This window comes from Argopecten irradians, chromosome 9, assembly GCF_041381155.1.
Source record: "Argopecten irradians isolate NY chromosome 9, Ai_NY, whole genome shotgun sequence".
Classification (NCBI taxonomy): Eukaryota; Metazoa; Mollusca; class Bivalvia; order Pectinida; family Pectinidae; genus Argopecten; species Argopecten irradians.
In genome coordinates, this window is record NC_091142.1 from 20,068,296 (window position 1) to 20,212,474 (window position 144,179).

The following is a 144,179-nucleotide window of genomic DNA, read 5'->3' on the forward strand; positions in this document are numbered from 1 at the left end:
CATTCACAACATCGCTGTTTCCCCTGACGATGTAGGTTTAATGAGTTTTATGAATTCATCTCAGTTTAAACTCCCTAATTCGGAGTTAATGTGTTGAACGAAATCATCTCATTTTAGCACATTTGTTTCTGTTAGCAAATGCGGATTCATGGACTATCAGAACAAATGTCTTATGAAGTTGCTAGAAATGAAACGGATTCAACAAAATCATCTCATTTTCAGCATCTCTGTTTAAACCTCTCTGTTTCTTATGTGGATTCGGAGTTAATGTGTTCAACAAAATCATCTTTTTCTCAACCAATGTTTCCTCTTGGCTAAATGAATTCTACGAAATAATCTAAGATCCACTTTCCTATGTCCATGGATTTCTCGTGGCGGGTTAAACAATATGCTATGGTGAAGAATACTTGTTGAAATGTGACCTTTTGACAGACGATAAATTTCTTGTCTGTGATTTCTTATAATACTTCGCTAGGTTGTCTCCTGATGGTAGCATTACCCGACTGTACGTGTCGAAGGAGGTTATAAACATGTGCGGATGCTGCAACCTAGTAGCCTCGTGACCTGATCATTTGGAATGTTTAAGGCCATACGCTCCTTGCTATGAACTGGATGCGGTCTTTTATATCCACGAAGTTCATGGTTTAGAAGTAGATAAGCCGCCTCTGCTACTTTTGGGTGGTCACACTCATTCCTTATGGTCAGTAAAGTTGAAAATGTTCAGAAAAACAACATCAATTCATTGGTCACAATTTGGGGAGCATTCTTCAATTACTGTGTTTTAAAAAATTATCAGTGTCCTTTAGTTATCTTTAAAAATATCTGTTTCTGTTTGTGAAACGATGTTAATGGAGGTCCAGAAAATATTGGCGTAAGGAGTTCCAGGAAATATCTCACTCACATCATCGTTGTTTTCCCGGTCGATGCGACATAACAGATTAAACGTCTTCATCTCATTGCTTCAGCATCTAAGGAATCATAGAAAATAGCGTTTAATGGAGTTCCAGGAAATTTCTCATCATCAATGTTTTAAGGTCACTGCAGCTTTACAGGTCTAACAAAATCATCTTATTTTCAGCATCTCTGTTTCTGCTGTTGATGCGGTGTTAAGGAGATCCAGGATATACCGCAATAACAATATCGCTGTTCCCTTCCCTTGGTGATGCAGGTTTAATTAGATTGCTGAAATCGTCTCAGTTTTAGCCTCCCTAACTCTGATGTTGATTCGAACCTAATGAGTTCAACGAAATCATCTTAATTTCAACATCTTAGAAAATATCGGATTCTGAAGCTTCCAGAAATGTCTAAGTCTCATCATCTATTTTCTGTTGGCGATGTTGTTTTAATACAGTTCCAGAAAATATCGGCTTCTCGAGTTCTAACGAAATGTCATATTCACAACATGGTCATATCTCATTTACATTCGACATATACAATTTAAAAACATCAACTCATTTTCAGCACCTCTATTTCTGTTGGCGATGTGGATTTAAATTGTTTTAAAGATATCTAATTATGGAGTTTCCAGAAACATCTACCTCTCACAATCAGTGTTTCTGTTGGCTATACGGCCCTAGCCAATTCATCAAAAGCATCTCATTTTCAGCATCTCTGTTTCTGTTGACGACATGGATTGAAGGAGTTTCAGAAAATATCGTATTATGGAATTTACATAAATGTCTTATTGTCAGCATCTTTGTTTCTGTTGGTGATGCGGTCCTAAGGAGTTCTGGGAAATATCTCATTCACAACATCTTTGTTTCTGTTGGTGATGACGATGTAGGTTTAATGAGTTTTATGAATTCATCTCAGTTTACACTCCCTAATTCGGAGTTAATGTGTTGTACGAAATCATCTCATTTTAGCACATTTGTTTCTGTTAGCAAATGCGGATTCATGGACTATCAGAACAAATGTCTTATGAAGTTGCTAGAAATGAAACGGATTCAACAAAATCATCTCATTTTCAGCATCTCTGTTTAAACCTCTCTGTTTCTTATTTGGATTCGGATTTAATGTGTTCAACAAAATCATCTCTTTCTCAACCAATGTTTCCTCTTGGCTAAATGAATTCTACGAAATCATCTAAGATCCACTTTCCTATGTCCATGGATTTCTCGTTGCGGGTTAAACAATATGCTGTGGTGAAGAATACTTGTTGAAATGTGACCTTTTGACAGACGATAAATTTCTTGTCTGTGATTTCTTATAATACTTCGCTAGGTTGTCTCCTGATGGTAGCATTACCCGACTGTACGTGTCGAAGGAGGTTATAAACATGTGCGGATGCTGCAACCTAGTAGCCTCGTGACCTGATCATTTGGAATGTTTAAGGCCATACGCTCCTTGCTATGAACTGGATGCGGTCTTTTATATCCACGAAGTTCATGGTTTAGAAGTAGATAAGCCGCCTCTGCTACTTTTGGGTGGTCACACTCATTCCTTATGGTCAGTAAAGTTGAAAATGTTCAGAAAAACAACATCAATTCATTGGTCACAATTTGGGGAATATTCTTCAATTACTGTGTTTTAAAAAATTATCAGTGTCCTTTAGTTATCTTTAAAAATATCTGTTTCTGTTGGCGAAGCGGAGTTAATGGAGATCCAGAAAATATTGGCGTGAGGAGTTCCAGGAAATATCTCACATCATCGTTGTTTTCCCGGTCGATGCGACATAACAGGTTTAACAACATCGTCTTATTGTTTTATCATTTAAGGAGTCATAGAAAATAGCGTTTGATGGAGTTCCAGAAAATTTCTCATCAGCAATGTTTTAAGGTCACTGCAGCTTTACAGGTCTAACAAAATCATCTTATTTTCAGCATCTCTGTTTCTGCTGTTGATGCGGTGTTAAGGAGATCCAGGATATACCGCAATAACAATATCGCTGTTCCCGTCCCTTGGTGATGCAGGTTTAATTAGATTGCCTGAAATCGTCTCAGTTTTAGCCTCCCTAACTCTGATGTTGATTCGAACCTAATGAGTTCAACGAAATCATCTTAATTTCAACATCTTAGAAAATATCGGATTCTGAAGCTTCCAGAAATGTCTAAGTCTCATCATCTATTTTCTGTTGGCGATGTTGTTTTAATACAGTTCCAGAAAATATCGGCTTCTCGAGTTCTAACGAAATGTCATATTCACGACATGGTCATATCTCATTTACATTCGACATATACAATTTAAAAACATCAACTCATTTTCAGCACCTCTATTTCTGTTGGCGATGTGGATTGAATTTGTTTTAAAGATATCTGATTATGGAGTTTCCAGAAAAGTCTACCTCTCACAATCAGTGTTTCTGTTGGCGATACGGCCCTAGCCAATTCATCAAAAGCATCTCATTTTCAGCATCTCTGTTTCTGTTGACGACATGGATTGAAGGAGTTTCAGAAAATATCGTATTATGGAATTTACATAAATGTCTAACTGTCAGCATCTTTGTTTCTGTTGGTGATGACGATGTAGGTTTAATGAGTTCCGGGAAATATCTCATTCACAACATCGCTGTTTCCCCTGACGATGTAGGTTTAATGAGTTTTATGAATTCATCTCAGTTTACACTCCCTAATTCGGAGTTAATGTGTTGAACGAAATCATCTCATTTTAGCACATTTGTTTCTGTTAGCAAATGCGGATTCATGGACTATCAGAACAAATGTCTTATGAAGTTGCTAGAAATGAAACGGATTCAACAAAATCATCTCATTTTCAGCATCTCTGTTTAAACCTCTCTGTTTTCTTATGTGGATTCGGAGTTAATGTGTTCAACAAAATCATCTTTTTCTCAACCAATGTTTCCTCTTGGCTAAATGAATTCTACGAAATAATCTAAGATCCACTTTCCTATGTCCATGGATTTCTCGTGGCGGGTTAAACAATATGCTATGGTGAAGAATACTTGTTGAAATGTGACCTTTTGACAGACGATAAATTTCTTGTCTGTGATTCCTTATAATACTTCGCTAGGTTGTCTCCTGATGGTAGCATTACCCGACTGTACGTGTCGAAGGAGGTTATAAACATGTGCGGATGCTGCAACCTAGTAGCCTCGTGACCTGATCATTTGGAATGTTTAAGGCCATACGCTCCTTGCTATGAACTGGATGCGGTCTTTTATATCCACGAAGTTCATGGTTTAGAAGTAGATAAGCCGCCTCTGCTACTTTTGGGTGGTCACACTCATTCCTTATGGTCAGTAAAGTTGAAAATGTTCAGAAAAACAACATCAATTCATTGGTCACAATTTGGGGAATATTCTTCAATTACTGTGTTTTAAAAAATTATCAGTGTCCTTTAGTTATCTTTAAAAATATCTGTTTCTGTTTGTGAAACGATGTTAATGGAGGTCCAGAAAATATTGGCGTAAGGAGTTCCAGGAAATATCTCACTCACGTCATCGTTGTTTTCCCGGTCGATGCGACATAACAGATTAAAGTCTTCATCTCATTGCTTCAGCATCTAAGGAATCATAGAAAATAGCGTTTAATGGAGTTCCAGGAAATTTCTCATCAGCAATGTTTTAAGGTCACTGCAGCTTTACAGGTCTAACAAAATCATCTTATTTTCAGCATCTCTGTTTCTGCTGTTGATGCGGTGTTAAGGAGATCCAGGATATACCGCAATAAACAATATCGCTGTTCCCTTCCCTTGGTGATGCAGGTTTAATTAGATTGCTGAAATCGTCTCAGTTTTAGCCTCCCTAACTCTTATGTTGATTCGAACTTAATGAGTTCAACGAAATCATCTCAATTTCAACATCTCAGGAAAATATCGGATTCTGAAGCTCCCAGAAATGTCTAAGTCTCATCATCTGTGTTTCTGTTGGCGATGTGGTCTTAATACAGTTCCAGAAAATATCGGCTTCTCGAGTTCTAACGAAATGTCATATTCACGACATGGTCATATCTCATTTACATTCGACATATACAATTTAAAAACATCAACTCATTTTCAGCACCTCTATTTCTGTTGGCGATGTGGATTTAAATTGTTTTAAAGATATCTGATTATGGAGTTTCCAGAAATGTCTACCTCTCACCACCTGTGTTTCTGTTGGCGATATGGCCTTAGCCAATTCATCAAAAGCATCTCATTTTCAGCATCTCTGTTTCTGTTGACGACATGGATTGAAGGAGTTTCAGAAAATATCGTATTATGGAATTAACATAAATGTCTAATTGTCAGCATCTTTGTTTCTGTGGTGATGCGGTCCTAAGGAGTTCCGGGAAATATCTCATTCACAACATCGCTGTTTCCCCTGACGATGTAGGTTTAATGAGTTTTATGAATTCATCTCAGTTTACACTCCCTAATTCGGAGTTAATGTGTTGAACAAAATCATCTCATGTTAACACATTTGTTTCTGTTAGCAAATGCGGATTCATGGACTCTCAGAACAAATGGCTTATGAAATTACAAGAAATGAAACGGATTCAACAAAATCATCTCATGTTCAGCATCTCTGTTTAAACCTCTCTGTTTCTTATGTGGATTCGGAGTTAATGTGTTCAACAAAATCATCTTTTTCTCAACCAATGTTTCCTCTTGGCTAAATGAATTCTACGAAATCATCTAAGATCCACTTTCCTATGTCCATGGATTTCTCGTTGCGGGTTAAACAATATGCTGTGGTGAAGAATACTTGTTGAAATGTGACCTTTTGACAGACGATAAATTTCTTGTCTGTGATTCCTTATAATACTTCGCTAGGTTGTCTCCTGATGGTAGCATTACCCGACTGTACGTGTCGAAGGAGGTTATAAACATGTGCGGATGCTGCAACCTAGTAGCCTCGTGACCTGATCATTTGGAATGTTTAAGGCCATACGCTCCTTGCTATGAACTGGATGCGGTCTTTTATATCCACGAAGTTCATGGTTTAGAAGTAGATAAGCCGCCTCTGCTACTTTTGGGTGGTCACACTCATTCCTTATGGTCAGTAAAGTTGAAAATGTTCAGAAAAACAACATCAATTCATTGGTCACAATTTGGGGAATATTCTTCAATTACTGTGTTTTAAAAAAATATCAGTGTCCTTTAGTTATCTTTAAAAATATCTGTTTCTGTTGGCGAAGCGATGTTAATGGAGGTCCAGAAAATATTGGCGTAAGGAGTTCCAGGAAATATCTCACTCACATCATCGTTGTTTTCCCGGTCGATGCGACATAACAGATTAAACGTCTTCATCTCATTGTTTTATCATCTAAGGAGTCATAGAAAATAGCGTTTGATGGAGTTCCAGAAAATTTCTCATCAGCAATGTTTTAAGGTCACTGCAGCTTTACAGGTCTAACAAAATCATCTTATTTTCAGCATCTCTGTTTCTGCTGTTGATGCGGTGTTAAAGAGATCAAGGATATACCGCATTAACAATATCGCTTTTCCCGTCCCTTGGTGATGCAGGTTTAATTAGATTGCTGAAATCATCTCAGTTTTAGCCTCCCTAACTCTGATGTTGATTCGAATTTAATGGGTTCAACGAATTCATCTCAATTTCAACATCTCAGAAAATATCGGATTATGAAGCTCCCAGAAATGTCTAAGTCTCATCATCTGTGTTTCTGTTGGCGATGTGATCTTAATACAGTTCCAGAAAATATCGGCTTCTCGAGTTCTAACGAAATGTCATATTCACGACATGGTCATATCTCATTTACATTCGACATATACAATTTAAAAACATCAACTCATTTTCAGCACCTCTATTTCTGTTGGCGATGTGGATTGAATTTGTTTTAAAGATATCTGATTATGGAGTTTCCAGAAATGTCTACCTCTCACAATCAGTGTTTCTGTTGGCTATACGGCCCTAGCCAATTCATCAAAAGCATCTCATTTTCAGCATCTCTGTTTCTGTTGACGACATGGATTGAAGGAGTTTCAGAAAATATCGTATTATGGAATTTACATAAATGTCTAACTGTCAGCATCTTTGTTTCTGTTGGTGATGACGATGTAGGTTTAATGAGTTTTATGAATTCATTCACAACATCGCTGTTTCCCCTGACGATGTAGGTTTAATGAGTTTTATGAATTCATCTCAGTTTTAGCCTCCCTAATTCGGAGTTAATGTGTTGAACAAAATCATCTCATGTTAACACATTTGTTTCTGTTAGCAAATGCGGATTCATGGACTCTCAGAACAAATGGCTTATGAAATTACAAGAAATGAAACGGATTCAACAAAATCATCTCATGTTCAGCATCTCTGTTTAAACCTCTCTGTTTCTTATTTGGATTCGGATTTAATGTGTTCAACAAAATCATCTCTTTCTCAACCAATGTTTCCTCTTGGCTAAATGAATTCTACGAAATAATCTAAGATCCACTTTCCTATGTCCATGGATTTCTCGTGGCGGGTTAAACAATATGCTATGGTGAAGAATACTTGTTGAAATGTGACCTTTTGACAGACGATAAATTTCTTGTCTGTGATTCCTTATAATACTTCGCTAGGTTGTCTCCTGATGGTAGCATTACCCGACTGTACGTGTCGAAGGAGGTTATAAACATGTGCGGATGCTGCAACCTAGTAGCCTCGTGACCTGATCATTTGGAATGTTTAAGGCCATACGCTCCTTGCTATGAACTGGATGCGGTCTTTTATATCCACGAAGTTCATGGTTTAGAAGTAGATAAGCCGCCTCTGCTACTTTTGGGTGGTCACACTCATTCCTTATGGTCAGTAAAGTTGAAAATGTTCAGAAAAACAACATCAATTCATTGGTCACAATTTGGGGAATATTCTTCAATTACTGTGTTTTAAAAAATTATCAGTGTCCTTTAGTTATCTTTAAAAATATCTGTTTCTGTTTGTGAAACGATGTTAATGGAGGTCCAGAAAATATTGGCGTAAGGAGTTCCAGGAAATATCTCACTCACATCATCGTTGTTTTCCCGGTCGATGCGACATAACAGATTAAACGTCTTCATCTCATTGTTTTATCATCTAAGGAGTCATAGAAAATAGCGTTTGATGGAGTTCCAGGAAATTTCTCATCAGCAATGTTTTAAGGTCACTGCAGCTTTACAGGTCTAACAAAATCATCTTATTTTCAGCATCTCTGTTTCTGCTGTTGATGCGGTGTTAAGGAGATCCAGGATATACCGCAATAACAATATCGCTGTTCCCGTCCCTTGGTGATGCAGGTTTAATTAGATTGCTGAAATCATCTCAGTTTTAGCCTCCCTAACTCTTATGTTGATTCGAACTTAATGAGTTCAACGAAATCATCTCAATTTCAACATCTCAGGAAATATCGGATTCTGAAGCTCCAGAAATGTCTAAGTCTCATCATCTGTGTTTCTGTTGGCGATGTGGTCTTAATACAGTTCCAGAAAATATCGGCTTCTCGAGTTCTAACGAAATGTCATATTCACAACATGGTCATATCTCATTTACATTCACATATACAATTTAAAAACATCAACTCATTTTCAGCACCTCTATTTCTGTTGGCGATGTGGATTGAATTTGTTTTAAAGATATCTGATTATGGAGTTTCCAGAAATGTCTACCTCTCACCACCTGTGTTTCTGTTGGCGATACGGCCTTAGCCAATTCATCAAAAGCATCTCATTTTCAGCATCTCTGTTTCTGTTGACGACATGGATTGAAGGAGTTTCAGAAAATATCGGATTATGGAATTTACATAAATGTCTAATTGTCAGCATCTTTGTTTCTGTTGGTGATGCGGTCCTAAGGAGTTCGGGAAATATCTCATTCACAACATCGCTGTTTCCCCTGACGATGTAGGTTTAATGAGTTTTATGAATTCATCTGAGTTTAAACTCCCTAATTCGGAGTTAATGTGTTGAACGAAATCATCTCATTTTAGCATATTTGTTTCTGTTAGCAAAATTCGGATTCATGGACTCTCAGAACAAATGCTTATGAAGTTGCAAGAAATGAAACGGATTCAACAAAATCATCTCATTTTCAGCATCTCTGTTTAAACCTCTCTGTTTCTTATTTGGATTCGGATTTAATGTGTTCAACAAAATCATCTCTTTCTCAACCAATGTTTCCTCTTGGCTAAATGAATTCTACGAAATAATCTAAGATCCACTTTCCTATGTCCATGGATTTCTCGTGGCGGGTTAAACAATATGCTATGGTGAAGAATACTTGTTGAAATGTGACCTTTTGACAGACGATAAATTTCTTGTCTGTGATTCCTTATAATACTTCGCTAGGTTGTCTCCTGATGGTAGCATTACCCGACTGTACGTGTCGAAGGAGGTTATAAACATGTGCGGATGCTGCAACCTAGTAGCCTCGTGACCTGATCATTTGGAATGTTTAAGGCCATACGCTCCTTGCTATGAACTGGATGCGGTCTTTTATATCCACGAAGTTCATGGTTTAGAAGTAGATAAGCCGCCTCTGCTACTTTTGGGTGGTCACGCTCATTCCTTATGGTCAGTAAAGTTGAAAATGTTCAGAAAAACAACATCAATTCATTGGTCACAATTTGGGGAATATTCTTCAATTACTGTGTTTTAAAAAATTATCAGTGTCCTTTAGTTATCTTTAAAAATATCTGTTTCTGTTTGTGAAACGATGTTAATGGAGGTCCAGAAAATATTGGCGTAAGGAGTTCCAGGAAATATCTCACTCACATCATCGTTGTTTTCCCGGTCGATGCGACATAACAGATTAAACGTCTTCATCTCATTGTTTTATCATCTAAGGAGTCATAGAAAATAGCGTTTGATGGAGTTCCAGGAAATTTCTCATCAGCAATGTTTTAAGGTCACTGCAGCTTTATAGGTCTAACAAAATCATCTTATTTTCAGCATCTCTGTTTCTGCTGTTGATGCGGTGTTAAGGAGATCCAGGATATACCGCAATAACAATATCGCTGTTCCCGTCCCTTGGTGATGCAGGTTTAATTAGATTGCTTAAATCATCTCAGTTTTAGCCTCCCTAACTCTTATGTTGATTCGAACTTAATGAGTTCAACGAAATCATCTTAATTTCAACATCTCAGGAAATATCGGATTCTGAAGCTCCTAGAAATGTCTAAGTCTCATCATCTGTGTTTCTGTTGGCGATGTGGTCTTAATACAGTTCCAGAAAATATCGGCTTCTCGAGTTCTAACGAAATGTCATATTCACGACATGGTCATATCTCATTTACATTCGACATATACAATTTAAAAACATCAACTCATTTTCAGCACCTCTATTTCTGTTGGCGATGTGGATTGAATTTGTTTTAAAGATATCTGATTATGGAGTTTCCAGAAATGTCTACCTCTCACCACCTGTGTTTCTGTTGGCGATACGGCCTTAGCCAATTCATCAAAAGCATCTCATTTTCAGCATCTCTGTTTCTGTTGACGACATGGATTGAAGGAGTTTCAGAAAATATCGTATTATGGAATTAACATAAATGTCTAATTGTCAGCATCTTTGTTTCTGTTGGTGATGCGGTCCTAAGGAGTTCCGGGAAATATCTCATTCACAACATCGCTGTTTCCCCTGACGATGTAGGTTTAATGAGTTTTATGAATTCATCTCAGTTTACACTCCCTAATTCGGAGTTAATGTGTTGAACAAAATCATCTCATGTTAACACATTTGTTTCTGTTAGCAAATGCGGATTCATGGACTCTCAGAACAAATGGCTTATGAAATTACAAGAAATGAAACGGATTCAACAAAATCATCTCATGTTCAGCATCTCTGTTTAAACCTCTCTGTTTCTTATTTGGATTCGGATTTAATGTGTTCAACAAAATCATCTCTTTCTCAACCAATGTTTCCTCTTGGCTAAATGAATTCTACGAAATAATCTAAGATCCACTTTCCTATGTCCATGGATTTCTCGTGGCGGGTTAAACAATATGCTATGGTGAAGAATACTTGTTGAAATGTGACCTTTTGACAGACGATAAATTTCTTGTCTGTGATTCCTTATAATACTTCGCTAGGTTGTCTCCTGATGGTAGCATTACCCGACTGTACGTGTCGAAGGAGGTTATAAACATGTGCGGATGCTGCAACCTAGTAGCCTCGTGACCTGATCATTTGGAATGTTTAAGGCCATACGCTCCTTGCTATGAACTGGATGCGGTCTTTTATATCCACGAAGTTCATGGTTTAGAAGTAGATAAGCCGCCTCTGCTACTTTTGGGTGGTCACACTCATTCCTTATGGTCAGTAAAGTTGAAAATGTTCAGAAAAACAACATGAATTCATTGGTCACAATTTGGGGAATATTCTTCAATTACTGTGTTTTAAAAAATTATCAGTGTCCTTTAGTTATCTTAAAAAATATCTGTTTCTGTTTGTGAAACGATGTTAATGGAGGTCCAGAAAATATTGGCGTAAGGAGTTCCAGGAAATATCTCACTCACATCATCGTTGTTTTCCCGGTCGATGCGACATAACAGATTAAAGTCTTCATCTCATTGCTTCAGCATCTAAGGAATCATAGAAAATAGCGTTTAATGGAGTTCCAGGAAATTTCTCATCAGCAATGTTTTAAGGTCACTGCAGCTTTACAGGTCTAACAAAATCATCTTATTTTCAGCATCTCTGTTTCTGCTGTTGATGCGGTGTTAAGGAGATCCAGGATATACCGCAATAACAATATCGCTGTTCCCGTCCCTTGGTGATGCAGGTTTAATTAGATTGCTTAAATCATCTCAGTTTTAGCCTCCCTAACTCTTATGTTGATTCGAACTTAATGAGTTCAACGAAATCATCTTAATTTCAACATCTCAGGAAATATCGGATTCTGAAGCTCCTAGAAATGTCTAAGTCTCATCATCTGTGTTTCTGTTGGCGATGTGGTCTTAATACAGTTCCAGAAAATATCGGCTTCTCGAGTTCTAACGAAATGTCATATTCACGACATGGTCATATCTCATTTACATTCGACATATACAATTTAAAAACATCAACTCATTTTCAGCACCTCTATTTCTGTTGGCGATGTGGATTGAATTTGTTTTAAAGAAATCTAATTATGGAGTTTCCAGAAACATCTACCTCTCACAATCAGTGTTTCTGTTGGCTATACGGCCCTAGCCAATTCATCAAAAGCATCTCATTTTCAGCATCTCTGTTTCTGTTGACGACATGGATTGAAGGAGTTTCAGAAAATATCGGATTATGGAATTTACATAAATGTCTAACTGTCAGCATCTTTGTTTCTGTTGGTGATGCGGTCCTAAGGAGTTCTGGGAAATATCTCATTCACAACATTGCTGTTTCCCCTGACGATGTAGGTTTAATGAGTTTTATGAATTCATCTCAGTTTACACTCCCTAATTCGGAGTTAATGTGTTGAACAAAATCATCTCATGTTAACACATTTGTTTCTGTTAGCAAATGCGGATTCATGGACTCTCAGAACAAATGGCTTATGAAATTACAAGAAATGAAACGGATTCAACAAAATCATCTCATGTTCAGCATCTCTGTTTAAACCTCTCTGTTTCTTATTTGGATTCGGATTTAATGTGTTCAACAAAATCATCTCTTTCTCAACCAATGTTTCCTCTTGGCTAAATGAATTCTACGAAATAATCTAAGATCCACTTTCCTATGTCCATGGATTTCTCGTGGCGGGTTAAACAATATGCTATGGTGAAGAATACTTGTTGAAATGTGACCTTTTGACAGACGATAAATTTCTTGTCTGTGATTCCTTATAATACTTCGCTAGGTTGTCTCCTGATGGTAGCATTACCCGACTGTACATGTCGAAGGAGGTTATAAACATGTGCGGATGCTGCAACCTTGTAGCCTCGTGACCTGATCATTTGGAATGTTTAAGGCCATACGCTCCTTTTAAGGAATATTATTTAATTACTGTTTTAAAATATTATCAGTGTCCTTTACTATATTATCAGTTATCTTTACAAATATCTGTTTCTGTTTGCGAAACGGTATTAATGGAGTTCCAGAAGATATTGGCGTAAGGAGTTACAGAAAATATTTCACTCAGATCATCGATGTTTTCCCGGTCGATGCGACATAACAGGTTTAACGACATCATCTCATAGTTTTAGCATTTAAGGAGTCATAGAAAATAGCGTTCGATGGAGTTCCAGGAAGTTTCTCATTGGCATCATCAATGTTTTTAAGGTCAATGCAGCTTAACAGGTCTAATAAAATCATCTTATTTATATAAAGGAGTTCCAAGAAATATCTCATTCACATTATCAATAATTTCCCAATCGATAGGTATAACAGGTTTAACGACATCTTCTCATTTCTTAGCATTTAAGGAGTCTTTTGGAGTTCTAGGAATTATCTCATTCGAATCATCGATGTTTTCTTCCAATCGCTGCGGCTAAACAGGTTTAACAAAATCATCTTATTTTCAACATTTATGTTTTTGTTGGCGATGCGGATTGATGGAAAAATTTCAGTTTAATGAGTTACAAGAAATGCCCTATTTACAACATCACTGTTTCTTTTTGCGATGCGGATAAAGAAAATATCGACTAAAGGAGTTCAAAAAATGCCTCCCTGTCATCATCTATGTTTCTGGTCAGCATCTCTATTTCTTTTGACGGTATTGATCGAAGGAGTTTCAGTAAATATCGGATAATGGAATTTACAGAAATGTTTAACTCTCAACACCTTTGTTTCTGCTGGTGATGTGTTCCTAAGGAGTTCTGGGAAATATCTCATTAACAATATTACTGTTTCCCCTGACGACGCAGGTTGAATGAGCTAAATGTCCCATTTTGAACATTGATTTATTTGTTTTATTTTATTTTCTATTTGTGTTTGCAGGTGCAGATTAAGGACTGTCAGAAAAATGGCTTGTGAAGTTCCAAGGCTTGTCTCACTCTAATCATCCGTGTTTCTGCTCACGGTCCGGGCATATCTAGTTCACCGATATTTTTTTATCTCAGCTTCTCTGTTGCTGTTGGCAATGCGGTCTTAACGGTGTTCCGGCAAATTGTGGCTTCAGGAGTTTCAGAAAATATCTCATTCACTAATCGATGTTTACACGGTCGGTGCATTTTAACGTATTCCACGTGACAATCTCTTTCTTCAGTTTTCACAAGATCTACGAAATACTCCAGGTTTTTCTTGGAGATGCGGTTTCAGAAAATAATATCTTTCTTAATTTCTGTTTCAGCTGGATATTCCATCGTACTTTCAGCGCTTGATTTTTCCTGTCGTTGCTAGAGTTGAACGAGTTCCTCGAAAACATCTCTTTCACAGCCTTTCTGTTACTCCTGTGGACCGAGTTCAACATAGCCGAGCCAAGCCGTGGCAAACCGAGTGGACCTAAAAACATGAGAAACTGTGCCGCCCGAGCGAACGAACCCTCATTTCAGCTCCTCCCTGTTTCCACTGGAAAGGTTGGCGTAATGATCTCCACGATCATTCGCATTATTTCATTTGGAACATCTATAATTCGTGTGGCGATGTTTATGGAACTATTTGCAGGAAATCAGAATTGTCAGCAAATGTATGTCTCCCTGTGAAGTGAAATAAACAAATCGTCTGAAATCCATCTATTCCCGCAATAGTGCGTAATCTTATTCAATGTTTTCAGGGGCCCTGTTAATACATTTGATGAAAACGGTTCCAAACAGAAAAATAATACATTTGTATTCTTGCTTGTTTTCCTTGAAAGCATAACCATTATTAATTTTAACTAGCTATTTTAGCTATAGGGGAAGTAACTGTTATCATACTTTAAATTTTTTTTTATTCAATATCTACACTAATTTGAGTCAAACCAATGTACCATCTTCTTCGGGTAATGTCTAGCTTAAAATCGGTATCATTTGAAGTTTAAAAATGACCAGACATAACAAAATATTGAATTTGTATATAGAAACCAATCATGCTAAGAATGAGGCTTCATATAGAATAAATATTAATATGCTATGCCTAATAAAGAAATCCACACCATTTTGACATATTTAACAAATTTATTTTAATAGCTCTATGGTAAATGTATACGTAATTTTGTAAACAGTATACATGAACAAGGGAATGTCAACATTTACATATAACATTCATCAACCATAAATTACATTTACATATTTATACACCAAATATTGCACTGACCTTAAACACTGGTAGACATTTCTCGGAAACACAGGGGCTTGGTACAATCTTGACCCCACTAGCATTATATACATATTAGAAGCATCAATATACATGTAAATAGATGTGGAGTTTGAAAGTGATGCCAAGTCCCTGTGTCTCAGAAAGATATAAGGACATATGTTGTAATTTACAGCAAAGTAACAAATTCATAAGTATTATAAACCTAAAAAAAATAAAAATGAAAGAAAAATATGTAGACATTGAAAGCTTTTTTAGACAAGACAGAATTGAAGCAGACTTTTCGAATTCCAATCATGTTCAAATCATGCATGCATTCAGAAAATCCATCAAACATTACATAACCGTAAATTACCAGATGTTTCATAATTCATTATCCAAGCATTTTGGAACAAAGTTTAGGAAAAGGTGGTGAAATCAGTTTCAGTATTATGAATTAATAATTAAAGTCATTATTGCGAATTTGAAAAATCTGACCGTGATTTACAACAAAAATATCGGAAACAATAATTTTATCTATGAAATGCTTTATCTCATTGTGTAAATTTATCTCAGGAAATCATACAATAATGTTATATCATACAATTTCTAGAGAATACATACCAGGTAATTACTTACGCAATCTCTTTAGTATGACAGGGACTAAAATTACTAGACGAGTCCACTGGACAGCCTATTAATCATGAGATGCTAATTATCGTGCAAGTGAAGATGATGTAATATTTCAATAGTATCTGGACGATGTTTAACCGCTAACATTGTTGGAGAAAGAGTAAATTGTGATTGAATTTAGCATCAATTCTGAATAAATACTTTTAAACATTTTATTTGTTGACAAACTTATAACAACCACAAACTATAACAGTACCCATACTCGAAAGTCCACATCTTATGTGGCTATCATTTTACGTATTGAATTACATAATGCCATATGCCAAACTCTAAAATGCAAGTAATTTAATTATCAATGCTAAATCCTACAATGCCCAACACTAAAATGCAGGGATGTTTTTTTTCTGATCAGATTACATTTGACTTTCCGTTTTTTTTCCCTTCCTCTCTCTGACAAAACCTTATATCTTCGTGTATGCAAAACATTGTATCTCTCCTACTTAGTAACATGTATAAAATGTACAAGATCATTTTATTAAAACAGAAAATCAAATCAGGATTGGAAATGGTTAAAGCTTCAAGAATCAAAAGCAAAACTAGCAATCACATTTTTTTTAGAAAGTGAATTACCAAGGTAAGTCCCAACAGCACAATTCATAATTTGAATAATTAAAGTATACATGATTGAAAAATTAACATAACAATTATAATTTGCACCTTATTTTTAACAAAATACATGTATTTCTAAAAATAACTCCTTTTCACAATAATTCTGGTAATTTCAGAGCTGGTAAAGTAGAGTCCACACAGTTCACCCAGAAGTTAGCACACGCGGCGTGATACTGTCGTCCCCCGTATGTCAGTTTGGGACAATCCTCCTCGCGACTGAAGTTTTTACTCTGTACGTCTACATTTAACAGACATACACCGCATGCCTTCCTCTGTGATAGCGAGTCGTCCGATTTCAAAATGGCGTTGTTGAAATGGAGAGAGTTGTCGTCCGGCTACATTAAAAGAAAATCATTGTAATTAAAATAGCTTTGTAAATTATGATACAATATAAACTATAGTTTACTAGTTCGTTATTTCCATACTCCCTGTATAAATACATTTAAAAGGTCTTTTCATTGAAACTTTCTTTGTTCAAATCAAGCGTAGCTAGAAGCGTAAGCTAATGGCTGATCCATATATTATGTTGTTTCCAAACTAGCTTCATTGCATTTAATGGTAATTCACAATTCACACAATTCATAATACATGTAGTTAAAATTGTGTTAGGGGTAAGCTATTTAAATGGTTTATTGTTGACATTTGAAGAAATGAATGGGAAACTACATTCAATTTGAAACTTAATAATCTGTTACTAAACAAGATAATAACTACCCCTATATAACATATTGTTTTCTAAGAATGATATTTTTTGCAATTTTGTGGAAAACTAAGATGATGATATGCATTTTGTGTTGTGTATTTTATTACTGTGTATTACAGGGTACCGGTATCTGTAGAAAAGAAGGTTAGCAATACTAACCATAAGATTTCCCCCGACCAGAAATGCTGTCAAATTGTTCCAGGAAAGGTCAATATCCTTCAGTAGCTGGGTGAGTTTATCTGTTGCCAGACCTGGAAAATTAAAACGTAACATATTCATATCAGGTTAAAAAGTGAGGGGATCTTGTAGAAAAATAAAAAGTTTTACTTCCAACGGACTCGATACTTGTATATATCTGTAACTCAGTGTAGCATATTCTGTGGATAGGTAGATATTGTGATGTCATATGTTTGTCAGTGTATCGTCATACTTTTCACAGAAAAGAACATGACTTTCACATACAAAATGATGACATCACAAAGGACACTTACCTGTAATATGCAAAGACGGATTTGGTGTTGTCCATGGCATTAAATTTTGACCAGTTCATGATCAGCTCTATTGATGAATACAGTCAAGGTCTTGTGTATATATCGTTTTAAACAAATCAACTAGTCTAAGGGAGAAAAGTTATTGGTCTCATTTCTGAAAGTTTGTTTCACATTCTCAAGTTTTACGTCCTATTAACAGGCATGTCATGTATAGATGTGCCAGGCTTGATGGTGGAAGAAATAGGAGTAACAGGAGGAAAACCACTGACCAGCGGTCAGTACCTAGCAACTGTCCAACATGAGATTAGAACATGTCACCCAGAAGTGGAGGGTTTGTGGTAATATTTACAATATTTACATTTTAACATATACTTCAGGCTGAGATAAATTAATGTACACCATATAGATTCATCTTAATATGTATATATGTTTGGGCCATCCATATGTTTTATTATCAAAATAGGACGTCATCATACATTTTCTTCTCAAATGGATTTTAAACTGTTAAGACAATGATATGTTTTGATATGTTTTATCAGTACAACTCTATGTTGTACATGTTGTAATACAAACAATGCAAGATTTGTAGAAAAATAGTAAATCAAAATAATCATTGAAATCCAGAAGACATATTTGTCCATGCAGACAATTATGAGATAATACCTTGTGTTTTCATAGACGTGGTGATACGACATACAACTCTGAAGATCTCCACAACTCCCTGGACGTACTCCGACCCCTGCTCCGATTTCAGGACTTCATTACACACCACAGAACTACTGATAGAGTTAAAGATGTTGTTAGCATCCTTGATCATACGGTAACTGTTGTCAAGGCAACGCTGCCACTCGTAAGAATGTTTGTCGCTTCCCTTAAAAAAAGAAGAAATGTTATCAACAGAGATTTAAGTAGTATATTAGGTCATTATATACGTACATAATGTATATATAACACTTCTAAAAGGTTAAAGGATACCAATATCAAAATCGCAAAGCAAAAATCTTGCTTAACTTTTTCCACTCATTATGCTTCAAAAAACGACTACCTATAATGATCTGGATTTGATTACTTTGGAGTAAAACAAATCAACTTTTGAGTTTTTGACAATTATATTGTAAGCAGGAGACCAAAAACATTAAGCCTCCATTGATACCCTTAAAATTCAATATACTTTCACTTACGGGAATGTCTTGTAGAATATTACTGTATCTATCGCCCAAGACCGGTAAAGGCATAGATGCTCGATAAGCCTCGTTGACTGGAATATTATAACAAACAATACTTCAGAATGACAACATTCTGTCAGTCAAATCGTACCAAAAAACATTTCAACAAGAACATATTTTACGAATAAAAAAGGACATATTTACTTTTTGAAGTCTCAGATCTATAAGTAATTGAACCAATCACATTTTAATTCTATTCTATAATTATTATACATGTAATAGATTTTGTTGAAAAATTGATTATTGAACTTTGTTTTATATTTCAGTATTAATTATATAACAGCTGGAGTTAACATGTGCTAACGATTTAAACCACTGATTTTAGTTTCTAGATGAAATTCTCTGCCCTGAATTTTGTTCATTGCTAGACCGTTTATGGATTACCTTAACGTTAAATTTTAAATGCATAATGTTCTTAACTCTAACAATGATTTTTTTAAAATAATATTCTTTACCAAAGATTTTCAGCGTTAAATTATTTTGAAGCTTTTTATCAATGTATACTTACTATTGACAGAGTTGACGGAGTTGTCTACGCCAGAACTGCCGACATTACCCTGTTCGGTCACCTTCTCTGGACTAGGTTCCCGAGACTGGTCCCCTGACACCTGATCCTCACTGCTATCAGCGTTACCTTCGTCTTTAATCAGGTCCAAACTATCCACAGACTTTGACTCAACATTGACTGGAGTATCCAGTTTCCTCGGAAGGGTAGTTTCAAAGTTTCCGTACTCGTTACTCGATATAGACTGTGTGTCCTGGTCCAGAACATTCTGTACCCGACCTTTAGAGAACGGAAGCTCAAGACTGGACACTGACTGGGAGTCCTCACTTTTTGTTATGGACAGTCGGTCCTGACTCATTTCAAGTGGATCCTTGGGCAGACCTTGGTCGACATCGGTCTGGTCAAGTGCCATTATGTCTGCGTATCTGGACTGGGCAGTTGTTGTAGTTTGTTTGGACTCCTTGACCACTGGTTTCGACACAACACCCATGCCCTGTATAGGAAATTTCCTCCGACTGTCGTCAAGCATATTTTGAGGCTGATGATAATCCTCCATATCTTCATATCCTCGACTGAACTCTCCGAAGTCTTCATCCCCATGATCGTCATCCATGGGAGGTGGAACTCTGAAAGCATCTTCATCATCATCAGGACCAAGTGATGGTAGACGTTTAGCCTTGGAAGAAAACACTTTTTTCTCTCCTAATGTTGATTCTCCGTCCAGATATGTATTTGCGGTTTCTGCCACCTTAGGATTCCATTCCGAGTTCACCATTGTGTTTTGCGTATAAACAACTTTAAGGTCTGTAGGGAGTTCCTGTGGTTCTCTTACCTTAAACAGACCAAGAATTTCTTCAGAACGTAAACCTTCTTTCTTCACCGAGACGACTTTATCTTCACTCTGAATCTGGTCACTACTAAAAGTCTGATCTGGACCCTGAAAATCGGCCCAGTCGTCACCTTCTGTCTCATTTTGTTCAAATGCTGGAGCAGCTTGCAACCCCCCGGGTCCACCTCCAGTATTGCCTCCTGAAAGTGCTGACCATCCTATTGTACCCGTGTTTGTTTTAGAACTCTCATCAAAACCTGACCAATCAGAATCTGTGTTACTGTCTACTGGTTTGACACTTGTAAGAGTAGCATCCATTGGTTGATCGCTAATTAAAGTAGCATTAGCAGTTGAAATGATCGGTGGTGCACTGTCAAAAAGACTAAGAATACTGTCCTTTCCTGAATCGGTGCCAGCGGTATTCGCTGGTACTGGATCTGATTGTGCCGGTGCCTCTTCCAAACCAGCGCCTTGGAAATCAGCCCAGTTATCACTATCTTCTTCATTGTCTGCAGGAGGGTTTAGTCCATCTGCTGCAACTTTTTCATTTTCCGCACTTAATTCCGATCCAAAGTCTAAAGATCTCAATGCAGCATATTTGTCTTCATCACCGATTAATGTCAGACTAACGTCACTCCCAGAAGCTTTCAATTGGTCATTTTCTGCAGCCAATTTAGAAACAGCAGATTTACTGAAGTTTCCTGCAACAGGTGCTTGTTGGAAATCGGCAAAATCAGAATCCGACGATTTGGTAGGAGAATTCCCAAACTGTACATTGGATTTATCCGATGAGTCTGCCACGACAAGATCCGGAGTGTGAAACTGTGAGTTTTGGGATGACTTAGAAGAAACACTAGTTACAGCTGCGTCACCCTGCGGCTTTGACCACAAGTTACGTATTGCTGGGATAGCAGTGGGGACGGCTGTAGGAGGCATGCTGGGTAAAGGAAGTGACGACTTCGACACAGGACGATGTAGCGGACTTTCTTGCTGTTTCTGTTTTCTCCGCTCAAAATCCTCCAGATAAGACTCAAACACTTTAAAATCTTCATTTTCTGACTGCTCTGAAGAAAACTGGCTACTATCACTCGGCTTGCTGTCCGCAGATTTAAAATCGTCAAAATCGGCTTCGAGACTGTTTGGGGTTGATGGGCCTTAAAAAACAAAATGTAAGATAATAAACCGTCAGCAGATAAAAAAAAACACCATAAAAATCAATACCTAACCCACTGGGAGCGGACGGAGGTAAACAATAATACAAGTACAGTGAACAACACATTTATAGGAGATAAACAAACCATCAATTTTCTTGTTAAACATAATTTTACAATCATTTTACTACAACAAAATCCTTTATATGATAAATCATCTTTCTCGTTAAATTGAGATAAACTATTAGTATTACATGTAAATTGTAATTTCTTAATGGAATTGGTGTTAGATAGTCTTTAAATTTGAATATGTTATCAGACTCCCTTAATATTTAGAATATACAATAATTCAACTGATAAATATTAAAAAAGAAATAGTGACTTATATTGTTATTATGAATTTCAAAGTATAATTGCATTTGAATAATTATTACTATAGTCAAAAAGTATAATTGAATTTGCTATAAATTGTGAAAGAAGAATTTTTTTCAACATTTGCGAGGACAATGTTCAACATTATTATCTATCTTAGCTGACTTTAAAATACATTTTGTAAGTTTACAACTTACCATAGCCTAAACCCCAATAAAATTGTACAGAATTTATCAGTATTGAAAATTCAATTCATAACTGATTTCTTTGATTTAATTCTAGATTAAACTGCATGCATACTTCGAAATGCCAATTCCATTTCATGTCGGGGTATACATATTTAAATGTATACTTGGGAACTAGATAGAGAATTCCACCAGTAAGTATAATACCGTGCCTTAATTAATCAAACTCTAACAACATCAAATACACTCTATTACAGCAATAGTTACTGAAAGCAAACACAATTTTAGGCGAGCTTAAGTAGCACATCAATAAACAATGAAACCTACAATACAACTATGCGTATATATAGGATTTTTGCTATAAAAAGTAAATATACAGTATCTTCATTTAAAAATTGAAATCATCAAAATCCTTAATTAAGTATAGTATTAAAGTGTTAAAAGTTTTAAAATAAAATTGAACTGAATGATTTTATCAATGTAGAATTCTAAAATTCTTCAAAATTATCTAATAACATGTACATTACCATGCTAAGGAATATAAATACGTATAACACATGATTTTACTTTGGTCATTGTACAATATTCTTATATATCATCTATTCTTGTTAGGGTAATCAATGCATGAAATTATTAATCAAAATAATTGCAATAATAGTGATACAAACACAGGAACTGAAATGAATAATGATGCCAATATACATGTCCAATATCCTACAAATAAGAATAACATAGAGAGAAATTAAAGCCAACCTTCTCAAATCTAACACCACATTCACTTACTCTTAGACACCAATAATAGAAAGAAACAGTAATCAAATACCAATGGACCCTCCACAAAAAGGTCATGCAATGAATGCCTGTACTAATCTTTACACTAATTAGTGAATCTTGAGTACAATGTACCAATGGTTGTATAACATAAAGATGCGTATATATAGGATTTTTGCTATAAAACAATGTACCAAAAGGTTGTATAATATAAAGATGGAATCAGAGGTTGGGGCATTTTGATCTATCAGAAGATCTATCAGAGTTGCTTCCCTTTGTTTCACTGTTGGTACAGACAAAGTGTGATCTAAGAAAGAGTATCATTAGCCATTAGTCTACTGAGGTAGGTCTCTCCAGTATAATAAGTTATTCCAGTAATCTGTGTCATGAAGATTAAGAATTTTGATGTCTAATTAATCAAGTGTATTATTAATTTTGTTATAAACTAATTCAGCTATATGCGAGTCTACTGTCCTTTACAACATTTTTTTCAGTTTTTTAATACATGTATCTAAATGAATATGCCAATTTTGTCAGAAACACTTCTTAATGTTTTCAGCAAATATCATAAATAAAACTTTAATATTTTACATCCATGCTATTGCTGTTGGTACATAATACATGTAATGCCAAGATACAATTTCATAGAGACATGTAAACAAATATGACTCATTTATATGTCGTCATGCTGGTACAGCTTAAATGATTAATGTATCAGCTTATATATACCAGTGTGTTACTCATTTCTCTATGGTAAATTATCAAGCAATGCTGTATCTGTTAGCAGGGAGCGAGGCATTGTAATGTTGCAACAAGGGAAAGGTTGCATGTTGTTAGGGTTACAAATAAGGTTAATAAGTACATATGACTTAAATGTAGCATAAGAAGCTAATAAGGTTTACAATCAGTACGCAAAAATCAACAAAATACATTACATCTAAGACAACCTTTTAAACGTGGTGAATGTGTGTTAAAATTGGCATTATACATCATACTGGATACGTCAAACTTCTATGGAGTGCTTATGTATCAATGGCACCATCAACAAAATTGTGACAATATAATTCTATAATGCTAGTGTTTCCCCTTTTTTTTCTTTTTTTTTGGGCGAAATTAGCAAAAAAAAAATATCAGAACAAATAAATTTCAGATGCAAAAGACAAAGGGTAAATATAGAGGATTTTCATAACAACAAAATTAAATATCTACTTTTACATTTTGATATAAATTAACTAGAATTATGTTAAATAAGTACCGGTATCTTTGAACTTAATAGAGAAATAACCCTACCTCCATATGAAATTGAGACATAATTGACATGCATGGATAGTATTATTGTATGCCTCAAATTTTATAGTACAGTGCGGGTAGTGGCATGAAAATATCCAAAATTATGGCCTGCATTTTTGATGTTCTTATACCAATAATGAACGTTCCATTTTTTTTTATCCAACCTGTTTTGATAATCCAAGAAGGCAGAATTACAGGTTTTCATACTGGTTTAAAATATTAAGGTTTATTAAAATAATTACTGAAATAATGCATTTTATCACATACTGAGCCGTACAGCCATGCTATAATATTGTAAAACACATGTGTAATAACATTACATCTGTATTGTGATGTCACAGGTAATAATCATATTCTAATTATGATGTCACATGATTGTCTTAGAAGATGGAAATGTCAAATGTTAATCTATACCAAATGGGAGTCTGATTTCTCTTGAATAAAAAAAAAATAAAATTGAAAGGTTTGTCTATACATTTTATATATTTCCATAAATATTGGTTATGTGATAAATAGAATCTTACACTTGTGGAAATGTACCTGGTAAAATGAAATTATCAATTTTTTATATTTTTATATTCCACTAACCTTAAAGCTCTTGGCATGTCAAATAATTGAACTTGTTTTGATATATTTCATATTACATTACCACTCCTATAAGATCCTTTATAACACAATGCATTATAATACAGAATGTATTGAAGCTACCAATCCTTCATTTGATAAAATCAGTAAGTTTGTACTAAATCTTACAAACCAAGATGTTGACGAGCAAAACAAAACCAGGAAATCAAGAACATAGCCCCATACTATATAATTAATAACAGGATGCAATGCTAACACCTGCAGTATACCTGTAAGAAGTTGTCTTTGGGGAGAAGCGGAAACTGCACAAAAACAAACATCACTACATGAAATATTGACTCCCAATACACAACTACAACAGTTATTAACTATTAATAGAAACCAACTTATTCTCATGGAGACATAATTTTGTTTTTTCATGCAACAACTTTTTCACAACTATTAAATTTCACAAATAGTTTATGTAACATGTGTTTGAAACATTTTCGTGACTAAAATGTTTTCCTAAAATAAACAAAATTAAATCACACATGATGATATGTTGGTTTGCAGTAATAGAAACTAGAAGAAACTCAACAGATGAAAAATTTAATATTATCTATTTGGAAACCAGACACTTTTAAAAATTCTACAGATTTTTGAGGGAAAAAATAGTATATACAGTATTTATTCAGCATCAAGAAATATTTTAATAACCTTTAAGAAATAAGCATCCTAAAGAAACAGAAAATTGATTAGGATCACCAGCCCGGTCTGATTTTCGATGTAAATGTCAACCTTATTCTAAATTCCTCACTATTATCCAAGACTAGGAAGCAATCTACACTTTTTTTTATAAATCTGAAATTAGAATCCTATATTGCTTCTTCAGCTCTGCTACAATTATTCTGTTTTTGCAAATTACAGACTTATCTGCCCTTGTTGGTAGGTATTAATTTCATTTCATTTGTTTACGAGCATAACGTCAAAATTTTCGGAGAAAACAATGTTAATTTTCCTCACAAAATAAAGAGGTCACAATGGATACCTACCCACAAGGGATGAAACTCTGTAGGCAAAGACCGAATATAAAGTAAACATATCAAATTTAACAACCTACTGATATAATAAGATAAAATTACTGTAAAAATTAATATCTGAGTGTTGAGAAGCATCAATGCTACAATTTAAGACGAGAGAACTAGGAACAAACTCTTTATATTAATTTTATGACTTTTTGAAATTTTTTATCTGATTAAAACCACAGATCCTTTTGATTCTGTTTCAGAGGATTTGATAACATCCAGTTAGGGGTCACATTCCGATGACCTTTATATTCCCTGTATGTCATTCAGTTCAAATGCCTTTTCTTTATCTACAGGTAGAATGATCTCTAATGGAATGTTGTCAGATCCTATATCAAATGGAGTGAGTATATTATGGACATATATTTTAATGAGATTGTCAAATACCTGCAATTAACAGAGAAAGAAAACAATTTGTATAATTTCTCTCACGTATTGTGATGACATTAACACGGGGTGTAGAAAGACAACAAATGGCAAAAGTGGATAACATTGAACAAGTTTGAGGTGTTTAGTGCAGAGAAAGACAAGTTTGTATTAAACACAACAAAACGATCATTAACAGTAGTCACCAGTAGACTTACCTGACGAATCGTCACTGCCAAAGAAGTTCTGTACGTTGGAGTAGGTCATTTCTGATGTGATTGGTCCAGCCATCTTCTCAGCCTCAGCAGGCGTTGGAACCTCATACAAGTATCTATAATAATAGACATATATTCATAGGATACCAAAGCAATAGTTTAGAGTCAAAACTAAGAAGACCATTCAAGACACAACAAAAATTGGTCTTAAAAGACAAATGGCTTTTATAAACATGACATCAAATTGTGTTGACATTTTTGGCAAGAAGGGATACAAGAAATTGGTCTTATTACATAAAGCATTAAATTGGTAACTTCAATAATTCAGTGAATATTTCTATCACATAAGTCCTAGACTGAGCATTTTAAAAAAAAATTATTTATCAGGATATGTTCTCAATTGTGCTTTGACAATAATACAAATTGTAGTTGATAAACTATTTAATTTCATCATGCAGTCACAACACCATTACACAGAAAAACTCAAAACTGTTAACAAAAGCTTACTTTTTTTCTCCAACAAACTTAAATATTGCATTTCATATAATAGCTATTTAGATATTTGACCCAGACCTATGATTTTATTTAGTTCAAGTAAATTCCCAGATACCACAAAGGAGTGACACTAAATATATAAACTCACTCAATTTGTGGTTTCTTTTTTGGCCTAGCTTGTTGTTTTGGGACTACAGGTACAGGTGTTTCTGAAAACACATAAGATAAAAGATCAGTTTTACACATTTTATAAAACAGATTTTTTGACTGAAGAATGAGTTTTCATGTAATATCACAATGAATAGTAAGTTCAATTTGCAAGGTCAATATTTGACTCTTTTTTATACACAACATATTTGTGGAAGTTAAATTTTGCAGTTCATGTAATTAGTGAATTATATGATACTATTGGTATGATTTAATTTCTAACTATTTCACTGGTGTCGAAAATTTATGTATATCTTGCATTTAAAATGCAAATACAGTAAAACCCCTCTAACTCGAACCCGGATTCCTCGAATACTCCCTATTCGTCGAACTGGTCGTACGGTCCCGACCGTGTCCCTATATAATCTATGTAACAAAACCCCGGATAGCTCGAACAGCTATTCGTCGAATACCCCTTATTCCTCGAACAGAAATATATCCCCGTTAGAGCAAATACATAGTATGTAACCATGCATTCGTCGAACAGGTGTTCGGCCCTTGATAATTGTTTACCTGTGTCACACCTGACTGCACCGACCGTCACGGATAATAGCTCACGACCTGTGTTTATACAGGTGTCGTATCAAGCCTTTCGCTTATTAAGGGCTTAACGCTGTCAGTATCAAACCTTTCGCTAATTAAGGGATTAACGCTGTCAGTATTACCTACCTTCACGATCGCCAGTCGTTGTTTGATGCAAATTTTATTTGAAAATTTCAGAAAAGGCATTAAATAATCGATCTCTCTCTCATAATAATCTTCGCTTAAATACGAAAATACGGAAGATGTTGATTTGTGTTAATAGAAAGAACGCATTGTGAAATGACAAAAGAGTCGGAAGAAATCGCTGACGTCCAACTTCCTGTATAAGTTAAATATTTTTTTTTTTAATTTCTGTGGTTTTTTTTCTCCAAAAGATATAAGCGATACCAAAATTTGATAAGTACAAATCACATTGACCCGTGTTCGTTTTTATCAGTGCGTTCCATATCTTTTCCCGCATATTGTATTTTCGTAACTTTCCTCGTGAACACATGTAACCTAACGCTTTTACAAGATAGACATAGGTACCAATGTTTGTTCGTAACTATGCTGGTTTATAACTTTATAGTGTGTATTTATTTTATAAATGAGTTAAATAGTTTTTGTTAATTAAATCATCGAAATTGTACGCACTGTCTGTTTTAGCCAATATGGTACATGTATTTTGTACCACGTTTGACGATCGTTTACATTTGATTTACTTTGTCGTCAGTATTTTCAAACCCTCATTTTGTGTAATACTTATTTTTTTCAACTTGATATTGCTATCAAAAAACACTTTCATAAAAAAAAATCAAAATGCTGAAATTACGGTAATTAAAATGTATTATTTGTCAGGGAGACCGGACATTTTGACTGTCAACGGTCGATCATGACCAACCTCGGATGAGTCGAATACCCTGTATTCCTCGAATTATTGATCTGGTCCCCTGCTGTTCGAGTTATAGGGGTTTTACTGTATAATGAAAATAAAACACAGCCAAAATTTAATCTCTACAAAGTACATAACCTTTATAATCCATTTTGGATTATTTTAAAGTTTTGTGCCCTGCGGTAATGTATCAACTTAAATACTATTACATCACAGTCAATACAATGGCAAATAACAATACCTGGTTGGGGAGTTGGCCCAGCTGCTTGAAAATCAGCAAAATCGTCGTCACCCCCAGCAGGGAAAGCCAGTGTCATCCCCACAGGACCACCTAGATGAGGCTGTGACCCGGGTAACTGGCTCCCTGGTTGTAGTGGCAGACCTGTTGGAATGTTAGGAGTAGGCCCCATTGGTTGTTGAACCGACGTCTGCGGCACTGGTCCCGCCAGGTCGAGGTGACCTTGTTGACCTGGAGGGCCATGACCTTGAGGAACAGTTGGTCCTGAAGGTCCCTGACCTTGGCCCAAGAATGGAATAGGAGGCTGTGGGAGTTTGTGGAGTATGTCCATGGTCAGGGACTGGAAGTTGTTCTGAAAAGTGCAAATTGATAATTAGTAACTCATGATGTATATTGTATAGTGGTATATCATACTAAATGATTTACGCGCATGTCTGGTAGTTACCAAGATACCAACTTGATTTGTCCTCTTTTATGAAAAGAAGACTTCTCAGAAGATATTCCAGATTATAGATGGAAGAGTTCCCAGAAGCAGAAGAACTACAAATCTAAAGATTGGAAGCTATATTCTTACAACTTTTGTTGTTTACCTTGGCAACAAGCCTATAGGCCAATCACCAAGAGATAGTTACACCTGGATAACTGTCCCACTATCATGGTTCTATTTCTTGTCTGCCTGAGTTAAAGCATCATGGGTGTAACAAAAAATAGTGATGCCTGCTAAAACAATTTAGTGTTAATAGCATTGAGGCAGATGTGGCGTTAATTCTGAGATCACAGAGGTAGAAGTAAGGATTGATTTTAGCTGGACCAAAGGGCTTGCCCAAAAGAAAATATAATGGGCCTTCAGTGATTTAAGTGGCTCTGATATTTGGGACCTGGAGAAAATTTTGAAAAATGTAAATTCCTCTGGTGCATATTTATTTTCAACCTAAAATTCAGCATTTGATTTTTTTTTTTTTTTTTTAAATTCACAACAAGCCAAGCATCTCCGAACGATTAGATCTTTCTGAGATATTATCTGATAATTATAACACAATGTATTGTTGATCTAAAGGTTAGATTTGAAATGGTACTATATTTAGCATTACTATCAATATTATTTTTTGTTTACCTGTGCGAAGGCAATCAGGGCCAACATGAGATAGAGTTCCTCCTTGATCAGTTGGCCGGGCGTTGTTCGGTTGGCTAGGGTCCATATCTGACCAAGTGTTTGCTTCGTCAACCCACTCATCAACAAGATAGGGTAAAGACGCTCTGTGGCAATCTGTCCATTCCTGTGATAGAATAGTAACGTAACAATGATATATTACAAATTATTAATAATTTAATTACCTTAATTGTTAAGTTTTCCACAACCATCACATAATTCACAACACATCACACATAGACTATATTGTGGGCCTATGTATATCTAGCATCAAATTCACTTTCATATCACGGCTCATTAACTTCATTGTGATGAATAATCAATCTTCAATTTAAGTTTCTGTACCTATTATATTAATATCTGAAGGTATCTTATGTTTGGTTTTCTCGGTTTAACATCCTAATCTATACAATTAACAGGCAATAGTTATTAAAGAGTGTGTCAGGTTTAGATGGTTGAGGAAGCTGGAGTATCCAGAGAAAAACCACTAACCAGCAGTCAGTATTAGGCAACTGCCTCATATTGGATTCGAATTCACATCTTGAGGGCTTGTGATAATATGTCATAATATCTTAACTGCTTGACCACGGTGGCCCCTTTATACCTTCTAGTTCACTAAAGTCTTAGTCATACTTACACAATGGCAGCCTCAAGTACTTGTTTGTACACAGGAGGGATCCGGTCCTCATCTTTACACCAGCTTGGAATCTCAAACTTGGTCGTGTCCTGTGTAAGCGATTGTAGTCCTGACTGGGACTCTGGGGCAGCTCCTGGTTGAACTCCTGGTTGAACTCCTGGCTGAGGGGGTACAGGCTGTGGAGCTGTCTCTATATTAAGATAAATCATGAGTTATACAAGGCTTTATAATAAGCATTCATATCCTAGTTAAACTACAGTATTTTTTATTCTGATTGCCAAAAACAACTCGTGCATTTTACTGGCAAACTGTTTGCACATCTTTAAGTAATTGGACAGTGTATTGAATTATCTGAACCAGCATTTTTGCACTAAACTATGATAGACTTAATTCATTTTTTGAATATTGTTTATATTAGCTATCATGGTGACGCAAATTCAGTGTTGTGATAAACTATTAACAACTGTTGGTTTTTTTTCACTGAAAATTCAATTTTGCGAAATAAGTACATAAAATGTTACCGATCGTGAAGAGCTCTGACAGCTCATCGACAGGCTGGGTCCACTGGCGGGCCTGCTGGCTCTGGTGGAATGTGTGGTGATGGGCATGGCTAGTTGCTGGCAGTTCCTTTAATGCTGGTCGATGGAACGTTTTAGCTTTATTAGGAGCTTTCAAATCTGAACACTCCATCATCATAGACATCAGGTCTGGAGAAATGAAATACAGAAATTTACATACTAGATATAGATAATAACACAAAATCTATATTATGTAAGCCGTAGTGGTGGAGGATACAATAAATTTAGTGGGTAGTTACAACACAAAAGCTTCCGGAGTGCTAGCAAGCACAGATGAACTTCAATCATAACTAAAACTCAAATAACAAATGATCCTGATTGATTTTAAGTATTTTGATTTTCTTAATATTGTTCACCATTTCACTATATATATTCAAACAAGCTTAAATGAAATACTTGTATGTGTGAATGCCTGAAAGTGTTACATCATCTTACTGATCTTAAACTAACAAGGATAAATAATGCACAATATCTGAAATATACAATTAATCTTACATTTATTGTCGTTAAAGTAACTAGAAATAAGATACATAACTGCAACTAATTGTTCCATTTTTCATTTGAAATCAATAACTTATGTATATTGACACATACAGTGGAACTCAGTTAATACGAACTCGAAGGGACCGAGATAAAACTTCGAGTTATCCGAGTGTTCCAATTAAGCAAGTTCTCATGTCTACTGACGATCTCTTTACTTAGTATATATAGACTAGTTCTATGTCGTAAAACTATGTGAACAAGAGAGATATCAAAACTGCCGATGGTAACATGAATCGAGATATATATTTTAATATGCCTTTCTACGATAGATTATATGAAAAAGAAATAGGCATTTTTGGCGATCTCGTTGTCAAAAAAATCTCATTTAGAATTATAAGTTCATTTTATGTATGATTTTTGTCATTCGGACCTAAAATTTACTTTGCAATATACGAGTTCTTCGAGTTTTCCGAATCCGAATTAACTGAGTTCTTTAAACTAAGATAAAGAGGGAATTCGGCCGGGACCAGCAAAGTACTTCGTATTAAGCCTGGTTTTCGAATTATCCGAGGTCGTATCAACCAAGTTCCACTGTATAGAGAATTCTTACCCTTTTTCTCTTCCTTGCTTTGATTTTTATTTTGCTTCCCAGAGCTCTGTGGTTCTGTTACAGCCTGTAGCTGGGCGGGCTTGTCTTGTATAGCTGTTTCCTTTACAGGGGCAGCCATATTAGTAGCGGGACCAGCCATAAAATCTCCAAAACCATCATCCTCAGCCTCTGCAGCATCTATAATTATTATAATTTTTAATTGGATTAAAATTTTATTATAATATTAAAAGTTGCTTTAGTAAATTAATGAGAAATTCTAGGAATTTAAAATTGAGCAACAGATGAAACACTACTTAATTATGTTTCCTATTTTAAAATCCACAACGTTAACTTAATGATGTTTCAGGTTTTAAAATTCACAGACAAGTTGCCATGGAAATGAATTTTTTTATTATTATTCAATAAATGATACATTACCACTGCCTTCTATTTAGTAACATTATTTAAATCTAAAATTTATTATTTACCTTCTTTTTTTGGAGTAATGTCTTTCTTTGGTTTAGGCTTCTCCATTTTACCAAACATTGATTCCATGAGTCCTTTGGAGAATTTGTCAGTATCTACAGGAACAGGGCGACCAAATGCTTGAAGCTTCTGTTTTTGGGCTAAAAACTGTTTTTCCTTTCGTTGTCTTTCCTCTAATTGTCGTAATTGTTCTGCAGACATAGTATTGGGTTTGGGAGTAGGGCCTGACACTTGATGACCGGGAGCTCTAGAAAAATTCACCATTAAAATCACAGGATAGACAGACAATTTATACACATGCTAATAATTAACTTTTATTCGTTTTCATACTAAATCCGACTTTCTGATTGGCAGATTCTTTTTCTTCATATACTATGAAGAAAAAAACTGAGAATGACACAAAAACCTGACATTATCATGACGTCACAATAGGGACATTCACATTGCGTATTGATTTAGAAAAAAATAATCATTTCAAAATCAATGGAATTGTATGTTTAAACATATTCAATAATATCAAGTAGTCTGAAAAATAAATTATAAGCATTGATGTCACTATTTTTTAACTTGTTCATGTTATGAAATAAATTTTGTTTTCAACTTTTTGTGTAAATCCGTGTAGAGGATTCTCACAAAAGTTTGCAAACAAAATTTCTTACATACCCAGATGATCAAAGTTAAAAAAAATAGTGATATCCAGATGATCAAAGTTAAAAAAATAGTGATATCAATACTTAACAGAGTTTATTAAACTCTGTTAAGTATTGATATCACTATTTTTTTAACTTTGATCATCTGGGTATGTAAGAAATTTTGTTTGCAAACTTTTATCTAAACCAATTTAATATTTGGGTATGACATTTCATAAGGAACAATTCACAGGCTAGCAAAGATTTCCGTTGAAGTTTATAGAGAGAGTGACGCCGAACATCAAAGCCACACAGTCAACCACAGTGTACTGTTATACAGCTTTTTTTTTGATGTACATCAAATGACTAATTATATAAATTACCTGTTTTATTCTGTTGCCTCCAGTTTTACTATGAGATAGTCCAGGGGTGTTATAAAGATCGTAAGTGATCGGAACCCCTGGAATATCGAGGATGCCAGAATAGGACAGGACAGGATAGAATAGGACAGGGTGTGCATGCATAGGTAACAATTTATGGCTCGGACACAAAAACACATCTAACATTCATAATTTTTTTACCTGTTTACATGTACCAAAAAATAAATTATTCATATCAGTTACACATTTTTAGGGAAGAAAATGAAGATAACCCTTACAAGAAATAAGATTTCTTAAACACTCACCGTTGTCTGAAGTTGTCTGCCATTTTTTGGGTGTAAGCTGGAGGGGGTACACCCAGACCATCAGGTCTCATACCCATTGGCTACAAATAATTGTGAAATGATTATCAGTGTCCAAGTACAGTGTTAAATACAACTGATACAAATATCAAGAGAAATAAGTTTTATAATCTGTGACCTCTAAAACTCATAAATAGCCCTTAATTTATTGCATGACAACTCAGAAATGTTCTGCATTGAAAATTCATCTGAGTTTAAAGGCTACATAACATATAACCTGCTGTGAATAATATATTCTTTAACTTCAGGGACCAGTACCTTGCAAATTGGTAAAACACATCTTTAAAACTTCTTCCTTAAAACATGATAAGTTTAATTTTTAATATTTGAGGGAAAAAGTTCACACATTAATAGGAAAACAAAAACAAATTTCTGTAGAGGAAGGAGCCTATATACGTGTAGATATTTAGTCCCAGATGCCCACAAACAACTCCTTGTACCTGTACTGGGAACATCATCTGTTGTTGTGGCACCATATGGGTACCAGGAGGCACCATCATCCCGGGCTGCATCATCGGCATCATTGGCATCCCCACACTTGGCTGCTGGAACTGGCCCATCCTCGGATTGGGCTGCATCATCCCAAAGTTTCCTGTGGATACATACATTGTATTTTTTTTATTTGTTAATCATAACAATTTATATTTTAAAATGTACTGCCTGTCTCATCTGCCTTCAGTTTGCTATTGCATAGTCCATGGATGTATATAACAACAGTAACAGTAACATCCACAATATTCCAGGAGTTACTAGTGGTAGAAGGCGCAGCTATGTTTGGCTAGGCGATTGGGTGCCGTAGATCGTGAGTTCGAGGCCCAGATAGGTCATGAGTCAATAAATTGTCATGCTCTGTTAAATTGTGTTTCCTGATATATGATATATATATATACACATGTATATTGTAATGTATACACCCCTGGATTATGATATATTATAAAACTGAAGGCATTTCAGGTAAAAAAAAAAACCAGGCCTGCAGTATCATCCTTTGATGATTACTGAGAGTGATGACTAAACTTTATAGACATACAGTCTATAGCTAAATGTATTTGATTTTATTGATGTACATCAAATGACCCAGCTATTTGTCTCTTGTCCATCTACTGTCGCATATAGAACCTTCAATTTTGCTACGAAATAAATTCCAGCACTAGACATTAGTTTATGACGGTGATAATAACCCCTGAAATATCAAGGATGATGGAAAATGCACATCCTAGGGGACACTATACTATAATTATAAATTAATTAGTGTAACACTTCATACTAGGTATATAGTCAAATATAGTAAGTTCATTGAAAATCTTACCTGGCGGTTGCCCAGGATAACGGATATTTCTAACAAAATATAAAAAGAAATAATTAATTAGACAAGGTAATGGGCATTTCTTATAAATCAAAATATAAAAAAGCAAAAACATATGTAGTCTTCATCTTCTACAGGTTGGGCACAACGTTAACCCTGCATATGGGTAACAGTTACGTATACCCATTTGAGTAACAGTTACCTGTTTGAGCTATCAATAAGTCACCCAAATGAGGAATATTGTGTAAGAAAAATGCATGAAGTTGTATTAAACTTTTTTATAAAAAAAGGGCGTAATAATTTTGACATGGCACCATTAATTACTAACATTACATAGTACATTATTAATCAAAATGGGAGTAACTTCATTGTCTCAATTTTGGTAAAAGTCACAAAATAAACCACCTCCATTGCTTACTATGGTGCTAAAAATAGAACACGGGTAAAACTCATTCAACCATGACATTTGCACTGAATTTCCCTGATAGCTATACACTGAAGTCAATGGAGAGCACCTAAATTGTCATCTTACAACAAAGTTAGACAACAGAATTTGATATTTCACTGACAGAAACATAGAGTCTTTGATCAGTTGTACGGCATTCTAAAAATTATGACGCCTTTTTTTGATAATAGAGAGCGCAGCGAATGGGCCGAAGGCCCGTTCGCAAAGCGAACTCTTGTGATAGAGGTGTTTCAGTTACGTTATTCTATGTAAATCATCCAATATATGTAGAGTTGGAAAACTTTCTCAAAAACCGGAAACAGGAAGTCAACACAAGATCCAGCATCGCGCAAGACAGTATCCAAAGTCACACTCTCGCGTGATTACAAAATCACACTCTCGCGTGATTACAAACAAGTAACGCTTGGAAAAATTCAAAATGAAAACATTAGTGAAAGATAAACCTTCCAATTTATTCTTACCTGAATCTAACAATTACATTTTGTCCTGAATCTTAACTTAAAAGCTGTTTTACGTGAGCAGTTGCTTCGTAATTTTCCGCCTGGCAACAGAGAATGACGTTGAGATATAATTTGTAGCCGCAGTCATGTATTTTTGCAGAAATTGAAAGTAGAAGTATCCTGTGTTCAATATTGTTTTTCTTGTTATAAACTCAATACCAGTAATTCAGCAATGATTCTAATAATTAATAATTCTATAAATGGTTTCTAGCAGTTATTCAGTGCACCCAATAAGCTATAATCAAAGTACTGAAAGTACTCAATGGCTCGGTCTCGATGATAGGAGAATATATTTCTAAGGTCAATACTACTGTAGTTGTGTACAATAAGAAATAAATTTGGCTGGTGTTCCTTCCAGTTTGGACTTTTGAGGATTCCTTGGACACCAAGGTGTAAAATAAGAGACACATACTAAAATCTTGGAAGCCCTATGATGTTATATGTCAAATGATTTTATAACACCTTTAAGCATTTTCCTTGTTAATTTGATGTTAATGAAAATATTCATTCTTAATGACTATATATAGCTATTGCAGGGTTCACGCCAGCGGTCGCCAATGTCGCATTTTGCGAAAAAAATATTTCATTGGCGATAAAATTATGACTTTGGCGATTTTTTTGGCGACAGAAAAATCGCCCATTCAAAAATTGAAGCCATGTGTTCAGTACTGTTCACCCATAATATCATAAGTTGTACAGGTAGAAATTTGTCTGATCCAGGTAAATTACAGTCCAGGTTGTTTATTAATTAGTGTCTAATGTGTTTAATTAGACTTGGTAGGCTAGCATGTAAGCTGTCAATTACCAGAGGCAGTGACCCATGTCGGTTTGTTTACACAACACTGTTACTCTACCGGTGATCGTCTAGCCGTTCACCTGGAAGCTTGTTACAGCTTGGTAAGCTTAGTTGACAATAAAATCATCACAAAGAACAAAACAAGGTGTGAAAATCATTGTCACATATATCAATCAAAACCATTTTACTTACTGTGTCTTTGAATGCAAAGCAGACAAGATCGACTGAGCACATGGCTCAGCCGCCATTTTGGTTTGTTTTGGGTAGAAGTCAACACTAATATCTGAACCGGAAGTCAATAAATTCCGGATTTTCGTTCATATTTTTCAACATTAAACACCAAGAAAATGAAAATTAACACATAGTTTTCTTTTTCAAGTTCCAAACCTCAACAAATTACGATTTTAAGAAATATGATTTATCCATTAAATAATACTAATAATATTAGGATTTAAAAAAAAAATCAACAATAATATTAGGATTTTAAAAAAATCAACACATTTTTAATATAAGTGCTGTCAGTGCACAGGCGTTTTTACAGCCAAAAAAAATCAGAATTATTTTAAATAAATCAAAATAATAAAATTTCGCTTTCAATGTTATAATTAATCACCTGTTTTACTTCTTTTGATTTCTTAGAGATATAATTATTTGGGGATTGATTTAAGAATATCTGTAATGTAGGTTCAATAAATTAATGTTCATATTTTTTAAAGAAAAAAAAATGCTTAGAAAGATTTCTACTAAATGATACATCCTTAAAATGAACCTTTCATTCGTGTTTGTTTAATCAATACATTTCCATACTTATCGAAACGTAAACTAACATTTAGGGAGATAATTATTCATTTCAACAATCAAATTTACATTTCTTTATTTGGCTCCAAAAAATCTTATTTGGCGAAAGAAATTTCACTTTGGCGAAAATTTTGGCGACAGAATTTTAAAAGCTGGTGTGAACCCTGCTATTGTCATCAAGTTCCTGGGACCACAGTATCAGTTAACAAGTATTGTTTTGCAGCAGAGAAAGACAAGAGGCATACTTTTCTATGCCAAAATGTCTTAAATATAGAATATGTCTGTCCTCTAGAAGACTTATCAATATCATCATGTGATTTTTGAATAAATTGGTCAATTGGTCTACTTTTAACAAGTTTTGTAATTATTCTTTTGTAAAACAGCAAGTTGATTGATATACATTGTATCCGAACTTCAATTCAAACCGGATAACTTGTTAGCTCACCATAGACCATGAAATTGTTTGTACACTTTCTTAACTTCAGGATTGTTTTACAAAATTACAAATGAATTTTTCTACATTTTTTATTTTCAAATCCCCATACCTCTGATGAGTATAATAAAACTGTTATTACAAGTGAATCAAATATTTTCAGTTCAAGATGAACAGGAAGAGATTCATTCCTTTATTTCTTATAAATAGCAAACACCGATTTAATTGTTTGTTCAGCAGGTTTTTTCCCTTTCTTTAAAAACGCTACCATTAACATTATTTTCTGTACCTAGATATGTAAACAATTCTTATAAATCTAATTCTGTATTCCATAACATCAACTGGTGTTGTTGTACCGATTTACGTCTTGAGAATATCACAATTTTTATCTTTCTGGTATTAAAGGCCCAAAACCTTTCCGACACGACTTTTAATTTTTAAAATGGGAATGTAATACGAGATCGATAATTTTGTAGAGTCGCAAAAGTTATTAACTTACCGTTAATACTACGTTTATCATCACCTTCTGAACAATTTAATCAAAATAGATACAATGTAAATTTTTATAACGCGGGTCGTCTTATGTTTCCCGCCGTCGTCCTAAATACCGCGCGGTAGTTGACTATTACAGCGCCAGACGGCAAGACAGCGAAACTACTCTCCACGGTTTTCAGATATTACACAGGAAATCTTGTATATGTTTGGTGTTGTAACCTCATCTTAAGGCATCGGCATGGGTTTTCTGATGTTATTAATGTTTTTTGAGAGACCTTTTAATTTTGCCCCGGAAAGGTAGTGGGCCTTTAAGTTCTAATTTCCATGTTATGCAATATTGTTAAAATTCATGTAACATTTGTCGTAGACCATCAGATATTTCTGATATCATAACAGTGTTATTGGCAAATAATATGATAAAAAGTTTGGGATACATTCCAATATTATATACCGTAAAAACTGGTATAATTTGTGCAGGTACTTTTTAGGGCTGAAAATGCTTAAAAAATCTACTATCAGTATATTTTGCGCATCAAAAAAATGGGGAAAAACAATGTCCAGGGAGTCCCAAAAACCGATGTATGAAGGCGACAATTTCAATGCAAAATATTCCCCATAAATGCTTGACAACTTGCACAAAAAGTGTTGTATTTAGAAGAAATAACATATGAAAACCGCATTGTGTTTGTTTTCTTTTATTGGCCACAGTAACCCGAAACTGAAATATCTAGCATATGTCCAAAACATCGGCGGTCTGGTCCGCCGTACTTCGTGCACATGTCAATGTTTTGAGATATTACACATGAATAGTAATCATGAATATTTGAAAAAAGTACAATATATTTACTTAAATTGGCACAATAAGTAATTAGTGTGTTTGAGATCATTAACAATCAACAGCAATCAGCTAGCGGATACGTAGTTTAGCTTGCAACAATCACAGTGTGCATAATTTGTCAAGATTTGTAAGACAAAGTATTCTTTTCCACCAGGTAAGATTCTAAGTCATAAAAGTAGATTGAAAATAGGAAGGGAGATAAAATAACCAGATAAATATTTGTAGCATGATCAGACTGGTTTGATTATCGGTGATTAGGTAGCTTAGTCGGAAGAACTACATTTTCTTCTCTCCTGTTACAGAATTGGCACCCAACTAAATAACCAACGGTTGTGGTGTTTGAAAGGGTCTTGTATGTCTTCAAAAAAGAAACGGAGGAGTGTAGCGGGACTGGACTGGGTCGATTATCGATGACCAGATAGTTCAGTCGGTAGAGCACTCGGATAGTGTTCGGAGAGTCCAGGGATCGAATCCCGGTCTTGCCGCTACATTTTCTCCTCTCCTATTACATATGGTACTATTCTGTGCATGTAGATATTCAAGGTAAATCAACAATGTTCGCTGATCTTGCAGAATTGCCTTAGTGTTATAATGAATGCAGTAAATGTATGTCTCATTGGTGTGATTGATTTAAAGGCAGTTCATGTGGTGACCGAAAAAAAGGTAAAATCAATACTTTCAGAGTGATCAGAGAACATTGATAGTCAAGGCAAGGAAAACATAAGACGACCTGTGTTATACAAATTAATGTTTAATTGATTTTCATTAAATTGTCTCGAAGGTGATGGTTAGAGTGTTATTAACGATAAGCTTAATATGTTTTTGACAAAAAATATAAACAGCTAATGTCATATTGTGTTTTAAATTAAAATAATCTTTTATTTATTCATTTCATTTCAAGCATGTACATGTCATAGAATATAAACAAATATCAGGTATATGCTTAAATCATATTACAGTTAAATTCACAATAAGGAATTTGAAGATGATTATAGTAATTATTTTTGGATTGAAAATGATTATACAATATTAAGCTTCCACAGCTGAAAATTATTTCTTTTTGTTCACACAATTCTTCTCCTAGACTGTTTCCAGTTGAAATGATACATGCATGCTGACATTCTGTAAAACATAAGGAAACAATAAATGTATTAACAGAGTAATTACTGAAAAGGCTAATATCATATAATTAAACATTTTAATCATAAATAGCAATACCAGCATAGAGGAAATATTATTGAAGTTTAATTCCCGCTGTTCTTCCGTCCTCCTGTTCTTACATGTAAGAGTTTTGTCCTTCATAAATTGATTGTAATATAGCAGTTGTTATATAATGTGCACAAAGAAGTATAAATATACACACGTATGCATGGGTACAGTGGTAAATTAATAAGTTATACGGAAAATGATGGTGCTGATCATGAAAAGCGTAAAGTCTATTTTGTTGAGTAAAAAGTTAAAAAAACTAACATAAGATGTAATCGCAGTAAAAACAGTGATCATGTGGGCTTTTGTGCGATTGCATTTGTAACACTGCGCCATGTGGTAGAGATTAGTTCCGCTCGAGTGATCACACAATGCAAGCGAGAGTCGGGAATATGTTTATGTAAGTTTTAATTGCTAATCCCTGATGCTTTTTGGTAAAATATAACTCAGGATAATTGCTAAACAATTAACAGTTTTCTCTTCATTTGTTACAGATTGAATCAGCTTTTTAAGTGCCGTTTTACGGAAGAATTATGAAAAAGGAATCGGCATTTTCGTCGTTCTAGTAGTCCAAAAATATATTAATTCGAGTTATATGAACATTCCATATATGATTTATGTCATTCGGCCAAATATTTACTTCGTATTACCTAGTTTAATGAATATGCTGTATGTATATGATCAGAACGGCAAGCTCCTGTGCTGAAAATAACTAAAATGTTTTAAAAGTATGGTTTAGTGGTAATCTCTGAACGTGCTTTAGTATATAGATATAATCTGATATTTATGCATGTGCTTATGAAATTATCGATAATGATGGATGTGATAAATATTCATACCTTATTAACTGCCGTTAGTTTTAAGATAACGCCACCTTGGACATTTACAAAATGTTCACCGTCTGTCACATGCTATTTTATCAGTAGTCCAAGTTTGTCCAAAATTTTGTTAGAGTTGTCTTTCTTCCATTGTAGTTTTATGTCCATGTCAACCTGAACACAGCCGTGATAAATGCATCTCCATTTCGCCATGAAATGTATTTGCTCCGAGACAAATTTGATTCAAATTACAAAATTCATTATGGTATAAATTTTGATGTTCGAGGTGAAATATCGATTTCATTTTTTTCCGTTGCGGGTTAACTGTCACTAATAGGGAGTAAACGTCTGGGGGGAACCAGCTTCGGAGCGAAGCATTTTTGGGACGAAACGTCGTCATTCATTGTAAACACCATTTTGGGGACGAAAAGTCTAGATACTTTGTAAACAATTCAGGTGAAAATTTTCAAACAGAAGATCTTTTGGATAGTGTGTATAGTAAGGATATGAAAGCTGTAATATACTATTCCTATTTCAACGTTACAGATATGCTTATTTCAGTAACTTTCATAATCAAATTTTGCTATTTAAAATTCCCAGTAAAATCAAAGTTGTTGAATACACTGCCGCTAGGAGCGCTAGTATCTGCGAGCAATTTCTAAGCCAATCATATTGAGGAAATTGACTGTAAGAATATTTTGCAACCACGATCACAATGGCGAGGTGACCCTCGCCAAACCTGAACACAGCCGTGATAAATGCATCTCCATTTCGCCATGAAATGTATTTGCTCCGAGACAAATTTGATTCAAATTACAAAATTCATTATGGTATAAATTTTGATGTTCGAGGTGAAATATCGATTTCATTTTTTTCCGTTGCGGGTTAACTGTCACTAATAGGGAGTAAACGTCTGGGGGGAACCAGCTTCGGAGCGAAGCATTTTTGGGACGAAACGTCGTCATTCATTGTAAACACCATTTTGGGGACGAAAAGTCTAGATACTTTGTAAACAATTCAGGTGAAAATTTTCAAACAGAAGATCTTTTGGATAGTGTGTATAGTAAGGATATGAAAGCCGTAATATACTATTCCTATTTCAACGTTACAGATATGCTTATTTCAGTAACTTTCATAATCAAATTTTGCTATTTAAAATTCCCGGTAAAATCAAAGTTGTTGAATACACTGCCGCTAGGAGCGCTTGTATCTGCGAGCAATTTCTAAGCCAATCATATTGAGGAAATTGACTGTAAGAAAATTTTGCAACCACGATCACAATGGCGAGGTGACCCTCGCCAAAAACAAAACACATGTCAATATCGATAAGACTGATGGGTCAGGGGAGATTACTCTTTCATCGTTGCATATCCTTTATTTACATGGCATAATTCTGGTTATACATTAAAAAAACAACAAACGAAAGAATGGTTTAGCTGCTGCGCTCTCAGATAGGCTTTGCCTAAAATTATATTAATTTTTAAAACAGCATTATGCGTTTTCTTTTCACATAATTACTCAATTGGGTAACTTATTGATTACTGCAAACAGGTAACTGTTACTCAATTGGGTAACTGTTACCCGTATGCAGGGTTGTGCCCAACCTGTTCTATAATCTACTCCGAATTTTCTGATGACCCTGCAATAGACATTATCTTTTTAAGCTTGTGTGAGTTATTTAATGGTTTTTTTTTTTCAATTCGCGGATACATCGTATCTTATATAAGAGATGCATTTCAAAATTAAACGGAACCCGTTCAGACTGTCGGAAATAGCACCCGTCATCCTGTATCTTCATTTACTGATCATGACTCAGTAAGGATAAATACGCCAATTGTAATAACATAAGATGAATTTCCGACAATCTGGTAACTTATCTTTTCAACGATACGTGGATTTACAATATTTTCACTGTATAAAAGGTTAGAATATGCGAATAGCGAGAAAGAAATGTCAAAACTTACCTGTTGTCAGCCATTTGGAACTCTTTGACGTTGGCCGCACTTCCGGGTAAAATGTAGAAAGAAAAACAAAATAGGTCGTGCTTATTCCGGAACTAGCTAGTTTTATGACCGCTGTTTTCAGTCAAGAATTTAAATGCGAGACTCTCAATTTATTGCGGATTGTGTTACAATTCTGGGCCATTGGAGTGTCAGTTTTGATTAACCCTATTAATACTAATTTCAGATTCAGTAACAGTATAAGTACGACTGATCTAGATTCATAACTACAAGTACATATGTCACGTGCGGCTGCTCTATAGATGCATACATGTACCTATATATATACATATTTACATTTCCGAGGGACTGCAGTCCCACTATGTAACCTTACCAAGCGCAGTTGGCAGTCATATAGACTATGACATTCAATTGCATATTATGACGTCATTATCATTGTGACGTCACAATATATCGTTCAGCGATCACGGAAAACGCTCCATGGAATTTGCCTTTGTCCAGTTGGCATTCATATCGGCTATGAACGACAACTGAAAGTCGCCCAATGCTTAAATGTACATAATATATGTGGATTAACAGCCTCCAATCCTAGCCTGTACCTGTTATCGGAAACATATGTTTCTGTTGTTATCTAAATTTATCTCTTTAAGCTATAAAAACAAGGCAAACCAAAAGCAAGCTTATGTATAAACAATTCCAATATAGAAAACTTTATTAACGACAAACATATATAAGATATACTATTAAAATACAAATTTATAATAAATAAATAATATGTATATGTCATACTGCAAACAAATATAATAGTAGTGTAACGTAGTAATTATTAGGAATCATGAATGTGTTTCTTTATTTTAGAATATTTGGCCTGTTCAAGAGCTAAGATCATTTTAGAACGGTCTTTAGGTAACATTTCGTACCTGTATGTAATTCAAAATCATTTTTGCAGCATGAACAAATCGTTGGTTATCCATGTTTCCTTCGGGCGATTACCCAACGCTTTTGTGAAATTTCAAATGGTTTCCTCATGTATGTAGTTATCCGTATTCAAGTACAAACTGAATAAGTAATTATATCGCCCTGTGGATACTCTCTGCTTACCTGATGAAAGATATACTATTATTATCTGAAAGGCATAAAGTTTCCTTGAATGAATTTAAATTATAAATTCAATTTAAAATTTAAACGACGTTTGCAGGACATCGACATGATATATTGGTACTGTTTGATAGAAATTCAGTGACGTTGAAAATGAGGCTCCATTTTTATATTGCCAGTAATTGTTTTGCTTGCTATGTTCTAATTCTTGCAAAGCAAAGGATTAATATACTGTATTTCCAGATAAACCATAATCAATGTCCCATCTGAGCGTAAGACATTATAACTATACTACTAGCATCACCACACCATCTTCAGCATCATCATCATCATCATTACTACCACCCTTATCATTGTCATTGCTAGTAACATCAGCATCATCTCGATATTCCAGTGGTTCCGATCACTTACGATCTCTACACTCTGGACTATCTCATTGTAAAATTGGAGGCAGCTCAGCGGAAAACATCTGAACCAATCACAAGCCTGCAAAGATTTCATTTAAACATGAATAGTGAATACACAAGAGAGAAAATCATTACTGTCTTTCAGACTACTTTTGACAATAATAATTTACCCAAATATACGACGAATTAATATGCTCATATGAAAAATGTTGTTTTTAAATCATAAAGGATAGGAGTATATCACCGTCAAAGAGATCACCTGCTCGCTCGTGAAAAACCGGAGAAACTTCCGGGAACCTGCGTCCTACATGTAATTGCATGGGAGAGTTTAGTCCGCTAATCCTGCCTATGTTATTAGGCCTTTAAAAAAATGGTTTGCCTAATAAATATTAGGCATTATTTTTATAAGGCGTAATAATATAGGGAGAGTTCAGACTAACTACTTCCCACTGCAAGTTATCCTCGGGGTAACATTGGCCTATGTTAGATACTCCTGTACAATATGGAAAATGACCGCTACAAACTATAGTAAAAGGTCAAAAAAAGAAAGATCGCTCTGTATGGGACGACGGCTAGGAATGACCCAACTCACATTCACTGCGCAACGCGTAAGCGCACCGCACGTGCTACCCTTGCGGATCAGACAATTTATCCCGCTATACTAACGAAACTCGGGAATATTTTATTCTGTTCTGCTGCCTTCAATTTTACTATGAAATAAACCAGGGGTATAGAGATCGTAAGTGATCGGAACCCCTGGAGTATCGAGGATACATCTGCATCGTCGTCATCATCTCGATCGTCGTCCGTAATTTTGAATACATATATATGTCTATTGGTTATTGATCTGTCGAGTTAGGACATAAAGTACTGACGTACATTTGTATATAGAGTAATGATATCTGTCATTATCGGAGTTCGAATATCAAATATGTATGAAATTGTGAGTAACCAATGACATATAATAATCAATTTACCAGGTTTTGTTCATAAATGTTGTCAAATTAACTCAAATAATACAAACACCCCATTGCAAAAGTAGAAAAACAAAACAAGCAAATAAAAATTAGTTATTAACATCAGGGTTAAAAGTTAAAATAATGTGGATACAAATCTTATTCCCAGTCGATCCCAGGTACCTTCTGGTATTCTGAGAGCGAAGTTACTTATTTTCGTATTGAAATGGAACCTGTATAAAGTTCAATCATTACCAGTGTTTGTTGAACACAGGGACCTGGCACGTTTTTTTTTAACTAACACTATACATATATATTATACTATAATATATATGTGTATACTATTGGTTAAAAATTCTCGTGCCAGGTCCCTGTGTTATTGGCCAACACCATCTGTATATCATCCCTGATAGGCCAGTTCAACTTTATACTACTGGGATTTGAGAGTGGGTTTTTGTAACATAGAATGCATGTTTTTTTACGCACATACACTCATAAATATCAGTACAATTTGACTCCATCTCGCGGAGTTACCGACACCTCTGGACTCCACCTGGAGTTTATGTTGATAGCCACATGTAACTATAGCTACTTAATGTAGATACATAGTAACCTCACATTTAAACCATAATCCGCCAACACAATATCATATCTAATATAACAACAGGTTTTTGGCTCTAAATAATGTTATGCTGCCATCTGTCCAATACGTAATACAATATCCTACATATCATATTTGTGATTCTATGACGGTATTGGTTTGCATACAATTCGTCAACCTCGAACTGCCGCAGTAAATGATTTTTTGCCGGTTCTGATGACATTTTACTAGCTAACTTCCCATCACATTGTCTGTTATACAAGGATTTAAAACAGAATCCAACAATATATATATAGCTATGACAAAAGAAACAAAGCAGTAATAATATCGCAATTTATAGAGTACAGTAATTAAAATATGCTAACATTGATCACCTCATATCCTGTGTGGTCTACAACGTCATATATGATATAATGTGGATTGGTTTAGACGACAGATACAGAGCTCTGATCTGTTAAGTGTACTTAAGTAAATAATTCGTATTCTAAAATGTCAAAACTAAATAAACGCACGTACAATTGACGGAAATTTAAATTGAAACATATTGTTAAATAACTAACGGAGTGGACACTAGTTATTTTCAGCAAACGACACTGTTTATTAGCATCAGTTACTTCTATAGTGCTGTAAATCAGCTTATTTTTGCGATGACTGTATTTCCCGTTTTTATGCCTAACGCCTTTGATACGGTAAATCAATTTCGCGGTCTTAACTTCTACTGTTACTTTTTTATCTGTATTTGAAATACTTTTGTGGTGATTTACTTTCACTGTCTTTTCGTTCATTCATTTCTTGCGTTTGTTCCACCAGATACCCGATATTAACCAGGGGCGTAGGAAGCGGGGGGGGGGGGGGGGGGGGGGGGGGGCCCCAGGGGGGGGGGGGCAAACATGTCTTTTTGCCCCCCCATTTTCGCCGACTGAAATTTTCTAAAAATGCTTATTTGAAAGAAAAAAGGGTCCTCCTGCACATTTTTCGTACTTCATTCTAGAAAATTTTCCGCTGCGCGGCGCATTTCCTAAAACGTTCAAGCACATATTGTCAAACCTTAAATAGTAAAAATTCAATACACAAAAACTAGACTAAAAATGTCCATCAAGGGATTCTATGTACTATTTAGAAAAATGTCTCTTAAAAGATCAATTTGTTTATATGTCTTAGCGAGACAATTAATTCATTTTTTATGTTACACAACAATGTGCCGATGGTGTGAAGCCGGTATATTCAGATCGAGAAGGGTTGCATAATGTTATGACGACACAATTATCATTTCTAAATGCAGGTAGCTTTAAAACGAAAAATGACCATGTTAATAACGCTTTATAATCATTAAACTTTATCGTAAAACTCATCTCAGCCATTCTGAACGCAATTTTTTTTCCCGGGGGAGACCCCCGGACCCCCCTAACACCAAATTCTCGCGCCTTTGGGCGCTCACAAATTCATCAAAATGCATCGTAAAACTCATCTAAGCCATTCTAAATCGTAATTTTTTTTCCCGGGGGAGACCCCCGACCCCCCAAACACCAAAATCTCGCGCTTTCGGGCGATCTCAAAATCATCAAAATACATAAAACTCATCCCGGGGGTCACCCTCAGACCCCTAACAAAACACAAAAATCTAGCGCCTTCGACGCTCACACGTTAATTTGGCCAATTTGCGTTTTCGTTAATTTCCTTTTAGCGACCCCACTGTCTATAAATGTGTACAAGGATTAAATTTAGTGATATATGAAAAATGTACATAAAGCATATATTATATGGTTGGGAGTTGAATTAATCTCCTCTCGTAAGGGGGGGGGGGTTACAAAATATTGAGGACCTTTGCCCCCCATGACGTTTCATCTTCCTACGCCACTGTTAACCGATCGTCAGGTGTGACATACAATATGAACATGTAGTCGCGCCTCGTGCCCGCTAACACACGTGTACCTATTCAATGTCAGAGGAAACATCTTAGCATACACAATACAAAATACAAAGTCACGTGCGGTTTGATTGACAGCTGGTGACTCGTCAATTAGGAAGCAATATAATTAAAGGTAGGATTCCAATTACTGTAAAATTTCCGATGGAATTGTATATCGGTAGCAGGTGTTCATATGGCGTTCGTTTTAATATACACTATGATCAGGAATTGTATCATGCTCTCTTTGTAATTTTCGAAGACAAAAATGTAGACAATCTTGGAGCTTGGATGTAATTAGTGTTAACTCGGATATATCTCCTCATTAACGACATACAATTTCAAATAAAATACAAAATCGTAGAACATACGACCACCTGCATCCATTCTTCCCAAATACATGTATCTACAGCAAACGCCTTCGAAAAATGAAATATCATATTGAAATCAATTGTTACCGAAAAATATTACGAATTTCACAAATGTCATTGTGCATCTAATGGCCTTACCTATATCTAGTAAACACTATAAATCACATTAAAGACCACTACCTTAATACTCCACTCATCATCAACTTCTGAAAAAATAGTTAAATTAATAAAATGTTAAATGTTCATAACGCGGGTCGTCGTCCTGTAAACCTCGTGGTAGTTGACTATCACTTCGCCAGAGGACGAAATGAATCTCCACAGTTATATCATATATTACACAGGAAATCTTGCATATGTTTGGTGTTGTTACCTTATCTGAGGTCATTGATATGTATTTTCTTATGTTATTAATGTTTTTAAGATACTTTAAAATTTTGCTCGGGAAAGGTAGTGGGCTTTTAAATGAGTTTTCTTTTTTTAATTTTGCGAAATACACGCCATAACGAGAATAATCAAACATGTTTTTAAACAAAATACCGCAGAAATGCTAGTGCACTTCCACTGCACCGACTCGATCACCTCTGTCCTACATTAGATAACGATTGGAATATTGTAGTACCTAACAGTTCCGTGTTAAAGGAACAATTCAATCTAAGAGAACATTAAAATTTGTCCATTTAAAACCAGTTCTAATGGAAATTAGATCAGTCGGTTTTACCGTGATACGCTAGAAAAGCCCATGCTGGTGAAATGCTTGTGAAGCTTTTAAACTCGCTCGTTGTCCGCCATTACACATTGTGGTCGAACATCTTGTGTGGCGAACCCTGTCCCTTGCTCGTTATTAGGTGAATTGTCTTGCCTAAAACTCATTTTATTACCTCCACATGATCAGTGGTTATGTAGTTCATTTGTTTAACGTGCGTGACTTTGGCTCGGGTATGGGTACAGAGTACTTACTGTACCTGCTTAATCGTATTGATCAACGATTTGTAATAACAACGGTATCAATTAAAATACTTAACAATGACGAGGAATTTGTCAATATATTATATTGAATGTTTCATAAAAAAATGTAGAACAATACATTTATGCCATATTTTGCTTCTTGGTTATATAAAAGAGTTAGCCTGAGTGAATTGTCCCTTTAACGTTTGGAAACAAACTACATTGTAATTATGATATAGTAAACTCCATGTTATGTATGAATTTATAATCAGTAGACGAGAGTGATAATACTTCCTAGCATGACAAGTTAAAATATAAGCTTTAAGCTTGCCTTTTAATCCCAAATATCTATCACTGTCACTTGAACTTTCCTCTTCTAATCTATGTTTTGTGTATAAATATATATCAATATATGAATAAATATTGTTTAAGATAGTATAATTCAATTGTTTCAGATCACCCATGGACACCGTCACACGGAGGCACCCTATAGTTAGCTTGGACTCATTGACATCCGAAAGAAGAGACAATGTCAGCACCTCGACGTGACTACTGATCACATGTCAACGTCATGGAGGTGCCGAAATCATTACATCAACACGTGAATACATTGGCAGAATTACAAAATGTACAATGTATACCATTAAGAAAGGCCGAGCACTTTTAAATTTCACACATTGTACGTCGTTCAGTTCATTCTAGTAAAAAGAATTGATATCATTAGCAAATTTACATGTATAATGATAATCTTAGACTGGCCACCAGACCCTAAGTTGCTGATACGACTTTCTCAGCAGAGTTCTTTACTAGATCATCTCCCCCTAGTTTAAAACTTAGAATCAGGCATGTAGTAGAGACAAAAATAATCAAGCCATTTTTTAGTGATTTGTTTAATATTCTACAGACTGGTAGCCAGTCTATGATAATCTAATTAATACTGATTTCGAACTAATGTCCATGCTAAGTAAATATTTATTTTGAGCTACAGAGAAAATAAAACCTCTGCTCGCAATTAATTAAATGATAGATTTGGTTTTGTTCTTTTCTACATTATTATTTGTCATCAGGATCAATATTACTTCTGTAGTGATCCACGTCTGTAGCGCATTAGTACATTGACTAAATAATGTCCTCCTCCATGCATCTTATACTTGTCCATGCCATATTAATAATGGGAATAATTGTACAGTTCCCTATATATGCTTGTTATCATTTGGATGCAATAAAAACGTTTAAACTTGTCCATCCTGTTTGATAAATGGAAAATATTCGTATAACGTTTACTGTACTGTATTTCTCTTTACTTTCTGTTCATCAACGAAATAGTGTCATTGTTAATAGATACTACATTTGTACTTACACAACTGATAAAAAATAATTATTATACTATTACGATAAGCTTACAAAAAGTATATATAGCCCATGGCCATATCAGTTTAACTAAGCGGAAATGTGATGTGTACTCTACTACAGTTCTCCATACGTTTTATTTACGAGAACAAAATATTGACTTTGATAAAAGTATATAATGGTTTTTTTTGTACTGCAATTCTCAAACAAATAATATATGGAAAGTTAAACATTACCAATGACTTCTAAATAACTTAAAGTAACGTTTTAATGTACAAAATAGTAATACTGTAGTCTCGGATAAATCTTTAAGGGTGACTTTTGTAAAATAGTATAAAATATAATATTATAAAGTATTAAATGCAAAGTATATGTATGAACAATGATCTTGTACGAAAATTGCAAAAGGCAATTTTTAATTACATATCTGTATCTGAATATATATCCACTACCTCTAACTAACAATGGACTTATTAAAAATAGCAAAAGTTATTACTGATACATTTTGGATGTGTGCTTGTTTTCCAATTTTCTTCTTTTCATTCTTTATTGCACTAATTCGCGAATCCTTTTCTATATTAATTCTACAAACCCACTAAACATTGTGTATATGTCCTAGCATTGGCGAGGCAATGCCCTAGATAATTGGAATGAGTTTGGTTTAAGTGTTTGTCATTCTGTCACTAAAACTTTCCTCTTCTAAGAAACCATTGTGTACCACACAGGACAGTTCATCATCATCATCATCATCATCATCATAAACACCTCCATTACCACCATCATCATCATCATTATAGTTGTCACCATCATCATCAGCAGCAGCACTTTCAATACGATATTCATTAACATAATTTCGTCATCCTTTAATTTTGAGTAGCTGTGACAAACCGTCATCTACAATAGCATCGCATTCATTCTAGCTCCCATACGGTAATTGTATTGATCTACTATGTGGATACCCAATGGAGGAAACAGCTCCTGTCATTATTTTGATGGTGACGATCAACTCACCTGGCTCAGTATTCATAAGCTGGGGGCCAATCACCTGGCTCTCGCTGCTTATCACATTATACAGATAAACCAACATGTCATACAATGAGTAGAGTGTTATATACCTTTAGTCGGGATTCTTCAACAGCCTAGCTATATAGCTAATTAGTCTTATCTGCTGAAGTACGCCGGGTGCTATTGTATTCGAGATATGTGCAGTGTAATATCTAAGAAAGTAAAGGGGAAAAGGATTTACTTTTAAACCACCATCAACGTGATTCGTTGAAACTATTTTTTAGAAATGAGTAGTTTTTTATCGTTTCTGGTTTTTTCCAGTCTTGTCTTTGATGTGCATTTAGTTACGAATACGACCACACTTAGACTTCTTTTACTTCTACCAGAACGAAAAGGCAACTTTTATTATCCATTTGGAATGGAGAAGACAGGGGCAGCAGGTTAGTAGAACGATTTTTATATCAAAGTTTTCATACACAAGACAGTAATAATATGATACTAGTTCATCCTTTCACCCATAAGCATATATATTTTAATAATCATCATTATCCTCCTCCTCCTCATTATCATCCTCATCATCATCATCATCATCATCATCATTATCATCATCATCATCACCATCATCATCATCATTACCATCGTCGTCATCATCATCATCCTCCTCCTCCTCATTATCATCCTCATCATCATCATCATCATCATCATCATCATCGGACTGATTATTGAACAACGTCAATCACACTTGTACATTAAACATAACTGTCTTGTAACGTTGTAATTTATTAAAGCAAATTACATCGTGCATTTCATAATGGCTACCAGGGTTATAAGCATGAATATTCGTCATGCGTATTAAAGTATAAGTTTGAAGGAGCATTGCGAATTATCCTTATATCATTGTCAAGGATCATTTGCTGAAGTAATATTCTGAAGAATGATTTTGAAATATCTAGTTGAAGTATCATTTTGACATATCATGTTAAAAGATTATTAAAGTATCACGTTGATGTATACGATTGGAGGGTAGGAAAATAAAATATTCTGAAATGGAAAAATTGGAGGGTCATTTTGAAGAAATATGTATTTATGCTATATGTACGTTAGCGCATGAAGATGATAAAGTATACATGTCCAAATAACAATTTTAAATTACTATTGCTATGTGATCGCATGTATGTTCTATATGTTTTTGCCTTGACAAAATGACAGGTTTACATTGTAGGAATTACTTGATGGTTATATAGTGATCATATCCTGTAGGCACACGTTTGTACAGATCCAGTATAATCAAGATGAATGATAGCCTACATAGCTTAACCTTCAACTACATGTATGCTTCAATGCTTCAGACATTTCATAGTTTTACTCCTCCTTACATATTATACTCTTCCGAAAGATGAGTTCCTAAGTTCTTGTTTCTATTATATTCTCCGCATAAGCATATTTCTTTTTTTTCTTAGACTGTGTAAAACGTTTTGCGCTGGTACAAAATTCAGGAAGGAAATTGAAGCTATGTATACATCTTTTTCAAAGAAATATATTTAATCCATAATAATTTAATTTTGCTTGTTACGAGAACATTTTCATTGGCTTACAAAATTACTTTAACAGCCCATAAAGGAAAAAGCGCGTCGCCGTTTATAACGTTGCTTCCGATTGGCTCAGGTTTTTGTGTTATACAAATTTGTATCTCCATAACATAAAAATCCATTCAAGTTAATCCTTAATTATACAAAATGATTAAACAATATTTAAATACGTATACTGCAAGTTGTTTTACATTTGCTAACAACAAAAAACATAGCTGATAAAACTACACAGATAAACACACAAAAATGTTTTTTTCCGGAAAGCGCAATTACTGAGGAACCAATCCCATTTTTTGTTTTAAATTTGTGTGTGCACGTCGTGATTTTTAAATTGAATGTTTGTAATGCTTACCTTCATGTACTAATTTGTGACTTACTAACTCGCACGTGTTTATACTCCATTGCTATCATATTGACCTATGGCAAGCAGTATTTGTATTAATGTTTAATGTGTAATGTATTGATTTCAATTTACAATACAATTAAAAGTCATTTTGCTTAAAATCGCCAAATGAAATATCACCACTGGTCAAGTTCATAGTCAATATTTGACAACGGATTTGTATTGTCTTATCTTCCGAAATTAATCAAATGATGTTAGCATTTAAGTTAAACATAGAACATAGCGACTAGATATCATTTTTTATGGAAGCCAAACTTTTCATTTTAAAAGCATTTTCCATAAATTGTTGTAGATCATAAATCAACATGAGAAAGGTTTCCGTGTATTTGCACCCAACTTTTGATCTCTTTGTGTTGATTTTTATTTACAGTGGATTTGACTTTCTGAAGAGAGAGAGAGAGAGAGAGAGAGAGAGAGAGAGAGGAGGAGAGGGGAGGAGAGGGAGAGGGAGAGTAGAGAGGGGGGTAACTTTAAGATGACATATAAATTTTGAGTATTGTTAACAATTTTGATAATAACGCATAGCTTGCTATGTACTCATAGAACACCCCCCCCCCCCCCAAAAAAAAAAAAAAAAATATGCAAATACTACGCGGATACTAATTTTACACAATATAATACTAATAATGATATACGAAAGAACAATGTATACACTACATCATTAAAACGAAATTGATATCGACTTCACGTCACGCATGCTGTCATATATTGTTCGTTGTATTGCTAATCAAATCTTGTCACTATGACTGTTAGTGTTAAGGTGACTAGTGTGAAAAATACCAAGCATATTTTAAAACATAAATAAATGTTTAAATACTGCCCAACTACACAAAGTTATCCATCAGATGCTAAACCGCTGACGAATAGTATTATTTCTCTATCAAAAACAGGAGCGGATGAATTAGTATTATTCTTCAGTTACAAAAGTTATTTTATTTATACCATTACCAAGACTGAACTTTTTATTTTGCTTAGAAATATCAAAAATAACTGTTTTCGTCCCGAAATAAGTCCATACTACTATGTCCTATATGAAATGAAGTACTGATTGTGCATCCACTAACTGCAAAAGAAGTCATTTTATATTGCTTTGTGTGTTAATTCGACATACATTTACATATGAAAATATTAATTATTGTTCATTAAAATCATGAGAGGCATTTATGCTCTGTCGCCGATGGAGCATCTTTAATTCGATAATTATAACTAAAACTATGCAAATAGATAGTACAACGACTTATTTCCCGCCATGGCGTTTCCATATCGATTTGTTTACCGATGATGATACAGTGTATTATTACCATGCGTTTATATTCGACTTCGTCCTGTGCCACAAGCAATGTCTACATAATTTCTGTGGTGAAGCATACAAAGGGATCATTCGAAAAAAACCGAACACCTATTTGTAGTGATACGTATACGATTTACTACAGTTTCCACATATTGTGATATCCGGAATTCCAAAAATCTCCCGTTTTTGCGTCAAAATCGTTTAAAACCGATATGCAGATACATTTTATGAAATAATTTTTTTGGCCAATTTTGACTCCTCCTAGATATCATTGATATTGTAGTCGATTTTTCTCTGATTTACATCTATGTAAACAAGGATTAAACGAACTGTGAGTATTTGCTTTAATCGTAATCCATCACAATATAGTATTACGGTGGCTGTAACTGTTGTATTTGCCCATGTTAATCGCCGTATGAAGCGACCACTCAATTATGTCGAGTACACGCAATCCATATATTATCAATGATTAATGAAACAAGATTTCCGCCGGGAAAATGCTCCTATAATAAATTTCTATATCGATTAAATTTCATTAACGGCGTGTTGTAAAGATATCATCACATTGAAATTAAGTTTATGAAATGTGAACGTCTTAATTGCAGCAAATGCTTATAGATCCCTTTGTCGACTCTAGTATAACAACCGTTTAGTTTATTTGGCGAAATCAATTTCCTTTCTATAAAGTAACTTTTGAAATGGTTAAGTAGCTTTTACAAATGGAATCTACTGACGGTATGTACGGAACTCATATTTGTCTTAGCTTTTTCCCCTGATATTCTGTCGCTTATTTGTCAGAATACTAGCAAAACAACAATTTACGAGTCAACAGGAATACCTAAGATTAGCGCAGCTGCAATATTGTAGCTCTAAAAAGACTTTTAGACAAATAATGGTGTCGTCTTTAGAGCTACAATTGGTCCTATTACTGCTAATGGAGCAAAGGAATGATTGTACAAATCATTATTAAAACTTCTCTATGCATATTATTGTACTTGTTTTATATCACTTACCTAATAGGCAATAATACTGAACCGTATAAAATATCAAATTCACAGCGAGACATTTTTTTACATATAGGGATTGGATTTCGTTTTTATGTTAACCATGCTTGTATGGAGCAATTCCTCTAAGAAATATATTCTATATATTCTTAGAGGAATTGCTCCATACAAGCATGGTTAACATAAAAACGAAATCCAATCCATATATTTACACTCACACGACTTTTTATTTATATTTTATGCAATAAAATCGTCATTTGAAAGTGACGTAATTATTCAATAAAAGTCGGTCAAAAGTGGGAGGAGCTTACTCATTTGAACAGCGAACGGTGACGCTTCACGTAAGGTAGAATTATTCATCCGCGACGACAAAAAAAGTTCAACATTTTAGTGTAAAATAAACATGACAAACAAAGTAAATTTCAGAGATAATTTTATTTAATCAGATCAGAACTTTAAATATATATTCAATTTTGCTAAAAGTTAATATATAGCGTAATAACATAAAGAATTTGTACACGGCCACATGTGTGAACTCGGTGACCGTTATTGTGCAGCGAGGCGAAGCTGACGCACGCTTACACACTTTAGTTTGCCGAAGTTGGCAAAAACACCGGTTTTCAAGTAGCTCAATGTGTTTGAGATGTCGTCTGACTTGACGGTATTACATCCTTGGGAGCCATGTGATTATATAATCTACGCTTAGATCCATATCGCCATCGATAGATGAAACAAATTCACTTGTGTTCGATGGATACAATGTATTTGTGGTGACGCGGAACTGTCAACACGTGGATTATTAGCGGTGCATGTTTTATAATACACATGATTAAATACTCAAAGAACAAAGACAAGAGGATATGTTTATAACTGACCTCTATCAGAGGGTCTCACACCCGTCAACCCCAAAGGCTCGATCGTAGGACGAACATAGGCACAGAGGTAATGTTTACATTTGACACCCATCATTTTTAACAAAAATGAAAGCACGTCGCCCCGGTCGGGATATTTTTCCGTTTCTTTACTAAAATTATTTACAAATCATTATTAAAACTTCTCTATGCATATTATTGTACTTGTTTTATATCACTTACCTAATAGGCAATAATACTGAACCGTATAAAATATCAAATTCACAGCGAGACATTTTTTTACATATAAATATGATGGCCTTTTCCAAAGAAAATTATACGGCAAGTCTACAAATTATGAATTTGACGTCTTATGCGTAGTAAAGTAGATATTCAAAATGGCCGTAATGTTAATGTTTTGGATAAAAATTATATATAAATGCATGTATAGTCTTCAAATAATTGGTAACCTACGAAAAAGTACAGAAAATTGCCCGAGTGATTTTCTGAGGCAGTACTCCATTACGACACATATAGGCACCAACTCGTACCCGACCGAAAGGTATATAGTAGAGCGGTCACGTATCATGATATATATATATACACTTTTTATCGACTTTATCGACCTAGTAATAAGTAGAAGTAACAAGTGAAATATGTGCATACAACATTCCACTAGTTTACACGGGACAATACCTTAAAGTTGTATATCTTGTAATTTTCACCATCACGAACTCCCATAAAACATACAACGTGCGAATATGAATGCTTATATATGATGGTTCAGATCCTTGAAAACACCAGAATACTATTGACACAGCGGTAAATGTCGCATGTAATATCACAAGTTTTGAAAAAACCGCCACAGTCAACGCCATGTTTCAAACTTTCGGAAAACCGAGTTGCATCACGTGACCGACATCGGCGATACCCGTATAGATCGGAACCTCCCGAGCCGTATCACGTGCTCAATATCGGCAATACCAGTACAGATCGGAATAGATCGGAACAGTTCGGATACTTCTGAGCTATTTTAAACGTGTACAGGATAAAAAGTTTTTTTACTTTTGTAATTAAAAATACTTCCAGTGCTGCAACTTTATAAAAAGTAGTTAAAGTAGAAAGTTTAAACCTCGGGTAGACGGAGAAAAATATGTATAACACTTAAAAAGTTTTCACTATGACAAAAAGAGCGAAAGTGATGGACCATACACCTTTAAGCGATGATTGCGGAGTTTCCTTTGAAGACTACAGGAGAGAGACGACGCCCAACTTTCAACCACAGTGTGTTATAATCCTATGTTGCACCCCGTCTCTGCATATTACAAAGTTACTTTTTTGCGAGTAAGTATTCTTTGTGACGTCATTTGTTTGTGAGCGAAACTCGCACCGTTTTTTAAACATGACGTTAAACTCGAAAACATGTGACTTAACAATCAATACCAACCAGAAAAGAAAGATAACTCTGTAACTCTGTACTATACAATTACTTCTGCTCATCTGAATATGAAAACATACATATTAATAGATATGGGAGTCGATATTAGTTTCCACTTTTGGATCATTTTGTCCCTCCAATGTCGACTAAATAGTCGATTTCTTCCATACCTAACATCCACTCGTCGTACAAGCTATTTCCTAATAGTTGAAGCCCCCCCCCTTCCCCGACACAGATTCCATCATGCTGCGCAGACTGACGGATAAACTTTCAAAGAAAAGGGGACATTAAAGGCCCACTACCTTTCCGAAACGTCTTTAATTTTTAAAATGGTAACGTAAAAAGAGATTGATAATTTTGTAGGGTCCCAAAGGTATTAGTTTACCGTTAATACTACTTTAATTATCATCACCGACTGAACAGTTAAATTTAAACAGCAAAATGAATCTTTAACTACGCAGGAAATATTGTATTTGCTTAGTGTTTTAACCTCCCCTTAGGTCATTGATATATATTTTCATACGCTATTATTGTTTGTAAGAAACTTTCAATTTTTGTTAAGGAATAGCAAATGTAGTGGGCTTTAAGGAAGACCCCTATTACCTCTATCGAAATATACACTGTATCGTTAGATACCAAAAGAGAAATTCATATTTATTTTTCTCTCTTCTCTAATACCAGTACAATACATGGCTAATTAAATCGGATAATTTCAGTTATATAGACTATACTTTTACTATAGACTTGGTATGTAAATATATTTCTTTCCCACCAATAATGAAGCGTAAAGGAAAATCTCATCGCGTGTAGGGTTGGGATTGTGGTATGGAGGTGTATAAAGTGTTTTCAGGGAGAATTTTGTGGTTAATCATTTTTCAGTTTTTATATTTGCACTGGCGTTTTGCGACATACTGTATATATTTTTTAATATCTAGAAATTATTAATGCCGTTGTGGATCAAACGGAGGTCAGTGGATTTCATTCTTAATGAACACGTCATATGATCCCATTTGAACATTTATGATTATTCATGATGTAGTCTAAACCAAACAAGCAATCACATCTTTACACTTAAGGAAGGAACAACTCCTGAGGCAGGTGTTATGGGTAGTGTATTCATTGTCCAACACTACACTTAAACAATGTTCGAGGGTAAATGAGTAGTGCCCCTAATCAACATATTAGAATCATATATATTCCATGTATATTCGCCTGTAGCATATATCAATAAAAGCTTTGTGTTGATAGTGAACGAACATGTCTACTGGTGGGGACACATCCATCTTATTTATCTGAACAAATTAGAGTTCTGCCCAGTTATCCTCATAGCAATGCCTTTTATAGATACGTGAGGACAATAAGGTCATCATGTTATTATTCTAGTACCTTTGGGGATTATCTTACGCCACTCGTGACGTAGAAACGACTTATTTTTCCAGTACCGTTGCTCTTATTAAAGCCCTATGACTTTTCTCTATGGAAATGATTAGAATACTTGTGTATTGATATAGAATATTCCATATCAAGTTAAATGGTATCGGAAGCGAAAATACCGTACAGCCGACCATTTACGAGGAACATTGCTATGATCGCGAAAATTCGATCCACGAAATAATAAGAAAAGATTCAATCGTAGATACCTTTAAAGCCAGATCGCGAAAATTTAGAACCGCTTAAATTATTTTTTTTCTTTTTAAGATCAAATCGCGAAAATTTCCGAGGGTATATACTTCTGTGATATCCATATTTCAATTTCTGCGGGTTCATCTTCCTTGACAATTTGCCTTTGTACGACTCCATGTGTCACAGGGATCGCAAAGAAAGTAAATATATATATTAATAAATAACGGATAAATAGAACAGAAGAAGACGACAGGATACTAGACTTAGTATCGCTTTAATTAGTTTTTCTTTTGTCTTCCGATGTAAACATATACGTTTATAATTGCTATTAAATGTCAGGATATACACTCATTAATAACAATGTATGAGAAAGTTGAACAATAAATCTATAGCCTGGAAGTATGACTTCATCAGCGTAGCTAAGGAACGAAGTCAATCCAAAGATAGATTGGTTGTAAGGAATACAAATTTATGAAAACGATGACAGACACTAGTATAATGCCTTGACACAGAAAGACACAATATATTGTATAACTATTCAAGAATTTACCGATCGCCAGGTTTAACATAGCCACGCCTCGTGCCAGTAAAAACACGTGTACCTATCCAATGTCGGGGCAAACATCGTACCATACACAATACAATGCAAAGTCCCATGCGATTTGATTAACAGCTGGCGATCCGTCAATTGACCTAACTTTGATCTTGACGTTACTTGACGTAATATTTTGGAACATCAAAAAACTCTCGTAGGAATGCATCCGTGTTTAAATGTGTATTTTTTTTATTTTTATTTTATTGGGGGGGAGGGGGTTGGCTACTGTATATTGATGTCTGCATGTGGTATCCCGGAAGAATTCCTATACTTACCTACGTCATTATACAATTCCATCTTACCAAAATAAGGATACCTTTTCTCATGGGGCCACGATGGCCGGTGATTAATATGTTCCAACGTATCAGCTCTATCCGTTCATCTCTGGGTTTCGATTTAAGTTCCCACGTTGGATAGTTCCCAGGTACCTACCGCAGGTCGATGATTTTTCTGCGGATAATCTGGTCTACTTGTCCTTCATCTACATTGTACGTCCCGATGTGACCCTGGATGTTAAAAGCACATTGAAAAAAATATCAGAGTTCCCCTCATTTTGCTTTTTAAGTCAATTTTTAATGGCATCATTTTAAAATCATTTGACAAACTGCACTTCACATGCATAATGCATTGTCTAGATAACAGTGTAGTCTTCAACAAATAATTTTACATCGTCATAATCGTGTTGCTACGAATATAGCGTCGGACACAAATAGAATAATTAATGAATTTGTACACGTTTAAGATTCTGAGACTTGATGAGTCGATTATAATTTTACAAGAACATGACGCCTAATAAAATGTAATTTCCTTAATGCAAAGTGATAAGACTTATTATGGTCTTCAATGGGATTTCAAATTTATTGATATATGCTACAAAAGGTAAAAAAAATCATCTATTGTCCTACATGCTGAACATTAGAATTAATAATACCAATTAGTAATGCACTACGCTTTGGGAATGGAATCAAAGCAGTTTGACATTTTATTTAATAAACCGAATAAATCAATAAGGAGCAGACACAACGATAGTGATCAATAAGTTTACAAATTATCAAAGATAATCAGTAGACGACACGAAGACAAATGAAATATTTACTTTTGTCACTAAGCAATTTCAAATTATCACAGAAAATCAGGAAATACATGAATTATTTATTTTTTTCTTAGGGAAATCTGCAACTTCATGAAAATTCACACCTTTTGAACAAAGTGATAATCTAGTTCGATACCTTTGTTTGTTATACGTTTCACATGATTACAAGGTAATCACTGGACTGAAAATAGGAAAAAAATCATAAAATTTAAAGATGAAATCGTCATACGTGAGTAACATCATCATTTTGATTTCCTTACCTGGAAGGTTTTATCAGTGAAATCTATAGTGGCTTATCGATCATCTCCTCAATCGAGTCCACTCTGAGACGTCACTAGTTACAAAAGGTAGTGATATTGTATAATATTACAGAGTTAAGATTGATATAGAGAACCCTGTTCGATACAACACAAGAATATAAGCCGAGAAATAAAAGACTGTAATGTAAAATGTTAGCTAATTAAAAGGACATCAAAACAATAAAGCTTTTATACGTAACTTTAAAACCAGACAATGTTACACAACGTAAAAACCAATTAGGTGTAATAGAAGGCTTGTCTGTGAGATAACAAGCTTGAGAGTTACATATAATTATATTTTTGATGTCAGAGATTAATAACAATATTTAGTATCAAATCTATTGAGTAATATTTAAAATGACTTAATGTCACTATGACATTGTCATAATTACTATATAAGCTACACAAGCTGACAGCCAAAACGTGACTATTATGACGTCAACCGATCGCCCTCAAAATGGCCGTTCCATCTAAATCCTCGTTTATAAACGGTTTTATTTTGGTATAACCTCAACAACTTTAAAGAATAAAGTTCCGAAATTACTAAATAATATAAATATATGCATAAACTATATTTTGTGGTACATACAGTTAATATAGATTCTACAGTTTAGCAGGCGTTATAAAGATTTTCTGCAAAGCTAATTGTTAAATGCTTGATGGAAGAGCGCTGTTACAACCCACTTTGAAAAAATAACTTACTATGAAAATTTGTTTGAAAGTGCGTTGAGTTTGCACCATATTTAACGCACTTTCAAACATTGTTTCAAAAGGCGTTATTTTTTCAAAGTGATTGTAACAGTGCGCCACCTATCAGTCATATATTTTATCTTACATTTGACTTTTTGAAAAAAAAAGTGTGGTAAAAAAAAATTGAATTTTTTTTTTTATCAGAATTATTTGACAAGTTTTGCTTGTTTATTTATTTGTTACAGTGTACGTTGCCTTGGATGATATCAACACAGACGGACTACTAGCTAACATCAACATACACGTGGACAGAGTAAACACAAAGTGTAATGATGTCCATGCCCTGGGTAAGTGTATAAAAGCATTATGAAATCCACGACATGGGTGGAGTTACACTAAATGTTATGATGTTTTATTGTCTTTGTATGTAAAATTAAAATATATTTAAATTATTTTTCACGACTTGTTTATTGACTGAACATCCGATTGTACTGAGATCAGGGACAGGCTTATATAGATTAACTCAAACTGTATGGAATTAGGCTGTTCGTTACAAAATATCAAATGATAGTTAATGATTTTAAATATCTGGACATGATCCTGATCATCTACACGCTATGAACGTCAATTGTATAATGCTGTATCGTCATGATAGATAGTTTGCAATGCTAGTTAAAACGCACTCATGTGATTTATATAAGGGGTTGGTCATAATAAGGTATTCATGCAGAAGAGAAAAATGTCTACTGTTTTAAGTGGATGTGTAATAGAAACGATGTTTGAAAATACTACTTAAAAACATTGTTTAAAATCTAGAATGCATGCATTTAAACTTTCATTGTCGGCTTTGAAATGCAAATTATCAGTCAAAAAACTACAATTTATTCATAAAGTTATCTTTTTTATCCACATTAGGCATGACCAGTAATGAATGTATTCCCTTTTATCAATATTAGGCATGACCAGTGACCATTTGCACCTGAATACCTACCACGGTATCATTGGTCCACAGTGTTCCGGCGTGTGTCGTCATATCGGAAGGCTAGCCGCCTATTATAACCTCCCCTGTATCACAGGTGTCTGCCAGGATACGGAAATGCTCAATAAAGACACGTTCACGGTACTTTGCTTTTCTGTATTATTATATAATATGAATGAGTTATTCCGTCTTTGGATATTACTGATTTACCTCCCTTGAGGGTAGGTATCCATTGTGACGTTATTATTTTGTGTGCGCTTTTCAGTTTTACACATGACGTCACAATTTATATCTACTCGCAAGGACAGATAACTCTCTAATTTGCAAAAACAGAATCTGTTCCTATCAGTTGGTTTTGATTGTTAGAATGTGAGTGTTACGTCATACTATTCAGAGATAATGACGTAATTATTGTATCATGTTATCGACGTCACAATTAACACCTACCCGCAAGGGCAGATAACTGCAATAGATACAAATTAAATATGGAAATAAGCAAAACAATTATTCGACACTACCTATGATCCCATAATAGCAGTGTTCGGTATATGTTTGTATAAATCAACTGGAATAACAGGTCATATTTTGCTTCTTCTGAAACCTGTTCCCAATTTCTTCTTTAATATTCAAATAAGGTTAAATAACCTACACCGCTGACAAATTATATTTTTCTTCATCAAAAACATAAGCAGACGAATTAGTATTTTTCTTCACCTTTGATTGCGCATGCTTCAAAGCAGAATGAATTATTTAATATTATTTTTGTGTTAATTAGACATACATAAATGTATATATATATGCGTTTAAATACCAATCATTGTTTAAATAATAACTATCGTTTATGCGCTGTCAGCGATGGGGCATTTTTAAGGTGAAAATCTAAAGTAGTGATGATGATTTCGTTCTGTATGTATTTGTACATTTATCACCACATACATGTATTTATTCCTAGTCGTTCTCTTGTAATTTCAATTCTCTGTGTCATTATGATTATTGTTTGACCGTTGTACTATTTTCTATGTTGAATAATTTACTGTGTTATAATATAGAGAAGATGTATAAACAGTGATGTTACCATTATAATGAACTTCATTTCTATCCCGTCACTATGACTACATGTCTTAACATTATATGTTTTTTGTTTTTCTCTCATACCTACACGTGTATCACTGACTGGTCTAGGGCAATACACTCATGCTGCCTCAGGCTGTATTGCATGACTACCCATGCAATCAAGTCTCGTGACGTCACAGTGTCAACAAACTACTTCTTTCGCGGTACAATTTAATTTTTTTCCAGAAATGAGGCTGGATTTACTTTAATAGATACTAACAACGGGATTTGCATTGAAAATATCTTGCAATGTCCATGTACGGAGAATTGACTTGCAGTTAGGTTTTTTTCGAATGTATTTCAAAATGAAAGAAAATTATAGAATTGAATTTGAAATAAAACGTCGAGGTATGAGAGAAAAATACTCTTTCATACGTGGATATTAAGGATAGGGATATGCTACCCTCAGGATCTACAAAATGTTGTAAAACCCTAGGCACACATCGGGTTTTACAACGTTTTGTGACCCTAGAGTAGAATATCCCTATTCTTTATATCCACATATAAAAGGACTTATAATTACCTGTAGACATGTGACCTACTTCTACGTTGCATATCGAATTTATCATCATACGATAGAGTCGAAAAATAGGAAGTCGATATGTATAGTATCATGTAGATCTACTAAACTATGTGATTCTACAGAAGAACTGTAATGTGATGTCCCTCAATGATCGTCATATCTGTTTGGTTGTGATAGTCAACATCTCTTTCTAGGGTGTTTATAGTCTGTTTGTTTCTAAAACACATAGGTCTTTCTGGTGTTGTTTCTTTTCTGGTTTTTTTCATTAAGGTTCTTTTATTTACATAGTGTTTTTATTTTGTCACGTTGCTAATGTGAGAAACCAATTAAAATTAACACTCTTTGAATTAATGCAATCATATTGGACAATTTGAAAAAACCCACCTATAATTGTAGGGGGATGTGACATGTCAAAAACATAATGTGTACACTACAATGATATCAATGAATATTCTAGTATTATCTAAGTATGTATTTCGTAGAAGACCAATAAGCGATGTTGTAATGTTACAAACTATCACTAGTTCTATGGTGTATAGTAATATGGAAGTTTATATAACGTCAACAAGTCATATACTATGAGTTCATATAAAATGTGCCATCAAAAAAGATTACTATTAATACCACCACTATGCAGATACCGCTGTGCGTTTGTGTATTTATCAGATAATATAATATCTATCGGCGATTTTTATATCAATGTTTGTAAATATCTAGACTAAATATAAACCATGTATAGAAATAACATCCTACGATTTTATCGTTCGTGAATGATACTCTCATAAATTAATACACTATAACATTTATTGGCGTTATCGTAAGCGCAATAATCTATCAACCCTATCCAATTACAAAAATCAATGTATCTCTAACAGAGGCCCATTCCGACATTATATTGGACACCTGAACGCCATTTTTCACATATGCTTAATAAAATATTTCGTTTGATAGCTTCATTTTCCCAGCAGCGCAGCGTTAGAATTGTGCCTGCTGCCCTCATCGCATGTAAAAGGCGACTCAATTCTTATCTTTTCTCTTCTTGACTTAAAAAATTGCGGAGATTAATTTTCGCGAACTGATTCAATCCAACACTACTTACTTTCAGTAGAAGTAAAATAAAATATAACGTTCGTGAATAAGCTTTTCAACATTTGTGAGATTAAATCCAATGCTAAAGATTATGTAAATGTACATATTTTAGCACTTTTGTATTATAACATTTGCGCTAAGTTATGGTGGTGCTAATGTTGTTTTCTGTATGTCGTTAGTGTAGTAGTAACTACGAATTTGTGAAACCATTATTGATGCTAAATTGTTCAAATTGTGTTTACTTCTAAAATTGATTCTCACCAATAAACAAATGGCTTGTAGACTCTGACAAGGCTCCTTGGAACATTTGACAAGGTTGGACACGCCATTAGAGGGGTAATGGTTCATTTTAAATGGAAGCGGATTGGAATTATTTCCCAGAAGCACACCGACCGGATATGGAAGTACACACGTGAGGCTGTCGAGGAGGTGGTTACTGATGCGGGTATGATGGTGGCAGTAAGTAAAGAGTATAACGCCGCCAACAACGACAGCCTCAGGACCATCCTGTCTGATGTAGTAAAAACTTCAAGAAGTAAGTTTTGTTCTAAAAAATGTTGATCTGTTTTTTTCTGTTGATGTTTAAATTCGATTCTATCACTAGGTGGGCGTATTCAACAAATGTTATCCACATGGTATAAACTGTTTTCGCATGGATGACATGATGAATTTTGATCGAAATATGTTTACTTCAGTATTATATCACCATTTGTCAACGTCATCAATGATTGAGTGACGTCATTCTGTTGTGCTCCGACTGACACTCCATATACAAACTGCTGTTAAAAGTAGACATGAAGTAGATCTAATGTGGAAATCAGTCACTTTTATTAGCCGTAGTACATTGTAGCTGTGAAAATTAATTTGAATTCAAATTGATGTTCAATTAGTAATATTTTATTTATCAGTTACTTGCAATTAGATATTTTGAGATAAATGTATGTTTAATCATGGTAATCTAGAACGAGTGTACGTGATCATAACCATGTTCCTTGGAATTGTGAACCTTTTTAAAAGCTTTAATTTATAAAGTAATAATTACTGTCCTTTTTTCAGTTATTGTTCTTGCTGTACGGGGCGAGACATTGAGACAGCTAATGCTAATTGCTCATGACATGGGACTGACTTCGGGCACGTGCATGTTTATTTCCGTATATTATTACCCATCCACGAAAACATTTGGAGATATTTCTTGGAAGCAGGTATGGTTTTATTATATAATTTCATGTGAACTGCATTGTAGAATAGCCTCTGTATCCAATTTAGTTCATATCGTATACGTTATTCTCTCATACATGCAGGTGTAAAACTAGCTGGTCTAGGACAATACACTCATGACACCTGGGATGGTATTGTATAGCTACCCATGCAACAACGCCGCGTGACGTCATCTCGTCAACATAATTACTTCATTTTTACATTTTTGTTTCCGAAACCAGGCTGGGTGTACTTAAAAGTTACAAACAACGGGATTTGTTTTGAAAATATCACGCCACTTCCATGTATAGAGAGTTGACTGGCATTCGTGTTTTTTTCGAATTTATTTCAAAATGTTGATATTTATAGTAGTAAAATTGCAATAAAACGTAGAGGTATGCGAGGTATACTATTTAATATCATAGGATATGAAAGATAGATATAATCTACCCTCTGTATAAAAAAATGTTGTAAAACCCCCGGCAAGCCTCAGGGTTTACAATATTGTGTGACCTTATATTCTCCGTTCTAATAGTTCTGCCAACACTGACCTACTTTATCAAGCTAACCATTATGCCGCTTTAAAATTATTTTCAGTTTAGTAATAAACGGACAAGAAATTCAAAATTTAAATCAGAACAGTCTGGAAAGAAACCAGCAATTTTCAGTTATTATGGTCCATATTTGAGCATTAATTAACATTTAATAGTGTCTTTTGTGACATGAAACAGGAGTGCAGACAATTTGATGGATACTCGATCGCAAGTGACTGGGGGTCTGTTGAGCATTATATGAGCGTTAAACACAATATAACGATTTTAATACTTACATTTGTTTTATTTAACTTTATTTTAATGACTTTGAAAATTGATAGAGCACTCATTTTGTCATTGCATTCATTGACGCCTAAATAGAAATAAAAACAAACATCATCATATGTGAAATTATTCCATATTTCGTTCTAGTATCTATATAAAATTATGGTGATATTATTATAATGTGAATATTCAACATATTCAATTTAATGTATTTTGTAATTGTTAGGTTGAAGATGTCACAATGGTGTCGCTGGTTTTATAGGAATTTACGAAACAAAACTATCATCGCTAGTTATCCTTTATCTTATTTTAAGTCTTTAATTCAATGTAGTCATGTAATCAGTATTATTCGATTTTCCGTAATTAAAATGTAACACGATTATATCAGTATGAGCGTTTATGATACATTTCTCTTTAATTCAGAACGACGAATACGATGACGTTGCTAAGACCGCATATACGTCACTGATGTTTGTGTCCTACCTCACACCACCGAATGACCTCTACCGGAAGTTTGAGGACGATGTTAAAATTAAATCCAACACACTCTTCAATTATACATATGATGCAGGAGAAGAGGTTGCTATATAAATTACCATTTAAAATTGTATAAGGGGTGCGGATATATTTATGTTGTATTTACCTTTAAATTTAGATTTAAATATGTAAACTATTTTTAGATTCACACATTGACATCTTTCAAAAACCAGACTAAAAGGCATGTTAGCTTTTTGTTATGTAATGGTATTTGTTAAAAGTATTCTTTTTCTTTTGAAACAAAATTTCCTTTTCGAAAATCCGAAGTCCCATATTCTTTCTTTGATATGAAACTGATTTTACTTGTAATAGATACCGTATCCTGCTGCAAACCTATATGAAGCGATGTACCTGTACGCTCTGGCTATCAACACGACGTTAGAAAACGGAAATGACGTCACAGATGGACGGGCGATAACTCATATACTTTGGAACAGGACATTCACAAGTAGGATATATGTACTATATTGTTTTCGAAATGCATACAATACAGGTGTCAGGTTTCAATAAAATATCACATAATCCACCTGATGTTTGTATGTGTCATAGTGTAACATAACCTGGAGCGAATATTATTGGCTGGCTATCCATGTGACATCATGGCTTGGCGTCAGTAAACACGGGCGTGACGTTAAGGCGTTGTAACAAAATAGCGGTTCTGCTGGATTTAAGCAACACAGTTTGACGTTAAGATTCTTTGGCATGTCTGTTGTTCTAGTTACATAATAAGATCATTTCATAATGTGATTTTATGAAACTCATCTCTAAGTTTTAATGTTTGATTGACATGGCTCGCTATTATAAAATCTTCTAATACTGTTTTCTTCGTTACATTTCAAATACAATGAACACTTTAATCCCATGTATCATTATCATTAAGATGATATAAGTAGCATTCCAATAGGCATGGAATCATTTATAATTTCCGTAACTCATAAATAGGTAACATTATAAATTATTATTCTGTTATTATCTACACGTGGTAATGACCTTGTAATGACCTTAACAGTCATTAGCACACTTTAAGAATGATACAAGATATGGCTTAACAAAGATTTATCATCTACGTCAATGGAATTAATTGTGGTTTATAAGCGACAGTTTATATATTTATATAGTAATGAAAGACATTGTTATCATTATTAAGCAATTACAGGTGTATATCTACTTCGTTTTGCCAGCTGTTACAGGAAACGTCTCATTAAATTCTATCGGAGACAGACAGCAAGGTTACAAAATCGAGCAGATCAATGGCGATGCAAACTTTAGTCTGAAGGTAAATTATATTGAACTAGCAATTTTCATCATTGTACGGTATCGAGGTTAAAATTAGGGAAATCGTGATAAAATTAATATGTAATCCTTTTCATATCCTCTATACTCCAGAGGTTACCTCGATTGTCATTATATCCAGCCCTGGATTATTTCATAGCAAAATTGAAGGCTCCGTGTATGACATCTGATTAGCAGGTTATGTGGTTCTTTAATGTACATCAGATGCATCGCATAACGGTGCATCGTGAAAGAAACTCATCGATTGTCTGGTATTGTCTTAAAATGATAAGCAAAAGAAAATGAATAAATTTCCTGTGGAAGATCTCCGAATTAGTTTAATCAGACACATTACCCATATGAAGTGTTAAGGCGATCCCATATTTTACTAACAAACGCTAAAGTTCGGGACATTTAATACTCTTTACTGCCTTGAAATTACCAAGGAAAATTTTTAAATGAATTAATATTAACTGTTGTGTCAGGCAATGCGACGTAAAATACGGCGACGTCATTTTACGCTATGATATAACATATTGTTTAAGCCATTGAAGATACTTCAATGTTAATGCAATGTATTTGTTTATGTTTGAGCACAATAGTCTATTATTTAACCTTAATATTATCAACATTTATTTATTTTCACTAAACTTGAACCAATTTGAACTGACATTTTCAGCAATTCGGCCAGTACCTGTCAGAAGTCGGGCACTTCGAGGAACAAGCTGGTGTTTCTCCTGTCTGGCCCGGGGGGAGTAAACCTGCGGATAGTCCTAGGTGTGGCTTCTTTGGAGAACATTGCCAAGGTAACACGTTTGGCTCCATTGAACAAATTACTGCCCAAGACGTTGTAGACCCCCCTCCCCCAACACACAGTCACTTAACGATGGAAATGGACAAATACTGAGAAGGAATAGGGACCCCTGCTCCATTCATTGTAATGGGACGTCAGTGAGCCTTTATTCGTAAATGAACTCTAAACAGGAGTTGATATTTAAGGTTTTTCCGGAGATAATTCATAGAAAACACATCCTGTAATTTAACATTAAAATTTCTTTTGTTTATTCGTGATCCATTTCAATGAAAAATAAATAACACAAAACATATATAATTGGTTGCTATTGTAGCAGCTTTACAACAAATAGGTCATTTTGCTAGTCATTCAAATCATCTGTTTGTTATCGGTTATTGCCTTTCTATAATGAAACGAACATTGTTAACAAAGCCTTTTACACAAAGGGACCTCAAATATAGGTTAATCGGTAGGTCACCAAGGGGTCACTGGAAAGAACGCTTTATAAATGATTCACGAAGGTAATAATTGTTTAAGAATTGGTCGTGTTGATAACAATAGCTCGGAATTGTAAATTAGGGTATTATAACCAATAATGGACAAGTAATATCAATTAACACTTAATAGATAAAAGGATCCCGTGTTAATTAATAATATACAGTTTCTTCACGTCAATTTCACGGATAATTAACATATCTATTCATCACTTAACATCAAATCTCGTGTTCAGCAATACGTATTTAATATTCTTATGGTTATAACCTTTAATAACGCCAACAATATTAGTGTCGGGATAATAACACCTAATATATTGGAATCTTGATACCATTCCTGGTTACCACCTTATGTATACAATGTAAGGTCGTGATCTCGGTTCTGGTAAACAACTACAAGCAGGAGCAATCTCCAATAGATTTTTTTTTTTTTTTTTTTTTTGGGGGGGGGGAGGTATTTATAATATTTATACTTTCCTTCATACGCTTTGAATTGTGTTGATAGCTGATACTCCCGATAAAAAGAAAACTGACAAATAGTAATCATTAGAAATCTTTTTATCATGCTTATTTTTATCTTTGAAGCCAAATCGATCTTTATTTTCTCGTATTGAACACTGGAATACATGGAATAAGTTCCTGTAAAAGCAAAATGAAGCACAATGTTCTCGGGTTTACAAAAAAACTATGCCAGCAGCTTCCGAGAAATCCTTTTATGAATGAATCCAGCATAGGTATTAAGTGTTGTTAGTTTGTATTGTATAGGCTGATGGTGAACATTTCCTGACGTGGTTCTTCCAGTGATTATTCAATACATGTTTAAAGAATATTTCATCATTGATTACATGCTTATAGAAAGTATTCCATGTCTCTACAATTCTATTGGAAAATAAGTCTTTGATAAGTTGAGACAAAAGTTTTTTTAAGAATTCTTCTTGTCCTAGAATTTATTATAGGAGCAGATATACTATCCCTATTCACAAATTGTTGAAGAGTTTGAAGGTTGAAGGTCTTAACCATTACGCCCCCACCCCCCTTAATAATCTGTAGTCGAGTGTTGGAAAACCCAAAGCCATACTACTTCTTTCTTGAAATTATAAGTTCTTAAACTATGATGCTTTTTGTTCCTCTTCTTTGGACGTTCCATTGCCTTAGCTACCATTCAGCTGCTAATTAGTAACCTCGTAATTCTATTCCAGGGTTGACGGAAGCAGATATTATCAGAATTCTAATTTTCACCTTTGTCGGTATCATTTTGTTGGTTGTCCTACTGAGCTTCCTCTTCCAACAACTCTACGTAAGGTAACTATCTGCTGACGAGGTTGTTTTAAAAAAAAATGTTATCATCAGTGCTCGGTTGTTCAAATGGTGATTAGCTTGTAATTAATTTATTTGCGAAAGGAGGGGAATTGCATTTTATGCTAATCAGAATATTCGATGACGTTGAGAAATCTTTGTTCTCAGCACAAATATTAAAGATTTTAATGCTAAAATGGAACAAATACTAAACATACTAAACTAGGTCACTGTGACCTACTTTCAAAAAATTCTGAATGTACTTAAGTTCACAAACCAAAGTACTTGCAGGCAAAAAACTGCAAAACAAATTATCTCTACTCTAATATTTAATTGATTAGAACTTAAACAATGAAAATGCGAATTATAACCCTTTGATCTTTGACCTCTTAAATTACCACGAGCCCAGCAAAAATCGGATATTATGAAAAGCATGCAACATGCAAAATATTTTTTGTTTTATTACTGAGTGGCCGTAAAATGGCCCCAAGTGATACCCCTCCTTTACTGATTATATCTATTTCAAACTGGGAAAATAGGTACAGAATAGAATACTTTAGAATTCTGTTTAACAAATGTCAAATTTGCTTTACAGAAAATTATTTTATCTTGATTTGAATATTTCTTATGAAATAATGTATGGCCTAATCGTCTTTTAACAACTGAGCCTAGGGGATTTAGTACATTTATCAATTTAACCAAAACGACTACTGCATGGTGGTATATTTTTCACACTTAGATGATGATTCAGGGTATATAAAAGTAATGTTTATCTAACATTATGCATTATATTACAATAATTAAGGTTATTTTTGCATAGTCTGAAAGAATTGCATATCGGGTGACGTTATAAAAAAAACAACAAAAAAACCCACAAATAAACCAAACGTTTTCACTGTAATTTTAAAATGCGGCACAGCCATTGACAATAGTAAACTATTGACAAAGATACGCCACAACTGAATTTGTTTCATAATAGAAATAAGTAATGGCAAGACCGAAGTGTATAATTAGTAACTCAATTTGTTATTCATATTAGATTATAAGCATTATTCTCAATATCAATTATGCGTGTGAAGTCAAATAAAAACGGCTGACGTTCGTTTTCATTGATGCGTTATCGAAAATAATAGTCAAATGAGAAAGCTTTCTGAACATTATACGAATGAGTAGACTGTTATTTCAACTAGCAAAAAGAACTCATGAATCGCCGAACGATAATTACAGGACATATATCGCGTAGAGTATAACTTTTCATAGCAAACTGTTGTGGAAAATATAAAAAAGAAACTCTACTGTAAACCAACTTACATTCGCGGCTACTTAATTTCGCGATTTCCATTTTAAAAAAGTTCGCAAAGATTAATATTCGCAGATTAAAAAATAGCTGGAAATTCCTATCAGTATCAATGATGTAGGTGCTAATTCGCAGAGATAAACTTTCGCGAAATTATTTGCATCGCGAAATTCGCGAAAGTAAATCGCACGTGAAAAAACAGTAATAAATATTCATTTTTTCACTACTAAAATTTCTTGCAGAAAAATGAAGAATAAATTAAAGGAGCAGTTTTGGAGAATTCACACAGATGAAATAACGTTCAATGCAACCTCTGTATTTACATTTTCATCGGTAAGGCTGGATGTTGTGACTGGACATGAAATCATAACGCAGTTTGTCATCTCAATCACTCCCTATAATAGTGGCTGAAAAACGTTAGGAAAATATCCTTATTTTACATTTTAGGTCACATTGCTTTGGCACAATTATGTTAACAAAGTTTGAAAACTGTTAGTGTTTTAGTACCAATCATACGATCGAGGAATCAAAAAAAGTTTGAACATATACATGTACATGTACGTGTGTAAATGCAAATGTCGAAAAGTTTCATTATTGATGTCACTACCGTGTCTTTGGGCAATGCTTCCGTGCGTATGATAACTATATAATGTTGTAAAATATACAGTTTGGCACATTCCGATGACGTTGCAATGTTAACATGTTGTTTCAGTACCGCTGTGTTGTTCGCTACAACATAGATGTCCTTTTTATATTTGTAACGCTTTCAATGCATAACAAAAGATATGGATGGGCAACGATAGTCTTTAATTTGGATAGGTTCAACCAAAACGGCATATTACTAGCAGCGCGATGATAATTTTATCCTGCAACCATCATTGTTGTTTGCGGAATACAACTATCATATATATATTTTTGTATGTTTGCTGTAGAATTATAGCACATGCGTCGATTCGATTTACCAACTTTCGAGGCGAAACGTTGCAAGTTGTTTGAAAAACGGACATATTTGCAACAATTCTGGTGGGGTTTTTTTTCAGCTAAAATAAGTGTGTGTTTGACTAATGTTGCACGATAAAAATTATACATTTTCAGTGGTTTAAATATAAGCTGTATTTTTTTGCTTTTGTCAAAAAGAAAAAGTTACTCGGCGCGCCACGCTTGTCTTTCTTATCCCCCTTAAGCCTATATTTTAAGGCACTGATCATTTAATCTCTATATATTCAGCCCAAGCGACTGAAAAGTCCTATTCGTTATCTATGGTGTTCGCCCGAATCAACTTATAGCCTTACCCTACCGAAGGTTTGGTGCTCCAAAAGAGTTATGATTCCAACAGTTGTAGCTTTTACGTTCCTTGTTTATTGAAGTGATTAAAATACGATGCAACTCCATGTTAATATTCTGAGATCCAGTTATACATGATATACATTTATATTGAAAACCAGAAAAAGGTGTAAAAATAGAAGAAAAATGATGATAAAATTTAAAATCTAAACCTGTATCTTTACAACAGATATCTGTGAGAGGCGATCACGACGCGGCAGTAAGCAGACGACAGAAAGCTAAAATAGGCGAATATAAGGTAAGTAAAGTTGTTTATAATTATCAACATCCGGAAGTAAAGTGTTAAGTACATGTTGCTGACAAAATCGTACATCCTGAAGGTAATTTTCATCATGAGAAATAGTACCAATTCAAAATAGTTGATAGACATTTGTAAGGGTGATATATGTCGAAATATATAATGTTTTTTCTGGGTAAATGTACTCCAGCTTTTCTCCACCATCAAATCTGGCACGTCCGTACCTGGTTGTTTATTGGACGTTAAACTAACAAAACCTAAACCCACATGGCTTTAGGACCGAATAGGGTTGAGTTATTATATAATAACATAATCATAAATTTACAATGGGGCTTTTCTCGGATGACGTATTCCGTCTTTGCACGTTAACTGCCTTGCGGGTAGGTATCGATTGTTACGTCATTATTTTGTAAGCACTAATTTTTCTCCGAAAGGTTTGATGTTACGCCCGCAAACACATGACGTCAAAATCAATACCTACCCGCAAGTGTAAATAACTCTGTAATATGCAAAAGCGTTATCTTTTAACTCTCTGGAACATATTGTCCTTGTTATTTACATGAACACCGTTTTGTAAACTGTTTAATTGTTGTTGACATTTCGATGGCAGTTATGTTACAATGCATTTGAATGGTGAACATTTTGTAAAGCAGTGCTTGTGATTTATGTGTATTTCAACACTTTTATTATGCACTTGGATATTTATAACACATCTAGGTACCTTCAGTTTAGCATACATAATATAAAGCACTTTTATTTTTGTATAGACAATATTTTGTGTCAAAATATATTACTTCACGACCAAGGGCGCTTAATGTTAATTGTGCATGCATGTATACGCTTTTTACAATTATTGGCGAATTCATTGAATTGATTTCACACAGGAACTCTCTCGCACATTACGCGAAAAGCTGTTTCTCGCGAGACTTTAGTGGTTTACAGGATCTCTCGAGGTTTTCCACGTGTTACACCAGACTGCACGTGATATTGAGTTGTAGCGATTGTGGCACAAAAGCTAATCATAATCTGTGATAGTCGGTTAAAGACCTCGGAGGAGAAAAAAACCAACACCAGACATTGTTCCACTCTTTATGACTTATTAAGATCTTATATAGTCTATATTTCTTTTGATGTTGTTTATTTTTTCTTTAGGGGTCGACAGTGTTGATTAAAATGTTCGATCACGTGATAGTCGACGTGAAGGCGGATGTCAAAGAGTTCCAGAAGGTATGTAACATATAAAACAATATGTCTATCCCTTGGCTATGTTGTTTTCGGATTAATTAATGCCTTACAGTATATCACGGCACCTCTTATTTATAACACGTACGACTGCTACGTCACGAAAACAAAATCAATATTTGGGAGACATTCTCATGAAAAACACGTAAAAGAGACTTTAAGGGATCTTTAATGGGAATTCATTTCGGGTCGTTTTCATAAAAAGCTCATATGAAAAGAACGTAAAGAAGATATTAATATCACATGACTACATCAATATTTAAACATAATTCAAAAGTCAAGCGAAGTTCACGTCTTTTTGGAGTCTTAGGTGGTTTATTCAATTACATCACCATACATCTCATGCCCGGCATTACCAATGATAAACGCTCCGGGTGATATTAAAAAACAATATTGCTTTGGTAAAATCGCACTATGTAATAAGTTATTTGTTATATTGTTCATATTTCAACAACGAAGATATAGGCTATATTAAATCGCTCGTATGTTCAGGTTGCACAATGGGTGATGGTTCTTATTGCCGGTAGAACCAGAAAAGTAAACCATTGTGTCTGATATTTTGCATTAGTTCACCGTATTGACGGTTATATTCGTGACTCGAAATTTTCGCGATTTTGAATAAAAACGGGAAAGTGATATAAATGTTAGTTTTTTTTTTTAATTTCATGATTTGTCTGTAAAAGCTTATACATTCATCAATTTCTCAACATTTCGCAGATGAAATGTTTTCAACCGTATCAATGCTTGCGAAATCGTGTAAATAACGATATAAAAAACATGAAACAGAACCACTGTTACAGTAGTCGTTGTAGTAGATCTGTTCTATGTTTCAGATGCGAGAACTTGACCACAGGAATGTAGCTAAGGTCTTGGGATTCTGTATAGATTCAGCACGTCTCTACAGCCTTACAGAATTCGCCTCAAAAGGAAGTCTGATGGTTAGTTATCTCCCTTACCTCATTACTACAGAAATACGTTTTTATACAACATTTTTTTTATTTCAAACAATATTTACATTAAAGGATTGAAATAACAGGCATTAGCCTATTTAAGTTCGGTAATTCCCTTATTTTCAGTAACTCAGACACCGAAATTCACTTTTAACGCTTCGAAGAATAGTAACCGGACATATATCATATGCTATTTTTCATACTCACTAACCTCATTTTATATCGAAATTTTTATTCATCATCTCTATTTTTGGTCACAAATATCTTTCTATTTGTATTATGCTTTTCCAAAACTGATGCGCATTTACCCTCTTGTTTTTAATTTCTTACGCACTTTTGTATTTTTGCCGTTATAGGACATTCTTGAAAATGAAGACATCCACTTGGACTGGGATTTTAAATACTGCCTGATATGGGACGTGCTTAGAGTATGTGTTTCAGTAAAATTTACATTTTTATAATAGATATAGTGAAAACATCCATTTAATATCATATAAACAAACGAGTGTCCTTAAACATGAAATAAAGAAGGAAGTTAATATGTTGAACATGTTTAATTTTCTGTTTCATATTTTATATGTTGAAAGACTTTTTTCAAATAAATGTGCAATTTCAATATATCATTGTTTTCACAGAAATAACAAAAGAATCGACCAATTAGAACCCCAGATTTAATATGGAAGCAATGGAAACTTAATCATTAGAAATTAAACCATTATTTTATCATCATTTAGGGACTGGAGTATATTTTTCACAGCGGCATGAAATACCATGGGAACCTTAAAAGCTCCAATTGTGTCGTGGATGGCCGATTCGTTCTGAAATTAACTGACATTGGACCACGGCGGTGGATCAATTCAAAGCAAAAATGTGCAAGAGGTTGATTTATTTTTAAAATTTCAATTAAAACATGGTTCAAGGTCAATATGCTAAATTGCTGTTCTTTAAATAGAATATTCCTTTTTACATGTTCAAGATACGATGTAATGTGATATATAATTGATAGTAAGTTTATGACCCTGCTTGAGGCAAAATTGGAACATATTTCCCCTGTGTTCCATGTCTCTTTGTATCTACTGTTGTCAATTTCGATCAGTACTGTAAACTATTCGCCTTATGTATAGTATGCTTTAGTGTAAAATGATCAATAAAAATAGCCCACAATGAGTTTGATTAACGCCGGTTAATGTATTGCATGTCAATAAGTAAAACAATTGAAGGAAGCTTACCATAACATAACTATTTATTTAGTGTAACTCTTATTTGCGTAACCATTGTTAATTAATTAAGTAATTATCTATGCGTAGACAATTAGAGATGTCTTCAGATATAAAAACTAACCAGTTTCAAATAGTTAAGTTCTTTTATTTTTTAAGATCAAGGCTCTGTTTACTATTAACACGAGGTCACATACCGCATGTTTCGACATTGATAGCGACATTGATAGGTAAACAAATGTAGATTATCGTGTTAAATCAACACTCCTGTGGTATTACTGTAAATCAACCTATTTTCGTAGCTACTTAATTTCGGACTTTTTAGCTCGCCTATTCGCAGAAAAGGGGGAGCTAATGTTGTCACCCAGGCGTTGGCGACGGCGTCAGCGTTGGCGTCCCATTTCACGTTAAAGTTTTTGAGCAAGTTTCTGTTTCGTCAATTGTAAATCAACTTCTTCTGAATAGGCGAGCTTTGCTGTTCTCCAACAGCTCTTGTTCTGTTTAATGATTTATACAGGACGATTCAATTCCGTATTTGCATATTACAGAGTTATCTGTCCTTGCGGGTAGGTATTGATTGTGGCGTCATATGTTTGTGAACGTTACGTCATACGTTTTAGAGAAAATGACGTGAATTGTGCTAAATATAATGAGCTAACTTTGTAATATGCAAAGACGGAATATAGCGATCTGGGCTCTAATGATTATACTTTAATTTTGTTCAAAACAATTTCGTGGCAAATTATGTTTATTACGATTTCATATCGCCCGTGAAATACTTGACAATTATTCGTACGCGAAATTAGTAAGTTTTAGAGAGATTAAGGAACCTTACATGTACTGGTACGTGTAGATTACACATTGACGTTGACGTGACCCTACCAAATTGGTACGCTATCCAATTTGATAAACTTTTAATATATATGGAACATAATTTTCAGTTTACAATCTAAACTGACAATAATTCTCCTAAACAAAAATTAAGATGCTTATACTCTGAGATTTTTCATATATCACATTCTTTCCTGTTGCTTGTAATCTCTATTTCAACATGAAAATAATGAAATTGTGAAACTTAAATCAGCTAATGAAGTTTGAACTTTCCTTAAATCTATTCATTTTTTATAATGTCACGACATTCATTAATCAAATCAAATTTAGGAGCTGTATCATTTTGGGTACTCAAACCTGACGGAACACAGAGTTCAAAGCTCTCTATTAATAAATATATGCACTGCTGACAAGTATACATTTAACAAACTTAGAACTGAAGGCATCTATTTGTGGAATGTCAAGGGAAAAAAGTTTTAAGCGTGGTTTTAAGCACACTTTAGAAACTTTTTAACGATTATCTTCAAAAAGTGTTCCAAATTGGGTGGGACACGTTTTCTGTTTACTAAAAAAACGTTTGATGTCGTGTACGCGTATGTAGTTAAATTAGCTGGCTGTGTTCAGCAATCGATTTCTCAATGCTTGTGTCTTATTCAAACCGTAATCACACCCTATAAGATAGTACAAATACTTAAAAACAGAAGCATACTGTAAAATGTATTGAAATAAATAGGCATTCAAACAGAATTGTTTACACGTTTGTATTTACGTGTAATTACCGCACTACAAGGTATGGCTACGTGTAGCAGATACGAGGCAACATAAATTTATGACGTCATACATGCTTAATTCCGGGGATTCCCCGTCTAGACGTACCCGTACACGTAAGGTTGTTTAACCTCTGTAATGTTATTAATGACGTGTATTTATTTGTATACGTAGATTTGTTATGGACGCCCCCAGAAATCCTTAAATGTCAGGGACAACTCCGACAGTCTATGGGCCAACCTGGAGACATGTACTCTCTAGGTATCATGCTGCACGAGATTCTTCAGAGGAATGGGCCATTCGGTGTGGAGACAGTAGGAATCACGCCAGAAAGTTAGTAAAGCCGGCGGCTAACAAGTTCTATCTTGTCGTTTGTGTATATTTTGCTTATAGGGGTTTTTAAGGTTTTTCTATCTTCTGCATTATACTGTGACTTGACTGCAAGTTCATCCAAATAAGTAATACCTAGACTTTGTATTCTCGATAACTGATTATTATTCAAATAAATAAATTGAAAAGTCTTTTTTTTTTTTTTTTTTTTTTTTTGCTTTCATTTTATCATTCCTGAATGTTGTGTAGTTTTTTGTACGTGTATTTTTTCGATTTACTGTTTATTTTCGCGGATCATTTTTTTAGCATCTTAATGCGTCATGTGGGTGATAATGTATGAATTATGAATAACATGTATTATATTTCGCATATGTCAAAATAGCTGCCAATAACATAATGTCCAACCAGCCATTATGAAGATGATGAGACATATTTGAATTGATGATAAATTTGATCCATTGGGTCATCTTAGTTTCAAAAACACTATTAGATATCCGAAAACATGCCACAATATCCTAAATGTGACTGTTTAAACAAATAATCATAACAATTAGGAAATATAATTTAACCTGTCTTTTGATGTGATACAGATGAAGTGAGCTTCTGTTTTTATTTCTTTTTATGAAGATATCATAAAGTCCGTTGTAGCATATAAGGCGGTTGTGCCATTTCGACCGGCTTTTGAGGTCAACTCGTGTCCATCAGACTTAATCACTTTAATCCAACGGTGCTGGAGTGAGTCGCCCGATGAACGGCCATTACTCAAGGATGTTGTGAAAGGACTTAACGAAATCACACAAAACAAGTTAGTGTGTTTTATGTATAGTTACTGTTACAGATTATTTAGAATAAAGGTTATAATCTTCGATATACGCAAAACATTTCTTGATCTCTCCAAAAATAATGTTTTAGATAAATACAATTATTGTCAAAATTTAGTATTTTAATCATTCCATTTATCACAATTTTATAAAGCATCAATTTTGAGTAATTTTTACTAATTTTCACTTTTGTTGATATATTCCATAGTTTCCGTCACCCTGAATTATCTGCCCCTTATGTTCCAACCAGTATCTTTGTTGGGGCATATGGGTTGACATGTCTTCATATCGTTTTTTAGAACTGATTGGCTGGATAATTCATAAGATTCTCGTTCTATTTAAAGTAATTTATACGCCACTGCAATACACTCTATAATTCTTATACACTATGTATGTTGTAATTATCTATTATAATCACAGACAGATAACGAAAGTCAATTCTTCGCCATTTTTCAGATATAAACAGGACAACTTCTTCGATAACTTACTGAAGAGGATGGAACAGTACGCAAACAATTTAGAAGAAATCGTTGGACAAAGAACTGATCAATACTTACACGAAAAACAAAAGGCAGAAAATCTTCTCTATCAACTCTTGCCAAGGTAAGCAAAGAAAGGATTTGTTTTAAATTTATTAAGAATAAAAGTTGTATTGACGTAACCTTATTTTCTTATTTCAACAAAAAGGATTTCTGTTACAAATGTATTTATTCCATTGTAGATTTGAACATTGGCATTTACACCATTAGTTTCTTCAATACCATAAAGGAACTATAAAACTTTAATACTTTGAATATTTAACGCGTTTGATAACAACTTATTATTTTCAACGTCGTTTTAGTAATTATTGAATAGGAAAGATTTCAATAGTGTGTCCAGTTTATAAATAAACATGAATATTAATCACTTGTTAAGCATATTTTCTTCCAGTCGCCGTGGAGCACGTTTGAAGTAAAAAAAATTCAATTGAGGATATTTCTATGAGTAACATAAAAACGGCTGACAATTTTATCTTTAATGTTAATGCCCCAGTAACAACCTTAATGAGGTATACTGGAATCGGGTCGTCCGTCTGTCTGTCTGTATCATACTTTGTAGAAACAATTAAGTCAGGCGAACTTCTCCAAAACTACTTGACAGATTTTGATAAAATTTGGTACACAGAACACTGACATCAAGGGGAGTTGTAAACTATATAAGGGTTATGCAATGTCCCCTATTAATTAAGTTATTACTTAATTTGTGCAGCGGGGGTATTATTCACCCATTCTGGCGACACTTCTAGTTAAGATTTTAGCAATGAAAAACCTTTTGATTTAAAATGACTGCTGATTGGTGTTTTTTCATCGGGTACTATGACTTTCGTCCTCCACCCCAACCTGACACAGCATAATTAAATGACCCAAGGTACAATGTTTATTGATAATGTCTATCCAGGTCTATAGCCACTCAGATCCAGTTGACGGGTACAGTGGAACCAGAGTTGTTTGAATCTGTGACGATAATGTTTTCTGATATTGTACACTTTACTTCCCTGTCAGCAGAGTCCTCGCCTATGGAGGTAACATATCACATTCCGCGGTGATAATATTCACACACGAGATAAAGTGTGATCGCGTAATCGATATATATGGAATAGTCGGTTATTTTCAAGGGGGTGATATTTTCGCGGAATTCTGTTGTAAAAATTGGTTGAATCATATATATCCATAAAGCTATATCGCGAAAATAAAAAAAACCGCTAAAATTTGTAATTTTCTTGATTTTAGATTATATCACGAAAATTTCGTGAAAATAACTGGCTATTCGGTATACAGCAATAAACATCTAACATAAGTGCGCTGTTTTTAACTACCATATTACATATTTCAATGTATCTGACATACTTATCGTCATTTTTGGTAATTATGTGCATTTCGTTGTTCAGTTTTCATCATATGATTAATTTAACCTCATCAAAATTTAGATATTTAGTTATTTTTCCCGATATTAACTGAGCAATATACATGTAGATGAACGAAAATTATTGCAGTGAATTCGAATGCACGTTGTTTTTTATTTGCTAAAACATTACCACTTATTCCAGGGATAGAGAAATGTGTTTGGGTATATAAAACTAAAAGATTTTTTTTTGCTTTACAGATAGTTCAAATGTTGAACGAATTGTATTCGGCTTTCGATGACACAATCGACGAGTTCGATGTTTATAAGGTAAGAATTCACAGAAATAAAGCCAAAAAATATTTGTTAATAATAATGTATGTATGGAGTATTATTGGTATTGTTTCGCAAAATCTTTTCTTCTAATAAGTCGTATTAAAACTAATGTTCTTCCTTGTAAGTGTGAAGGAATCGTTAGAACATTAAAAACACTATCAGTTCCAGACAATATTGTTTTATGATATAGTCAATTTGGGTCGTGTACTGTATAATTGTTTCGCGGATGTAAAATTCTGCGATTTACTGTTTGAAATTTATTCGAGGGTGATTGTTTTCGCGTATTATCTTTGCAGCATTTGAAAAAAAACATTCATCAGACATGCTGTTATATGTAAAACCATGATTTCGCGAGGTGTTAATGTGAGCGAATTCTAGTCAATCCGCTAATTTGGATAAATCCACGAATTTAGCGAAATTAAAAACCCTGCCAATATTAACAACTGTACAGTATTAACGTCATATTCACCAACCTGGATGTTATGTCCTTGTCAAAAGTTAAAATATCGTTATACCAGATGTAGTAGATATAATAATGCAGCATTAAAATCTTGAAAGGTGGAGACGATTGGCGATGCTTACATGTGCGTGTCTGGACTACCCCAAAGAAACACTTATCATTTTACTGAGTTGGCCAAACTGTCTGTGTCTATAATGAGACTATCAGCTTCATTCGTCATCCGACACCGACCTGATATGAGTCTTAAACTGCGTGTGGGCATCCATTCAGGTATTGTATAAAAATGTATATAAAAAACACCTCCTATATATACGTAATATATAAATATACACAATTATAAAGTAAAACGCTGTTATAACGCTGTAATAACAAACATATCGGAACCACCGAAATCACTTCGTTATAAGCATATCACAAATATTTCATGGTACCATTGGTAGGGAATGAAAATTACTACGTTATAATCATGAATATGTGTTCGTTATAAACGTGTTTTACGGCCTATGAATAATACACATATAGATACATAAAATCGATCGCTAAGGATGTCCATGTCTGAGTTGCCTACAAATTATATTTAGATTTTCTAGGTTTTGGTTTTTTAAGCATTTGTTGGGACATGTTTTCTGAAACACATTGTACTATACATTATGCTAACATCAGAGCATGTTTTTAAGGATGAAGACCGGCATATATAAATGGCAGCCGCCAAATAAAACATTTTATTAATTCTAAATCCATTTGTTCCTGTGTGAGCCTAGCACGCTTCCGTTATATATCGTTTTAGATTCAATGAACACTTTCTTTGTCTCGAATTATTTTGTTCTTATGTCGACGTAACTTGAGAATACTTGAATAAAATAAATCTGAGAATAGAAGTTATTTTTAACTATTTGTTGCCCAGCAGAAGGGATTAAATCTAATCTCAGAAATTGGCTTACTGCCAGATAAAGTCCTGTTAATTTATATGAAAATTATTGATTTTTATTTTTTTTCTGACACAGAAAGAAAATGATATGTTTTGTAATGCTTGAACATTGCTATATATAGTTTTTTATTACTGGTAGCCTTCTTATTTTGGCGAAATCAAATATTAGTGGTTTCAAACGAATTAGCAGGATGATGAATTTGCAATAATGGCTAAATCAACAGCTTACAGAAAACACAATTAGCGCTATGGGATTTGTGCGCAACATGTCTGCGTGAAGAACACAAATCAGATTACCGTTAAGATATGCACGTTTATAGTACATATTCTAGTGTTACGTAAGTATGTACTAATTTCGTTACTTATTCCATTCCCCTGGCTATAGGATCGTGTGTGGCCGGTGTAATTGGACAAAAAATGCCTCGATACTGTTTGTTTGGCGATACAGTAAACACTGCGTCCAGAATGGAGAGTACCGCTGAAGGTAGGAGACTTTGATATACTTTATTTGGATTGCACTATAAAGCACTATATCGTGCATATCTTTGGATTTTTAACAAGTTCCCACTATAAAAGAGGAGCGTTTCTTGTTATCATTTCATGAAACGTTACGTTTTTATGACCTCTCTGTTTACCGGAACTATCGTATGATTACAGGATATTTCTGTACAATCATTTAGCGCGATTACATAGGTGGATCATATACATGAATTATTATATCGGACATTACTTTTTCATTCAGTAACAGATTAAAATAAAACCAATTTTGATCGTGTTGATCATCGTAAATTATCTGTGCATTTTATCAATGGTTTATCATAGTCGTTTCCTTTTAGGAACTGAATTGTCAACCTGATTTCACAATAAAACAGAAAAACGACCATACTAATTTTACTGTATTTATTTAAATGCACGTTACAATAATCAGTGGTATACAGTGTATAAACATGTGATATTCTAAACTCTTCACATAAAATAATTTGTTATTGAATACCTTCTAAAACTGCCTTGACGATTACAAATCTATTGAAATCAGTTTTGACTGACGACAAAAGGGTTTCGGATTCACATATATGACCAAACGATTGTAAAAAAACCCAATACAGATTGTTTTCGTCGTTGGTGTTTAATTGTCTTCCTTGTTTACAACTAAATAACTGCTCAATGCTATACAGATATATAACAGATACATTGTATATAGCAATAATTATATAAAAAAACAAAGGTCACGAATGTTCACAAAACAAAAATAATGAACACATACAAATAAACTACAGGGACAAAGGCGATGCGTATTGTCTAGATGATCCATTCGGTCAGTCGCTATATGTTGTTTGTCTAATGAAAGGCATATCATAATTGTGTGCAATTAAAATTGTATCAAAATTATAAATTAGATATTATCTACATATAAGTATATTTACATATGTACATTTGCATATTTAGTGTCTTTAATTGCAGTTCGATCCCTACATGTATCGTGGTATATTTTTGAGGAAAAAGCAATAAATTGATCATTATGTTTGTAAACAGCCTGTTCAATCCAAGTGAGCGACACTACGGCGATATTGCTAATGAGAGATCCCTCTATGATGTTAATGCAGCGTGGCAAAGTGGAGGTGAAGGTAGGTGGTGTATTAATATTATATAAAGATGACCTGATAATTAAAACGGATACAAGGTCAAGGTGAGGGTAGGTGGTGTATTATATAAAGATAACCTGATTATCATAACGAATGAAAGGTCAAGGTGAGGGTAGGTGGTGCTTTATATAAAAATAACCTGATTATTTTAACGGAACAACGTCAAGGTGAAGGTAGTTTGTGTATTATATAACACAAAGAAGACCTGATTATTATTATGGATACAAGATCGAAGTATAGGAAGGTGCTTATTATATTATATGAAGATGACCTGTATTATTACAACGGATACAAGGTCAAAGTATAGGAAGGTGGTTATTTATATTATATAAAGATGACCTGATAATATAACGGATACAAGGTCAAGGTGAAGGTAGTTTGTGTATTATATATATATAACATAAAGAAGAACCTGATTGATTATTATTACGGATACAAGGTCAAAGTAAAGGAAGGTGCTTATTATAGTATATAAAGATGACCTGATTAATATAACGGATACAAGGTCAGGGTGAAAGTAAGCGGTGTATTATATTGTATATGGTTTCACAATCGTAAAGTAACAATTACTAGACACAGTTTGTGTGAAGTGTACCTATCAGCATTATATTTTACTATATTTCGATTTATATATTTAGGACCATTATTTCTAATGCACTATATACAATGCCAATAAAAACTACACCATTATCACAGAGCAAATATAAATTACATACACGATGCTCAAAGAATTGGAATTAAAAACATTTGCACGAAAACCCAATTAGAAATGGTTGGATGAAATTTTGAAATGTATGCATTGTTACGAATAACATTGCAAGCCCTTTTCAATAATTCGTTACAATTTATTACTTTCAGGGAAAAGGGCAAATGACAACCTACTTATTAGACTGGAAACAGCTGGGAACAAGCAAAACAGATTGAAAGTATTTCTTAATTCCTATCGAGTGTCTGTTCAATATCAACAACAGATATTGTTGTGCGAACGTAATTTGAAACTCAAAATGCTCATCGTCTCTGCATACATTTAGTGCTTAATATTTGAAATATTTTAATATTGTTTGTTCCGAAAGATTTCTATGGTGCATTATGTGTGAAACGGTTGTAATTTGTAAATATGTGTACAATTGTATAATCGCCACATTATATATTGAAATTAAATCAAACGATATTAAAACTACGTTGCATAGAGCGCCAAAACGTGTGTATCATTTTCTACCGACTTAAAATATGTGATTACATCATAGAAAATTAGATTTCTCTCAATTCATATCAGTTTTGTTTGTGGCATGTTGATGTTGTTTTTGTTAAAACGAATAATCTCGACAGTGATAAGCTATATTAAATGTCCTATTAAACGCACCTTTAAGTAATGACTGATTTTAATTGGAAATGATAGCAATATGATTGTTATATAACTATTTTGAGTACACAGTGGTCCTCACTGTTAAATCTATAATTCGGAATGCCAATTAAAACACTATACTACTTCATACCGAAGGTGAAAAGTCTGAACTCGTGTTAAATCGTATGAAAATAAACGAGTGTTCGTTATTCGAAATAACGTTGCTTCCTAGCATGTATAATTTTAACGATAAAAATATTCAAGAAGGTATGCTCCAAGACGTAGGAAACTATATGTAAACATATATTTACATTTGTTCAATATTTATCACAAAATTCATCAGTTCTATCAATAAATCTGATTATACGTGTATGGGTGTTTTTGAGTTTTATTGTGACTGATCAAGTAATATTTTTATGTATCATAGATATATTAATTGTAAAATCGTAAGGACTTCAAAGACAAGAATGATTTGTCAATGAATATCTAATAAGTGTCATTAAAGCAAATGGCTTAAAACATCGCCAATTTTACAGGTTTGAGTCTAGGAAGCCAGCTATGTTCACAGATTTATGGAGAGTATTGATCAGCGATTAAAAATATAACTTTTTAAAAAGGATTTTACCAAGTTTTTCCTCCTATATTTCACAAATATTACGCCAAAATATTGAATATTAGGTGCCAAATTTATAAATATATATTACGCACACACACTTTGCCACTGAACTCTTTGGGTATGGGGTTGGGGTATTGCAATGTTTCGATTATATTATGTTTGCAAAAGACATTCTCGATACTTTTGAAACTCATTGTGTCTGAACTAACAAAAAATATTCATCAAGCCATTTTTGGGAAAAGACCGATTTAACTATTTTTTTTTCTCAGTTTTCTACGGAGCCCGCGAAGGGATATGGAAATATATTTATTAATCCGTGCACACGGTTTGTCAATCCGTTCGCACGGTTTGTGAATCCGTGTGCACGGTTTACCAATCCGTGCACATGGTTTGCCAATTCGTCCGCACTGTTTACTAATCCGTGCACACGGTTTGTGAATACGTTCGCACGGTTTACCCATCCGTGCACACTGTTTGTGAATCCGTCCGCACGGTTTGTGAATCCGCATTACGTTATCAGCATACTAAATGCTAAAATAATAGGAATTAAAAGTTGGTCTACTTTTAAACTTCTGGCTGCCAAAAGAGGTAGAATTGCACATTTGACCATATGACCTTTGACCCCTAACTTTGACCTCACCGCACGGTTAAAAAGTTGACACCATTATTTTTCCCCAAAGAGGATGATCTACAGAACATTTTGATATATGGTGTCAAACTTCTTCAAGAAGTGCCCACGGACACCTCCAAAACTCGACATAAGCCACCGGACTAATTGTACAATCGTAAGGAAATAATTAGTAGACTAATGAGTGTCTCTGAAGCAAATGCACAGAAACCCTCTTCATCTCTATAGGTTTGAGCCAATTCCCGTGTTTGATTGTCACGTCATAATTATAATGCAGTAAAAATAAGCTAGATGACACTTCATTAACTAATGAAAGCCAACTGCCTTTGGTAAGATCACATAATGGGATGCATTGAAATGCATTGAGATGAAGAGTGTGAATGCCAACTGAAAAGCCACAAATTTAATGAAGCCGAATTTGAATTTGGTGCTGTCCAGTTGGCATTCGTACTCCCATAATTGCCATGCCAACTGAATATATATATTTAAATTTGATAGCAATTTCATGATAAAATATCAGTACATTTTGGATCTATAATGAATGAAATCCATTATCGTCATAAATGGAACAGCCATTTGAACAGCCGTCTTCCGTGATTTTCCACATGGCACTATAATAATTAAATCAAATTAAGCGGATGGCAGTTCATGAACGGATGGGCGCCAACTGCGTTTGTTAAGGTTACAAGGAGTGGCTGCAGTGAAAATGTAAATATTTCAGTATGTGTACACATTATGTTGCCGGCCAGATGTGATGGTACTCCCATCAATACTTTTTACAGTTGATCTTGAAATATAACACAACAATAATTTTACAAAACAATATAAATCCAACCATATTAAAAGTCAAAATCAAGGTATACTCATGCGTGTTGAATATTTTCGTGCAAACATTTGCCACATATTCATACGATATTGATCATACACACATTTAATACAACATTATAAGGACGTGAATGAAACAATTCCATCGACACTTGTTAATATCCACAAATTGACAGACGTTTCTGTCCACAATCCGCACTGGCTAAGCCATCCTTTTTCAACATCACGCAAGAGCCTGTGCTAGAGTCTGGGTTGTTTGGAGACCAGAGGGCGCTGTTAATCGCAGTTCTGGTGCTTTCATATACCCACAATCCACCTGACCTGTAAGTTCCGGAAACGTACATGCCGTTGTTATGTTCTAAAACATATAATGTGAAGTGAATTAAAAATCAAATATCAACATCAACATAACGCAAGAGCCTGATATTACCTAGACCAATACATGAATTATCCGTGTTCCAGCTTTTCTCCTCGGAGGTTAAGAAATAGACCCTTTAATTTTACATTTGTGCTATTCAAATTGAATTACATTAAAGTGTTATGTTTCTATGCTGTCTACATGACGTCACATTTTCTATCCCAGGGTTACTGTCATTGCCGTTATATTAACCCATAGACTGTACACTCTGTATGTTAAACGTACTTAGTACTCGTATCCCGTTGATGTAGGTCCAAATCTTTGTCATCTTGGCCTCGGTGTCTATTGTTATGAGTTGTGTACCCTGTGATGTACATGTAGCACTAGCGGCCATCTTTGTCGCTTTGACCTCATTAACATTGTACAGCATGTTAACATTCTGTTCTTCTTTGTAGCCATACACATCAAAGAAATCTGTGAATATTTAGTAAACATTATAATTAAATTATTAGACTCAAAGCTTTATTGATTAATGTTTTTTTGTTTTCACACTACATCTGGCTTTCTGATTGGCCTATTTATTTCAATCTTGCTTCTATAAAAAAAAATCCGAGAACAGCGACTCGACGCTATCGTGAAGTCACAATAGAAACATTGACGCTGCGTATTTATCTGGAAAAATAATTCCAGTGAAAATCAATGGAATCGTACGTGTAAACGTATTTAATCGTATATTAAGTAGTCTGGAAAATTAATAATTCGCATTATTTTTTTTTAATTTTATCAGGTAATCAAATAATTTTTGATTGCAAACTTATGTGAGAATTTCATACCCCGATGAAAGTAAAAACAATTAGTAACATCAATGCTTAAATGAAAAAAAATATGTATAAACAAAGACCACACACCATACAAACAATATAACATTAAACATACCAATATTTAAATGTAACATGTCGAAACAAGCTTTTAAGAAGAAAAACAGACGTCACTGAATGACAGACGTGGTTTCAAAGGAATGAATGGTAAGGCATTTTTCCACAAGCTTTTTTTGGCTATTGAGACAACTGCAGCCATTGTCCAGATTGAGTGGCGATTTTTTCATTTGAAATAACCCAGGTTCCTACCTGAACACAATGTCATTATTAAATAAGCATGATAGTTATATGAGGAACAAGGGAACAAGAATTTAGTGTAATTTTGAATTTTCCTACCTAGGCTGACGAATGCAGCTTCCGGATTTGACATATTTCCTGGTACTACATTCCAAACGCTGTAGCCAGTGCAGAATTGTGTTTCGGTCTGAACAGTGAACGCCATACAAGCGTTGTTTTTGTGACAGATCTTTGCACATTCACTCTGTGAAGTGAGGCGTTTTGTAACCAGATGCGAACCTCTCATATCCTCAGTGGGATTCACAAATTTCCGAGCGAAGTTGCTTCGTCTTCCTGCTATAAAATGATACCGAATTGCTATTTCGATACTTTAAAAATAGTCGTTTAGTAGAGGTACATTTTGTGCACACGTGTTAATTGCTGGTACATTTTAGTATCTTAAAGCTACAGTATGTCTGAAATAGTGTTTCTAGTAATCCTGAGGAACTAGATAGCACAGTTTTATCCAATAGTAAACATTCGACAGTACAACTAACCGCTACATCTTAGGTTCAAAAGGTCAACCACGAGTAATTTGAAGACATAAGTGCACTGGAACAGCTTTGCACTTTTACAAATATGAGTCAGGTATTTGGGGGAGAAAAATTCAAATATTTGATAATAAATATAGTCTGGTTCCCTTTCCTCATTTCTCTACTCTTCGCCAGGCTGTGTTCCGCTCTCTCCGTGTAGCGTCCGCAAATGAGGTAACTGAGGCGGGAACAAGTCTAATGATATATTCTAGAATTTACGAAATATGGAGTAGAATGAATTCTGAAAAGCACCTCTTTGATGATAGGATTTTGACGAGCATAATAATTCACAAAACACACTCACCTCTTAGAATGTATAAAACATCGTCAGGGGTCAAAACATGGAATTATGTTGCCGTAAAAATTAGTTGATTTTACATTATCTTACGTTTTAGTTTTCGTACTTGACATCCTCCGATATCGAATCTAATGAAGATGTGTCCTCGCCATGACTGCGGGTTAATACGGATGTGTACAGCAGTGATGCTGGGCGTCACATATGACGTTACTGGTGTATGACGGTCAGCACTTCCGGCGAACAACTGAAAAGAAACATTTTTATCCTTACTTCTTTCCACCAAGTATCATAAAACATAATGTATGAAGGGAACAAAAGTGTATCAGTTTTAAAATGAAACGCAGTTAAAATGACAGTATAATTCGTCACTTGACGTCACTTGAACGGCAGAAATGTTACACTCGAGATGTAAACGCGATGTTCCGTTATTTCTATATTGTACTTCTGATTAGTACAATATACTCTAAGATTTGTTTACCTTTGGTGATCCGTCCGATGACGTCACAGTAGACCACGTGACACCGTCCATACTGTAGAGTAGGTAGTAGGACTTTACATACTGGTCAGCATAGTTGTGTCTGCCCTGTAAAGTGACTGACGTAACATTCGTCTTCACTGGAAACGTCACCTGAAATTATAGACTGCGTTTATCAGTAATTCTCTACCAGAAATATCACCTGTGATTTTAGACTGCGTGTATCTCTATCACAATTTTCTCTGCAGCCATAGACTGTGTGCATCAGAATTTATCTACCAGAATGTTTCTCTACCAATATTTATTTCAATTGAAAATTTTGATTTGTTTTTTATTATAGTATATTACAAGACGACTCAGGAATATTTACCCTAATGCTGTGTTTAATTATTTAATGAACGTATTTGTTTCACTCTATCATTATTTAGAAAAAATATGTGAAAGGTATAATTAAAATAATACATTTTTTTCATTTCAAATAACTTCAACATAAGAAAAAACAAAAGTAAACGTTATGTCTTATTTGAAACAGATTTGTTTAAACTGTGGAACATTATTTACGGTGTACATGTATATACATGTATGACAATAAAATCAATACAGTGGTTATTGATTGGGTTATTAAGGGGATATATCTGGAAAATCGTGATCATGCGGCGACAAAAGCATTCTTCTATAATTCCCTACTTTGGGTCACCTCAGCTTTCCGTACTGAGCAACTATCTCCTTATAGTTGACATTCAAAACGTAAGTAAATTGTCGGTTGTTTACTTGGTTTCAATCCACTCGAGGCGAGAGAGACGCTTCGTTGATGCGCAGATTCATTCACTAAACCGAATGAGAGTGTACTCTTTTTACTACCGTGAGAAATACATAAGCGACTTCACAAACAGTAACAATAATTCTGTAATTATCTGTCAGTATGTGCGGCAGTTAAAAACGAGTTTGTGGAATGTCAAGATATCTATGTCAGTCAATATGTATAGAGTCAAGCTACCAGAAAATGTTAAAATAAAAAGTTGTGACACAAACCCTTTAATGTTGAAACTGAAACCTCATTAATGTGAATACTAAATATTTTAATTGGACCACACATGAAGCAATCAAACGTATAATCTCCGCTTCCATAACAAACCATCAAATATACATCATGTACGGCTCGTTCTTGCCACATATAATTGATTCGGAATAATTAATCGTTTTTTGTCTTATTTGCATGACACAGAAAATATTTAATTTACCATTATGTTGTTAGCTCCATTTAAGCGTGAAATAACAAAACAAACACTTTCTATGGTGTTAATTGGCACATTTTCCTGATGAAGTGGCCTTAATGATTTTATAAGAAGAAATAATTTACTAAATTTTCCAGAATACTTTTAGAAAATAATTAATAAGAACCACAAAGGTTAGCGGCTCTTTTTCGTATGTGGTTTCTTGAGATTATCTTATTGGCTTCCTTTAAAGTAGAAATTCTACTTGAAAGAATATGGAGATGAAGCGCAGTGTAAGTGATAATTTTTGTAGGGTATGTAATATATTCATATCACTTTATCTCATGATTTTGTTACACAAGAGGTACAGCTGTATACATTTTTGACGGTTAAATGTCTAGTACAATGCGTACACTGAAAGTCGAAAATTACTGCTCGATGTCGATTTAAAATTATATATCGTCTATCACTTTCGCTCTTTTTGTCATAGTGAAAACTGTTTAAGTGTTAAACATATTTTTCTCCGTTTGTCTGAGTTTTAAACTTTCTAATTTTACCACTTTTTATAAAGTTGCAGCACTGGAAGTATTTTTAATTATAAAAGTAAAATATGTTTTTAAGAGGTACACGTGAAAAATAGGCTCGAAAGAGGTCGAATCATTCCGAACTCATCCGACCATCGTCGCGACAATCTCGAAGTAACACGAGAGTTGTGAAACCAAGAGAAATGTCAACTATTTTTCGTAAATAAAACATATGTTCGACCTCAGCAGACTGGATCGATCTACAATGAAAATAATGCTCGCACATTACAATATTTGATACACACAATATTGAATTACGGCAATGTGTGAATTAGATGTTTCAAATACTCGCTCTGTGGACATATATCAGCACGATTTGCTCATATTAATCGGAAGGAAAACATAAACAGAACACATGTGCGCTTACGATAGTTACCTGGATCACCACGTGCAGGACGTGTGGACGCCAGTCACGTGATACGATTCGGAATTCCGACAAAACCCGAAGGTACTGAACATGGCGATGATTGAAGGCGTTTTATTCAAAACCAGGAATATATAATCCCTAGATTTCGGCTCTCTTATAGGCTGACATATGGTTTTGGGGAGCTAAATCATCAAGATACACGTCCATGTTCAAATATCAAATGTTAAAACCACAAAATCGTTTCAGTGAAAATGACAAGAAATACAACTTTAAGCACTGCTGGGTAAACATCGCTTTGGCTGTTGTTCTAAGTCACTTTTCATGTTTTCCCTTTATATTGAAACTAGTTATTGTACCCGTTATAAGGCCCATTCTGGATATTCTATGGTAGTTTGCTTTGCCTTACATGAGATCTTTTCTTCAATATATGCCCTAGATATATTGTTTTGCTGTTCCGTGACTATGGTCTCACATCTATTGAACATTGATCGTAATAACTACTGTTGTAGAGTATGGTTGGAATTGAAGCTGTGGTCCTGTTCTGTACATGGGTCTTTTTCATATATTTTTAACAATACCGTTTCCTTTTGACTGATGAAGGTCACAAAGTACACATCGTACACGTCATCGAAACGTCACGAATAAAATTAAGATGTTCCATCATTGGCAAAGCATGTTAAGGCTTGTGTACATATGTCAAATTGACAGAAAAACACATATGGGATCATTTATTTGCTTTCGTTTTCTGCGCAATCAGTACCTCATTCCATATTGAACATAGTGCCATGGGTTTTTTCGGGATGGAATTACTTAATTTCTTTTAATCTGAAGTAAAATCAAAATAATTTAATAACTGAGCGTGTACTTTACTACCGTGGGAAATATATAAGCGCCTTCGCAAACAGTACGAGTAATTCTGTTCAGCGTTAAATACGGCTAAAACAATATGGAGAAGCTCAAAAAAATATCCAGCACAGAATTACTTTACAATACATACTTCGCCATGAGCCAAGGAAAGGACGACACCGCCATACGAGATTTTCGATATCGTAAAAATGACGTTATATGGTGAATGTGACGTCACTTTTTAGTGGGAATGAATGACGTGTCAATTACCAGAAGGTTCAAGTCCTGGGTCAAGTTAGAAAAAATTCTGTCAGATATGGAACAAATTCACGTGATCGTATTATCAAAACACCAGTTTATCCGGCAGTAGTTATCCGTCAATTTGTGGGACAGTTGCAGGATATAAAGACGGTTTTGTGGAATGTTATGAAATCTATATATATCAGTCATCATGTATGGGGTCAAGCTATCAGAAAATGTTAAAATTTGCATCACTAGCCCTTTAATGTAGTAACTATAGAAGTTTCCTACTTATTTATGTCCTTGTAATTGTACCATATATGAAGCAATCACACGATTCACTGCCATTTCCATTAAAACCATTAAATATACATCATGTGCAGTTCTTTCTTGACACATATAATTGATTCGATATTATCAATAGTATTTTGTCATGTTTGCATGAAAATAAATACTTATTTACTTCAAGGCCGTGAAGGTCCGTTTGCGCGCGAAATAATAAAATTGGCACGTTTTCCTGATGAAGAGGCCTTTACGATTTTGTATGAATAATAGCAGATGGGCCACTTTTAAAGAAGAACTTTACTTGAAAGGATAAGAATACGTAATACATATGTATAAAGGATGTTGGCATATAGTTGTTGGCTTTTTAGTTATTTTCATCTTATTCTGCTACATTCAAAGTTGTATACAAAAAATTTCCGAAATGGAAGACGATACACTAATGTGTCACCATAGTGTATGACATGAGTTGTTAGGTCGAATATCACTTTCATTTTTCCCTGTGGTATAAATATAACCTAATATTCTCAAACTATTCAAATTTTTCTCTCGTTTAATACATAGCACACATTAGGCAATGTAAAGCAGAATATGTGCTAGTACCACGTGATCTTCCAGCTATTAAAATCAGAATGGTGCAATTGCCATCTTTTGTTTAAATGTAGATAAACGGCCACGCGGAATGTCAGGAAACCTGTGTCAGCCAACATTTGTAGGGTCAAGCTACCAGAAAATGATAAACTAGCAAGTTGTTTCTACCGTACCTGGCAGGATTATGCCGCGTTTGCTAGGAGAAAGATAACTCTGTCTTTTACCGGGATAGACACAAGACGCATGCGCTTGACAGCGGCCTCATCGATACGTGCGGAGACGACGAGGACACTGATAATTGTTGACGGTATAAAAAGAATTCTTAATCTCATTTTTTTTTAACATGGGAGAAAAATAATCTGAACTGTTCTGTTAATTGGACAGGGATATCTCAATCTTCGGGAAATATTTTGTTAATTGGACAGGGATATCTCAATCTTCGGGAAATATTTTGGCCGCCAACCCTCGCCAAGCCTCGGATTAATCAGCCAAAATCTTTAGCTAGGGTTGAGATATCCATGTCCACTTGCCAGACCCAAAGGTTGTACGATTCTATTAGTCACAAACTCATTCATATTTATAATAATACTTGAAAACAATTTATTACAACTGATTTTATCACATATTTTGTGATTGTACCATTAATGAAGCAATCACACGGGTCATCGCCGTTTCCATTACAAACCATCAAATATACATCATGTACGGCTCGTTCTTGCCACATATAATTGGTTCGAAATTATTAATAGTGTTTTTGCTCTACTTGCATAACACAGAACATTTAATTTAAAATTATGCTGTGAGCTCCGTTCGCGCGTGAAATGATAAAATCAAACACTTTTTATGGCGGAAATTAGCACATTTTCCTGATGAAGTGGCCTTATATAGTTTACGAAATTTCTAGAATACTTTAAGAAAATACATGATGTGAACCACAAAGGTAAACGTATTGTTATCATCGTAGTTGCCCTATAATATCGTATGGCTACTTTAAAAGCAGAATTTTTACTTGAAAGAATTATAATATGAAGAACAATGTAAGTAATAAGCTTTGTAGGAGGCATATAAACATATATATACTTATATCACTTTATCTAATGATATCTGATGTTGTTGTTACACAAGTATAGATGTATATATTTTTGACGGTCAAATGTCAAATGTGTACACCGAAAGTCGAAAATTGATGTTCGATGTCGATTTAAGTACTGTTGGTTATACATCCCATCTGTTGTTGTTCTTCGTCACATTTCATGTTTTCCCTGTATATTGACACTATTTATTGTACCCGTTATAAGGCCCATACAACGTTCAATACTTATCATATTTATCGCCTTATATTATGTGGTCTTCAATATATGCCCTAGATATGTTATTTTGATGTTAAGCTGTTCATTGACTATGGTCTCCCATTCGGTGAGCAATGCGCGTAATCACTACTGCTGTAGAGTATGGATGGAACTGAAGTTAAGGTACTGGTCTGTACATATATCGTTTTCTAACATACACATGTCAATATATTTACCCTTTTGACTGATGAAGATCACAGCGTACACATCGCACAAGTAATCAAAACATGACGAATAATATTAAGATTCTCCGCCGCCGACAGAGAATAAACAATATTTCGACAATGATTTATGTTTAGTCGTGTGTATATAAGTCTAATGGACACAAAATGCATATGAAATAATATATTTTGCTTTTTGGTTTTTGAGCAATCAGTACCTCATCCCATTTAGGTCATAGCGCCGTGGATTTCGGGATGGAAATATTTAATTTCTTTTATCTTGAAGTAAAATAAGAAGATCAAACTTTTCAATGATGGTATTAGACATTTCTAACATCGACAGAAACACAGACTCGGAGTACGACTTCAACTGTTTGAGGGGTCATCTCACAATGCATAACAATGTGTTATTTACATATCTTTGTATCTTTCTCTTACACTAAAGTTACATATTCGCTACTTGCGGTGCATTTATAGTTTCTGCATTTAAAATTTGTAGTTTTGCAGCCTCATAGAAACTACGTAAAAACTCAAAGATCCACCGGAGTACATAATCGTGTACACTCATCTCAGTTGTATTCTTTAGCTGGACATACTTTCATATGAACAGGCCATTTCGTCACATCATACGTATACAACAAAAATATCACGTTAGCTCTAGATATTTCATTTTACCTTTATGATTGGCGAGTACACCGGAACTTGAGCTCTTATGGCAACTTAGTGCTACGTGAAAAAAAGTGTTTATTCCTTAATGTTCAATTTGCACTACAATTTGATCCAGACATCGTTCGAGAAGCTCAGGGCCGCCTACCCGATCACCTGGGTTTTGCTCCGGGCACTCCGGTTTCCTTCCACTCTAAGACCCCTCGTGCTCTTTCATCCGGCCCATCGAAAGTAATTTGAATAAGTTGTATAACTTTTTTTTGCAATCGATGTAAAATAAAGTTCATATTTTCATGTCGTGCACACATGGTTTTAAGATTGTACAATCCCAAAACGTAGTATACAAAATTGGTCTGTTTCAATTATTAAGCAATTTAGAGATGTATGTATTATGAAATAAGTAAAACCGAAAGAAACGGGGAAATCAATAAATCAAATCAAATAACGCGTTTTTAAAAAGAGAGAAACCTTGAAAACTCATCCTCAATCAAAATATTTATGTTAACTGTTTCCAATGGCATTAACTCTATTAACCATTTTTATAAAAATGTAATAAACATATGAGAGCATAATGATAGTGCAGCGAGAAAATTGATTCTGTTGGTGGGAATCAATGCAAACGTCACTCACTGGAATCGGAACATTTCGTGAAAAGAAAATGAAATCTGATTGAGTAGGCAGTTAAATCTTAGAAGTTGTCAATGGCTTGATGTAGGGATGACAAAGATTATGAGGATACGAATAGCTCCTTTGTTGGACAAATGGGCTCATTTGTATTAATAGCTACAATACTATTACCATGAGGAATACCTTTTTAATTTTGAAGAGATTATTGATAGTTAGACGGTGTTATGGTTAATAACTGAAGCGAAATTTAAACCTTTATAAAGTTATAAAAAAAATGTTTAATCAAGGTGATAAAAGTACTCTTGATAACAATATTTTATTTGCTATTAGGCAGTATGGTGACTGTGGCTGATGCGTATTATAAAAAGAAATAAAAATAATAATAAAAGTAAACTAATACAGCAATAGTGAGGATCGAACCCGAGACCATTACATCTTGTGCCTTATGCAGTATCCGTTTTTCCAATAAACATTATATCATTTATAAAAACGACAAATTATGCAGAGCTGGGATGTCCTTGGCGACGTCCGAGCAATTTTTTTTTATATTAAACATTTTGAGATGATCCCTGAATACAGTCGAAGTTGGTCTTGGAGTCCGTGTCTAATCGACATTAGAAATGTCTAATAGTTTTAACTAAGTTACTTATGTTATTTAATATTAATATTAATTTGTGTGGTGCTGTTTTTAAAACATCAAAATTACTATTACCTGTAAGTACCTTTTAAATAATCATATGTTAATGGCTTGTTTCGTTGTTGTTTAGTTGTCTCCGTTATCCGTTCAGGCGTAGTACTTACTTCTGTAGTAAACAAAGTTATAAACCGGTGAACATTAAAATTACATAAACATACTTTTCGACCTAGAGAAGATGTTACAACTATGCTTTACCTGTATATACTGATTGGTATTCTTTACACCAGCTGCCCAGCCCCCACTCATACGCTTCGGTGATGAAGTCATATCACCAGGGTAATAAAGTCTGGCATTTTTTGGACCGAAATACATCCTAGGCTCCTCCAAGTTAGAAGACGTTGATAGAGCCTCATCTTCTATCCCATGTAATCCGGATATTAGATAGTCCGAACAAACATGAACATCTAAAAAAGACATATTTCCAAATAAATGACATCACTAAAATTGAACTGATAGGATTCATTCGCTCCGCCTCGATGAAGCTTCTAAACTTCTATCACTTTATTTCTCAATGAAGATACAATGTAACGCGCTGACCTTCGGTCGGTGTGAGAATACATTTGAAATAGCTTACATTGTCATCTAGTTTTACGCCGCCTCAGTTTTGAACGAACTTTCTGTAATGCAGCCTATCGTAATATCATTTTACATTTACGAACACTGACAGAAATGCTTGATAATTGTCAATACTATGCAGAATACATATTTTTGATGAAACGCTGACATAGGTTGAATCTCCCGTAAAATACTGAACATGCCCAACGTATAGTACTGAGGTTCGCAGCGCATCTAAGTGGGCAAACTGGCATTAACAGTACAGTGACCAACATGTAGGTTTGATAGATGTAGAAACATGCTCAAATTATAAACAGGTTGGCTGAATACATTGACATTAACGATAGGCCAAAAACACTGTCAACGAAACGATTCCGTGAGGTTCAAAACCTACGACAATGGAGAATCGTTTGAAACCGTCAATATCTCAAAGCAATGTTTCTCAATTTTATTCAGGAATTTAATTCCAAGCCTCCTTCTGACAATGAAGTTATCACATTTTAATAATATCACAGAAGTCTCCTAGTGATCTGCGACTAAATCCCAGATTTAACACACGATATTGAGCTCCGAAAGCGTCATGTTTATTTGATGGCATCACATACCATAGACACGGGATTGGGTATCAGCTTTACTTGATTAAAAACATTCAGCAATAATTGAAATTCAATTGAGTTTTTGTATATAGATACCAACTGTTTGGCATTTTCACCAAACGTTTTCTTCGAAACCAGACCCCTGCTAAATTAAGCAACTGGATCACACATGAACTGTAGTGCGTTGTTTTGCATATGAAGCGCATGGGAATGTTTTTTTCGTGATCAATTTAAAGCCATTAATTATTGTAAATGAAAAATTTATCAAAATCGCCCATTTTAATGGTTAGAATATCCCAACAATATGTTTTCGAACCTATATTTTGTGTTGCCTTGGCAACGAGAAGAACTGACTGGCGGCTGTTCCGTAGCTGTGCATACATTTGTACATGTACGATAACTGGTACAATGTTGCATTTGTATAATGATAATATATCGAATACATAGCATTCGACATTTTTCAAAGGCTTCGCACCTAATAAATAAGAATAACATAATCCGCCTAAAACGTCAGGGAAAATGACGTGACGTCAGGACTAAGAGGCCGGCGGGACGAAATGGCGGACTCTTCTAGATTTTTGGAATACATTTTGACGTGAAATACGTTGTAGGTATTTGTTGTAGTGCGATAAAAATTATTTTAAATTAGTGTTCATTTCATATGAGCTTTTATGAAACTCGTCTCGAATTTTTTTTTAATTTTTGCGAGCCTTGCGAAATTTTGATTTTTGCGAGCTTGCAAAAAATAAAAACTTCCTAGACACCTTTCGTTAAATCTCATATGAAATGAACGCTCATCTAAGATTATATATATATATATTACATATAAACAACTACAATAACCTACCTGCTGATGATTCCGCTTGTCGGGTACAACACCAGAGAAACACAGCCATGAATTTGAACATCCTACCAGGAGATAGGTCGGCTGAAATACACTCGATAAATCACCAGCATCATATGTATACCTAAGGTGTCACCCAATGATCTGGTAGCATGAATAATATATATCTTTTATGTGATGCTTCATTATCTATGTGTGATTGTTTAATTTTGTCTAAGATTTAATTATGAAAACTCGATTTCAAGAAGAAAACCCTTTGAGAAATATATTATTTCGGTGAGGTCATGATTAAGTAATTTATTATGCAACATCATACTATTCTAATTTATTTGGTTAGGAACACCTAAGTGCATTATTTGTATGCAGCACTCGCATTATAAGTGGAAATGTGCAATACTGGTTTGCACATGCATTGCATTCATATCTCTTGAGGCTGTATTCAATGACTACCTATTCAATGCAACTTCGTGACATAACTGCATCAACAAAATTACTTTCGGCGATTAATGTTAACGATTTTTTTTCCAGAAACTGTACCAGTTTTACTATAAAAAATAAATACAACGGGAAATGCGTTAAAATATCACGCAATGTTCATGTATGCAGAATCGACTTGCATTTGCGGTATTCTTCGAATTTATTTCTCGAAATGGTGGGTTATCATTACTGTAAAATTGTAACACAGTATCAAGGTGTGAGAAAATAATATTATTTCATATGTGGATATGAATTTGAGGTATATTATTCCTTCGGGATCATAAAATATGCCTATCCTTCATAGCCACACATAGAAGAGGCTTACTAAAGTATTGCATGACTGCGGTATATTCATGTCGTGTTTCTTGACAATAGTGGAAACCTAATGAAGTGGAACCCGTGATTTGTTAAGGATTCTGATACGTTTTGTGATTTCGGGGGTTAATCAAGGATTAAAGTATCTTTCTGGTAGTTCTATCGAAGGATAAAGTTGAGTAGGGTATCGATATTTGGAATGGACCGCAAAGTGGTCCATAAAACAAATATCGATACCCTACTCAACTTTATCCTTCGATAGAACCACCAGAAAGAGACTTTAATCCTTATATTTACAGTCTTAACTATTATTTTCATAGCTCAAAATGTACCCTTAATGGTGTTTATTGCATTTATAAGACTAAAATTGGATTATTTCTTCAATTTTGTGATCACTTGAGTTCTAGTTAATCAGTTCACGTTTGAAATTTCTTGAATACACGGATGTTTTCATAGTTCCATGTCATTATTTCCGGATTTTGGAGATTTTCAAATGTATCGGACGTCGTTTCGAGGAACATGAACAAACAGAGGTAGGCCCACTACTGTTTACTATTAACGTTTACCGCTCTCAAAATGTTAGCTTATATGTATATTGTTGTTTCAAACGCTTCAATAAATATTAGAGATATCTATTACAAGTATTGTAAAGCTACAATTGTAGGATCACGTTGCCTTGATATTTCGAAACACCTACATATAAGGCCTACTCTCGCCGATTCACAGTAGATAGGCCTAACGTACAGGACTTGTCTGTCCCCCGAGGTGAACAAAACTGCATTGTCGTGCTAGGTCGTTTTGGTTAAACTTATCCAACTCAAAGACTGATGTTGTAATGACATATCTTATCCATTTGCGTACAACAAAAGATATTAAAGATACAAATATGATGTATATCTACACTTTGTAGCGAACAACACAGACTCACCGACACACAACATTTAAACATTGCGACGTCATCGGAATGTGCAAAACTGTACATTGTACAACATTGTTTATTCATCATACGCACGGAAGCATTGCTCTAAGAGGTATGGTAGTAACATAAACAATGTAACTTTTCTACATCTGTATTTACACACGTACATGTATATGTGTTCAAACCTATTTTAATACATGTACATGTTTATCGAACGTACGTTCGGTACTGAAAACACCAAACGTTTCTGATTTGGACCATCATAAATTCATCCGTGCGGCTCCAAATTGCGCGTGACATATTCAATCTATCGAGAAATAAAGTTGAGTAGCCTTTGGTTGAAATCAACGGGGTTTATACTATCAATTCACTACTGACTGTAAATATATATCCTTAAAATAATGACATCACACGAGCACAGAGTAATTTACCGCTTTCAAAGACAGCACTCAATTTTTTTTTCTTCTGTCATCATCATCATTGATATACCATCATACAACAACCCTTTAACTAGTGGGATGATATTGTATTATTTTGGTTATGTCCCCTGTGGAACTCTCCAGTTGGAGGTAATAAAATTAGTTCATTTTTAGACTGGTTCCCGCCTCAGTTACCTCCCTTGCGTACGCTTCACTGAGGACCGGTAGCGGGTAGCCATCTTGAGTGGGAATTCCAACTCCAGAGTAGTGCGCATCATTTCTGCGCATGATATGTCATCATGGAGACGGCTACTTCCGTTAAGAGAAAATAACGTCATTAACGTCGTTCCTATGAACACTCTAAACTCTGTTAGCACGAAATGATTTCAAAACTTAAGATCTTATTTACTTTTGTTTATATATCGTTCAAATAAATTATTTATTCTTTACGTTAAGATCCGTCGCTTCGTGCGTAAAGGGGTTTCCCACGCCTAAAAAAAGTGATGCAGGCGAACCGGATATGTAGATTGACCAATCAAAAAAATCATCATGGTTACCCGCTACCGGTCCCTAGTGAGCGGAGCGCAGCCTGGCGGGAGAGTAGAGAACTAAGGGAAGGGAACCAGTCTAGAGCTCAGACACTCAGACTGATTTCTGTTTCTCTTACGCTAGGCTTTGTCATTTTATAACTTATTAGAACTACAGCAAATGCGGTCTGTGGTCACAGGGTTTTGTAAGCGATAGTGCAACGTACATTTAGGAACTTTGATGATGTGAAATCAATTAAATATCTGGCCGGTACTAAAAGTTATCCGTTTCGTCACTTTCTTTTATTGGCTATATAAACCTGATATGCATTTATTGTTCTGGAAGTATTCAAATTCGATCAGATTCTTAGAATATCTTGACCGATGCAAGAATTTGTATAAAACGCTGCTTGAAGTTTATACAAAAAACAAATGCGTTTAGCACTATGCAATGTCACTGTTGTTAATTTATAGCAGGTTATCGCTGACAAGTATATCTGAGTTTATGTTTTTGAAAGGTTGGTGTCACTAAATCACGGCGAAATATATTTAACGGTATAAGACACTGACTTCCGGTATCGCGTGAGCAGGTGGAATCTTCGCATAGCGGATGTACACATACTCTACATCCAACAAGGAAAATAATAGTGCGAGTACGCACTAAAAATGGTTCGTAAATGAATATCTAATGAGTGTAACTGAAGCAAATGCCTCAAAAACCTCTGTGACGTTTACCGGGTCCGTACCAGTCACTATTAACTGATGATCAATACAGTGATTACATTATATACTGTTCCTATCAAATTACTCTTTGCAAATATATACAAATAATACACAGTTGACCCAGCTAAGATTCTATATACTATCTATCTCTTAATATTATAATCAACAATATCAATGATTAATGGTTAGTCAGTGCCTTTGAGCGATCTTGATAACATAACTTCAAAATATACAAACATAATAAGTCATACAGATCAAAATAGTTATTATTGCAAGGTTTACACTATGTTCCCGGCGGCCACGGCAGCCCCGTTTCAGGGCACCGTGGACAAAACGTGGTGCCTGCGAGACAACGTGAGACAACGCAGAAGGACGTGATAGACAAACGTGAGCGGTCGTGATTACCGTGGATGCCGTGCCAGATTTTTAAACTGTCAAAAAATTTGCCACGGCAGTCACGGTACAGATGTTGAACGCCACAGGACGTAATAAAACGGCATTGACGTAACAAAAACGTAACAGCGCGTACAGGGCCGTAACAAAACTTCCAGACGGTCCGTGGTGGAACGGGCAGCAAGCACGTTCCCGGGAATCTCACGGTGATTTCAAGTTTTGTGACGTTCTGTTGCGTTTTTTTCACGTTTTGCCAAGGCTGATGCAGATCGACTGCACGTTTTGTGCCGGTTTGTCTAGGTTTGTCAAGGTTTTGACGGCAAGCCAAGGTGGATGATAGCCGTTTTGATGCGTTCTGTCAAGGCACATCACGGCTTGTAGCGGTTGAAAGCCCGACGTAATACGGCGTGTTACGTCCTATTACGGTCTTACGTTGCAAGCAATATAAGATAGAGTATCATTGCCTTGCCTGGTGCATTTTGCTACTTTTTGGAATTATTTGTTTTAATAGCTAGAAATAGTCATTATCAAACCCATTTAAACCATCAAATTATGCGAAATCTATTATTGTCAAAGGCAGATAAAGTGAGAACCATTACAGAAAAAAAATGCGTAGAAACACTTGGCTATAATAATCATATATCTATACCAAATATAGTTAAGATTTTCTTTTATTTTAAAACATTTTGTAATTAAAAAGTGTTTGAAATGACATTTTCGACAATAAATATTGCTTCATTTGCTCCAAAAAAGCCCGAAATCAGACTTTCATCCCTAGTAAGCCTTGGCGGACCGTGAAAAACATATGGGAGCTTGATTAAAACGTGGAAAACGTAGCAGACCTCATCAGATCGTAACAGGCCTAGAGAGAACGTAGTGGTATCCTTGATAGACCGTGCTAAAGCCGTAGTGTACCTTTAACCTCCGGGAACAGCACTTTCCCCTGTATTCACGTTCCACCACGTAATCCGTAAAACACCGTGGCAAAACCTCACAAGACTTAGCTCAACTTGAATACAGAGACAAAAATAGCCAAAATTCCACGGCGGACCACGTTTCGGGCAAACGGGGCTACCGTGGTCGCCGGGAACATAGTGTAAACCTAGCATAAATGATTATATATAGCAACAAATACTGAGTGATCTTTAAGCCTATGCGAGTAGTCTCCCCTACCTGTGGTGATTCTATAATCCCTACTAGCACATATAAAACAAGACTATGATAAAATCAATGTAATATTATCTATAAGAACCTTTCCCTAAGGCATAGCAGTACCGAGCAACCGAGTACTCAAAATCGCTGAGTACTCTCTGCTACTGAGTGTAATATTTGTGTTATTTGTTACAGATATAGGCCTGTAGGCGTATTCTTACAACAGGACGAGACCACCATGCTTGATTCTTCTGTTTATTATATCTGCGCATGCTCATTACACTTACATACACATATCCGGTTACACTAATAGTTAGAAACGGGTACGGTACGGAACCGTCCGGATATTACGTTATCATTACACTGAGCACTTATTTTTACCGAGTACTCTCAGAACAATCACTCCAGCAATAATTCACACACAATCATTACATATTACCGAGTACTCATAGAGTAATACAGGTAGCTAGTAAAATTGATTCGACATCCCAACCTGGAGGTTATTGTTTTTCATATTTATACAGCCGTAACAGCAATATAAAACGCAATCGAGCGTCTATGTGCGTTCGCCAATTGCCGGCTCAGTTCTTCACTTTCAATACATACTACTCTTGTTATTCTATCAGCCATGGATTACTTTAGTACTTTAACGCTGGATCTGGAGGAAAGACTTGCTAGTTTGTGTTTTCAGGTAAAAAGACTTACACAGAATTACCGATCTTAAGCTTTATGGTCTAAAAACGCCGTTGGAAAGTTGAGTGTTTAACAACTGACGCAAATAGATTCTCCAAGATTCCGGGAATCGCTTTTATGTTCAGGCAGTTCACATCTAGAATCATTTACCTGTTGTATTAACCTACTTACGTCCCAATTCACAATAATGTTTTCACAATGGTTACGAGGGTCTTGATACCAACTGATTTTTGATTATCTGTATACACATCTGCTCTAACTGTAGCCCTGTTGTGTATGGCCACTGCCTATTGCCCTGCCCTTATGTGTGAGGGGGAGTTCACACAGGATATCGATTGCACTTCTTTTCATGTGGAACCCTGACTGCACCATTTGCAAACGAGCTCGTTTAGTTTTACTTGGATGTTTCCTTTTAATGCAATGCGAACGTCCTATTACGTATTTTCTGTACATCTGCCTGTAATCCTGGCCAAAAGAAACTCTGTCGGAGTTTTGCCAAAGTCTTCTTTATTCCTAGGTGTCCCTAACTCCGATTGTCATGACTGTTGGTCAGCACGGTTCGTCTTTCTGATGCAGGTACGATTACCTGTAGATTTGCATCTGAATGGGGATAATTCTAATACAACATGTCTTCATGTATCACCAGGGATTCAAATTGTGCCCATAGTGTTTTAACCACAATGCTCCGGTCACCAATTTCTTTCTACGGAGATTTTTCTCCTCCCTTTACCTATTCAACCACTACGGCAATATCAGCATCACCTTCATGCTTCCGCTGAAGAGATGGCTTCATTTGAATTTTGTGATCTTTTGAATCCACCACTGCTACAGGATTGCAGGTCTCAACATTTGCAGTTGTCTCCGATTTGTTCTCCCAGATGGGGTCAAACCCACATTGTCGACATGGTATCCGACTCAATGCATCGGTATTGCGGTGTTTAGTTCCCAGCCTGTGTTTGATGTCCATGTTGTAGGAACTCAGAACCTGTAGCCATCGGGCCATTTGCCCTCCTGGTGTCTGAAAATTGAGCAGCAAGCGCATGGAACTGTGATCCGTTCTCACTGTAATCTTCCTATCGTATAGGTAATGCTTAAAATGTTTCACGAAGTTTACGACTGCCAACAACTCTTTCCTTGTTATACAGTAACTTCGTTCTGCTTTTATCAGCGTACGGACTACATAAGCAACCGGTCTCTTATATCCATCAATGTTCTGTGAAACAACTGCACCGATAGATATGTCGCTTGCATCGGTGTCCAAGATGAAAGGCTGCTTAAAATCTGGGTGAGCCAGTATGGGGGCATTAATCAAGTGATACTTTAGGGTAGTGAATGCCTCCTATCAAGCTTCAGTCCACTCAAATGCCCTGCCCTTCTCAGTCAGTCTGTGTAGACAGCTTGCAATCTGTGAGAAGTTTATGAGAAATCTTCTGTAATATCCGTAAAAACCCAAAAATGATCTCACTCCCTTGGTATTATGGAATGGGCCATTGCTCTACAATTTTCATTTTGTCATCATCAGTGGCTATACCTTTCTCAGATATCACATGTCCAAGATAGACTACCTCCTTCCCAAATAGTTTCCGACTTTTTTAATTTCAGCCCTGCAACAGAAAGTCTCACAAACACAGTTTGTAGATTTAGCAGTATATCATCAAAACCTTTTCCTACCACAATCACATCGTCCAAATAAATGAGGCAGATCTGCCATTCAAGTCCGGCAAACACAGTCTCCATTAACCGTTCGAATGTAGCTGGGGCAGACGTCAATCCGAATGGCATCACCTGGAATTCATTTAATCCAGTTCGAGTCGAGATGGCAGTTTTAAGACGATCCTTGCTTTCCAGTTCAACTTGCCAGTATCCTGCATTGAGGTCGAGTGTAGAAAACCACATTCACCCTGACAAGTGATCTAGTGCCTTATCAATACGTGGCAGTGGATATGCATCATGCACGCTCATAGCATTGAGTTGCCTGTAATCAACGCAAAATCTGAGACTTCTGTCCCTCTTGCGTACCAGAACAATACCAGAAGACCATGGGCTGGTAGACTTTTGGATTACTCCTCGATCAAGCATATCCTTAACTTGTCTATCTACTTCAGAACTCAGACGTGATTGTACTCTTCTGAGAGGTTGTTTGATGGGTCGAGCATCACATGTTTCTATCTTTTATGACTGTAGTCCGTCCAAGACCACTGTCGGATGCTGCAAACAGGTTACTATATCTCGATAGTAAAGCCTTGGCTCTGATGCTCTGTTCTAAAGTTAGGTCCGCTTTTGATCTCTCTAATACTTTATTCAAATCTTCTCTGATTTTTTTCTGATGGTGCATCATTAGAGGATTGCATTGACTCAATCACACTCGATACAGGACTAGCATGAGCAACATTGGTTCCTGGGTAGATGGTTTGTGGATTCTCCTGTAGGTTCATGAGCCTCACTGGAATAGTCGTCTCACTACTCACTAAGGATCGGGCTACCAGAGCTTTATCATTCTTCAGAAAGGAGTTGGTACCTTCTATAATAGGTGATTCATCCTTCATCTGTTTATCCACAGGAAAAATAACTTATCCAGTAATGCCCATTTCACTCTTACCAGGAATGGTAATCTTCTTAGTAGCGACAACTCGAAATCACCCAAGTGTTCCCTCGTACTTTGTGTCAGCAGGCATATCATATAGAACTACCGATCCACGCTTCAAATCAATCAGACCTTTTCGTGATCTCAAGAAACTAAGGCCAAAGTTTCCCTCATTAATTATTTGTGCAACTACTGCCTCAAAGTAAACATCCCTGCAGCCTTCATGTTTTATCTTAAGACCTCCCTGACCAAGGAGTTCACTACCATTAGCTGCCAAGACCTGCTTTTTAACTTCTCTCAGTTTTGGTCTCCGCTCTTGTGGAATTCTCTTATAGACTTCATGTGACAAAATTGCCACAGTAGCTCCGATATCAACTGACATCTTCACATTGGTATGTTGAACTACTGCATTGATATATAGTCCAGCCTCCTGAGCAGCAGAGGATACTCCGATTTCAGCTGATTGTTTACTCCTACGCCTTTTTGTTCTAGTCCTTACTGGATTAGCAATTCCATTCGATTTATTATCTGATTTCTTTTTAAGTTGAGGACAATCCCTACGAAAGTGTCATGTTTCGTGACACTTAACACAGCGTCGGTCAAAATTCCCTTCATGTGATGATTTATCCAGTCTTTGCTGACAAGCAGACTCTCGCAGGTTCTGATTCTGAACATCTAGTTGGCGTAACTGTTCCTGCAGTTTTTCTCTATATCCCTCTCAATCTCAGGAGATGAAATATCTTGCTCGCACTGCTATATAAATCAGCAATATCTGCCTTTACCTCAGAAGGTCTGCCATCGTTATACAAGAATCTCTATAATGATTATTCCCCTTTGACATCTGTAGTTTAGGCGTAAAGTGAAATTCCTGATCACTATCCTCACCACAATCCATCTCAGAATTTCTCATCAGTAATCATATTTACAACAAAACAGTTAAATCTAGAAAAAAAAGATTTTATTTAAAACTGAATAATCGAACAGCACAAAACTAAAGACAATATCACCACCACTTGCCACCAAATTATGTGACGTTTACCGGGTCCGTACCAGTCACAATTAACTGATGATCTATACAGTGTCTACATTATGTACAGTTCCTATCAAATTACTCATTGCAAATATATACAGATAATACACAGTTGACCTAGCTGTGATTCCATATACTATCTATCCCTATATATTATAATCAACAATATCAATCTCAATGATTACTCAGTGCCTTTGAGCGATCGTGAGAACACAACTTCAAAATATACAAACAGAATCAATCATACAGATCTGAATAGTTATTAAATGATTAGCAACAAATACTGAGTGATCTTTAAGCCTATTCGAGTAGTCTCCCCGTACCTGGGGTGATTCGATAATCCCTACTCGCACATATATAACGAGACTACGATAAAATCAATGTAATATTATCTAAAAGAACCTTTCCCTAAGGCCTAACACTACCGAGCTACCGAGTACTCTCAGAGCAATCACTCCAGCAATGATTCACACATAAGCATTCAATATTACCGAGTACTCACAGAGTAATCACTGGTAATCTCAAGAATTCATATAAACGTAATCATTCAACGAGCGATCCCAAGGCTCAGTTTTCAACTTACTCTCCAGAGTCTTTAACGCGGAGGAGGAAAGCCTTATTCAGGCACGTCAATCTCCGATCTCAACTCTACCTTAGGTAAGCCTTGTTCAGACACATATATATTTACCTTTATTAACCTATTAGGTGTTTTAACTTCAACAGCACGCTCAACAATAAGAAAAACTCTCGCTGAAACCGCGGCTTTATATACTGCCGGGCAACGAAACTAGCGCCCTCTAATTACAACAATCGAAACTAGCGCCCTCTAATTACAACAATCATTAGTCAACATTGTCAAGCAAGCTAGTTATATTCTCAAATCTACTGAGAGTATTGATTATATAGCAATTAAAAAATTAAAGACAATGCTCTTGAGGAATGAACTGCATTCAGTTTGAACTACTTCGGTTAGCAATTGTGGCAGTAATGCCAACTGGACAGCAGCAAATTTAATGAAGCTGAATGTTGAATGTGCTGTTGCAGATTTGGCATCCACACTCTCATAATTCCCAATTCATTGCAGTTCAGTTATTATATTTACGTTTGATGGCAAGTTTATAATGAAATATCAATGATGAATAACATCCATTATCGTCATAAACGAAATAGCCTTTTAAACAGTCATTCACACAGATTGCAAACACAATTTCTTTCATACCCCGATGAAGTTAAAAAAAGTGACACTAATGCTTAAATGAAAAAAAAAGTATTCTTTCGCTCGAATCAGATCGAGGATGGCGAGTGTTAACGTATGTTTTAATCACTGTTTATGGATAATACACGTAGTACAGAAATGGTTTATGACTTTTCTAGCCATGACCAATAGCCCATTCATATAAATGACTTAATCTTGCTGCGATTCTCAGAAATCTTTTATTTATCTACAAAAAGGTTGACAGGGGTTCCTTTCCAAAACTGCATATGGCTATATAATGTTATTTAGCGGACTTATAAATAAATTGTGCTTTATGTGAAATATATAAAGTGTCATGGTCCTGTGTTTGCTAAAAAGTACATGTGTATCCTATCCAAGAGTACCTATCATGCATATAATTTCATTGTATTAAGTACTTGCGTTGTGTCCCTTGTGTCTTTTCATTGGTCGTTTGCACGTGTAATACTTTATAGAAAGGTGTACTTTTTGTCCATTTTCGTACTAGAAACGACGACATTTTATCTAATAAGTACGTGAAATTTCTTAAAATTAAAAAAATTACTAACTTTTCCGTGTTCTGAAGTATTGAGTTCCTCGACCAGATATGAAATGCAGTATACGGGTGCCAATTAAGTACATATACTAGGCGGAACATCTTTGTAGATTGTATGCTGGGATCTTATTTAGGGTTGGCGGGATATTCTTTGTAAGTATACACATATGAAGTAACATTTTCTTTTAAACCTATATTTCTGTTATTATAAATGTATACTATCAAATCTTACAAGTCGCTGTTAAAGACAAACATAAAGGGCAACCCACTCGAACCTGTAGGGAGGCAGGTGTAATTCATGATTATTTGTTGATAGATACTAAAATATCAAATACATAGAACCAAGTAGTTTATATCTTACTAAAACTGATACCTTTATAGCCCAGAAAATGTCGTTAAGAATAAGGATACTTTTTTCATTATATCAGGGTATGTTTTACATTGTATGTTATATGTACTAATACATTCCCACTTATCAATTTGATAAAACTGCATGATGCACGATGGTTTATTCATTATCGCATTATCGCAAAAAGACTTGAATGAATTTTTCAGCTCTTATCACAGTTATTTGGCTCAACCAACTGGTGATATCAAGGGCGATAAGCGATGTAAATTCTCTAGACGAAAGTCGTTTGTTCAAGCACATTATATTGAAATAATTTAAATACAATACGCATTTCTTGTTTGAAATAGTTAGGAGCATAACAATATACAAATTCTAACAAAAGAAATAGTATATTTGATATATGTTTTTATCTCCTATAATTTTATACGCAATGGTGTACCTTCGCCGGTAGACACAGCCGAATGCCTTCTTCACAGAGGCGAACAATCTCAACTGAAATCGATGTGGAGAAATGTCAAAGGAATATATAGTCAAAGCAATATTAATTTTGTACAGTTAATGAGCTATGCTATCGTATGAGGAACTGGAAACTATCAGTTTTGCATGACAAATATACTGAGAGAGACTCTTTGTGTCACTGTCCCAGACTAATGATTGATGGCTGGATGAATAAATCATCATATACAGTATAAAGAGAGACTGATATAGTACATGGAAAGATAAAGTAACATGATTGAACTTTCTTAGGTCGTTATATTTAAGATTGCTATTCTGATTTTACATTTTGACAGGAATTCTTTCAGAGCTCTGTGAAATTCTCGAAAACCAACGTTCCATTTACATTCGGAATCTGACGGCGTTTCATCCACTGGGTCTTCAGCAGTGTGAACGAAAATGTCTCTTGTCGACAGCATGTAACATGATAGCATACAGCATTAGTGTTGTCACATGCTATATTGGTGGTTTGAATAACTCAAAAAACCTGGTGGAAGGAAGCAAAGATTTTATTGTGAAATTTCGTTTCGAAATTAAGACGACTGGAACTGTTCCTTGTGCAAACTTACAGTGTGGTTCAGGTTGTACATGTATCGATCTATCTAGCGGAAATGTCTATTGTGATTGTGGGTATTGCAGCGAACCACCCGTCATTCAAAACGCGACCCGCTCTTTCAACAGTTTATTAGTGTCATCTACAACTCAATACTCCTGTACCGAAGGGTTTTTTGCCCTAGAAGGAACATTAAAAACAAGTATTTGCCAGGATAACCTGAAATGGACAACTTCAAGTCTGAGATGTATCGGAAATTACATTAACGATACTTCGTTCGGTATTATGTTTAAGATTGTGGAATCGCAAATGTATACGTTTGAAGCGGCAGCTTATTGTCAGTCAGAGAGATCAGATCTGATGAAGATAAATACCCCAGAAAAGTTTAACAGAGTCAACTCAATCGTGATGGGTACAAATACAAAATATACTATTGATGGGAGAAAGATTGGACACGTCTGGGTCTACTCTGACGGAAGCGAAATTGACATGGACGCTGAATACGTCATTAACGGAAACAATAACCAATGCCTATGTTGGTCCTTGAACGCTTTGCGCCCTTGTGAATGTCTGCTAAGATGGCGTTTCATTTGTGAAAGACGATACTTTCCATCACTTTCTAGTCCTCACAAGTCATTCGTCATTAAACAGTTTGATAACCAAAGGAAAACACCATCTTGAAGGACAATGTATGATATGGTATATTTGTATCATGTGAATTACCCCTTGTGTTATCTAACTATTGTATATCATATAAAGTGAATTATTGTGTTTATATTGTTATATACAGTGTAACCTGGCTAAATCGGATGTCGTCGAGACCATTGTACTTCGCCGGAACACTCGTTATACAAGCTATAAATACTATACATGTACATGTAAGAAGGAAAATGCTAATCCGCTAAGTCGGAATATACGACGATCCAGATTAGACAGGGACCGGTTTTGACAAAATATACTGTGATAACAATAACTGTATTTTTCATTAATTTTATCCTATCAACCGTTGATGCATATATTTAAAAACTATTTCACTTTCTCTCAGATCATCAAAACTGTTCAAATAACGAAATACAATGCAGTGCTACAACTATATGTGAGACTAAACCTGTACAAATAATCTTTGTAGCCAGGTGGTATTTAAACATGCGTTGAATTATGTAAAAATTGACATTTGAGAATGATCTTAGCGCTAAGACAGGTTTTACTGTACATTGTATTATCAAGAGATAAAAAAATATATACAGTCGAAAGTCTTACATTTAACTATAAACATGCTATAAATTGAATATATGAACTAAATACTTAAGAAATTGTTAAACAAATTATCATAAATTGCCTTTAAAGTGAATAGTCGGGCAAATAAGATATTTGAAAGGCACGGAAATAAAGTGCTGTATTTAATAAAGATATTTATATATTTAACACACCCACGATTTGAATTTAGCGCGACATTTCTAAATTTATCCATCGTTATGCATTCTTTAGGGATAAAGCTTTAAAATCGAACGCTTTGAAATTGAAGTGTGCGTAAGGCGAGGATTCTTTAAAGGAAACCCGGTACTGGATAAAATAACCTCACGGATTTCTTTGATAAATAACTAATCAAATTGCAACATTTGGTATTACAATATGTGAGTTTATTCTGCATTTATGTCATTAAGTTATTTTAAATAACAAGTATTACAACCAACTTTGAAAGAACAAAGCACTTTGAAAACTTATTTCAGAGTGCTTTAAATATAGTTAAGTTTCAATACACTTTGAAAAATATTGTTTTTTTCACTTTGCTTTAATATGATACATATCAACGCACATTGAAAAAAAGTTGCTACGTATGAAGCAACTCTCATTAGTTGAATACTATGTAAAGTTTAGAAACATCTACTTATAAAAGATAATATTTTTACAAATGCCTTTTACGCTTAAGATTCATATAATAGCAATGAAATATTATTAAAATTATAGTGACATGTTACTTGATCTTTTTATCATATTTTGTTTTTATATATGTGTTTATCTATCATGCTGCCAATGGATGTAATTACATAATGGTGTACGCATATTCGTATATAATTATCTTTTTATACAAAATGCAATATGATATGATTTGAAATAGTTATGTGCCTTGTGCACATTGAAGAAATCTATGATAAAGCAAAATTCCCAGTAAGTGTCATGGGATACCATATTATGATAAATCAATTATTTGTATGAACACAACATGTTGAAAGTACGAATGAGATTTTAAAAAGACTTATAATTATGTAACAAGGTCCTCGGGACTTCTGAATTACTAGTCTGACGCTCAACCGATTGAGCTAAAGAGTAGTTCTCTCTAGCTGAGCGGTATATTGCGGCTAGTATTGACCAGAGTTACATTTACAAGAACTTACAAAAACGCATTTCGAACAAAAAATCTCATTTATCTTCTTAACCCACATTTGAAAATCATTTCAACGTGTGTTAAATTTGGTGCAAGTGAACGCAGTTTGAAATAATTTTTCAAAGTGCGTTATTTTTCAAAGTGGGTTGTAAACAAACCAGTTTTTTTTCAGGCGTTCAGGTATCAATATCATTAAAATGCATGATATAAAGAAATCAGTTTATGTCTATTTCAAAATAATGTTTTAACATTAGCGGATTTAAAAATTGAATGAAAACTTCTATCAATTTAATTTATATGGAAGTAACTTCCGGCATTTCACTTTGATATCGATTTTCTGCACGCGGAAGAAATTCAGCTTAAAACATCAAAGATCTTACTTCAGAATCTTTACTTAATACGACGCATATTTCAGAGGATCCTTGATCTCATTTCCAAGAGAAAATTGACCAAGTTTGCTAAAACATCTTCTGATTTTGAAAATTACTACTGACATTTGCTCTGCCTACCTCCAAAGATTCAAATGTTAACTGATTGGTCAGTCAATCAAAACAAATAATACACACGGAGTGTCGGGGCGGTGTGTAGGATATCAATGGGACCAAATCGATGGACCGTGGTTGTTTTTTGCTAAATAATTTGTGGTATGTATGAAGCATGGAATTAGAAATAGATACCAAACCAGATACGGACATTTTAAATTAGGCAATGTATACTTTATATAATATGTGCCTTATTATCAATACATAATTTAAAAGCAATTGCTGCCTGTATTGGTTGTTTAAATAAAAAAACCATGATGTGCACTACCAAACAATATATCAAAGGACACACTAGGCGACAAACACTAAAGGATATATAGATAACGTTCTTACACAATTTACGGATCAGTGTCAAAAGTTTGGAATAAATGTGACGATTGTGGCTTCCACATCGAATTTAAAACACGCAAAGATCCGACAGGTGCCCTTGTACCTAACAAGTAATTATCAATTGGCTGAGAAATTACTCCGCTAAACATGCTTATATTACTAGTTGTTTTCCCCCTATATATTATAACAAGTAATTGTCAATTGGCTGAGAAATTACTCCGCTAAACATGCTTATATTACTAGTTGTTTTCCCCTATATATTATAACAAGTAATTATCAATTGGCTGAGAAATTACTCCGCTAAACATGCTTATATTACTAGTTATTTTCCCCCTATATATATTATAACAAGTAATTATCAATTGGCTGAGAAATTACTCCGCTAAACATGCCTATATTACTAGTTGTTTTCCCCCTATATATTATAACAAGTAATTATCAATTGGCTGAGAAATTACTCCGCTAAACATGCTTATATTACTAGTTGTTTTCCCCCTATATATATTATAGAGAAACCTTATAATATATAGGTTTAGCGCACTACTGATATAGAGAATACATGGTTGATATCTTACAACACAAAGTTAATTTTTGTGAGTGATGCGAGACTTCGGGCTATACATCCGATGCGAGACTTCGCCGAGTCATCTCGGCTTTCCGTGTCGGGCACCAAACTAAAACTTGTGTTGTAGGATATTAGCCGTGTATTCTGTTTATCCTGCAACCATTATGACATTCAAAACGAAATTTACAAACACGTAAATTGCCAGTTAACTACTTGGTTTCGCTCGAAGCGAGACACTTCTTTGATGCGGAGGAAAGGATTCATTCACTAAACGAACGAAAGTGTTACTCCTTTCTTAATTTCGTTGGAAATATATAAGCGCATTTGCAAACAGCACCAGAGATTCTATTCTGTGTGTAATATCACTGAAATGATATAAAGATACTAAAAACATCAAAGAATTACTTTATAATACATACCTTTTTCGGTATCGTAAAAATGACTTTATAATACATACCTTTTTCGGTATCGTAAAAATGACGTCATTCCGGTGAATGTGACTTCACTTTTTAGGGGGATTGAATGACGGTTCATTCACCGGAAGGTTAAAGTTCTGGGTCAAGTTAGAAAAAGTTCCGTCAGAAATGGAACAAATTCACGTGATCGTATTGATGGATAAAGCATTTTGTATTAACGGATAAAGAACAAGTTTATCAGGCAGTAGTTGCGGCGGTTGCGGGATAAAGATATGTTTCCTTTCCATTCGGACTTCGTTCTGCCATCCTGATTCTGGATAACAAATATGTTTAAAGTCAAATGTTTAAAGTAAAAACTGAAGCCTATCATCATCATGTATGGACTGGTTTCCGCCTCAGTTATATTTTACAGTGAACCAGCAGCAACTGGGAAAGGCTTCTCTAAAGCACGCATCTTGTATGTACATGAACTGTCCACATGAAGGCGATTATTTCCGTTGGAATCCTCTACCATAATTCAACCAGACCAATACATGTACGTATCTTTATTCGTGTATTATCTAACTCTTTTCAATACAAGTTCCTACTTACACGATAAACTTTAAATGAAGAACTTATCTATGTACCGCTTGTTATATTTGACGGTTTATGTCGGCTCACATTGGTCGTTTGTTTTGTACCGATTTCGTCATATAAAATAGCCGACCAATCATTACTTTTACAACTGTTATTTCATCCTCGATTCTCCAGGGGTTCCGATCACGTGATTGGTTCAAATCTCTGAGCTGCCTTCAGTATTATTATGAGATATATGTAGTCCAGATGCGTAGAGATCGTAAGTAATCGGCACCCCTGGATTATCGAGGATGCTGCTATTTGTGTATTGCTATTTCTGGAAAGATTGTTGCCAATTTCATAAACCACGGTCCTTGTTTTTTGTTGTAGTATAGGGTTAGATTTCAACCAGATCTCCATAACATGACTGTAAAGGCGATTAAGTTGTGAATATCCTTTTGCTATCCGAACATATTTTTATTCTTTAAAATTGTTATATTTGACACAGTGAGGAAATCTTCGTTTCCTCCGCTCTTTGACAATATGCTTTTCAATGGCATAATACATTATTATTGAATCTGTATACTATTGCAATGCGTTACAAAAAATATCCAAGACCAAACAAGAATATCACAAGTGTAAAAAGGCATTGGTTTGTATGATTTGTACATAGCGTTATCTACGGTATCTGTTACTTGGTTGACGTTTCATGCTTCTTTGGCTCAGTCGGTAGAGCCATTCAATCCGTGTTGTTGGACTCAGCAAGAATCCTATGCGTTTTCCCTGTTCTTTTTCACAGGCAACATGTTGTATTTAAACATACCGTTATTATTTAAAAACAAACAATAAAAATAATTGAAAAGGAATATAACATACTGACCCAAGTTTATTGATTCCCATTTCGGAACCGATCGAAGCATTCTATTATTTAATTTTTTAATTTCCTTTCGACGTAAGTTGTCGTTTTTCCGCTATATGACTACACACATGATACCATTGGTCATATCACATAAAACATGTAAAGCTACCGAAACAAAACATTGTCAACAGGCAATTTGAAATTGTAAAATTGATGCGTAGCTTTTCAAGTCTTACATATGTCTCATATTAGAGCAGCTAAGAACAAAGAAAAAGAAACAATCACTTAAAACACTATTGTTTCCCCGCGTCGCATATCTAATACGGCGATTTGTCAAATTGTAATATGTAGAAAACGTATGCTGTCTCATTTCGGTCGCTAAATTGGTTATATTTCAAGTTCATTCAACGATTAATGTTATTTAAGGACGGTCATTCTCTGATTTTCTGTATATTTTAGAATGTTGGGGTATATACGTTTGGGAATAAAAACTACGTTTACCTATTGCTATGTTACTAAAATATATTATGCAAGACGCCCAGCAGCAAACCTCACCCGATCACATAATACGGATCACCAACAAAACAATCATTCCGCTCGTATTATGAATATGCTTATAATTAATTTTTCAGGCTACTTAATAACATAAAATACGTTTAAGTGTACGATTCTATTGATTTTCCAATGGATTATTTTCTCTAAATCAATACGCAACGTCGACGTCACTATTGTGACGTCACGATTACGACAGATTTTCGCCCCATTCTCGGATTTTTTCTACATAGTATATGTAGGAAAAGAATCTGCCAATCAGAGAGTTGGATTTAGTATGAAAAAATATATTATTTAGACTATGGTATACCTCCACCAGCACGCATATCCCAGTGCCTTCTTCAAAGAGGCGACCAATCAACTCACATTGATGTGTAGAGTTATCAAAGGAATATTCATTTAAATATTAATGTTCACTTAATGGCCTTCGATATCATATCAGGATCGCAGTCAACTATAAACCTTCTGTTTAGCGTTATCTATATATTTAGTGACACGCACTTAGTGCCACTCTCCCAGACTAACGCTTGACGAAGACATTGTCATATCTGATATAAAAAGGAAACAGACAAGCATCGGTATAGAGCATGGGAAGACAAGCTAAATGATGGAAATCTCTTATGAAGTTATATTTAAGTTTGTTATTCTGATTTTATTTTTCACAGGAATTCTTTCAGAGCTCTGTGAAATTTTCGAAAACCAACAGTCCATTGACGTTCAGAATCTGACGGCGTTCCATCCACTGGGTCTTCAGCAGTGCGAACGAAAATGTCTCTTGTCGACAGCATGTAACATGATAGCATACAGCATTAGTGTTGTCACATGCTATATTGGTGGTTTGAATAGCTCAAAAAACCTGGTGGAAGGAAGCAAAGATTTTATTGTGAAATTTCGTTCTGAGATTAAGACGACTGGAAGTAGTCCTTGTGCAAACGTACAGTGTGGTGTAGGTTGTACATGTATCGATCTATCTAGCGGAAATGTCCACTGTGATTGTGGGTATTGCAGCGAACCACCCGTCATTCAAAACTCGACCCGCTCTTTCAACAGTTTATTAGTGTCATCTACAGCTCAATACTCTTGTACCGAAGGGTTTTTTGCCCTTGAAGGAACATCAACAACAAGTATTTGCCAGGATAACCTGAAATGGACAACTCCAAGCCTGAGATGTATCGGAAATTACATTAACGATACTTCGGTCGGTATTATATTTAAGATTGTGGAATTGTTAGTTAACGGAAGTGAATCGGCAGCTTATTGTCGCTCAGAGGGCGCAGAGTTGATGAAAATAAATACTACAGAGAAGTTTAACAGCGTCAACTCAATGGCTGATACTAATGTGAAGTATATCGTTGATGGTAAAAAGGTAGGAGGCGTTTGGATGTACTCTGACGGAACCGAAATTAACACGAATGCTGATTACTTTAATGATCGAAACAATCAGAAATGCCTTAGTTTGTACGATGGCTTTCTAAAGCCCCGTGACTGTAATAAAATGTGGCCTCTGATCTGTGAAAGACGGTAAAGGAATGCATGACCCACCTGTTGTGCATTTGTAAAACCCGATATGTGTCCTTAAATTTTATAGATCATTGACTATCCAGTAACCCACGTACTCTACGATTTCATGCTCTGAATAGAGAACACCCCTACCTAAATAGAACATAAGTTTGGTCTGGCTACGTGCAGATGTATTTGAGCGTGTATTGACGGTGTTTGTTAAACCTGTTGCTGGTGTTTTGGTGATCAGGCTCGGCGAAAACTAACGAATACTGACTGAAATATGGCAAGCAACAGACATGGTACAAGGTGGTATCTAAAACGACAGGAAAACGTGCGGAATACCTACCTCAAAAATGATAACAATAGGCCGTCATATTCTATTTTTGGAACACAAAATGAAAGCTGGCCGAAAGCGAGGTTATAATGAACAACAAACTTGCCGATATGACAAGGAATATTAGTTTTCCACATTTTAAGATTATTTTCTAATTTACGACGGTTGACAAATGAAGTTTAAGCCATATTTGTTATAAAACAATTTGTATTTAGCGTAAGAATGATAAGTCAAAAGTCAAACGAGACTTTTCATTCGACAGGGCACCGCGAAGGGAGGTTCCTGACTTATTGCACATATGAACATCATGCAAGTATTGAGTGGGGAGTTGCTCCCGGCTCTTGCATTTCAGCGATCCATTTATATTTAACGTTACCTATTTTCCCAATCGCGCATGTTACTGACTCTTGACGTACACTGTTTTTATCGGAATTCGTTTGTGTTCGCTTCACCCACGTTTTTGACTCACCATTTTGTTTATATTAATTTAATTTGAGCAGTGCATTGTGGGAGGTCACAAAAGTTCAACACTGCTAAACTATCGTTACAAAATTCGACCGGGCCGGTTCAAAATACAGAAAGATGGAATTTCCATTATAATTATTTTATTTGACACATTTGCACAATAACTGATACATATTACTTATCTATCTGACACGTCTGAAATATGTGTTTTACTCAAATTTACATGGTTTATTTCGGTTCATGTCCCTTTAAAGCATATTTGCACTGGACTAGATCTATAAAATAATATTAAATCATTTTTAGGATTAACACAAATCATTTGTATTACTGAAAATACTAATAAATAGTTATTTACATACATAATTAGAAGATATTACATATAACGATGAATAACATGCATATCTTCCTGCTATATTAAACTTCAATTAATAGCAGTATTAATTGATAAGTATTTGCTTAATCACAAGATTCTGATTATAGCTTTAACTGGATTTTGATTATGATTATAGCTTATAACTTAAAATTCAAAACTTAATCTCTAAATGTCACTCTCACTCCGCACATTCATTGTAACTGGGCAGCACTAAAATGTCCATAGTGTTTTACCACTAAGTTCCTATCCAGTCAAAAATATACGGAGTATGAGCAACATTGAGGGAGTTAACAATTATATATATATGCATGTATATTCAATTTACATTCAATTCATAAAGAAAAGGGATTAATCAGTTATTCACATTCACCTTTTCATCTGTCTTAGAGACAAGTCACATCAAAATATATGATACAGTAAAGGGTAAAGTAGAGGTAAATATAGTGTCAATGCAGTTTAAGTGCAGTTTAGTTATCAATATATTAAATTACTTCAAAATTAAAATTAATAATAGCTTTAAAGTCTTCATGTTGATTCAATGTATTTCTGAATGTATGCACACATTGCAGAATTTAGCTCATGACTGAGGTGATTACTTCCCCTTGTTAGCAAGTTAATATCATTTATCAGATGTAGATGAATGTTTAAGTTGAGAATTAACATAAGATTTAGTTGGATATGTACTTGCAGTTGAGAAAGAGAATCAATTAAGAGTTGTCTTTGAGTTATAAATCTTTGACAAAATAGAAAGAAATGAGAAATATCCTCAACAGAGCTGCCACAGATACAAGATGCATTATCAATAAGATGATCTCTATATAAATCTGAATTTAATTGACTAGCTTTGTTTTAAAGTTGGCATAAAACAATATTTCATGTTCTAGATCCACTATATCTGAAAGCATCAGTACATAATTCATCAGCAATAGTGGGTATGACATGACGGACAAGCTCCCTCTTTAGTTCACATGATGATCTCATAGCATAATAATTACAATCAGGTCTATTCCAATAAGACATTAAACTATAAAAAAAACTATTATAGTGAATACGAGTTCTGCATATAGATGTTAGAAATATACGTTTGGTGTCTCATATCGTCCAATAATATAAGGTGTTTCGATTATAATAGTATGAGTTTGAAGGTTATAATTTTATAACATGGATGTTTCTTTATCCGCTGACAAATGGTATTTTTTCACATTAAAAAACAGGTGCAGGACGATTTAGTATTTTTCTTCAGTTACCAAAAGTTACTTACTTTAAACCATTACTACCGTTAAAAAGTTTGAGCTTCTAATTTTAATTAAAGTTCAAAATATGAAAAATAATTAATTGCATCCCGAAAAAAAATTCCGTGACACTATATCCTATTTGGAATGAAGTAATGATTGCGCTTGCACCAAAAAAAAAAGCGAAATAAAAATTATTTCATATTCATTTTTTGTTTTAATTAGGCATATATATACACGATTAAACACCAATTATTGTTCAAATGGAAGAAATATCAATTTATGCTCTGTCGACGGTGGAGCATCTCTTTTAAAAATATCTCGTGCCACTAAGTTCTTTATAAATGAGAGCAATTTTTGTACTCTAAGTAAATCCGGTGGACTATCCCTAGTCTGCATCTAATTGGATAGATTCTAATGAGATCAGTTTCAGTTTGGTTGCAATTATTCCATATAACACTTTCATATTCAAGGTTGGGAGAGTATATAAGATTTATAAATGATTTCAAGTGGATTTCCTAATCATGTTTGTGTTTATTAAATCTAAACATATTCATTTTTTAAAAAGTTTTTTTTTTGTAAATGTAATTGATGTGGTCTGACCAAGAGAACCGTGATAATTTAAGTAGGCTCCAAGATGTTTATGCCTTTTTTTCCAAATTTGCTACAGTATTATTTATGAATATCATATCGGGATGGAGAATATCGGCATTATGTTTATTAGAAATAATAACGTGCTTCAGTTTTATTAGGATTAAAAAGTATTTCCTATTTATCAGCCCAAAGAAATATTCTTAAAAGATCATTATATAAAATTTCAGCAATCAGTTACTTGATTATTATTAATGAGAGAAAGAAGTGATGTGTTCATTAGAGTAAATTCATTTTCTATATATACATTTACATAGATTAGAATAGTTATGGCCATAGTACTGAGCCTTGAGGCACACAAAGCTTGTAAGTTCTCTAAGATGATTCATATCCATAAATTTGTACCTCTCTGCTGTCTATCCATTATATTTATTTGTTAAAGCCAATAGAAGAAACATCTTTCTTTTATTACCAATACTTTTTTTCAATTTATATATCAAGACCATAGATGCCAAAATCCCTATCTATGCCCTTAGCTACTATATCACTTGAGAATAACTAACTGATTGCCTCTTTCAAGATGATGCTTAAATAAGTATTGCAATTATAAACAGATAAACCGTAAAATTTCACAGTAGTTTCTTTTGGAAGAAATCCTGACTGATTTTTTTGAAATTTATGTTATTAGACGACAGATAATTAAAGAGAAATTATTTTCGCAAGCATTTTGCTAAATAATGGTGTAACAGAAATAGGCCTACGAGTAGATGGGTCATTTCTTATTCCTTTACCTTTATAGATAGCTGTAACATTAGCATTTTTCCAGATTTGAGGTAGATGTCCAAGTTCAATTGATTTACTAAAAAGAATATGTAATGGTATGATAAGTGATTCAGATAAACCTTTGATGAATTTAGGGTGAATTGAGTCAGGACCTGGAGGTATTTTTACATTGTTGAGATGAAGCTGGTCAAGTATGTCTTTTTCAGTGATAGTGATATTTGATAGTTCGTGGGGAAAAAAAGGTGGAATATCTAATGGAACATCATCAATATTTTTATTATTTGTAGAAAAAGGAGCTTCAGAGATTACACAACTTCTCTGACTGGACACGTAATTTCAAATCACCTTTAATTCTCCAAAGGATAATCTGTATCCTTTGTATATATGGTATTCATCACAGAACTTGGCCAATGCGCCACCTCTGTTCATGGAGGGATACTTTTGTCCACAAAGAGATTTTGTTTAATTTTTAAAAGATTAATTTTGTTTTTGTGTGCGACGGTTTTCGCGGGTTTGGGGTGCTTTTCTCTGAAATGTATATATGCCACTTCCATGTTCTCGATGGCATTTTGAATGCGCAAAGGTACTGTTTATCATATCATTCCAGCACCCTTAATTGTTCTCATAATGTCCAGCGTTAGCTGATCGTCCCATACTGAATGATTGCATAATTCAGGACCGACCAGGGACCGCATAGCACAGGAATATATCCAGGTCAGAGTTATGACTATCCCATGGCCTGAATGTCACCGGACGTGAACCCATTGAGTCATGTGAGGGGACTTTCTGACAAAAGTCAATTACGGAGTTCCAAGACTGCCGAAAATATTGTAGAATTTGTTTTGGTTCAGGAATGGCAGTGATTCCCTCAAGATCAATTTCGACGTCTGGTCCATTGACATGAGACATAGGAATTTTTCGAAATAGAAGGCTACACCACATGTGACAATTGTATGGTCACTGATGAGTTTCTGCGTGGTGTCCTGTAAACATGACAAATTAATGCAGTGTCCAAATTAATTGAAACTTTTCAATGTTTTTTAACATGCTATTCAGAGCATGTTCTTCATGTATCGGGTGTAGTAAATGCATTTCCTTTTGATAAGTAAGATATCCATAGTAGATAACGCATTTTCACCCGTTTTCCATGTGAATTTTTACAAATCTGACAAATCAGGTCCTTCAAAAAATAGGGGTTGCTCCCTAAACTTGATGGCCAAGTGTATATAAAGCTAAACAGCAAATTTTGATAAACCAAATGAAAACGCCATCTTAATGTTGTCAGAATGTGGACAAATTATGAGTGGTATCGTCCATTATGCCCGTTTTTAAAGGTGTTCTTGGTAACTTTTTTAAACCATGTGTGGATTAAACTATTGTAAATTCTACAAATCGTAACTTGTCCAGACTCAGATGTCCAACAGGACAATTAATATTTGGCCCGGATTACACAGGTTATTAAATGCGTAGAAATTAGGAAGGAAAATGGTAATCCCCTAAGTCGCCATACACAGAAATCTGAATTTGACAGAATATACTGTAACAATATTGCTGTCCATCAATGCTTTCCTATCAACTATTTTTGTATATGATTTCAAAATTACTTCTCTTTCTCTTAAACCATAACAAACAGTTCAAAATATCAAAATATAGTACAGTTACATTAAGGTTAAACCTGTCTAAAAAGACCATCTAAGGGTATTTTTTAGAAAGGTTGCTCCTTAAGATATACTGGTTGATTTTTCCACTTTCTTTGAAGTAATCGTATCAAAATCAGAAATATAATCATCAAAACTTACGTTTCTTAATTTGTAGACCAGTTTTCAACCCGGATATTAGTTGTCAAAAAATAACACTTCTATATTGTTTGCAGGATTTTTTAGTCATGAAATTAAAGCAATGACTTATTCGGCGGACTATTTAGAAAAGGTGGATTTGGATTTGTACAACTTTGTAGAGAGGTGAATTTCCCGCTTTTTATTTCAATATTTTTTACTCCCCGTTGCTCGACAACAATTTATTAAAGTTGAAGCATGCATTTTTTACTGTATTTCCTTTTTAAGTTCACTGTGATAAAAATGATACGCATTTAAGTGTTGAATTATAAAATATATCATTTTTTTATTTTAACGTTTTAGTAAAGGTATTTGAACTTAATGCTGAAAAATAACAGACTTTGTAACGGGACAAAATCGAGCACACTCGCATCCCTATATTTATCATGGCTTTTGTTCTGATTTGAACTTCAAAATTAAAGAAAAAACAATGGTCATCAGCAGAGACATCATTTTCTGTGAAGAGTTGAATCTGTCAAACATCTGTTGAAAACGAGGTATCTTCCCTTCAAAAACTTGTGTAGGGGTAACATATGATTCAGTTAGCTACTCCGAGCAAAACAGTATTGGGTTTGACTGTGTTGGTTTGTCAATTTTACGAATATCAATAATTATTCAGTAAAACGAAATTCTTTGAATAAAATAGCGATTTTTTGTCTGTATGTGCATGACTCCAGAACAGTGAATCTCCGACTGAAATCACTATTTACCGTCAACAAGCAATCTTTGTTTCCATACATGTAGCGCAAACACAAATCTCCACCATATGTTGTAGCGATAAAAACGTCGATGGTATGAAAGAAAAATTGCTCTTTCATATGTGGCTATGTACAGATAGGGATATTCTACCTAACGGGATCACAAAATGTTTTACTAATTTTCTGTGACCCTCAGGTTGTGTATCGCCTTATCTCTTCAATCAACAATATGAAAGAGTCCCTAAATTCTTATCTAGTAGTGTTATTTGTATAAACTGTCTTTCCTTGTATTATAAGCTATTCGGCCCTGTTAAACATAAAGAAATGTACGTATCGTCTTGGAACGTTATCTTACCCGGAATACATTATTACGTGGTGTATTAACAATGCCGTAGGTTTGGTTGCCTTCAATAACGTTCAGCATGGACAGGAGTGGTAAACAAACGTATTCTGTATGATTGTAATGCATTGTTATAATGTGATGGAGTGGGGTGTGCTGCTCGGAATTTTAGAGTAACACTGTATGTTAATGAGGTTTGGATTTCAAGGCTTTTAGAATAAATTTTATCCACAAATTCATTCAAACACAACATCAACAACATTCAAGTGCATCAAATTAAGTCGGAAACTAAACACACAAACTTTATGAACAATAAACTGTACCTTACCAAATAAAATTACAATGTTGTGATGTTGCCTAATATTTTAAAAACATAAGCCGACTGATATTCAGTGATTTCGCCCATGTATATTTTTGCGTATGTCACTATGTAATATGACCTAGGGCAATTTTCATTAGGCTGGAAATTCATTGTTGACGTCAGACAATAAAAAGACGTCAGAAAAAACTACGTGACGTCCGGATAACGATGACCAGCGGGACAAAATGACGGGCCTCTATGCTGTATTTTCTTAATACATTTTGACGTGGAATTCTTTGTTATGTAGGTGTTTGTAGTTATGTGATCAAAAGTATCTTAAATTTGTGTTCGTTTCATATGAGATTTTTATAAAAACTCAAATTTTTAATTTTTGCTCGCCAAGGCTCGCAAAAATTAAAAACTTCTTATAATGGTGTTTCATAAAATCAAATATGCATTGAACACAGTAAGATCCTATATATAAGGTTTTTTTATATGCAGTTGCTGAAGATCAATATAAAAAAATATCCATCCTGTTTTGGGGTGAGACCAGGAAAGAATCTTCAACCAGAGCTGGTAAGCATTTCTGGAGGGTGTCCAAACACGAGGCTCTTGCCGAAGTGTTTGGGACAGCTTTAAGAATCTTATATCGTGGGGATTGAGATATCCTTCGTATCACTCCAAAAAAAGGGTGAAATGATTTCTTTTTCTCTTACCCCGTGACAACACTTTGTATCTTTCAAAACAAACGTGGTCCATTATGCAAGCCAGGATGACCGGTAACCTCAATGAATCGTCCGTCTTTGTATCGTTCATTTCATTGGTTTTGTCGAGATGTTATAATACTATTACTAGTGGCGACTGTCATGAATACTGGTGTCCGTGACATCAAATCAAATTGTTGAAGAACGTGCAAAGATCTCGAGGTAGCCTTGTCTTTACGTTATGGTGAGCGAACAGATATCACACCGGTTAAAAACTATGGAATAATCCTTGTCCAACGGGTAAGAGAAAAGAATGTTCTACCCATGGATCACAAATGTCTGTAAGGACCTTCGAGGAGTTTTTTTACTCATAACTTGTCGGTTTTATTACAATTACCCTATTTTGAGCTAGCCATTTCAATAAAATCAAAAGAAAAAAAATCAAAAAATAAATTATCCATACATAATAATTGCTAGTGTTATAATATAACACCATTTCCATTTTTTGCATTATTTATAGACATAGACTCTGAAAATGACTTAGTAGGTAGGGTAAGGACCATATTTTGTCTCCATCAGAAATTATCAAATGCATATATGTAACAAATAATGCTACTGATTAATATACCATTTAATTTTTAATGTGTTGCGTTGCTATGGTAAACCATGTCCGGGCGCCATTTTGAACAGTGTGTAAAATTCATCAAGATTGATGGACATTGATATATATATATATATATATATTACTTATATTATTTTCTAACAGATTATGAAAGATTGCATATATCAAATATGCCATCTATTTAAGCATTGAACGTCTCTACAGTTGGCGTTCATAGCCAAAATGAATGCCAACTGGACAGGAGGCAAATTCCATAAAGCGCGCTAGAGCTTCATGTTGGATTCTGCCTCTGTACAGTTGGCATTCATATTGGCAATGAATGCCAACTGAAAAAATGTTCAATGCTTATATTTACATATTGGAAACCATTTTATAATGAAATATCAAGGGATTTTGCATCTTATTTAAAAATTAAATAATTGTTAGAATAGCAATGTATTGGCGCAATATATTGCAATCTGGGTGGCAGATTTAAAAGAATCGCGCCCAATTAATTTTATATTATAGCTTTTATTTTCTATCTTCAAACTTAAACATAATTTAAATGCAAAGTTGAACATATTGAATTTCCCGCTTCAGCCATTTAACCTAAACAGACCACGTTCAATGTGATAAAAAAATCAGTCCGCTATAAAATCGGGAAAAAGATAACAAAAACTTTCAATGTTTTTCAAAAAGCTATTCAGTTTACTTCTCAAATTATCCAGGACATTTATAAAAGAAATTTTTATAAGTTTCATAACCAGACAGGTTCATTCAAAAACACAATGTCTTATTTACCCCGCGCGGACTAACATGGATAAAAGTAAACAAGATCTCACATCCATTCTATGTAGATAATAATTCACACCGAAGTCTTAGGCGTGCATTATTATTGGGCTCATAAATGGCAGATCAACAATATATCATATAGAGTAAATGGGAGGTTCGCAGAGGATGAATATAAAATATAATGAATTAAATCATTCACGCTTATCGTTCAAGTAAGGATCAGCCATTTGAATAGCCGTTTTCGTCAGGCTATCGCTAGCGACGACAATTGTGATGTCACAATGATAATGACGGTCATTAGATTGGTTCATTGTCCTTATGTCTATACAAATGGATTATACCATATCGTATGATTTGCTGGTAATTTTTGCTAAACAATAATGATTTTTCTTTAGATTAGAAAGTCAATAAATAACTAACAAACCCTTAAAACACACCTGCATGCTATATTAATATAACGGCAGAACAAGTCCACTTACATTCACAAATTATTACATACTATAAGGGGCATTTGTTTTATTTAAACAGAACTGTTACATGTATGGAATTGATATTCATTATCATCAATTCTATTCCGGGGATAAACTTTACTTAAATGGTCAGTTCATCGATTCGCCATAATTAACGGAGTTATGAGTAATAAAGCGCCGCTTATTAAAGAACCAAAATGTGTTCGATACATGGGAAAAACTTACCATATGCCTTTTACAATTGATATAAAAGTCATGCTTATCATTGCCTCACTTTTGGCCTTGAGTTTAAGCTTTTTGCACATATGAGGAAGGCTTTAGGTTTTGTCTCCTAGTCGAGACACACCAAAGTCTTTGATAGTGATAGTTTCTGCTCCTGCTTAGCGCTCAGCAAACAGGGAGTGGACGGGTGGGGTGTGTTGCTTGGTGTATCTCCGGCGGCATGCTTTAGTGATTATAGCACTATATAAAGGGCAACAGTTCCACTATAATAGTGGTAGTTTCTGCTCCTGCTTAGCGCTCAGCAAACAGAGAGAGGGGCGACTGGTTCCTTCGTTGTCAGTATAATATGACCGGGTTTGGTGTGTTGAATTGGTGTCATTCGGCGGCATGCACCAGTGATTTAAAGCACTATAAAAAGGGCAACAGTTCCACTATACAAGAAGACACAACACAAACATACCGCAGTCTCCCAAAACACGCACCTCGCATTTCACTCAAGCTACACACTGCAAACATGGGAGGCGTCCTTACATGAGCCCTGGCTGTTAATTAGGACGTTAAAATAATCAAACAAACAAACAAATTATTTGCATTTTATGTAGTGCATTTAAAAATAGTGACCGTAAACACTGTTGGTCAATTCTGATAGGGATAAGTATACTTAGTTATAACAGAGACTGTTTCTAGTAATTGTTTACTATACCAATTGTATAAATCATGTTGGTTACAGTATCAAATGATTTCCTTATTTGATACTATTTTGACACATCCAGGTATATTCAACCAATTTTAATCAAATCCGCCTTAATTATATAAACTTATCCTCACATTTGAATCTTATAATCGAGGTCATCTAAATATTATGCATTTATGGACCACGGTTTGCAGCGTCGGTTTAATTTTCCCGAAAGTGGGTAACTATTGCCCGAGGACGCTTGTCAAAGAGAAATTATTGCATTTGAGGGTAAATAAACATATGTCTTGATTGACATATCCATACCTTTGTAAAACCCTATATCTCCCCCCCCATCCTCTCTCTCCACCTCCCCTGTTGCCATCCCACAATAAGCTTGCTGTTTATTTAAGATATAACATGTGTAAATAGAATTTCATCTTGTTTGTAAATGTATTGCTAATTCGTATTTAAAGGTGACTTAAATAAGTTTGAATACTTGTGGCCCATTCCAGTAATATGTTTAAGGTTCGAACAAAATTTGTTAAAATCAAACTCGTTTGTTAAGACATATACTGATGTTAACAATAATGTATTTCCGGTGGCAACCATATGCATGTATTGCCCTAGCGGTAGGAAAATACTTCATATATGACGATTGGTTTACCCAATGCGCGTCATAGGAAAAAGTACTTTTCATTGGTAATAAAACTCGCCATGTTTCCCTACCGCCAGGGGAAGACAAGTCTAACGAAGCTGTATGCCCTATCAGCTGTTCGGCTAACATTACAATTATTGTTAAATCATATGTTAGATCTACCGTATCTCACAGCGAAAATCAAACTCCATTAAGCTATGTTACATCAAATAAACATTATAAATCGCGTGTATTTGTGTTATCCGTATCTTCTATTATAAGGATATTACTTATTTCAATTTCCATGGTCAAAGGCAGACAGAACCGTCGTCTGCCTTCGATTGTGTTGTTGTTATCGGAAAACACCACGGAGAGTTTCGTTACAAGAACGACAAAACCTTGCTCAAACGTATGAGGGGCTACGCATTGGGAACAGAACATGACGTTCCGAGGGATACAAGATGTTTTCTCGTCCTTACATATGAACATCTGTAACTTATCCGGTAGGGTTGCGATATTTCAGCAATCGCCAAATAAAAGTAATATATAAGGGATTTCGGTTCCAGCACTAGTCCATAAAGAACAAAGTCATGAACAAAAATCAACTTATAATTTATTTATAATCACAAATCATCAAAGTACAGGTACTGGATACAAGAATATTTTCAAAGGTTATACAATATATTTTTACACTGAAATAGTTATCTAGATATATTATGTTTGGATACATTATTGAAATAAGGAACGTTTCTATAGATGAAGGTGCTTCTATCTATACTGTTATATTGTTCCAAATATGGTGAAAAAATAAATACATATAACTATATAAAACTTAAAATAAACATTAATTACTAGCTCAAGAATATGTAATGATTCTATAGACGGAGGTGCTTCCATCTACAAATAGTGTTTTCCGAATTCGGAGACGTTTTCCCGTTTTCGCCAACGGACAACACTCATGAATATTCTTGGAGCTTTGTAACCTAATCTTTAAGAGATTGGACGTTCTGTTCCCTACACGGAGAAGATATCGAACATCATCAGCCCAATCATAAGGTCATTGGTTTCGAGATGATCAAAGGCTTTAAAATCAGAAAACGATCATTTGTTTAGCACAAATGAGATATCCACTGATGTTAAAACATCGCATGATGTTAAACATCCCTCAGTAACAAACAGGAAGTTGTGGTCAATAGAATGTTCTGTGGTCAACACTTATTATCGTTACACGTTCAAATTGGTTTTATTTTAATTGGTTACTGAATGAACAAATGATGTTCGACACATTAATTCATGTATATAATTCACCTATGTAATCACACTAAATGACTACCGAAATATCCTATAATCAAACGATAGCTCTGGCTTACAGAGAGGTCATAAAAGTCTACGAAAAAACATTTATATCTTAGTAACTTTTGTCCAATTACACCGGCCACACATAATTCGATTTCAATGCAAGAAGAACAAAATATGTGAAAAATATTAACTGAGTAGCTATCGGCCTGGAATATATAGTATCAATACACATTATTGTACACAGGGTCATTTAATTATGATATGCCTAGGTTTGAATGGTGGCGGAAAGTCATGGTACCCGGAGAAAACCTACCGACCAGCGGTCATTTTAGATAAAAAGGCTTCTCATAACCAAAATCTAAAATATGAAAAATACAATTGCCACGCTTCGTGACAATTGGAAAATGTAACCAGCCTTTTTCATGTTGCTCATAGAAATATCCTTAATAGTAAACCTAACCACAAACGTGCTCCATGGCGATTGGAAAATGTAGTGTGACTCCATCACAAACTGAAATTATAAAATCGTAAAACACAATTAGGAATAGTTCATATGCATATACATATCAAACAACATCAGTGGAGCACACATCCTTAATTTTCGTCGTATAGTCATGGTTTCCGCAGCTGGGATAAAATGTGATGTCAAAGTTCGTCCAGGGAGCATTGATAAGGGCTTGGAATCTGTTGATTGACGTGGGATTCATCAATTCTGATGGTAAGATATTCCAGTCTTTGATCACCCTTCTGATGTATTATACACGATAATTCGAAAAAAAAAGAAATACTTTTCAACCACAACCGTGCCGTTGACAATGAAATCCCATGATTTTTTTAATTTCTTTGTGAATAGTTGAAGTATTTCATAGAACGCATTGAGATGTCAATTCGATTTTCAAAATGGGATCAACTAGGCATGCCAAAGCCTTAGGCTTATAGCCTAGGGTGTTATTGTAATTAAGGAAACGAATGATTTATTTTGAAATTGAAATAAGTGCATTTCACATTAAATAGAATCTACTGTTAGATGGTTACTATGGCTATAAAGTTTTATCATTTACATCAATTGCGAAACAAGTTAAACAGCTTATACCAAATGTATAATTTTCGACGACCATCATGTATAAGCGCGCGTGGGACCTTTGAGGGGAGGCGGGAAAACCTCAGTAGCAGGTGAACCCCACGTGATTGAGTACCTGACATCTGATTATTAGTTATTAGTAATAGTTACAATTTTAGTTAAATATTTAATAAGGATCTTGGTTAGAAAACAATATGCAGATTTTTGAAACTTACGAATATATCTAATCTAAATATGTCGTCTGTATTTGACCGCAGCTTTAAGTTAGAAAGTATACCTTCAATTGTTCTTTGGCTATCTGCCCTACCTTTAACTAAAGTTGTCCTCGTATCGGGATAGAATGTCAAGAATGCCTATTGAATTTGTTTTCTATAGGGCAGTATTCACGCGGTGAATTGGCCGACCTTTAAGGAAATATCATGTTAACTATACAAACGTTATAAAATGGACACTTTTTCTATAGCTGCACGGATTGTCGCTTTTCCTCGCTAATATGTGGCGCCGTAAAATAGCCTTAAGGTTTTGGGGTTGAAAGTCTACTGCTAGATATGATTATAATGATGTTTATAATACAACGTGCAAGTAGTAGTATAACTCTCGCTATGGAGGTAAGGTATAAATAAAAAGTGTACGCTGTGGAAAATATGACTTCTTTGATGTCAAAAATTACGAAAAATATTTCCTTTTATCTTCTGTCTTGGCTTAAAGTTGGTTATCGTTACATCTAAAACAAGAAGGTTTCATTGTCATTTCATCGGTATACTGCCTTAATATCTTTTATATATCAGTTAGAAATTTAAAGTGACAGCATTTAAATATACCCACTAATCTAGAAGAATATTTTAGTCGCCATAAAAAAATACCAACATTTTGAAAATTTCGATATTAATATTACATAGGTTAATACAAAGGAGAACTGAAAATAAAAAAAAATGGTAGTACCGCCAAAAATCATATATTTACAGTTATTAGACATTGTAAAGTGCAAATTGTGCAGGTATGTTTCCGTCTCAGCATACCTATAGCATGAAAACAGAAATTTGACAGTACATACATTCCGTGTTGTAAATAATGTTTATAAGGTACCATACATGTTTGTCTGTCCATTTGAATGATTATCACAGCTGAATTGATTAAGCCTGGTTTATAATTGATTACTGGAGAACAAATAACATGTCATACGTTTCGCCAAATTATGGCAAATATAACTTAAAAAAGATGCTCCACCGCAAACAAAGCATAAACGATTCTAATTATTTGAACAATAATTAGTGTTTAATCACGTATGTATATGTTTAATTAACACAAAAAATAATATAAAATAATTCATTTTGCTTTTGGTGCATGCGCAATCAGTACTTCATTCGATATTGGACATAGTACCACGGATTTTTTTTTCGGGATGCAATTAATCAGTATAGATATTTTTTATTTTGAATTAAAATTACAATCTCAAACTATTCAATGGTGGTAATGATGTAAAGTAAGTAATCTTTGATCAACAATTTGATATTTCAACGATATTAATTAAAATACTTAACAATGTTGTGGAATTTGTCAATGTTTTACGTTATATGTGTTTCATAAGAAATGTAGAACAATACATTTATGCTATATTTTGCTTATTGGTTATGTAAAAATATTTGCCTGAGTGAATTGTCTCTTTAAAGACAACCAAATCCTGGCAATAAAGCAGTACATTTACTTTATTAAGTGTTTATACCAACTAAAGGGAGGATACTCCCACATACACATGTACTGTCATTTATTATTGACCATAAGTTATTATACTCGCTCCCTCAGGATACGAGTATGACACAATAAGCGATATCTATTTGGATTTGTTTTAATTATCAGAATAAGTTAAGCTACATATATTTCCATTCATATGTTATTTCCGACATTTTAAAGGAGTTTGGATCGTTTTTGTCTTCTTGAGTACATCTTGTATCAGTTTGTGAAGACTATACTGGCTGTTTCGATAAGTTCGTTATAGACAAGAACTCCCTTAGATAGCATTTACAATGGCATTCTGCAGCTTAATTCATGGAAAAGATCTTATATGTATGTCATCTGCTCTACTGTATATGTCTTATACTCAATTAATACCATAAACGGTTTTCTGTTATATCTAGAACATAAATAAGATTATTTTGACACATTTCCTTTTTCATCCCAATTCCAATTACATCTATTTCTATGTAAAATTTGCATGGAAATATTTACTTTAACATTTGTATTCAGTTAATGCCGCTATGATAAGTCACGCTTAAACACATTTTGTATAGGCTAACTTCAATAGAAGACTCTTTTCACTGACAACGCACAAGACATATCTCTATCAATAGACAAGAGAGCGACCCTGGAGTCTTTGCCAGAAATAGGTAACTCTCATCCCTCCTACTGCTCGAGTCATCTCCAGCCATGTTGTGCAATACCTTTGAACCTCTGTAATGGTTTTACAAGTTAGAATTATCAAGCTGTGTATGGAGATTATATATCTAGTCCGGCTATTAAAATGGAAAGGAGTAGATATGATAGGACCAGTATTTGGCCTTAATTTTTCAGGTCGAAAAATATTTACTCTGATCTACATCAATTTCACATCAATAAATACTCTCATACTTGCCATTCATCAAAACATAACTTTTTATAACCATGTACACGATGTGCTCCACCTATGACGTCATCAAATTGATGTTTTTCCTCTTCTCGGCAAATTTTGCTAGAAATTCATCATCTTTAGGTTAGAAAAGGCTTGAAATGGATTTGGCCGCCACCTTGGAGCAACTTTATATTTTGCATGGATATGCGTAAATACACGATACCCAACGTGTGAAAATCTCTTTCTGGTCCACGAAGGCGGCCACATTTATTTTTTAGAGAGGAAACCACTCAAAAAGTACGATTTTTCAAGGATTTTGTGAAAAATGGCGGGAAACTGCATGTTGATGACGTCATAGTGAACATAATTGGCACATGCGGGATATTTTCGGGATGTAATGTGTTAGCAAATGTATTCAACTGTTATATGACAAAATATGTTGTTCTTTACTAGAGAATAATTTTGCGGCCATATTCGAGTCTTAACGTACCTTCTCCTTTGTCGCACAATATCGAGCAATATAAATAACACACCTGTTTTTCATACACCTTCGGGAATATGTTGTGCAAGATTTGCCGAAGTGTGAAATCAATATCGATTTTTCCATACCGATTATATTTGCTCTATATCTACAGTAGGTTGTTTACTGAATCTTCATTCAGTGTTAATTATTTAAGTCGGATATGGCCCAATGATTTGATACTGGCTTTGATAACTTCATCATGCGTAACGCTTTGGTGGCGATCTTTTTTTAATTCATTACACGGATTATTGACTTTTTTAATCCCCATTGACATTTTTGTATTTATGATAGTCTTGCTTTTTTAGATGATGATTATTGAAGATTTTCCGAGAGGTAGCAAAACATTGAAATTGACTTCAACATACAGCTGTTTTGCCCTTTGAACTTTTTGGATTCCTCATCGATGGCAATTACAACAAAGGATATGGCTTCTGTGGTTATCGATTTGGTTGTATATCCAACATGAAATGAGAAATGAGAGAAGCGTATTGTAACATCCGTCCTGTCCCATTCCATTAAGATTCCATATGAAGCATTACTGTATAATATGAGATGTTCGTCGCCACATTCTTTTGGAGCATTCAAAGTATTTCGTCAGTAGAAGTATTCTTGTTTGGTCTGGTAAGCGATTCCAATAATGAACAATACAAATTTTGTTATTTTGATATTCCTGGGTCAGCAACCTCACGAACACAACACACACAAAATGTATACAACGACCATTTCATGTTACACAGCATGGCTTACCGACAATTTTAGTATAATTTAACTGTTTGCTGAAAGTTGAACTTTGACCTTTTCATTGGCAACGTCAGGTAATCATATCTGCACTTCACCTAACACGTACTTTATGGTTTAACTGCTTGCTGAACGTTGAACTTTGACCTTTTCAACGGCAACGTCAGGTAATCATATCTGCACTTCACCTAACACGTACTTTATGGTCAAACAAATCCATCGGTTGACCAGTACGAACGGTGATACATGAATAGCTAAATTACTGAATATCCTTTAAAGCTCTTGATTCAGCAGTCTATTTTATTTTGTTTTTAGTATAATGTACAGTAGTTAAAATTCCATGAATATAAATGTGTCTCTATAAAGAAGAGTTATAAAGTACTATCTTTATAATAGTTGTGTCGATGGCTCGAAGTGTCCTGTTTGGAAAACGACTTGGCACATCATTCAGTTAAAGTGAAGTGTATTCAGATTTAATCCAGATGAGGATTGTCTCGATATTTAATTATGGTCTACCACAATTGATCCACACAGCACAATTTCACGGGTTATAACCAATTAAAAATGATACCTTGGAACTGTGTATTGTGATATAACAATCAGTGGTGTAATCTCCATTATAATACTTGGCATGTAACTATTACAGAAAGGTATTTAGGGCAAATTATTATCAATATCGTGGGTAAGTCTTCATAATTGTCTCCAATTTGTTTGGTAGCTAGTAATAGCTCCATAGGGGATTTTTATTGAAAATGTATTCGCATTTGTGCTCGTCATTAACAGTGGTCACACACCAATGACAATATTTAAAAACACCAAACATATGTGAATATTTACAATGAGGAAAGGTGATAAAACCTTTTTTTCTCTAAAACTTTCTGCTTCCTACTTTCTCCTGTCCCTGAGGCACACATGGATTTTAGTTGAACATTTACAGTCTGCGAAATAAAACCCGTAATCCTGGTATAATTTGAATCCCAAAGTATTTTTTCCAAACATGATGCATACCAATTTCTTTAATACTTTTCCAATCATATTTCCAGAATTGTTAAACAAATACGTCTTGGTCATTTTCGTTACGGATTTGTAAGTCTCAAACTTGTATCATATCAAAAATTATGGTATGGGGAGTTTTGTCTGCGAGTGCCCGTGTTCAAACGGAAATTAGAATATACTTTACTGTGGACAACACATATAAAAAAAAACTATCAGACATTTCAAATACTGCCATACGAAGAAAAACAAAGGGAAAAGTAGAAATGTAATTAGAAAGAAGATGACTACTAAAACAGTGATAAAGTAACAATGATTTTACCAGTAACTTCTTCTCATAGGTTTATTTTTCAGAAGTGAAAATAAACGTAAGCGATATTTAATTCTCACAATTAACTATACTTAAAATTCAGTTTTTTAAAACCTTATTGATTAGTCTCTTCTCATAGTTTTATTTTTTCAGTATTGAAAATAAATGTAAGTCATATCAAATTATCACAATTAACTATTTTAAACAGTTCAGTTCTTTAAAACCTTATCTTCATGTAATTGATAAGTCTCTTCTCATAGTTTTATTCTTCAGTAGTGAAAATAGATGTAAGCCAAATTAAATTGTCACAATTAACTATTTTAAACATTTCAGTTCTTATCTACAATTAAAATTCAACAAGTAACATTGAATTGTTCGATGTTTGACGTACATGCAAATGTTTCTTAAATAGTTAATTCATGTTATTCTGCATGACGTATCAATGCGACAAACAACTACAATTTGTGTTCACGTAACCATTAAGTCAGAATAAAATCGGGTGTGTATTTAACAGATTTCCTCTCGGGTGTGATTTGAAATATGCATTCCGCTTCCATGCTTGTTGACAACAACTGATGGCGACGCCTGATAACATCTCCACGTCTATACCTTATAGGAATCAGCCATATATAAGGGGAAACATCAATATATGTCTAGTTTTATAAAGCTGAAAACATCGTTTAATGTTTGTTTGACGCTTTCATGTCGACCTATATAATATAAGTGAATAAATCTGGCATTTATAGTCCTTGAATTCAGTATAAATTAGTTTTTTTTTCATGTTATATGCATAAATAAAGCATTTATATAAGTTGTATAGAGCTATTCATAGGAACGTTCTATAAGTAGGTACCGGGGTATAAATAGATACAGAAATGTATTGCTGATCTATTCAAAGCCATATTTAAACATTAATTTGTATCCATAGTAGTTTATAGAAATATTTATTTTACCTTTACGACTAATAAAATTTAGCATAGGCCTGTCAGGAGATATAAGGATATCTCAACTCCAAAAAATAGTTTGCACGAGGGTTGTCGAATACTTGCTCACCACAAATTTTGCGGTACCACTTCATACTTTACAAAACCAAATTGGATTATTATTCTCTCGTACTTAAAATGAAAATAATAAATTTTCTATATTTTTGTAAATTTAGATATCTTGTGTAAATTTTTGGGGCTAACTGGATTCAAATATGGCTGCTCGGAAGCCATCTTTAATTTAAACAATTATAAAAAAAGATATGTACATTCATATTTATGTGGGCTTGCTCGCGGTAGAGTATGGTTTTCTGGTGAGTTAGTCGTTAAGCGGTGGTGAGTTAGTCGTTAAGCAGGGGGGTTGGGGGTTGGGTTAAGCGGTGGTGAGTTAGTCGTTAAGCAGGGGGGGGGTAAGGGGGGGTTGAAGCGGTGGTGAGTTAGTCGTTAAGCAGGGGGGGGGGGGGGGTTAAGCGGGGAATGGTGGCGTCCTAAATTATTATCATTTTAATTCATCGTCAAAGATCGAGCAAAACGTTTGCATGCAAACCGTTCTATAGTGTTGTATACATATTGCCATGAATAGTATGTCACCTTTATGTTTTATGTCTATTTATGTTTAATGATAATAAAAAATTATCGATGTATCAGACTACAGCAAGCGACGTAAAATTATTTGTCAAACACGTATATCTATTGCTTATTGGTAACAGTAACTAGTCTGTTGTTCATATAATGTGGCCGGGTGGGGTGTGCTGGTCTGTGTCTCTGGTACCATGCTGCCAGGAGATAACAATACAAAATGGCCAAATTTCCAATTTTACTTGAAGTCACAACACCAACATACTGCAGTCTCCCACAATACACATGCACTTTACACACACAACTCTACGCAAACTTGTGATAAGACCTTAAATTAATGGACTAGTCATCGTTGAATCAAGGATTTCTCGGGTGATATAAATTTGATAAACGAGGTGATTTGAATAGCATAAGTCTTAGATTCTTCAATGATGCATTAGCACAACAGAGATAGGCAATTTAAATGTGCATTCTTTTAACCTTTAGAACATTGATATTTAAAACTCAAAATACAAGTATTGTTACTTATAAAATTATATAATACATTTTGTAGTTATGTGTGCCAAACTAGGTGAAAGTTTTGACATGTTATTTTTTCTTCAATTTATAAAATCATTAGGTTTGATGTATTAAGCCGTTTAAATAGTTCAAATGGACCAAAAAACATGCATGATGCTTTATAAACATTATGTAGAAAACCATATATTTTATGCACTGTAAAATTATGTTAAGATGGAACCATACATGCAGAAATCGCTTCATAATTACTAATAACACTGTAAAATTGTGAC

At 34.6% G+C, this 144,179-nt stretch overlaps 3 protein-coding genes across 5 annotated transcripts; 1 reads left to right on the top strand and 2 right to left on the bottom strand.

The window, feature by feature from the left end:
- Nucleotides 1–14,905: 14,905 nt before the first annotated feature.
- LOC138331729 (synergin gamma-like) lies at nucleotides 14,906–43,475 on the bottom strand. Of its 3 annotated transcripts, none has more exons than XM_069279482.1 (18): nucleotides 43,361–43,475; nucleotides 35,050–35,078; nucleotides 34,181–34,332; nucleotides 33,684–33,763; nucleotides 32,372–32,616; nucleotides 31,905–32,081; nucleotides 30,755–30,940; nucleotides 30,234–30,423; nucleotides 29,561–29,723; nucleotides 28,450–28,798; nucleotides 26,736–26,796; nucleotides 26,096–26,208; nucleotides 24,717–24,749; nucleotides 19,268–21,247; nucleotides 18,715–18,791; nucleotides 18,197–18,404; nucleotides 17,202–17,293; nucleotides 14,906–16,674 (listed from the first exon to the last, which is right to left on the bottom strand). In XM_069279482.1, exons 1-18 carry the CDS (start codon nucleotides 43,372–43,374, stop codon nucleotides 16,432–16,434), a joined length of 4,392 nt encoding a protein of 1,463 aa, XP_069135583.1. In that variant the 5' UTR covers nucleotides 43,375–43,475; the 3' UTR covers nucleotides 14,906–16,431. The 3 variants fall into 3 exon arrangements, with proteins under 3 accessions (XP_069135583.1, XP_069135585.1, XP_069135584.1); XM_069279484.1 differs by lacking the exon at nucleotides 43,361–43,475 and adding an exon at nucleotides 35,974–36,072; XM_069279483.1 differs by lacking the exon at nucleotides 24,717–24,749 and having other exon boundaries at nucleotides 43,361–43,474.
- An 8,634-nt stretch (nucleotides 43,476–52,109) lies between these two features.
- On the top strand, nucleotides 52,110–88,986 carry LOC138331730 (atrial natriuretic peptide receptor 1-like). Its single transcript, XM_069279486.1, has 25 exons — nucleotides 52,110–52,436; nucleotides 63,118–63,219; nucleotides 63,829–63,992; nucleotides 66,859–67,111; nucleotides 67,633–67,778; nucleotides 69,015–69,170; nucleotides 69,441–69,576; nucleotides 70,310–70,404; nucleotides 71,080–71,206; nucleotides 72,887–72,989; nucleotides 74,523–74,613; nucleotides 75,794–75,862; nucleotides 77,015–77,089; nucleotides 77,938–78,042; nucleotides 78,411–78,482; nucleotides 78,789–78,933; nucleotides 81,045–81,203; nucleotides 81,828–82,005; nucleotides 82,478–82,624; nucleotides 83,459–83,582; nucleotides 84,164–84,232; nucleotides 84,797–84,968; nucleotides 86,012–86,110; nucleotides 87,160–87,251; nucleotides 88,128–88,986. The coding sequence occupies exons 1-25, from the start codon at nucleotides 52,283–52,285 to the stop codon at nucleotides 88,191–88,193; spliced, it is 3,099 nt and encodes a 1,032-aa protein (XP_069135587.1). The 5' UTR covers nucleotides 52,110–52,282; the 3' UTR covers nucleotides 88,194–88,986.
- LOC138331731 (uncharacterized) lies at nucleotides 88,888–93,555 on the bottom strand. Its single transcript, XM_069279487.1, has 5 exons — nucleotides 93,505–93,555; nucleotides 93,117–93,270; nucleotides 92,256–92,489; nucleotides 91,327–91,515; nucleotides 88,888–91,041 (listed from the first exon to the last, which is right to left on the bottom strand). Exons 1-5 carry the CDS (start codon nucleotides 93,553–93,555, stop codon nucleotides 90,839–90,841), a joined length of 831 nt encoding a protein of 276 aa, XP_069135588.1. The 3' UTR covers nucleotides 88,888–90,838.
- Between the last annotated feature and the right edge of the window lie 50,624 nt (nucleotides 93,556–144,179).

Excerpts from the sequence above, each read along its gene's own strand:
- LOC138331729 (XM_069279482.1), bottom strand. Across the intron at positions 21,248-24,716 it reads CCAAAGACAACTTCTTACAG|GCCCATCAACCCCAAACAGT; the intron begins GTATACTGCAGG and ends TTGTTTTTTAAG. Across the intron at positions 18,792-19,267 it reads CTCCGTCAACTCTGTCAATA|TCAACGAGGCTTATCGAGCA; the intron begins GTAAGTATACAT and ends ATAATATTCCAG.
- LOC138331730 (XM_069279486.1), top strand. The coding sequence starts at position 52,283 with ATGAGTAGTTTTTTATCGTTTCTGGTTTTTTCCAGTCTTGTCTTTGAT. Across the intron at positions 52,437-63,117 it reads GGAGAAGACAGGGGCAGCAG|TGTACGTTGCCTTGGATGAT; the intron begins GTTAGTAGAACG and ends TATTTGTTACAG. Across the intron at positions 83,583-84,163 it reads CAGAGTCCTCGCCTATGGAG|ATAGTTCAAATGTTGAACGA; the intron begins GTAACATATCAC and ends TTTGCTTTACAG.
- LOC138331731 (XM_069279487.1), bottom strand. The coding sequence starts at position 93,555 with ATGGACGGTGTCACGTGGTCTACTGTGACGTCATCGGACGGATCACCA. Across the intron at positions 93,271-93,504 it reads CATCGGACGGATCACCAAAG|TTGTTCGCCGGAAGTGCTGA; the intron begins GTAAACAAATCT and ends GTTTCTTTTCAG. Across the intron at positions 91,516-92,255 it reads AGCTGCATTCGTCAGCCTAG|ATTTCTTTGATGTGTATGGC; the intron begins GTAGGAAAATTC and ends AAATATTCACAG.